Genomic DNA, 141,015 nt, shown 5'->3' with positions numbered 1-141,015 from the left:
CTAGCGGTGCTATGATTGTTATTATGTTGAATCGTGCGCGAGATGAGTCTCATTTGATAATGTCCTCAAGATGAGCTCGAGCAAGGTTTTATTATTCGGAAACTGGCCAGTTGGAATTTAATTATTCCATGAATAATAAATAAGCGTTGCTAAGTCCACTCTTGGAATTAATAAGATGTCAATTAATTAAGTCCATAGCAGACTTTAATTAATTAATGGACATTTATATCTTAAGCACAGGAAATAAAAGTCAAAACGGAAACTCGGATTACTTGAAATTTTGGATTTGGATGGGCAGATCAATATTACTTCTATAGTGGCTGCTCATAATATTCCAATATAAGCTTATATTAAATTGTGAGTTCCATTACTTAGTAAAAAACTAATTGGGGGATGCCATATCCAAAACCTTTCATAGATCCCTGACTGGGCCCAATATGTAACGTAATATAAATAGGAGAATAAATGAGACAGAAAATACACTTAATTATTTTCATTAAAAATTTCCGTCTCCTCTCTAATTAGTAGAGGACGAATTTTTCAGCTATCCTCCATGAGATTTTTCTGTCTTCTTTATTCGTGTCCTATTATTTTGATAAGATCAGCCCACACTGATTTCGGAGTACAGTTCGGAAACCAGTCAGAAGATTCGTGGTCTAGTATTGAAGATCATCGTGGAGAAGGAGCAAGCAATCGACGATTCTTTGGAGAATCAAATCGGTAACTCTAAACCGTAGAAATCATGTTTTAGGATTTATATTCTTTAAGTATGAATTATTTGCGTTCTAACATGCAATTCTGTGTTAACATGTGAATTGTGAATTATTTGCGTTCTAACATGCAATTCTGTGTTAACATGTTAATTGATTGATCTCATAATCTGTCAAATATATCATATGTCTGATTTATTTATTTTGTACTAGTCTTCAGATGTGCAAGGGGATTCAAATCCCATCATTTTTTTCAATCATGCGTTTAGAAATTTTTAGGGTCATTATGTATTACTAGTATTAACTTTCATGCGTTTAGAACATTCAGTAAAAAAAATTAATTTTGATCAGTTTAATGCATTAAATGCACACATGACTAAACGCATGATTGGAAATTTTTTTAGTAATTGAAAAGTTCGTGCCATGCTATTCTTATTCAAATGTTAGGGTGGGATAATATATTATTCTGAAATCATTACGTAAGTATAAGTTATTTTTTATCAGCTATATTTGTATTCTGTTTTTATTTTAATAATGAAAGGCTATCTATGGTTTCTTGATTTGTTCATTTATTTGTATTTGTAAATTGCTATGTTTTCACGCACGTAAATATTAAAGTTAACAAATACGTATGTTGTACTTTTCTTATTAAAATGTGAAAAGTACTAAAAATCAACCTATGTTGAAATCATAATTTACGTTTATAAGTCCCAACTTTTATATAATAAAATTCACTTTTTTTAACAACAAATTTGATTATTTTAAAACTTCTATTATAGTGTGGACCTATTTTATTTATTAAACATTAAAGTTGATAATTATATACGTTTTTATTGTTGATCATTATTTGGTAGAGATCGAAAAGTGTTCTAAATGATGATGTGTGTTTTGTATACAGTTTTTAGTTTTGCAACATATATGATTAAGAAGAAAAAATGAATCCACTTACATCACCTATAACAAAAAATTCCAATTATGATAGTCACTACATATAATAATAATAATAATAATAATAGAGAATTATATTTTAGTCATTTGACATTTACTAATATCCTCAATAACAAAAAATATATTAAATGAATAAGAAGTTGAAAATTGTAGTGTCTTAGTGTCTATAACAACATATGTAACATTTTAAATATTTATTATTTACAACACTATTATATTTAATTAATTATTTTTAAAAATTAATACATTCCAATCTAAAAATTGCGTTATCTAATAATATAATTTAATCATTCTATACAAAAACTCAAAATAAAGTAAGTCAATTATTTATTTTCATGAATTTTTAAGTCATAAGTAGAACTAACAAATAAACAACTAAACGAATACATACCAAAAATATATGAGTACTAAATTTTTAAATATAAATTTAACTTAAAATAATCAAAAGATATACAAAACTCTACAATTTCTTACGAAAGAAGGCACCGCCTTCTTCACCAAATTCACTTTTACAATATAGACTCTTCAATTTCTGTATTTTTCTTCCAAATTTTTCGTCAAAGCTTTTCTCCTCCATCCTTCTCTATCACGCACTAAATTAATTTGCAAATATGATGTGTTTCTTATTTACTAATGAACTAATGTATCTCAAAATAACAATAAATTTTTCCAGGAAATAACATAATGTCATTGTAACTTATGTTAAATGATTTTGTAAAAATGATGCGTTTCTTATATACTGGATCAACATATATGAAAATAATACAAAAAAATTTGTTATATTCAATTCATTTGCTAAGTGTAATTTTAAATGTAATAAGTACTAACTTTATAAAATATTCAAATTTTCTAACTATGGATTTAATAATATCAAAAACATATGCATGAAGCATCACCAATATTCTAAAACTCTGCAAAACAATATACAAAAACTATATTAATACAATTGGAATATGTCCTACGGTATTTTCCATTTGCTCAAGATATAAATCTAAAACACTTTCTCATAGTGGACAACAAACTATATTATGCCCGCAACCAAAGTAACTTTAAAAATATATTAAATAGAAAATAAAAATAAAATAATGATTTAATACTCATTGCGAATCAACAATCTTAATATCAATGAACTGAGAATTAGATTGTGAGATAACCTTGTCGAGGTCGACAACAACGCCAATTATATCTTAAAAAATAGACTACGAGACAATGTTAATAAGCAAATAATATTAATAACAATAGTAATAATAATAATAATAATAATAATAATAATAATATAATAATAATAATAATAATGGTGGTAGTAGTAGTAATAATAATATAAAAAATTTACCAAAAGTGCCTGTCCAGCAACATTTTCAATCTACATTTGATAACATATAATGGTTTTAGACAAACTAACTAAAAAACGTAATAAGATAAGAAACAACACCATACATACGTTTATTGAAAATACATTCCAAGTTAATGACATTTGATTTGTCACCATATTTAGTCATTTAAAAAATACGCACAGCTAGGCATTAGATCACGAAGGAATGTGAATTCCATGGTTTAGAAAATTCTTCTTTCCCCAGAGAATCTATACATATATAAAAGGGGAGTTTTGGGTATAATTTGAAATATTTATAAGTTTTGGGTGCCATTACAATTAATTTAAATTTATATAATCGTTTTAGATATTCTTTATTAGTTATCATATTATGCGTTACTTCATATGTTACTACAGTAATTATTATTGTTTAAGGTAGAAAGAAGGGTTTAGGATTTAGCTATTCAGGTGGCACAACTAATTTAACGTGAAGAATCTTATTTAATAATATAATAATAAGTATCACTAGATGATGATTCTCATTATAATTATTTAAATATTATATTAAAATCATTATAGGAGTAGTTTTGTTATAGTAAACATTCCAATTGTTTAATCTAAATGAGTTCAGTATTGTGTAAAATTAGAAATGAATGGTAAATCGACCAACATTAGCATGTGAGATAAATCCATGAGATAAAAAAAAATATACGAAAATTTTAGTTTTGGATTCTCACCCTTAGTAAAAGAACATTCTTCTCATGACGTTTATTATTGGTTATGAATTAAATTAATAGTAATAAATGCTTTACAGTTTTTGATCCGTTTCCAAGGAAAATATTGATGGAATATGTAGTGCTTAACATTTTTCTTATGACTCTTTGAGTCCAATATTATTAGTAATAAATTAAATAAATACTAGTAAACGCTTTACAGTTTTTTATCCATTAAAATGATGATAAATTGAATGTTCATCTTTGTGGAGGAAGGTTATAAAAGGGGAAGTATACATTCTATATTTCAACACAATTTTTTTTCGGTTTAAATGTAAGAATGTAATGAGCCATGTATGTCGTTTTTATTACTAGAAGAATGCAAAAAGCTACCCATCTTCTATAAATTTAGCTTGTGTTGGTTTGGTTTTGAGTTGGGGGAGATTGGAGAGCCTACAGTTGCGACATGCGATTCAAGTAGGAGCTTGAAGGAGAAAGCTAGCAGGCATGGTGATGAACTGATATGGAGGTGAAAGAAATGAAGATCTGACGTATGGTGATCGGGCAGGGGGATGTCAGGGTAGAAGGCGTAAATTTCCACCATGGATGGAGGATAACGGTGTAGTTGAGAAGGTTAGATCCATCTTTGGATTTCAAAGTGTTGGTGAGCATCTAGAATTTCTAGAGACCGGGTATTTCCAAAGCCGAGATGAAATGGCTGTATGAATCCAAAATTTGTAATCCTTTCCATCTTTACTTTGTAACCACCTTTTCATTATGTATTATGTGGTGCATTATTATAACATGTACAAACTATAAAATCAATGATTTTTTGGGATATCTACAAATATTTGGAGTATTTTTTTGGGGAAGTTTTGTAATTTATAGGAACCATTTGTATCTGCATCTTGATATAAGGTGAAATACCTATTTAATTTTTTTGGATTTGAAAGCAGGATAGATTTTGAATTTTTTTTCTTTATGTTTTTTATAAAATTTTATTATTTTAATATTATCAGAATCGTTAGTTAATTATATTTTAATTGATTGTTTATTACATATCAATTTTATAAATTTGTTATTATTGAGTTATCGAAGATATACTAAAATATAAATAATTTAATTATAGTTGGTCTGATATTAAAATTTTCTTAACTGGGGCAGAGGGATGATTTTAATGATATTTGGCATGACGAGTATATTTTAAAGTTAAGGGTTTATGATTTAGGTTTTAAGGTTTGAGTTTTTAGTGTATAGGGTCACTATATTGCAATGAAATGAAGCTCGACTAGGAAGTGTCTCACCAGTGCAATCTTAAATTATTGCAACGTAAACTTGCTCCTGCAGTTATAACTCAACGGTTAATTCATATTTTCACAGAATTAAAATGCTTTTTAATTTCAAGTCTGATATTTAAATGTCAACACAAAAAGTGTTGAAATTTTAAAATGATCGTATTGACATTTTAAAGAAAAGTTAGCATTTAAGCGCACTCTTGTGGCCATGTGGGGTTATTGTGATTGAAAAAGTATAATCCAAAGTAAGAATATGTCGAATATTCTTTTGTTTATCATTTCACAAATTTTATTTCGCATAATGAAATAAATATGAAGAAATTAAAATGATCCGTGCATCGCACCTGGAAGTGGAATACCAATTTGTCTTGCTATATACTCAATTCCGGCAAGATGAGCTTGATATTGTGGAGGCACCATGCGGGAAGTGTCCGCCATCGTGGCGGTCAAGTACATGGACAATAGGGTGTTCGAGCCCGAGCCCGCCTGGCTTGATTCGCCTCGGCCCCTCCTCCCTCTAGCTGCCTTCGCCGCCTTGGTCCCTTGCGGCCGACGGCGCCCACGGGAGGAGCCCCCTTCATCGGTGGTCGTGCCCTCAACCTCTTGTGAGGCGCTGCCTGACCCGCCCTCACTAGACGAGTATTGGCCACCCGCCGTGTGCTTCGTGCGCTTCGAGCTTGAGCCCTAGCTGGACTGGACACCGCCGACCCACCTTTCAACGTCTTTGACGGCCTCCCAAACATCGACATGTTTGAATTCTTTGCCGTTGTCGTCAAAGAAGACTCGCAAAGCCGCTCTCATAATGTCGGCTCCACTGACTCCGCTTTGGTATTGAGCTGCTTCATTCTTGTAGATGCCGCAAAATTTTTTGACATATCTGTCGACGCAGTCAAAATGACTGCGGAGCATCTTCAGGGTGCGCCGGCGGGACCGAGCCGGCTTGTTCTCGTTGTAGGCGGCGGTGACCTTTTCCCAAAAACACTTGCGGGTTTGTTGATTCCCGACGATGGGATCGTACGAAACGCTGACCCAAGCGTTGAACAGAGTCATCGTGTCCGCTCGAGTGTATGGATGACGGCCTATATCCTCCTCCTCCTCTTCCTCCACGGCGTCGAATGCACGACCCCTGGAGCTTCCACTGCCGCGTCCTCCTTCTGGATTGGGTTCATCCGGAAAATCCTCCCTAATTTGGGATAATCCCTGCGATTGCCCATACCTTGGGGCGGAGGGACGAGAGTATGCATCCACATCAAAATAGGGTGGTTGGTACGCCGCTGGCGTCGACGAGCCTTGGGTGCCCGGCGTCGATGAACCGGAACCGGCAGCACCCAAGACATTGTACATGCCCCCGAGTCGCCAAACGTGTTCAAGTCATATCCGCCGGAGCCGCCCTCGTTTCCGTCGCCGGACATTTTGAGATGAAAATTGGAGAGGTGAGATGAAAATTAGAGAGGAAAGAGAGATGATTTGAGAAGAATAGATGTGTGTTTGTGTGTATAATGAAGATGAAATAGGATTATTTATAGAGTAAAAAAAAATACCGTTGAACGGTAAAAAACGGTAACATTACCGTTATAAAATTTTTTTTATTAAAATCAAAATTTTTAAAAAAATATTTTATTGCGTCAGCGTGACGACGCCCACTCGCGGGCCGTCGAGTGGGCGTCACGCCTAGCGCCAGTGCGCGCCACGTGGCGAGCTGTCGCACCAGCTGTCCCTCCGGGACGAGACGCTCGGCGAGACGGGACCGGGACGGAAGGCTGCAACGCTGTCTCGCGGTCGTCTCGTCTCTCCGAGACGCCCGCGAGATGCGTTGCGGATTCTCTAATCCTATTCTATTACAGACAGAGAGAGTCCACAGTCGACAGCTTAGAGATAGTGAGAGGGATTGAGACAAATATTTATAACCTATGATATAAAATCATAATATTTAGAACATGTGATATCAAGATCATAGCATAAAATCCCAGTTTTATTAGAGAGCGAGATATAGATAGCGAGAGATTAGAGATACTGATAGATTCAGTTTTTAAAATGGATAGAGATACATATTCCCTGCAATTTCCAATGCAAATAATATCAGAACAAACATAAAAAATATATTAGTTTTCACATATTTAGAACATGAAAAATAGGATAGAATGATATAACATTTTTAGCACATGAAAAATAAGAAATGTATGCAAGTTAGAATCTTGGAAGTGATGAAGAGAATTAGCAAAGAAAGAATGAGTAGAATATGAATAAGGAACAGAAAGGAATAACAAAATTAATGGATACATTGGAAGTGATGAAGAGAATTAGGAAAGAAATAATGAGTATAATATGCTCTTGTATTCATAAATTATAATGGAAGTATTTTTACAATGTGTAGCAGACAAATGATTTATACTTTTGTATTACTTAGATGATAGAATGTGTACCAGTTATAGGATTAATGTGCAACTATTATTATAGAAAAGAATTGCATACCTTCTTTTAATCTAATTTTAGAATGCAGTAAAGCACTGTTTGTAGCCACAGGATTAGTTCATCTTTCCAAAGTTGCATAGTTTTTTGTTAAGATATCCTACAAATCAAATCATGACTGGATTAGTATGTTAATGTTATAATAATATTTTTAATAAAGCTTTTCAAATTAATTCTGTTACCTATTTTTTGTTCTTCCTTCTTGCTCTTCTCTTTTCCACATTGTAGAGTGCAAAATATTAAAGGTTTATGGCGTGTATCATAATTTTTGTCTTCTTTTTGTAATGATTGCTTCTATTTTTCTCTCTCCTCCTTCAATGTGAGAGGTTGTTGGTCTCTGTTTATGCTTTTTTTTTCTTTGTATTCGTGCAGGATATGTTATGCAAAATTTATAATCCTTGATTTGTGAGACTTTATACCCATGTTTGCCAGTGGATCTGTTATTAAATATGTGTTAATAAAATATGAAATAGTTAATTTAGACTGTATGTACTAATGTACAAGACTAATGTGTTACATTTTGTTTGTTCTTCTTCCTTTTATTTTTTTTCCAGATTATGGATTTAGGTTGCAGGTTTGAAGAAGTTTATAGGCATGCATCATTTCACTGTCTCATTTTATATTGATTCCAGCTATTTTTCTCTCTCATGCCCCTTGAAAATGAGAGGTGGCGGATCTCTCCTTAGGTTTTCTTCTTTTTCTTCTTGGTATTCCTATAAAATAGGTTGATATTAATAGGGGAACACTTTCATAAAGTCATTTATTAGGGATATCAGGAGGCCCAGTTAATGGTCGTATATTTAATACAGAATATATTAAAATTCACTCTTTATGTATATTTATTTTACTGTCCTATTAACTACCTTATTTCCGATTTATAGTAGGGTTTGATTGTTCGCTATTGTATTTTTTTATCTGACTATGTTTTATTATCTTTTATTTGGTATTTGAAAGGTCTCCCTCGTGATTATGTCTGTTTTCCAAAGTTTATTTGTTTTTTATTCTGCAGTGTTTGCAAATAGACATCTATAAATACCCCCTTCTACTTTTTATTTACTCACCCTGCAACATCCTTCACGCCATCATAAAATACCATTATTCTTTTGGTATCAGTCTCCATCTAATTCCATATGTCTTATTCTCTTAATAATCATCTTTACACCCTATTCTTATTATGAAAGTTTCTTTAGTTATTTAGGGTGCTCTGTGACTGCAACTTTACTTTACTACTTCCATGTTGATATTCTCTGGAAGTTTCTGCAGTTGTGTTTAGTATAACTAACCTCTGATAATTATTTGGAGGTATTTTTTTTTTATCATTATTTGAATTGAATTCTATTAATTTTTGTATTTATGTAAGGTTTAATGCCTATAGGTATACTACTTTAATAACTATTTTTATTGTTAAACTTTGTTAATATTATTATGATAATTAAAAATTAAAATTATTTTATTGATCTATTGCATTATTCATAACATTTGGTAGTGTATGTTTTCTGTTTTCTTTTATAAATATGTTAATACAAGTAGAGTTTTTATGGGCATTCATTTAATAGTAGAAGTGATTGTACTCTTAATGTTATTTAAAAAGAAGTATTTCAAAATGTATGAATTACTGGTTTGAGAGAGATGTTTCTAACGATTTTGTTTTTTTATGTTTGAATACCTATGTTTTGTTGATCGATTGTAAAATGAACTATTTATTTATTTTCAAATAATTTTCTTTATTTGCTTTGGTATTTAGTAATTCTCAATCCTTTGTTTGTATATCCTATTCTATTTGTTTCCCTCATGCCCTTTGTTTCTACCCTTATAACTAATATTTTATATGTATAATTCAATAGTATTATTATTATGAAATGTTTTCGCTACAGTGGATTGAGAGATGTAAAAGTAGAAGTATTTTTTGGTGTTGTTTATAATCTTATGAATACGATATTTAAATAGTTTCTATTCTTAATTTGCAATAATGTTTTACATTTTTTCTATATATTCTTTATTTTGATTTAATTAGTTGTAAATATATCTTCTTTCTTTGAAAATTATTTGGCCCGTGCATAGCATGAGTGGTAACACTAGTTTAGTATAATACCAAATATAATGGTCTTAAGAATTTGGTAAATGCTCATTACTTCATTAAAATAATTGTAACAACACGGTTACTCATTATAATGGTCTTAAAAATTAGTCAAAGTGCTTATTAAAATATCTAAATAAATATTTATAGCAACTACTTATAAATATTCGAATTTAAGCCTAAAACTTGTATGTATTTAAATTTAAACACAAAACTTATAAATATTAAAAAATAAGGCCAAAACTCGCCTTCTATATATGTATAAATAGATTGTGTCTCTCTTAGTACCGACTGTGTATATATTCACGCACTAATATTAGTATTTTGCATGGTGGAATGTTGGGCTGGTGGATTATTAGGGGAAACATATTGCTTCTAATGTTTCACTTGGATTAGCATAAACAAATCGAATATGTTGTACTATGTGTTTATAAGTATATTCTTAGTTCTTATTTTTTGTTTGAAGTTCTTATCTACAAGTGGAGGTAAACTGCTAATATAATAGATGGCACATCGCAAGATGATGAAGTGCTGGAGACAATAACCGGAGAAGATGACTATTAGAAATAGATGACGACAGACAGAAAAGGTAAGAGAGAAAATAAGATGAAGGTGTGCTTGAACAAAAGGGAGGCAAATTATTTCTTAATTAGTAATGACATTTTTAATTAATTATAACCAATCAGTTCAATTATATTATTGAAATATATTTTGCTAAATTCACTAATCAATATATTTGTGTAAATATATTTATTTTGAAAATTATTTGATTTTATATTTTTTTAATAAAATTTTCTTATATATATGTTTATGATTTAAGTTTCATGTGATGATATAGAGATGAAAAGGTGGTGGAGAAGGTAAGATGGAGGCCTACTAGAGCATAAGAGAAGACGGAGACGGATTACTTCTTAATTAGTAATGGCCCTTTTTATTACCTTTCAATTAGTTGGCTCAATTATTTTATTGGTAATTTTTGCTAACTTCACTAATCTAATCTATATATGTGTATTTTTTTTTTCTCAAAAGTTATTTGATTTTGTATTTTATATTTTATTCGCCCCATCAATATATCATTACAAAACCTAAAATCATAAATATATATAATAATATGTGTAACTTTTTTTTTAATCTCAAAAGTTATTTGATTTTGTATTTTACAATTAACTTTTATTATATATATTTATGATTTTAGGTTTTGTATGATGATATGTTGATGGGGGAAGAAAAAGATTGGAGGAAAAGATAAAGATGGAGGCGTACTAGAGCACAAGAGAAGATTGGGGCGGATTAATTCTTAATTAGTCTACTCAATTATTTTATTTAGTATTTTTTAGCTAATTCACTAATCAATATATTTATGTAAAAGGTTTGGTTTAAAAAATTATTTGATTTGATATTTTTAGAATAAATTTTTGTTGCATATATTTATGATTTTAGATTTGGTATGATATTATTGTTTATTATTTAATAAAATTATTTAATAATGTAAAATAAATGTTATAAAAATAAAATGGATCGTATCGCACACCCTAGTTATTATAAAAATGAAACTAACTTTCTATTTCGATCATTTTAATTCACTATTTCATCTTCTACATTGGAACCTTTAATTCTTTTTTAGGCGCTGTTTTCTTTGTTGTCAATATTCAATTTTTTTATTTTTTCTTTTCTATTCAGTTTTAATTAAATTATGCAAAAATTAACATTCGTGGATAAGAAAGAGAATGCGTAAATATGAATTGTTTCATTCTTTTGATTAGGTATTTGATAATTAGTTTCTTGAAAAAAAATACTCCCTCCATCCCTTAAAATTTGGCATCATTTAACCTGACACGGTTTTTAAGAAATGTAATAGAAAGTGGGTTGAAAAAGTTAGTGACATGCGAGTCCTACTTTTATATATTAATTTAAAAATAAATGTGAGTGAGAATGAGTTAGTAGAATGTGGGGTCTACTACCAAAAATGGTAAAAGTGAAAGGTGACAACTTTTTAGGGACGAACGGAAAAAGAAATAAGTGACAAATTTTCAAGGACGAAAGGAGTATTTATGAATTTTCATAGATTTTATAATTGTGATTTTTTATAATATGCTATTACTTCACATATTCTTTATTATATGCTTTCTTTTATAACTCTGGAATTTTTTGGAACCAGTCTATTTTTAAAGAATGCATGGTCTATTTACTCCCATTATGTGTACCCGTTTTTCATTTTGGTCCGGCCCTTATTAATTGTTTCACTTCATTTTTATTACTTTTGGTAATAGACCCCTAATTCTACTATATGCAAAAAATAACATTCGTGGATAAGAAAGAGAATGCGTAAATATGAATTGTTTCATTCTTTTGATTAGGTATTTGATAATTAGTTTCTTGAAAAAAAAATACTCCCTCCATCCCTTAAAAGTTGGCACCATTTAACCCGACACGGTTTTTAAGAAATGTAATAGAAAGTGAGTTGAAAAAGTTAGTGACATGCGGGTCCTACTTTTATATATTAACTTTAAGGCCATCCACAATATGAATAGCCCAGCAATAGCCCAGCCATAGCCTAGCCACTGCCACATCATCGGCACTAAAAATCCTCCTGCCACATCATCAAAACAAGCAAATAGCCCAGCAATAGCCCGGCAATAGCTCAGCCACATACTATCCACATCACTATTAACAAATATATACAAAATGAAATAATTAACAATCACACAATATACGGAATTAAATTTACGACACAAAAACAAGAAAATTCACTAATATTAATAAAATTTAAAAAGTACATTAATTAAAAAAAATTACATAATTAAAAAAACTAACGGCGGGCAATCCTACGCGCCCATAACTCTTAAATTAAATCCTTTTGGAGTCGAATATGAGTCGTCGTTTGGCGCATGTCGGCATGTGCTTGTAGGAGGCCGGCTTCATCGTGAGGTACCCCACTCCGTACGTTGGGGGCGGCCACGCCATGGCTTGGACCGGCTTCATTATCGTCGTTGACCCAATTGGTCAGTTCGCCACCTTCATCTTCGACAATCATGTTGTGCATGATAATACAGGCGTACATTATATCAGCAATGCATTGGACATTCCACAAACGCGTTGGACCCTTAATTGCCGCCCATCGAGACTGGAGCACACCAAATGCGCGCTCCACGTCCTTGCGCGCCGACTCCTGCCGTGCCGCAAAGTAGGCCTTCTTCTCATCTCCTGGGCATCGGATCGTCTTCACAAAGACAGGCCACCTAGGGTATATCCCATCCGCCAAGTAGTAGCCCATATCATGTTGGTTGTCGTTGGCGACAAAACTGATGGCCGGACCGACGCCCTGGCACTGCTCGTTGAAAAGTGGCGACGAGTTGAGGACGTTGAGGTCGTTGTTCGAACTGGCTATTCCAAAATACGCGTGCCAAATCCAAAGCCGATAATCAGTTACGGCCTCCAGGATCATCGTGGGATTCTTTCCCTTGTAGTCGGACGTGTAGAACCCCTTCCAGGCTGTGGGACAGTTCTTCCACTCCCAATGCATACAATCTATGCTGCCTAACATACCCGGGAACCCATGCTGACTCCCGTGCATCCGCAACAGATCTTGGCAGTCTTCGGGGGTAGGCGTTCGGAGATACTGATCACCGAATACTTCTATCACTCCCAGACAGAAATTCTTCAGACATTGCAGGGCAGTCGTCTCACCGATGTGGAGATACTCGTCCCACATGTCTGCCGCGCCTCCGTAGGCCCACTGCCGGATTGCCGCAGTGCACTTTTGAATAGGTGTGTGGTCGGGTCTGCCAGCTGCATCGTGCCTGAAGCGGAAATACAAATATCGAGACTCCAATGCGTTGACAATACGTATAAACAGGTCCCTGCTCATCCTAAAACGACGCCTGAAAAGGTTGGCGTTGAACCGAGGCTCCTGTGAGAAGTAGTCTTCGTATAGGCGCTGATGTGCAGCTACGTGATCCCGATCAATCACACTGCGGCGGTGGACCACTGGGGGAGGTCGAGGTATCGCCGGCTGCAAGGCCCTTTCCATCCATTGGTTTATCGCGTTGGTCGTAGAGGCGTCCAACGCTTCGGCCATTCGACGTTCGTACTCCTCAGCATCCCCTCCGCTACCACCACTACCACCACCAGAGTTACTCATTTCGCGTTGTTGCTCTTGTACAGAAATTAAGATAGAGAGAGCACTCGTTAAAACAAGTGGTGCGAATGAAAATGACGAGCAAAGCGCGTATATATAGTGTTTCGGAAAGAAAAAAAATTTAAATTTCGCGCTAGGCGGTGCGCTGGGCGATCCGGGCGCTGCAATAGCGCCGAGCGGATCGCCCAGCGCCACGCGACCGCCCAGCGCTGCGCGGTTTCTCTCTCCATTCGCCGGCTGGGCGACTGCAATAGACCGCCCAGCGAACCGCCCAGCGCCGGCGCTCGGCTGGGCGGCATTGTGGATGGTCTAAAATAAAATGTGAGTGAGAATGAGTTAGTGGAATGTGGGTCTACTACCAAAAATGGTAAAAGTAAAATGTGACAAATTTTTAGGGACGAACGGAAAATGAAATAAGTGACAAATTTTCAAGGACGAAAGGAGTATTTATGAATTTTCATAGATTTTATCATTGTGATTTTTTATAATATGCTATTACTTCACATATTCTTTATTATATGCTTTCTTTTAACTGTGGAATTTTTTGGAACCAGTCTATTTTTTTTGAATGCATGGTCTATTTACTCCCATTATGTGTACCCGTTTTTCATTTTGGTCCGGCCCTTATTAATTGTTCCACTTCACTTTTATTACTTTTGGTAATAGACCCCTAATTCTAGTATATGCAAAAAATAACATTCGTGGATAAGAAAGAGAATGCGTAAATATGAATTGTTTCATTCTTTTGATTAGGTATTTGATAATTAGTTTCTTGAAAAAAAAATACTCCCTCCATCCCTTAAAAGTTGGCACTATTTAACCCGACACGGTTTTTAAGAAATGTAATAGAAAGTGAGTTGAAAAAGTTAGTGACATGCGTGTCCTACTTTTATATATTAACTTTAAAATAAAATGTGAGTGATAATGAGTTAGTGGAATGTGGGGTCTACTACCAAAAATGGTAAAAGTAAAATGTGACAAATTTTTAGGGACGAACGGAAAAGGAAATAAGTGACAATTTTCAAGGACGAAAGGAGTATTTATGAATTTTCATAGATTTTATAATTGTGATTTTTTATAATATGCTATTACTTCACATATTCTTTATTATATGCTTTCTTTTAACTCTGGAATTTTTTGGAACCAGTCTATTTTTTTTAGAATGCATGGTCTATTTACTCCCATTATGTGTACCCGTTTTTCATTTTGGTCCGACCCTTATTAATTGGTCCACTTCACTTTTATTACTTTTGGTAATAGACCCCTAATTCTACTAACTAATTTCTCTCACATACAATTAATATTTTTAATTCCCTTTACTTTACATTTGTTAAAACCTGCCCCAAATCAAAGTGGGACATATATTATGGAACAATGGGAGTATATATAATGCAGCCCCTACAGGAAATAATTCCTGCGTCCGCCACTAGTTGTGTCACGACCCAATTCTCGTTAAGGATAACAAGATTGAGTAATTCGCGACTAAAGAAGCGGGGATAGAAATGGGGTAGAATCTGAAGGACTTGCCGAAGGCCAAATGTGATATTACAAAATAACAGTCAAGTATTTGATACAATCTCAGAATAAAATAATTTGACATGTCAACTGAATCAGAGTTCAATGATGAGACATTACTATTCTCATTTAACAAAACACAGCGGAATAGGTCCCTACTGAACGACTTCGTGTATGAAGACACAAATCGTCGAGAAATCCACACGATTATTTAATAGCATCGACTCCGATCAATTCTTCTCCAGCTTGACGTTCAACCTGCACATTTATAAATATATGCAGGGCTGAGTACAAGAGTACTCAGTGGACACGTGCCGAAAACAAAACATACAAATATAGTTGTCATCCATCAACAGTATCACACGGGGATTTTTCTTAAAAGGCCGAGCATACTAAATTCTTTTGTAATCTTAAAAGTCCGACTGATAAGTCTAAGTTCTTGATATACCCACCATGTCTGAGAATCCAGTGTGCCGTGAAGGTGGCCACCTTCAACGAACACCCTCGCCGGCCAACCTCTCTCTAGGATGGCTCACAGCGCTCGTGCACGAAATTCCGAATAGGATTTGCGGTCCTATTGGGAACCGAATTCTTTATCAAATTTTTGGCATCGCCAAACTTTCGGCATATAGCCCTCACAGACATGTCTCGAAAACAAACATTTTATGGCATGACAACAACTTTGAAAGAAATGATCACATATCCATTTTTGAGAAAAAGGTATTTCATAACTTCAAAACATTTGCTTTATATCCACACTATAGTGCTGGATATTAAAAGAAAGCACACCTGTTATGCTTATCTCCAATTAACAATTCCTCGTTCGGCCTCTCTTGCCTCTTGAACAAATTCATTTACAAATAAATAGCGTAAAAAGCTAATTAATACTCTAACTAATTTTTTTTTTCTCTGAGAAAAGAATGCATGCATCCTATCTCTTAGTCTCGGCTTATAGGATTTTTTTCTTAAATCCTAACTCGGCTTTGTTGTACAACCACACTTAAATTATCCCGCTCACTACATTGGAGAAATTCTATTTTCTCTTAATTAAATATGGATTCTTAAAATCCGTCTTAAATCCTTTCTGTCGGATTTTCTTAAGATTTCTTAAGGCCTCTTAGGCCGCCCATGGCGTCGCGGGGCGACGCCGGTCGGCCCTTCGCTTCTCCATTGCAATATTTTCCCACTGAAGAACTCGACATGCTATTCGAGAAAAATTAATTAGTCGGGCTCCAACTCAATATTTTCCATCTTCGGAAACATAAAAAAATTCGGAAATTAATTTGATTAAGCTTCAAGCTTAATTAATTCCTTTCCAACAATATTTATCTTCCAAGTCCACTAATTTCTTGCATTTAAATTCCAGGCCAAAGTCCTCTTAATTAATTTAAAGTGGCCCAGCTACCAATTAAATCTAGTGGCCCAAATTCCTTTTTCCACATAACCCCATTCTTTAATTGGTCCAAAAAGAAAAAGGGCCCAATACTCAATTTAGGGATCCTCCACCAATTTGAGTAGCAACGTCTCCCTCTCCTCCGTCACGCGTCGCCGTTTTCGGCCGGCTCTGCCGCGGTTCCTCCGGCGAGTGCGCTCCCTCTCGACGAGTCAGCAGTGGAGAGGAGGCGTCGCCTCCCTCCCTCTTCCTCAGCCGCTGCCTGAAATTTCTCTGCGGGAGTTTTCGGAGCTTCGCCGTCGCCGGCAGCCTTCCTCTTAAGCTAAGTCACATCCCCCTTTCCCTTTAATCGCTCTATTATGAGCTAAAGCAGCAGCTTGCTATTGTCTTGTTATATCAAATCCTTGCCCATGTGATTTTTGTGCTTTGATGAAAAGTTGGGCAGTAGCTTTGTTGTCTATCTCAAGTTGTGATCTTGGGGAGAGCTTGCTCTAAATTGATTACCAATGGGTGTTTATTGCTACCGGACTGCTTGGTGGTGCTAATTTATTCCACTGATTTGTGAGGCTAGTCTAAGTCCTCTTGAGTCCTTGTTTAAAGGTTGCCTACTGTTTTATCTCCATACTTGTGTGATGATCCTATGGAAAAGTTCTAAGTTCTTGGCTACTACTTGTTCTATATGATGCAAGAGTGGTGATGGGGTTGAGGGAATTACCTTGCTCGGTGCACCCTCTCGGTCTGCCCTCCTCACTGCCGCTGCTCCGCACCACCGCTCCTTACTCCGCTGTACTCAATTGTCTTGCGAGAATTTTGCAGAAAAAGTGTGTGGAGTGGGGAGGGGAGGGCGGTATTTATAAGCCATTCCTTTGGCTTCTTGTGGCAGAGATTTGGGGCATTGTGATCCCAATTTTGGTTACAACCTCAGCCTCCTTTTGAGTTTAATGTTTAAGGGAATCCTACCTATTCGATGAAAACCTTGGGGCTGCCCTTTTGACTATTTTCTTGGGAGATGGAATGGCGGGCTGATTGCCTAAATGGAGCTGCCTAGTGAGCTCGTCCCACAGTGTCCATTTGTTCACTTTCTCCCTTTGATGAAACGTGTGGAGGTGGTAAAAGGAGCTGATCTTGATTCTAGTTTGCAGCCTAATGGCTGACCTATGTAGCTCTATTGTTCCTCATCTTCTAATTGTGCATGTGCTTCCTTTCCCTTTACTTGTGAGTTCCAAAATGACCCCTTTTTGGGTGTATTCTTTGCATGTAAGTAGGCTGCCTTCTTGGGGCTTGGTGGAGGGGATTTTCGAGAGATGGAGGGGAAGATTTGCTTACACTCATTTTGACCTACTCTCCTACTCATCCTATAGTTTTGAGTAGAGATAAATTGTATATCCATTATTGTAAAATTCTTGGATTTGGAGCTCAAGAAGTGGTGTAGTATTTTCTTCATTAAATTTTCGGATGTAAAGTAAATTGTATGCACCCACTTTTCCTTAATAAAAGTATCCAAATTACTTTTATTCTTGCAACTTTTCTTTTGTACTCAAATTCTCCCAATAGGCTTAATTTGATTCAACGTCGGAGGTTACAATAGAATCACATGTCTGCACGTTTTCTAATTGCAATTAATCGAGCTAATAAATCTGACTTAATCGAAAAAAAAAATTAAAAAAAACGGGGCGTCACAAGTTGTGTGTGAGCCAATGTGTGTATGTATGTGTTGTATGTGTGTATTTTTTAGGTTGTGTGTGAGTACTTGAATTATTCAAATAAATTTAAATTAAAATAACAAATTGATTCCAGTTCAAGGATCCATAAAAATTAAATCTGGGTACCCGATCAACCGGATCAAATAGAACTGAAACCGGCCAAATAAGCATGTCTAATCTTATTGGTGATATTGTGGCTGAAATAAAAAATGTTAAGTTGAAAAGAAAAATGAATTGCAGCAGATCCCTTATCGTTGATGCCCTAAGAGTGTCCACAATGGTGGCCCTCTGGGGCCACCAAAGTTGGCCCAGCCACCAAATGTGGCTCTCCATGGCCCTCCACAATGGTAATCACCATCTCCACCTTGCATTTTTGATAGGATTAAAATTAGGGTTTTGAAGTGTAAAAATGGAGTGAGAAGAAATGGAAATGGAAGTGTAATATTTATAAAAGAATTTTCGAAAATAAAAAAATATCAAATTTCGCCGGCCGGGCCGCAAATCTCGGCTATCTGCAGTGGTGGGCTGCGGCTCTCTCTCGGCCCTCGGCTCCCAGCCGCACTTCGTGGCTCTCTGCAGTGGGGGCCGCGCACCCGAGCCACCATCCGCGGCTCCCCCACTCTGGACACTCTAAGAAACATTTCATGGCTTCATTGATATGGTACCTCTTAAAATCAAAATAAAACTAACCCATAATCTAATTTTTTTATAAGTAAGAAAATACTACTCCTAGGGACTAAAAATTTGCAAGTTTCAAAATTAAAAGAATGGCACCAGAGAGAAACAAACAGTAATCACAAACATTTCTTGATTGCGAATGTTAGTCAATCAACAGGAGAAGGTAGGAGCAAGCAAACACTGGCAAATTCTTCTGCCGATTTGACGGTTAGAAGCCGCTGCAAACCAGTTGAACAATTCTCTCTCCATGTCCCGTCGCGTCCGCCAATTTGAATCCATTTTTGACTAACAGACTTTGTCTGCATTTAATTTGCTTTACAAGTCTTTTGTTTGCAAATGGGGCCATCCTCAAGCGAAAAAAAAACTAAAAAAATAAGGAATAAAGCTACGCATTATGGCCAGTCATAAATTAATTATATAACAAAAAAAAATTAATTTTTTTTTTGAATTTTTGGTTTAATACTACTTGATTTTACTTTTATATCATCTTCATTATATGTTGTTCAATGTGTTAGTGTTGCTCTTTCGTAGTTTTTGCTCAACTTATTACTACTATCATTTCTTGATTGTTGCTCAACGTATACAGTAATTCGTGATATTAATGTGTTTTACGTAATGGAATTCAAAGATAAGTATCAACTCACAAGTCCATTCACACACATATAAGTTTATATTGGTAATTCTAATTTTTTTTATACATGTAAATGGACTAAATTAACTCTTTATGGCCGGCCACATTATGATCATTTAGCATCACTCCAAAATAAGTAGCCATTAAATCAATCAGAAAAATCCTCTTAAAATTTCACAAAGTAGCACTCTTTTTCAACAAACAGCAATCACAACTGCACCTATATATAGCCTGACATGACTACGTGTTGGAAAATGCTGATTCGGCCTTGTGTTCTTCGTCACACAATTCTCTCCACCAAACGGGGTATCTCCACTTCACACCCAATTATCATCAGTAAAGGTCCGATTTTTTTCCCGTTGAATTGCTTTTTTATCGAGAAAGTGACGAGGGAATCCAAGATTGATTCTTATTTACAAAAGGGATTCTGTTTCTTGATCGACTGCTTCAGGTAGATTGAGCAGAAGTAGAGTTGCGAAATTCTTGACACTGCGATCTTCAATGAGTTCATCATCTACGCAAGACAAGTTGAGCAAGTTGATAGATTATTGAGTGGCCGAAACGATGACCACGGTGGAGTGATAGTTGAAATGACGAATGAGCCCTTGGATCCTACTGTTTTTGCTTCCTTGCTCAGAGCCTCCCTTTCCCAATGGCGCCAGAAGGTATCCTTTCATATAGGCTTAGCCAATGCTTTTGTTAGATTAGTATTGAGCCCCTAATCAATTTCTTATTTTTGGGTCTTTTTCAGTGATTCATGTGTTTAATGTGAGGTTTTTTCTATTGTTCTAAACCACAACTATCATTCCTCGTTTGTACTGGACTTTTTTTTGTTCCGGATTTGGGAGAGACGCATGACCCTCATGCGTCTCCTTTTAATTAGACGCATGACGATTATGCGTCTTTCATAAAGACGCATGAGGGTCATGCGTCTCTCTTTTTTTCCGTTATTTTTTAACGACGCATGAGGGTCATGCGTCTTAGGGAAAGACGCATCTCCCTCATGCGTCTTCTTTTTTTTAAAAATTTCACCAACGACGCATGAGCGTCATGCGTCTTAGGGAGAGACGCATGAGCGTCATGCGTCTCTAACTTGCTTAAATCAGTGCCCAAGGCAGAATAGGCAGAATACGCGAGAGAAAGAGAGAAAGACAAAACTTGCGATTTCCTTGGCGATTCCCTTCATATTTCGGTAAGTTTCCTTCAATCAATCTTTCAACATTGCTCCCGTATTTGTTGTTTATTTGCATATTATTAGGGTTTTTGATAAATTTATTGTATACTTACTATATTAGGGTTTATTGAAAAAAATTGTCTTTAATTGTTGTTGGTTTGTATATATATTTTTGCAGAAATCATGCAAGTATTCGTGAGTTTATATTGGGGTGGTAGAATATATCAACTTCCTCAAGTGAGTATTTGTTATGATCCTCCTCGTGCGAGAGCTTCCATCGTATTGGATTCATGTGTTTCATTATCTGAATTAGTTGCAATGATATGTGCTAAGATAAGAATAGATTCAAACCAACACTTCATCGAAATATCTTGGAGGCATTGTTTCTTGGGTACCGGTACGAGTTATGTATGTACTGCGGTTGACAGTGATCAAAGTGTGTTTTTTATGTTCAATGCGGCTCTAAATTCTATTCGGCATATTGAATTATTTGTTGAGTATTCGTCTGTTAGAAATGTCTTCATCCCACCAATTGTTGATCATGGTGTTGGATCATCTACGAGGTTTGAACCTTTGAGCATGGATTGCGGTATGAATGAGCAAACAGATGTTGCAGATGCTGCTGATATTGGATTGAATACTCAAGAGACTGTAGAAGAGCATGCTGATGTTCATGTTGTACGAGGAGACCTTGATGATCCAGAATTGTCGTCATCATCGTCTGATGATATTTTAAGTGATGATTCTGGTGCTGACTCTAGTGATGAGGAGGTAGTGTATAAACCCGTCGTGCAAGGTGAACAACCACTTCCAGAATACGTGCACACTGGGTTGAACTATTTTCGCAAACTGCCGAGTGGTCCTTCTGAGGCACCTGAAGTTGGTAATGAACGCAGTACCATGTACTGGGGGAACAAAATTTGATAGCAAGCTGCATGTGAAGACTGCTATTACTATGTGGAGTCTGAGGCAATACCGGCAATTTAGGGTGGTTGAGAGCAAATTAAGAAGGTGGCATGCCGTGTGCAAATATCCAGCAGGGAGGACAGAAGATGGGACAGCTATTATCAGCGAGACCGAGGCTGAAAAAGCGAATGAATGTCAATGGGAAGTTTCTGTTACACACATGGCCCATGATGATATGTGGGAGATTAGGAAGTGGCAGGGACGCCATAGTTGTGAAGGCCATCGTAATGATAGAGGACATGCTAACTTTTCATCACCAATGATTGCTTTGTGTATTCGCCATCAGTTGCTAAAAAATGCCGAGTTCAGTGCCGCAGCCGTAAGAAATTTTGTTCATGACAAATTTCATGTGGTAATCAGTTATAAGAAGGCATGGTATGCACGAAGAATGACTTTAGAGATTGTATTTAGATATATACCTGGCGCCACATGGTGTATATGGCTCGTGCACAACTGGTCCTATGAATGCAGGCCTCAATGTGGGCATTCTTTCCCACGCCCATAGCTGCAGAAGGATCATAGGCCCGCCCAACTCTTTTCTCTTATCCATGGAAGCCTCGCACAGATAATGATAAAGGTAGGCCAATGTCGCACTTCCCCAACTAATAGTCTTCACCTCTTCCAGATCCCCAAGCCCATTCAACCACATAAATGGCACCTTACACCCCGTGGTGTCCGGTAGAATGAGACCTCCTAATAAAATTAGGGCATGGATACGTGCCCTTTGGATGTATACGTACGTAGGTAGGTCATCACCCAGAGGCATCCTTGTCTGGTTGTTCAGCGCGGTCATTAGCAAACCGCCTTGCTTTGTCTCTGTGGAAGTATCTGGTATCCATCCCAACAGATCGCGGCACTTGTTGGTCCAATCAGGAAAGTTGTCATGATAGTCACGCCCTGTGAAGACGCGACCCTCCGCCCTCAAGCCCCAAATGGCTTGCACATCTTCCAAGGTGATCGTCGCCTCACCGATTGGTAGATAGAAAGTGTGCATCTCCGGCCTCCAACGCTCAATCAACGACGTGATCAGCTCATTGTCCACCTTCATGGGCTTCCCACAATCGATCACGCCTTTGAAACCAAAGACGTCAAGCCAATATCTAACATTCTCGTGAATTTCGACGTCCCAAGTCTTGCTTTCTGTCCTTCGGACCTTAAATACTTGGGTTGTGCCCTCTTTCATGAGTTTATGTGAAATGTGATGTTTCTGCATATTTAGCAAGGACGGGTCTTCGGGTCCATATAATAATTGCCCGCTAGAACTTGAAGTCTCCATCTAATCTAAGTACATATTCACAAAACAAATAACATATACATTCAAATTCATCGTCAAAATAACAACACATCATAAACCAAATGATTGATTCACTCCAATTCAATACAATTCATGATTTATAAGGCCTAATTTACATATAACTACTAAATTAGAAGGTTAAATTAAAAGATGCATTTCAACCTATACTCTATTCCCCAATAACAACCAAAATCACAACACCAAGCATCTCAAACATATCAATAACTATACAATAGAATGAATTTACCCACTAAAATCCATTACAATTAACTACACAACAAAAAAAGCGGCCAAAATTTAGCAATTTGTTATAAACCCTAATTTACAAACATTAGGGGAAATCTAAATAAACTATGCAAATTAACAACAAATAAGGAAGGAATGTTGAAGGATTGAACGAAACTTACCGGAATACGAGGGGAAATGGTTGGATTCGCCGGAATTTCCAATCAAAAATCGCCTAAACGTCTTTCTGTCGCGCCTGAATGAGGCTACTGCCTCGCCTCGTCTGATTTAATTCGAATTAGAGATGCATAAGCCTCATGCGTCTCTTTCTAAGACGCATGACGCTTATGCGTCGTCTATTAAAATTTTAAAAAAAAGAGACGCATGAGGGAGATGCGTCTCTCCCTAAGACGCATGACCCTCATGCGTCGTTAAAAAAACGAAAAAAAAAGAGAGACGCATGACCCTCATGCGTCTCTATGAAAGACGCATAATTGTCATGCGTCTCATTAAAAGGAGACGCATGAGGGTCATGCGTCTCTCCCAAACCAGGAAAAAAAAAACTCTAGAACAAACGAGGAATCCTATCTCTCTTCTAGCACAAAAATAGAAAAAACCCGTTTAATGTGCTTATATATTCAATATTGTATAAGGTATGTGTCCAACAAATTTGGGACTAGGAAGAATGGTTTGTGAGCTATGGAGCCTGAAAGTACTAAAACACACGGTTTGGCCCTTTTTGGGGAGCAGAGAGTGTTTTGGTCAGTTTGGGCAAATTCCTAATTAGAGTAGGATTAGGGTTGAATTTCTGTTATATATAGCCACTTGATCTCCTGTAAGTATATCTGAATAAATTCTAGTGAAAAATCCCTGGCCAGGTATACAATTTCATATGTTTTCCTTGCTTTCGTGATTTATTTTGTGCTTAAAGTCACAACATTCATAACTCGAGAAGAAAGCAAGGGCCATAAGACTTCTTAGCCCTACTTTTATGGGATTGATTGGAGTTTGTGATTGAGTCCGGATCACGTAACATCTACGTGTTAAGACAATCTATACTAACGCATTTATAAGTAACAGTTGTGCGTAGTTCTCTAAAAAAAAGGCGGTGAAGTAGTATGTGGCAAGGGACATGCGTCACAACTAGTATGTGATTCATGTTGTGCTTAAACTCACAACATTCACAACTTCATACTAATAGGGCATACCAATTTCCTTTTTGAGGGTGTAAAAGTTGAAACTGACATGGAGAAATATGTCATGATTTTGTGCAGGGAAAGAGGGGTGTGTGGATTAAAATGCCTATCGAGCTTGTGAGTCTTGTTGAACCTGCTGTTAAGGTCAGTCATGTCCCATTGTTTTTTGTCTGAGAAGTTGTCATTTTGTTGCCAACTCTGATGTTGTGCCAACTCATGCTTCAGGAAGGATTCTATTTTCACCACGCAGAACCTAAGTATTTGATGCCTCTACCAGAAAATGCCTCACATCGAGTGGGAATTGGTGCTTTCGTCTTGAATGAGAAGAATGAAGTATGGTCCTTTTCTCTGAGTTGGTTCTTTAGTTGAACTCTATATATGGTTGGTAACTTGGTAGAATTTCTGCCTCTGCATAGTCGTTATATGCCGCTGGAGAGATCTCTTTTGCAGAATATTCCTATCACAAATGTGATTGTTTTGATGTATCTTTCTTGATTATGATACAACAGGATTTTTCATTAATACACATAATTGGTTTGATGTATCTTTTGCAGAATAGTCGTTATCTCAGTGCCATTTTCATTTTCTCACATTTTTTAGTTACTTCTGGATATCTAATCTGAAACAACAGGATTTTTCATTAATACATGCTTGCGTTATTGTTTGATGTATCTTTCTTGATTATGATAAGTCACATGTCATACAAGAATCGGTAGTTTCCATCAAGTGTCAGCTATAAAAATTGAATGTTGTGGCGAGCGTGGCTCAGCAGATAACAGCACTCAAAGTCGAGTCTTTCTGAATTGTTGAATATTTGGTGGACTCTCATTTGGGTTGGTTTTAGTCTCTGGCCCATGCATTGCTGATTTGGGCCTGGCCCAAGACTCATGACTTCCACTCCAGATACAGCCACGTGTTCTCCCACTCGGATCATGGCTCTCAGCCGTCGGATTGTAGGGTGTGCTTGTTATGTGTGTGAGTCTTCTGATTCTCTATCTCATTCAATACTCTACACTCTCTCTCTTCGGATATCTCTCTCTCTCTCTCTCAGAGTTCTTCGACTCTTCTTCTTCTTCCCTTCTTCTCCGACGATTCTCTGGTGATTCCGTGTGATCTTGCACGGTTGAAAGTGCTTCAGATCTTGCTACAGTAATAAAGGAAGCAACTTTTTCGGTTGCTGGAGTTGGGTGGGAACTAGGGTTTCTGTTTGGAGTGTTTATGTGCGAGGTTGTTCTCGAACGGTGTAGATCTGAGGTGTAGGAGTCTGTTAGGCTTAGAATCTGGAGTGTGAGGTCAATCACCGGCAGATTCAGCTGTGCTCCTTTGGATCTGTGTTCTGGAGAATAGGCTTGTATCATCGGCGGGTGGCTGAGCCGTTGATTGTTGTTTTCTTTGTGATTTCGTTCGGTATTCTGCCTTTATTGTACCAAATCCGTTTGGATCTATTACCTTGTGATACTAACAAGGTTTTGTTGAGTGTGCATGGTTATTGATGCTTGTCTTGAATTGATTAAGCACAAGGACTTAGTCTGTAATAGCTATTGTGTATCTTGACTGTAATAGCTAGATCTTTTGTACATATCAGTCGCTTGGTTGATGGTTTGACTGAGCCATCTTGTAACAAGACCAAAGAGGTCTCGGTAAATAGTGAATTCGGAATTCGTCTGATCCCTACAGTGGTATCAGAGCCACAGGGGGACGATTCCGGCACGCCGAGTCGCATTAAGGAGGTGGGCAAGTGGAACCCTCCCTCGAGTAGGGGGTTTGCTCTGGTAAATTGGCTGTGACTCTCTCTGTTTTCTTGTTTTTCCTGTTTAAAGCCACCCTAGGTTTGGGCTTTTGCTGCTGGTAGTAAACCTTGGCAAGGTTTTAGGCTTATCTGTGTTGTTTTCTCTGTGTTTACCTGCTTCCGTGTTTGATTGTTGTTTTTTCTGTCTCTCTGACCCCTTATTACCTGGCCACTAAGCACATATACTGCCTAAGTGACCCCCTGCGCCCTCCAAGAGTGAGTGCTTGCGATCTGGGATAGCCTTAGCCAGTGCTGCTCGTGACAGTCAGGGATTTAGGCTTGACCTGTGTGTATGGTGTGTTTCTTTTTGTTCTTGAGAAAATTTTCTGTTCAGATAGCTGTTACTGCCCTCTGGGTACTTGACTTCGTGTTCTTTTGTGCTCCTTCTGTGAAAATCTGTGTTAGGCCCTAGCCTGCATGTCTCTTTTCCCTATTGTGTGCAGAGTTGTGTGTTCTTACCTTGCTCACTGTGTTTTGGCTGAATTGGTGTCCAAAATGTCTCAGCCCATTGGTTTGGTTCCATTTAATGGAAAAAATGACTTTATGATTTGGAAACAAAAATTGAAGTGTATTTTGATTCAGCAAAAGGTTTTCAAGTCTGTTGATGGTACTTTGTCTGATGATGTTTCTCCTGAAAAGCAAGATGAAATGAATGAGTTGGCTAGAGCCACTATTATTCTCAATTTATCTGACTCTGTGATTAGGAAAGTTGATCATGTTGAATCTGCCTCTGAAATGTGGAAACTCCTTGATACTCTGTTTACAAAAACTTCTATGTCCTCAAGAATGTATTTGCTTGAAAAGCTGTTTAAATTCAAACTTGATTTGTCTAAGGATATAGATGATAATGTGGATAGATTTCAGAAACTTGTGCAAGATATTAAGAGATCAGGTGATAAAACAATTTATGAATATACAAGTATTGCCCTAATGAATGCCATACCTGATTCCTATAGTGATGTAAAGGCTGCCATTAAATATGGCAGAGACTCTGCTCCTCTTGATTTAATAATTAGCTCCCTTAAATCTAAGGAACTTGATCTGAGGGAAAGGGGTTCTGACAAATCTACTGCCAATAAAGTGTTTAATGTTAGGGGTAGGTCTAATTCAAGAGGGGGATATGAATCAAATGGTGGTTCTAATAACATATCCAACTCAAGGAAGAAATTTAGGTCCAGATCCAGTAGTAGGGACCCTAAATCCTTCAGAAAATGTTACAATTGTGGAGAAACTGGATATTATAAAAAGGAATATACCAAGCCTAAGAAGAATAAGCCTCCTCACCATAATAATAACAGCTCTCAGATTGAAAACATTGCCAGTATGGTTAAGTATGAAACAACTGACAATGAATCTGTGTTTATGGTGCATGATTTGTTGAATATCAATGCTTCCCCTATGTGTCCTTATACTTCAAATGACTGGTTATGTGATTCTGGTTGTACTTTCCATGTAAGTCCCTTCAAGGAGGTGTTTTCTGACATGAAGCATGTTTCTAGCACTTATGTGTCAATGGCTGATGACAAGAACTGTGAAATTCTTGGTATTGGCACAGTGTGTTTAAAATTTAGTAATGGCTATGTGCTTAATTTGAAGGGTGTTAGATATGTTCCAGATCTGTGTTATAACTTGATGTCATGTAATGCTCTTGAAGGTTCTGGTCTGAGTGGGAAGTGGGGGGATGGCTGTATGAAAATCTGTAAAGGTTCTATGTGCTTATTTAAAGCTCAAAAAAGGTGTGGTTTGTATGTCTGCAATGTTGTGCCTCTTACTTGTGAAAAAGCATCTGCTAATGTTGTAAAGTCTGACAAAATTTTGCTTTGGCATAATAGGCTAGGCCACATGAGTGAGAAGGGTATGAATATTCTGAAAAAACATGACATTCTATCTGATTCTGATGTCTGTGGTGAATTACCTTTCTGTGATACTTGTGTGCTTGGTAAACAACATAAAGTGACCTTTCCTACACCTGTTCCTACTAATGTGAGTAAGAATGTGCTTGAATATCTGCATATGGATGTTTGGGGACCTGCTCCTGTGTCATCTCACTCTGGTTCTGTCTATTTTCTCTCTGTTATTGATGATTTCTCAAGAAAAGTGTGGTGTTTTCTGATGAAACATAAATCTGATGTGTTTGGAAAATTTACTACTTGGAAAACATTGATTGAAAACCAAACTGGAAAGAAAATTAAAGGAATCAGAACTGACAATGGTCTTGAATTTTGTAATCAACAAATGGATGACTTATGTGCTGGGCATGGTATTAAAAGGCATAAAACTGTCCCATATTCTCCTCAACAAAATGGAGTTGCTGAGAGAATGAATAGGACTTTACTTGAAAAAGTTAGATGCATGCTTTCAAAATCTGGTTTATCAAAGAAGTTTTGGGGTGAAGCTTTATTGACTGCTACTTATCTGATAAATAGATCTCCATCTGTTCCTTTATTGGGGCAGTGCCCTGAATGTGTTTTTACTGGAAAATCCTTGAATCTTTCTCACCTAAGGGTGTTTGGCTGCTCTGCTTTTGAACATACTAAAACTGACAAGCTTGAACCTAGGTCTAGGAAGGGTGTTTTCTTGGGTTATCCTGAGGGTGTTAAAGGATATAGGATCTGGCTTAGAGATGAGCCTGGTTTTAAAGTCATAATCAGCAGGGATGTAATCTTTAATGAAAATGAATTCCCATGTCTGAGAATGACTGATAGCTCAGCTCTAGAGAAAGTGGACAGTGACCCTCCTAGTGAGGTGGAGTCCACAGATATACCCACTGTTGTGGAGCATCCAGTGGATGCTTTAAGTGAGGTGGAGCCACCATTTTGGAACTCTATACCAGTTTCTACTCCTAGTGAAACACCCCTTGAGGGAAATTTACCTGATAATGATGTTAATAATGTGGCTTTACCTCATGATGATATGCATGCTAGTCCTAATAGGGGGAATGCTGCTGTGCCTGCTCAGAACTTGTTGAACAGTCCTTCTGGAATCCAAAATGCTATTGATGCCTCTACTTTGAACAATTATGTGCTAGCTAGGGATAGATCCAGAAGGGTGAATGTGAATAAACCTGTTAGGTATGTAGGATTGATTGCTCTAATAAACTTGGCTTTCAATGTACATGAATCTGATGGGGATGAGCCTCAAACCTATAAGCAGGCTACGAAGTCTAAGTTTTGGGATAAGTGGCATCATGCAATGATTGAGGAAATGAATTCTTTGAAAGTAAATCTGACCTGGATCCTTGTACCTCTGCCTCTTGGTGCCTCTGTTGTTGACTGAAGATGGTTGTATAAGCTAAAGAATGAGGTGGAGGGGCTGAGGTATAAGGCCAGATTGGTGGCTAAAGGATTTACTCAACAAGAGGGGGTAGATTATACTGAAATATTTGCTCCTGTTGTTAAGTTTACTACTGTGAGGTTAATGCTTTCATTGTGTGCTCATTTTGATTGTGAATTAAAGCAAATGGATGTTAAAACTGCCTTCTTGCATGGTGATCTTGATAAACCCATATACATGAGACAACCTGAAGGTTTTGTAGATCCAAAGTTTCCTAATCATGTGTGTTTGCTGAAAAAGGCTCTATATGGTCTAAAACAGTCTCCTAGGCAGTGGAACATTAAGTTTAATACTTGTATGCACAATTTGGACTTTGTGAGAAGTACTTTTGATGCTTGCTTGTATGTGAAGAACCTTGGTACTGTTCCTGTGTTTCTATTGTTGTATGTTGATGACATGCTGATCATGGGTCCTTGTTTGAAAACCATAAGTGCTGTGCAAGCTGCTTTGAGCAAGAATTTTGACATGAAAGACTTAGGGGATGCTCAGAAAATTCTGGGAATTAATATTTTCAGGGATAGAAAGAATTATACTCTTGTTTTGCATCAAGAACCCTATGTGTACAAAATTCTGAAAAAATTTAACATGTATGATGCTAAGCCTGCTTCAGTGCCCTTAGCTGCTCATTTTGTGTTGAGTAAAGACCTTTGCCCTCAAACTGATCTTGAAATCAATTCCATGAAGAAAGTTCCCTATGCTAATGCTATTGGATCTGTTATGTACTTAATGGTCAGTACTAGACCTGATATTGCTTATGCTGTTTCATGCTTGAGTAGATATATGTCTAATCCTGGTCCTGTGCATTGGGAAGCTTTGAAATGGTTGTTGAGATACTTGAAGCATACTGCAAAGTATGGTCTGTGCTATTCTAAGTGTGAAGAAGGTGTTAAACTTGCTGGATATGTTGATTCTATTTATGCTAATGACAGGGATAAGAGGAAGTCCACCACTTCCTATGTTTTTACTGTGTGTAGGTCTTGTATTAGCTGGAAATCACAACTGCAGCATATAGTGGCTCTGTCTACTACTGAGTCTGAATACATAGCTATCACTGAAGCCATGAAAGAAGCTGTGTGGCTAAAGGGAGTACTTTCTGAACTGAATTTTGTGAAAACTCCTCCTGTTGTGTTTTCTGATTCTCAATCTGCTATACAACTGTGTAAAAATCCTGTTTTCCATGATAGAACTAAGCACATTGATGTAAGATTTCATTACATTAGGGATATTGTAGAAAAAGGTGAAGTTTTTCTTTCTAAAGTGCACACAGATAAGAACCCAGCTGACATGGGTACTAAAGGCTTACCTCTTGAAAAGTTAATTTTCTGTATTAAGTATTTGCATTTTGATTTTGGTTAAATTGCATGTCCCAGGGGAAAAAAGACCTCAGTTACCTAATCCACTGTGGTAAGGGTGATGGGTGACTTGAGGCAACAAGTCCTCTTAGACTAATGGGTCTTCAACCCTCTGGTGTCTAGAGGCAACTTGGTGGTTCCCAAAAATGCCAGTGAACTTTGTTCTTTGGGGCTGAGGGGGCTACCATGTAGGCTGTGATGAATTTACACCTTAGCCGTGTGGTGCAAGCTGGTTTCCCATAATGAAGTCCAAGGTGGAGCATGTTGAATATTTGGTGGACTCTCATTTGGGCTGGTTTTAGTCTCTGGCCCATGCATTGCTGATTTGGGTCTGGCCCAAGACTCATGACTTCCACTCCAGATACAGCCACGTGTTCTCTCACTCGGATCATGGCTCTCAGCCGTCGGATTGTAGGGTGTGCTTGTTATGTGTGTGAGTCTCCTGATTCTCTATCTCATTCAATACTCTACACTCTCTCTCTTCGGATATCTCTCTCTCTCTCTCTCTCTCTCTCTCAGAGTTCTTCGACTCTTCTTCTTCTTCCCTTCTTCTCCGACGATTCTCTGGTGATTCTGTGTGATCTTGCACGGTTGAAAGTGCTTCAGATCTTGCTACAGTAATAGAGGAAGCAACTTTTTCGGTTGTTGGAGTTGGGTGGGAACTAGGGTTTCTGTTTGGAGTGTTTCTGTGCGAGGTTGTTCTCGAACGGTGTAGATCTGAGGTGTAGGAGTCTGTTAGGCTTAGAATCTGGAGTGTGAGGTCAATCACCGGCAGATTCAGCTGTGCTCCTTTGGATCTGTGTTCTGGAGAATAGGCTTGTATCATCGGCGGGTGGCTGAGCCGTTGATTGTTGTTTTCTTTGTGATTTCGTTCGGTATTCTGCCTTTATTGTACCAGATCCGTTTGGATCTATTACCTTGTGATACTAACAAGGTTTTGTTGAGTGTGCAGGGTTATTGATGCTTGTCTTGAATTGATTAAGCACAAGGACTTAGTCTGTAATAGCTATTGTGTATCTTGACTGTAATAGCTAGATCTTTTGTACATATCAGTCGCTTGGTTGATGGTTTGACTGAGCCATCTTGTAACAAGACCAAAGAGGTCTCGGTAAATAGTGAATCCGGAATTCGTCTGATCCCTACATGAATGATGCAGGACAGCAGGAGTAGAGTGTAGCTGATTTATTATGCATCGTCTTGTCCCCAAATAGCCTCATTTTCTATGATCGAGCCAAAACAGACTGTTCCTCTTGAAAGTCGGTTTGGGCTTCAATATTTGCTTAGACATAAACTTCACAGTTTCAACTTGAACTGAAAACTAACACATCTTTGTCAAATAAAGATCTCTTGTTTTTGCACCTATTCATGTTTCTTCATGCAAAAAAAACTTTTTAGGACTTATTTCATTACAGGTGTTAGTAGTTCAGGAGAAGAGTGGGGGGTTCCGCGGAACAGGTGTGTGGAAGTTCCCGACAGGAGTTGTTGATGAGGTAGGTCGAGCTTGTAGTCGGAAATCCATTTCGATTACCTCACACAAATCATTAAATAGGAACAGCGGTTTGGCCTATGCAGTAACTCCATGTGATTGCAGGGTGAAGATATATGCGATGCTGCAGTTCGAGAAGTGAAAGAAGAAACTGGAGTAAGACATTTTTCCTCATATTTTCTTCAAATTAGATAAAAGTGAATCTTTTTGATGATGAATTCTGATTAGTTATGCTGTTTTACGTTGGTGGATGTTCAGATCGAGTAATGGAAATTCTAGCCTTCAGGTATTTCCCTCAATTTCCGTTCACTTTCTGATGTCGCTTCAATTTCAGTTTTCATGTTTTTGTTTCTAAAATTGAAGCAATATTCTGTGTGAGTTGCAGACAAAGTCACAAATCTTATTTCGATAAATCGGACTTGTTCTTCGTATGCATGCTTCAACCGCTCTCTAAAGAGATCCAGCCACAAGAAGTAGAAATTGAGGCAGCCCAGGTTTGCTTTCACTCTCGTATTATTCCATATATACTTGAAAGATCACATGAATCAACATCATTCAGTTCATCCGAGTATGTGGCGGAATTAACCTTTATCGTCTTCCATGCCAACACAACACCGTATTATTCATTTTTTAACCTGAAGTTTGCTGCTGCAGTGGATGCCATTTGAAGAATATGCGGCCCAACCGTTCATCCAGAAGCACGATCTTCTTAAGAAAATATCTGAGATATGCGCGGCAAAGAAGGAGAAGAGAGAGTATGCTGGATTTTCACCGGTGGCGACAACGACAGGATTCTCTCAGAAGAAGAGCTATTTGTACATCAACAGCCAATGCCTCAACTTAGAGGACTAATTAAGAGGTTTTTAGCTCTGTAACAACATTCAAGTTTTCTTCATATTGATACTTTATTCAATTGCTTTATTTTGAAAATAAGTTTGTATTCTTATTCAATGTAACATCGTATACATCTTATTCAAATTTGAAACTGTAATATTACTAATCCACGAAACCTTGATGATGTTGTTTCAAAATAAAATGAGATTACGCAAACAAACAAACCATAGCCATCTAAGTATATCTTTATTTTCAATATTTAAACTTTTATTATTCTAAGTAATATTGTGTCATTTTCTAATGTCTTTGTTTAAAGATATGTTTGAACTTGCATATAATTATTCGATTACACTTTAATAATTGTGTCCATTTTCTTTATCAATATTCGTTACTTTTCATAAAAAAATGGCATTATGTATGTCTAGAAAGTAATGTAATTAAATACAAACTCTATATATTGTCTAAATTTCAAACTATGAACTGGGCTGTTAGATTTCAAAATTTGTTTTCAACATATGGCAAATAACGTCAACCTAATGTCAACGTTGTCAGTGGCGAAGCCACGTTGGGGCCAGGGGAGCCCTGGTCCCCCATCAATTTTTGTTTAACCAATATATTGTATATGTTGATAAATTGTTATATGTGAACTTGTTAACCTAGTTGGTCAGGAATTGCGTCTTACGTCTAAGTGGCCCGAGTTCGTTTCCCTTTGGTGACGATTTTCCTCTTTTATTTTCTCTACTTTGTATTTATACAATTTTCCCCCTCTTCTTTCTATTTATGCAACTTTTTTTTTCTAATTTTGTTTATGCAGTATAATGTAGGGGTGGGTCGATACGATATATCGTATCGAAAACGTTGTATCTTGTATCGTATCGAAAATATCAGTATGAAAGAATTGCATACCGTTATCGTATCGAAAGTTTCGATATATTAAAACTTTCGATATGGATAATATCAATATCATTACCGTATCGATATTTCGATATGTCGTACCGAAATTCGATATATCGTTCAGAACGATATATCAAATATCAATACTGCAATATCGTATCGAAATTTCAATATATTTCAATATATACGGTATATATCAATAATTCAATATGTATTGATTTTCAATATAATTCGGTATACCGAAAATATCGATATATATCGTATATTCGATATAAAATGATATATCGCGGTATAAGGAAATTCATATCGTTATCATATCGAAAACTTACAATACGGTATTGTATCGTATCGAAAATTACGATATACCAAAAATTTGATAATTTTGTTGATATTTTTCAATACGACGAGCTATATATCATTTTTTCGATATTTTTCCCCAGCCCTAGTATAATGTGTATATTTTATTTTTTTCGCTTTCAATTTTTTGGAACATAATTTATACTTGTTCTCCTTTGTACCACTAATTATGCTAATTTTAATTCTTTGTCATTTTGTAATTATTTTCTTACATTATTATAATCATAATAAAAAAGATTAAAAAATAATTATTGTATTCTATTTGTTATAAATTATATTTTCATTGATATTTTCTATGGTGGCATTTAAACATCATAAAAAATTTATTTCCATCCATTATATTTACGTAAAAACTAAAAATATCAAATAATCGAGCTTCCGGTGTCATGAACATCGAAAAAAATTCTATAACTATTAATAGTAATTTGGGCTCCCCATCGTAAAACTTCTGGCTTCGCCACTGAACATTGTCAACCGATTGACGTTGTGTTGACAATTTCTGTTAATATTATTTGGCATTTGTTGATATTAAATCTTGAAATCTAATAGTACATATCATAGTTTGAAGTTTGTAAGAAAGATACAGTTCGCAGATTATTACCCTGTCTACAAAAATCATAAAAAAATATGGAAGCGATGAAATGGTTAAGACTTGTGACGTCTACTAATTTAATAGGTGTAGTCTAAAAATGACTTTATATACAATTAAACTAAAATTTTGGGGACGTAGAAATAGTTGAGGCAGGCTTGACTAATATTAAACTCAACTTGTTGGATACCAAAAAAGGAGTATATCCTTGCCACAAGTATGGATTTTACGATTTAGGTTTCTTAAACTTCAACTTAAAATATATATTTATTACGTAAGGGATAAGATTAGGCAACCAACTCAAATGCAATTCGCCCCTTCAATCGTCTCCCACGAAACTGGAATTAATAAGAGGAAAAACAATTCAAAATACAAAATAATATTCAAAATCAAGTGGCATCTTCGTGTTGGTGAAGGGCATGATCGTAATTTCAGGCCCCATGCAAAAGCAAAACCTTGTATAAAAGGTGTTGGGGTGGTAGCCTAAACCTCATCGCTCCTTCATTCTCATCTTACGTTTCTACAAATTTTGAAGATTTAATTATACTACTATGATTAGCCCTTTTGTTGGACGCATGGATTTAGTGAAGATTATTTTCTTGGTGTTTTCGGTTGTCGTTTTTGTGAGGGGGGAGGACGAGTTGATAGAGGAAATATCGAGCACGGATGAGGTGGTGCAATGGGCTGGTTACGGTGAAGATAAGCTATCGACGGTTGTGATTGATGGCAAGCTTCTTTGCCATGCTTCCTTCGATCATCGAACTCCGCCACGACCATTTCCAGTTTCAGGTTCTCTCTCTTCAAATATAAACTTCTTGTTTTGAGAGTTGCGAGAACTCTTGCACTGGACTATAAACTTATCGCATTGAGCTCCACACTTTGCAATGATTGCGAAATAATGGTTCAGTGCAAGAGTTCATACAATTCTCTTAATAAAGAATTTTTACTAGAATAACATCTTCTATATACACATAGTTTTGAGGGTTTTTTTACTAAGTGTATTTGGATGCTAATAAATCGATGCCTAGGGAATTTGATGTCATGTGATATTTGAACTCGTTAGCTTTCAATGTAATTAATCAACCTTTCACACAATTAGATTAAAGAATCAATAATTTGATAAATTTTAATCCATGTCAGTTATTTTATGATTTGATGCAAAAGGTTAAGATTTAGAGTTTTAATAAATGTTTTCTTTTGTAATATAAAGTCTATAAATTGTGATCAAAACCAGTATTTATTGGAGTAGAAGGCAAGGTGTGATTAAATTGAAATTGATCTATAATCCAAAGTGTGCAAGCAATCACGAAGCGATAACATTTCCTTAATTTGTATGGATTTAATATGGCTTGGTTGAAGATTGTTTTAAAAGATTCAATTCATTTCTGGCCATTATATCACCACGATGGGTTTGATCCCAAATGTCGAACTTTCAAATTTTCGAGTGGAAATTAAAAGACAAAAAAAAATCCAAAAAATGGAATTGATTAAACTTGTGATTTCAATTAATTGGAAGACAATATTGTGTTAACATCAACAAGTCCAAGGGGTCAAGTTATCAGTTGGTCTGTTAATTGATAGATGCCTATCTACCAACCTCAGGTGCAACGGTGGCTGTTTTCTGCGGAAGAAGTGGGAAGACGAAGAGATCGTGGGTGAGAGGTAGCAGCAATGGCCATGGCCAGTTCATAATCGACCTCCCCTCTCATCTCCACGCAATCCCCAATCTGGAGAAGACATGCCAGGTTAAAGTTCTTCACCTCCCGAAGAGCTCTCCCTGCAGACATGCTTTCACCGGGAAACACAAAGCAATAGAGCTGACATCAATAGGCGAAGGCATCCGTACCTACACCACTCATAACGTACACCTGATGCCAAAACCATCACCAAAGCAACACACACGACACGGACCTAAGAGAGCACACAAAGCATCCGCCCTGTGATAATATAGTGTGTTTGAGTGCATGAGTTGCAGCTTGAGGTGGATGGCGCTTTTAGTCACGCACTGTTGCAGACTTCGTCAAGCTGCTTTTGTTTTCGTAAAAATCTGTCTGGAATTTCTCGTAGAGAGGAAAAGCTGAACTTGACCATGCTATATATTGTAACATGAATAAATTTATGGAAATTCTTGCTCTGACATAAATCCAAATACATAATCTATGAAATTCAGTTCAAGTCATCATTCCAAAGGTGCAAAGGAATAAAAAAAACACCATGTATCAATCAGGAAAGACATGAGTAAGAAAATGATTGTTCCAGTAACTGTGTCAAATAGTTAAGAAGTTTCAGAGACTTTCGATTTAACATACTTAGCAACATCCGTGCAAGATTTGAGCTTATCCGCCTCCACATCAGGTATCTCGATAGAGAACTCTTCCTCAAAAGCCATGACGAGTTCCACTCTGTCCAGGCTATCGAGGCTCAAGTCCTTTTGGAAATCAGCATCTTCTGTAACCTACGACGTCACAAGAAACCAAGAGCTGAAGTTGGTGGTTCAAGGGCTTATAAACTAGTAAAAGAATCATTCAAGAACAAGACGTATCATCAGACTAGTACATGTATTTACCTTAGCAGAATCAATTTTGTCAAATTTCTTCACCAGCCCAATAACTCGATCCATTATCTGATCCTGGTTTATATTTGCAGCCGTGCTGCATGCTCGCAGCAACTCACAACGTCCATTCAGCCCTTTTTGAACATAGCGCCCTTTCACAGGGATCCCGACTCTCATGTAGCTCAAAATAGCATTCCTCAATTTTTGCATTTTCTCACTTCCTAAGAAAATTGAGACTTGTCTTAAAAAGTCCGGCCCTAAGCAGCAGCGTATCATAGTTTAACATGCACATGTACACACACATGAAACAGAATGAAATCAAAAGCAAAGAGAAGCTTAACTGCCAAAAACAGGACTAGAAACATATATGCATTTCTTTTGCAAAAAACATTGAAGTTCAAAACATAAGAAACCTTAATTCATATACATTTTTCAACAAGAAAGATCAACATGGACACAAGAAAGCACTTGTTTCAGTTTCGATTGGACTATATACCTATGGTACATTTGAGTAGTCTCCTTTTGCTTAATGTTCTCATGTTTGCAGTTTGTTCAAATATGCATTCCCGACTCCCGACTCTTGCTGCCGGTAAATAACAGATTACTCTATACTACTTTTATCTATCTACACTAATTATCGATAAAACGCCCCCCAAATGTTGTAAAACGTTAAGCAAAAGATGGGAAAATATAATGCACCAAGGTTTCATTCCAATTCATTAAGTTATTTAAGTAAACATCCAACCATTATCTACACAAGCAAAAACTCAAACATGTCTTAATCACACTAAATATCGATAGCAAACGTTGAGCAAAAGATGGCAAATTTAATGCACCAAGGTATGATTTCAATTCATTCAGTAAACATCCCACCATTATCTACACAAGCAAAAACTCAAACATGTGGTCATCACACTTCCAAATATAGACTCCACTTATTCATTGAACACAAGGATTAAAGCGGGATTTTCGATTAAGAATTTAACAAACTGAATTAAAGCTTTCTAAGCCATAGATTATTCATGTACAAAGATTACCACATAGAATTTCTCTGATAATTAAATCTATGCACACGAATTGATTAAAATTAAAAAGAGCTAGCGATGAAGAGCTCACATTTACCTGCTATCTGTTCGCTAAAATGACACTGCGTCGGCGATGAACTCTCCCCAGACCCCAAACACAAAAATAAAAAATGAATTCAAATTTAAATCAATCTTACTTGCAGATCCAAAGGAAAAGATAAACGGATATATAAAAAGAAATAACTACCATATTTACCTATTCTTCATAAATTTTCATATTCCATTGAAAAGGGTATTTGATGAGATATTATACCTTCTTTCATTTTGAAAATGTTAGTTATTTTTGTTTATTTTTTTAATTTACCTCTTTCCTTGAAGTTCTTCACTTTTTAAGAAGGTATAATAACCTTTTTAAAAAGGTAAATGAGAAATATAACTTCTCAGTATACATTTTCCCTAGATGCTCTTAGTTGACTTTATCTCTTGTAGCACAAATGGAGAGAGATAATTATAAATACAGTAAATATATTCTCTTTTATTTCATGGGAAAACTTTATCCTCTGATCATTACTTTCCAATTTACGAAAAATAGTTTTCACTAAAAATATTTCGATGACTCTTTTGCTTTGTGACTCTCTTTCACTTCTAATTTTATATTAAAACTCATAACAATCTATTTTCCAATGATTATTTATGTTAAGGAAAATATATGTAATCACATTGGAGATTATTTTGCATATGTTTTCATTTTCACCGTTTTCAAATATTTGCTTTTAGAGCATTTTTGTCAATTGAACTTATCTACTAATATGTAGTACTATTTATAAATATATTTAATAATAGTAGCAGTAATAAATTATTCATTGAAGATTTTTTTGTGATTTTATTTTCCATCAATTTTCTACCCTTTTTTCTTTAAGTTTTCTTCTTTAATTTTTCTTATTTTTATTTACAATTAAATAAGAAAGAGAAAGAAAATAGGAAATAATTAAAACTAAAATCACAAAAAGATACCAATAAAAGATTATCATATTAGTTATCCTCTAAAAGTTCATGTTAGTTGATTACATTCAATGGACAAAAATGCTCTTAAACAAATATTTGAAAATGGTAAAAATGTCATAAAAATATGCAAAAGGACTTCAAATGAGATTACCCATATGTTCATATTTATGCATATAAAATTTCACTAAAGTCTGAGAATGTGCAAATCTAATTGTCCTATAATAATTTTTTGGCTATAAGATAAGTCAAGTTAAACTATGACCAAGATAATTTAAATAAAATGTTTGGTGGATGATAATAAAATAATATTAATATTAATATTAATTTAATCTTAGTCTCACCATTTAATTTTTAAATTAATTATTGATCATATCATCCATATTTTTATCTTGTTTTTCATATTTTTTTAGACTATAAATATGGAGTATGACATTTGGTAGCTTATGATCACACATTCGTACATTTTTTTCACTACATTCTTTATTGAGCTTTATGACGGGGTTAGCAGCGGGAGCACAAATAAATAATCGAATTAGATCTATTTAGCAGATTATTTAGATAAAATCTATTCGCGTAATTATCAAGCAGGGGGAGCACAAATAAATAAGCGAATTAGATCTATTTAGCAGATTATTTAGACAAAATCTATTCGCGTAATTATCACATGTATCATGCTCAAAACTTGAATTAAAACATGTTTTTGATTAATTGAAACCTAAAACATACTTTTCTATGGAAAGGATATAATACCTTATTAATTCTCCAAAGAATCGACGATAGCTCACTACTTCTCCATGTGATGATCTTTAATACTAGACCACGAATCTTCTAACTTGTTCCCGAACCATATTTCAATATAATGGTGGGCTGATCTTATCAAAATATATAGGTTTGAATAAAGAAGACAGAACTTCCATACAAAGTAGGAGAAGAAATCGCGCCTCACTAAGAGAGAGAGGAGGACGAATTTTTTGATGAAAATTAAAGTGTCGACGTCTCTCTTTTATTCTCCTATTTATATTAAGTTACATATTGAGCCCAGTCATGGAACTATGGAGGTTTGGATAAGGCCACACCCAATTGCCTCTCTTCTAAATAAATTTAACCCCCAATTTGATTCAAGCTCAAATTGGAATATTATTATCAGCAACTACAGTAATAATATTGAATTACCCATCCAAATATGAAATTACAAGTAATCCGGATTTCCACTTTTAGAAGGTTGTTTCCCGCTATAAAAGATACAAATGTTTATTAATTAATTAATGTCTGCTATAGACTTAATTAATTAATATCTTTTAATTCAAAGAATGGACTCAACAAGAAAAACTTATTTATTATTCATGGAATAATTAAATTCCAACTAGATTAGTTTCGAATAATAAAACTTTGTTTCGAGCTCTTCTTGAGAACATTATCAAACCAGACTCACCAGGTGCGCGTTCCAATATAACATCAATCCTAGTACCGCTAGATATTAATCACCACTACTCAAGATATCAGGATTATTGAGTTGCGAAAAACCCGCACCATTTAATAAATCAAAGTAATGCATAATCAATAACGTATGCTCAATGCTAACATTGTGTTTGCTTGTGCATTTATAAGATGTTTTTCCAACATTTAAATGTATAAGAAACGTGACAAGTCTAAGTCTTTGTTTTTGTAGGCCAATTTAATAATAGTAGTAGTAATAAATTATTCATTGAAGATTTTTTTGTGATTTTATTTTCCATCAATTTTCTACCCTTTTTTCTTTAAGTTTTCTTCTTTAATTTTTCTTATTTTTATTTACAATTAAATAAGAAAGAGAAAGAAAATAGGAAATAATTAAAACTAAAATCACAAAAAGATAACAATAAAAGATTATCATATTAGTTATCCTCTAAAAGTTCATGTTAGTTGATTACATTCAATGGACAAAAATGCTCTTATAACAAATATTTGAAAATGGTAAAAATGTCATAAAAATATGCAAAAGGACTTCAAATGAGATTACCCATATGTTCATATTTATGCATATAAAATTTCACTAAAGTCTGAGAATGTGCAAATCTAATTGTCCTATAATAAATTTTTGGCTATAAGATAAGTCGAGTTAAACTATGACCAAGATAATTTAAATAAAATGTTTGGTGGATGATAATAAAATAATATTAATATTAATATTAATTTAATCTTAGTCTCACCATTTAATTTTTAAATTAATTATTGATCATATCATCCATATTTTTATCTTGTTTTTCATATTTTTTAGACTATAAATATGGAGTATGACATTTGGTAGCTTATGATCACACATTCGTACATTTTTTTCACTACATTCTTTATTGAGCTTATGATCACACATTGGTACATTTTTTTCACTACATTCTTTATTGAGCTTTATGACGGGGTTAGCAGCGGGAGCACAAATAAATAAGCGAATTAGATCTATTTAGCAGATTATTTAGACAAAATCTATTCGCGTAATTATCAAGCAGGGGGAGCACAAATAAATAAGCGAATTAGATCTATTTAGCTGATTATTTAGACAAAATCTATTCGCGTAATTATCACATGTATCATGCTCAAAACTTGAATAAAAACATGTTTTTGATTAATTGAAACCTAAAACATACTTTTCTATGGAAAGGATATAATACCTTCTTAATTCTCCAAAGAATCGACGATAGCTCACTACTTCTCCATGTGATGATCTTCAATACTAGACCACGAATCTTCTAACTGGTTCACGAACCATATTTCAATATAATGGTGGGCAGATCTTATCAAAATATATAGGTTTGAATAAAGAAGACAGAACTTCCATACAAAGTAGGAGAAGAAATCGCGCCTCACTAAGAGAGAGAGAAGGACGAATTTTTTGATGAAAATTAAAGTGTCGATGTCTCTCTTTTATTCTCCTATTTATATTAAGTTACATATTGAGCCCAGTCATAGAACTATGGAGGTTTGGACGAGGCCACACCCAATTGCCTCTTTTCAAAATAAATTTAACTCCAATTTGATTCAAGCTCATATTGGAATATTATTATCAGCAACTACAGTAATAATATTGAATTACCAATCCAAATATGAAATTACAAGTAATCCGGGTTTCCACTTTTAGAAGGTTGTTTCCCGCTATAAAGATATAAATATTTATTAATTAATTAATGCCTGCTTTAGACTTAATTAATTAATATCTTTTAATTCAAAGAATGGACTCAACAAGAAAAGTTTATTTATTATTCATGGAATAATTAAATTCCAACTAGATAAGTTTCGAATAATAAAACCTTGTTTCGAGCTCTTCTTGAGGACATTATCAAACTAGACTCACCAGGTGCGCGTTCCAATATAACATCAATCCTAGTACAGCTAGATATTAATCACCACTACTCAAGATATCAGGATTATTGAGTTGCGAAAAACCCGCACCATTTAATAAATCAAAGTAATGCATAATCAATAACGTATGCTCAATGCTAACATTGTGTTTGCTTGTGCATTTATAAGATGTTTTTCCAACATTTAAATGTATAAGAAACGTGACAAGTCTAAGTCTTTGTTTTAGTAGGCCAGTTGTGAGCGTTATCCACTTTAAGGTAACACGGTCAGTTCTGAACAAAGGAAAAACAGAATTTCACAACCCAAATAAGCTTTGACTACCTATTGCGAAAGGTTACAATGTCAGTCCGTATATTTCTAAGCCTTACTAAAATAAGATGACATTGGTGTGGTATAACACTGAATGGATCTAACAGCAAGACACGTAGGATACGCGAATCACCTGCGGATCCCTCACACCCAGCCAAAACGTATACAAACTGCATACTTCGATCACAAACTGCAAGAGTATTACTAGAAATTTCATCCTTCCGTGAACGATACCTAGGTTTGTCTGTGGTGCTCACCAATACGTTGGTAAGTGTTCCATCCAATGCCCCAAGACACCCCTTTGTGAGCAAAAAACACATTAAGAACAAGCCTGGTAATTCATGCATATAAACATCACTCGAGATTAGCATCAAAATTATAATTACAATGCTCACCTTAAATCATTTCCACCTTGAGTCCGTACAGTCATCTAAAACTGGAACATGCTTAGCTAACAGTGTGGAATGCAGCTGCAGGATATCGCATAATACCGTGTGGACGTAGGTAGAAATGGTTTCTCCGGACCTCCTAAAATGAAACCCAACCATCCTATTTTTTGTATGATGGGCAAGCACACCTAAAAAAATGGCCACCTGTTCTTCAATGCCTACGCATTTTCCAGGTTTTAGCCCTCTCTTAACAGTCAACACACGACATAGTCGACCAAACGTATTACCATCCATCCGAAGATTTGCAATGCAATCAGTGTCACTCAATGCAACCAGAGTCACTCATATGTATTAGGCGACCCAAATGTTCTAATTGACAGGTACACTACTAATAAAACTATATTTCCTTGCCCAGTCTAGCAGACGCATCCTTGTTCGACGATTGTGCGTGTAAATGTATATGTTCACAAGGATTGTCGACTTGATACGATAAACATTCATTATATCCTCTATCAACAGATAGAGGCGAGCATAATTAAATTGTGTATGCATCATCCTTAGTCAACCCTCAGAAAGCTAAACAACTCTTTGCATTGGAAAAAAGTAGTTCATATTATCATTAATAAGAAATATACAAGCTCACAACGGACTGCACAGACGAAGGGATACAGTTAATATTTCAAAAACAATCTTCCAGGGGAAAAATCAAACGCATAGACCAAATCTATAATCATAGCATGCCAAATCGTTTAATTCCAGACAATTCAAGACATAACCCGAAGAACAAATACAAAATAAATACAAAATTCGTGAACTCATTTTGTAAAAAATAGAGTTGTTGTGTGTATCAAAATGTAAGATAAATCCATAGTCAAACTTTCCCTTTCCCAAATAGATCAAAGTAACACAGTCGGAAAAGTGGAATTTGACGAATACAAGTAAAAACAGTAGCTAGAGGGAGCTTCCTTCACGCTCTTCTTTCTAAAAGGGTTATCTTCGACTGCTACCGTGTTGATGGGTACTTGGATGCACGCATTGTTGGGGAAGCTTGTTCACAGATCTGAGTGAGTGAAGAGGAATTTGTGAATGGTGAAATGAGCAATTTTGATGGGTGGAAGAGAATACCCCTTGTTTACTGAAAAGTGAAGGTTAGGAACGTGAAATCAAGTTTATTTCTCGGTCCATTCTCCTAGACAGAATTCAAAACCGACAAAGTTTGAAGATTGCAAATCTAACCATTTCTTCATGTAGAGGGTGGGCCCAACCACATTTCTAGGGCCACCAAGAATTTATAAATGATATACCAAACACTATGAAATACAAAGAATTGCTTCCAAATCATGTCATATCTAATAAAGCAAACATGCCCTAAGAGTATAATCTTCTTTTTATGTAAATCGGTTTGCCAAAGATTTACCTAGATACAACTCATCCAACTTCTTGAGGATCCCATCTGCAGTGGTATCTTCTTGCACCTCCCGCAACGCCTTATCACCTAGGCAGAGATCACCACACTATGCACCTTCAACGGCATCTCTTCCTGTCGTAATTGCGCCTTCTTATCGAGCAGTTCTTTCACCTTTGGATCTTTTGGGTGCAACCCACTCGCCAATCCTTGTTGAATTAGAAGAGCTAGCATCTTCATCTTCTAGAGCCCATAGCCATTCTTTCTGTTGAACTTCTCGGCTTCAAAATGCGATGCCATTCTTGATCGATTCTGAACTCCTCCCTACGAATCGTGGCTTTCCACAGACGGCGCCACTTGTTGGCAAGGACGTTTGAATCAATCGAGTAACAAGATGAAAATCAAGAAATGTAATCGAGTAGATGATTAGGAAATTGTATTGTCTATTGAATCATCCAACTACAACAATGTGGGGCTAATAAGAGAAAATCGGATCCGTGGGGGAGTCTACAACTATAATAACGAAAATATACCCACTTTGTTATGTTTTCCATCTATGGGAAAAACGCCACCTTCGTTGGCGTTTTATTAAGTAAAAACGCTAGCACGGTCGGCGTTTTACAATTTCAACTAATTTTTATATAAATACAGTTTAAGTGTAACACGCCAACTAAGTGGGCGTGTTTAAATAAAATGCCGTGTTGGCGTGTTTAGCAAATTAGAAACAAGAAGAAACGCGGATGACGGTGGCGTGTTTCAACGTGGTGTCAGATTCGGATTCAAACATTTTCCCCGGAGTGTGTATAATCAAATACGACATCGATTATTACAACACAACAACGAGGATTCAGATTTTCTCTCTCTACATGTAGATATAATGATTTGTACTTATAGAGAGCCTGTGACATAGGATGTAATTTCCACCGACTCACCGTTATCTTTTGGTAGGATAATCTGATAAAATTTGACAATCTCTTCCAACTGACATATGCATATAATTTAAGTTAGACTAAAGTCCCAAAATGGTCTTTAATATATTGCGTTTTTTTATTTTGATCCAAAATATTATCTTTTGAATTATTCGGTCCCTCACATTTGAAATCGGATCACATTTGGTCCATTTTGGACGGTTCCGTCAAATTTTTGACGATTTTAATTACTGGGTCAGAAATCCGTCACTAACTGGGAGAAACTAATCTGTCACTAATTCTACCTACATTTTACCTAATTCGTCGATTTAATGGCTAGAAACTAACGAAGTTCAAAATCAAGCATAAACCAAAATACCTCAACATCTAATTCTACTAAGAGCCCCGTTCGTCATCTTCTTCATCTTCACCTTCGCCATGCACGTTGGGAAGGCCCCGCCGGCGCTCCGCCCTCTCCTTCACCGCCACCCCTCCCAAGCCCGACGGCTGGGTCTCCTGGGCTGATACGAGTATATCTACAAGATATTCTCATATCTCTATTATTTTATATATTATTGATTTAGCATATCTTTCCTATTTCTTGATAACTAAGTTAGGTTATTAGGGAGTATTATAAATAGGAGTCTTTGTTATCTTTTGAATCATTCATTCGAGAAATATCATATCAATTTATCTTTTATCGTTCTTTTATCTTTTCGTACTTTATTTTTCCGCAAGTTCATCTCGTCAAACCCTAATTGACCGAGAACCCTAGGCTGCTCGACGGGAGGATCCCGCGAACGAACCTAACCCTTCTCCAGCGACCTCGCGCTGCCGGGACCGATACGAGTATCCTCGTATCATCTGGTGCTTTCATCTGATCTCTTCCTCCGAATTACCTCCATCATGTCATCATCTACCTATGCTGCCTATTACCATCACCAATTCGACTACCGTCAGCCCCAATTCAGCCAACCTCATCCGCGTCCCGAAACAGAACCATATCAGTGGCCATCGCTGTACGCCGCCCCAACTACTGAATATGGACAGCCAGAACCACCGCCCTTCTCCGACAGACCAGACCCATCCTATGGGCTGCCATGGTTTGGCTCTCGAGACGAACAGCCACCATACACAGCGAAGACCACCGCACCGCCGCGATCCACGTTCGCTGGTCAGGATCTGTACCGCCATGTACAGTGGCAGCCGCCCGACCATGTACAGTGGCCGCCGCCATGCCAGACTCACCCACAACAAATCCACTACTACCAGCCGTCGTTGTTATATCCGCAACCTCCTGATCAACCGGATTGGCAATGTCTCCCAACGACCAATGATGTCGGCCATATGGAGCCTCTCAACATGCCACGTGATCCAGTGACGCCGGAGTCTGAACCGAACCTAACGGTGGCTGCCTTGGCTTCACAGCTCGAGCGTTTGACTGCTACTGTCAAGCAATTGACGTCTCTGATGGATGCAAACAAACGCTGCCTGAGCGATCCACACGCCGCGACACGACCTCCACCAGACCCTACAGTCAGTGTCATGTACACGGAGCCGGTATCGTGTCCCCTACCACAGATGACCGCCGCCGCCCCAACTGATCTCCATCACGATCCATCTAGAAGCTCGCTGCCTGTTGTAGTTGCTATCCCGCCTCCACCAGCCATAATATCTCTGTCGTGCGACTCCAATTTCGGGTATGACTCGATGGAATTAATTGTCGTTGATAATGATGAAGAGGAAAAAAATGTTATTCATTCTAGTGTTGATGTTAGTAGACCAATTTATGGTAGTAAAGATGGCATAGATGATCCATGTAATGTTGTTTTTACTTGCCGAGAACCTATACATGTGGTGGAGCATAACAGGTTGGATATTACAATGTTGAGCAACAAGATTGATTCTTTTTTGTTGAAAGAGGACGAAGATGGTTCCATTGAGGATATGAAGAAGGTAATTGCTTGTGTATATGCTGTTTGGCATGTTGGTAATGTTACAAGTATTAATCATCGATCAACTTTCCTCGACGCTGATGCACGGTTGATTCCTCCGTGCAATGACGTGCAATGTTTGGGCATGCATGGATGCGTTGACAAGCTCCCTAGTCACACGCACTATCTTCGTGCGAGGCATAAATCCAGTCAGCTAATGGATGACTTCTCAAATCTCGGCGGTACAAGAAGCATGAGAATAATATTGAAGTTGGCAAGAGTACATGTATCCCTTCTTACAAATGTTGCTCACCAACGAATTCATGGAGGATGTTCTCATGAGGGGAAGGAAGGAGAGAAGTATTTTGTTAATGTTTTGCTTGATGTGCCGGGAAATGAGAGAGTTCGTGGGCGTATGTATACATTTGATCCAGGTGGAGATAGCTCGCCAAAGCTTTTGTTCGCCACACTCTTCGTTTTGTCGTGGTTTCCACCTTGAGGGCAAGGTGAATTTTAACCGTGGGGGAGTTGATACGAGTATATCTACAAGATATTCTCATATCTCTATTATTTTATATATTATTGATTTAGCATATCTTTCCTATTTCTTGATCACTAAGTTAGGTTATTAGGGAGTATTATAAATAGAAGTCTTTGTTATCTTTTGAATCATTCATTCGAGAAATATCATATCAATTTATCTTTTATCGTTCTTTTATCTTTTCGTACTTTATTTTTCCGCAAGTTCATCTCGTCAAACCCTAATTGACCGAGAACCCTAGGCTGCTCGACGGGAGGATCCCGCGAACGAACCTAACCCTTCTCCAGCGACCTCGCGCTGTCGGGACCGATACGAGTATCCTCGTATCATGGGCCCTCAACCCCACCGCCACCGGCATGGCCGGCTCCCAGGCGCTCATCGCCTTCAAGTAGCCCGACGGCGCGATGGCCGTCAAGACCTACAACATCACCTCCTACGCGCCACTCAAGGAGTCGAAGGTGTGGTTCGACGTTAAGGACTCCTCCGCGGAGGCCTCCTCGGGAGGCGCGATCATGCTCTTCGCCACCGTGGTGCTGCCGGAGAAGGGGATGACGGTGCTCAACCACGTCTGGCAGGTTGAGGGATCCGTCTCCGGCGGCGTTCCGGCGAAGCACGAGTTTCAGCCCGCGAATTTGAACGTGGAGGGAAGCCTTGATTTGCTGAAAGGGCACAACAACGCTTCCACTGACGGCGATTCCAAATTGAAGAAGAGGAATGTGAGTTCTTTTTCTGGTAATTTCGTTTCTGAATTGTGCGGATCATGAGAAATTGCATTGTGTTTCTCCCAGTTATTTTGGTTTATGTTTGATTTTGAACTTCGTTAGTTTCTGGCCATTAAATCGACGAAAGGTAAAATGTAGGTAGAATTAGTTACGGATTAGTTTCTCCCAGTTAGTGACGGATTTGTGACCCGGTAATTAAAACCGTCAAAAATTTGACGGAACCGTCCAAAATGGACCAAATGTGATCCGATTTCAAATGTGAGGGACCGAATAATTCAAAAGATAATGTTTTGGACCAAAATAAAAAAAACGCAATATGTTAAGGACCATTTTGGGACTTTAGTCTTTAAGTTAATCAACTATTTCATATATTACGAGTGATAAATCACTATACAATTTTGTTAAATGGCACGCATTATCAACCAAGAACTAGTACAAATTACATAATATTTTAATCTCAATTTTAGATCAGTTTTATAAATTCAACCTTTTACTTTAGCTAAAACAAAATCGGAAAAGTTATAAATATGATAGGGTAATTTCTTACTCCTAATTAATGCAAGATCACACACATAATTAAAAGATTACAATATTTCTTTATTTTAATAGAGAATTAGTGTATTTTTGCAACCCATTAACCATGGAAAATATGGAGTGTAAAAAAGAAGAGAGAAACATATGAATTTGATAAATAATTTTAGACAGAGAAAAGGGAGGATGGCGCATTTCCCCACTCTCTATAAGTACAAATCATTATATCTACACGTAGAGAGAGAAAATCTATTTCCTCGTTGCTGTGTTGTACTAATCGATGTCGTATTTGATTATACATACTCCGGCGGAAAATGTTCGAACCTGAATCTGACACCACGTTGAAACACGCCACCGTCATCGGCGTTTCTTCTTTAAACAGGCCAATCTTGTCGGCGTTTCTAATTTGCTAAAAACGCCAACTCGGATGGCGCATTGGCGCATTTTATTTAAACACGCCCACTTAGTTGGCGTGTTACACTTTAAGCTGTATTTGTATAAAAATCAGTCGAAATTGTAAAACGCCGACCGTGCTGGCGTTTTTACTTAATAAAACGCCGACGAGGGTGGCGTTTTTTCCATAGATGGAAAACATAACAAAGTTGGTACATTTTCGTTATTCTAGTTGTAGACTCCCCCAGGGATCCGATTTTCTCGGCTAATAAACCCTTGAGCTGAGACAGAGGAGATGAACAACCCAAAAACAAAATTTAAGCTAGTTCACAAGAATGGACGGCTAAGATCTAATCTATCTAACTTGAATTGATCCTATGGCTCACAAACGAACTCTTCACTTGAGATGAAAACGCTTTTCAGCTCACACGACTCATCCGCATTTTATCTCCAAATTTCTCAACAAAAGGCTCGTGTTTGAATCTGGTAGCCGCCATATTCACAAGGGAGAATCCACAATATCTAAGGGAACTGACAAAAGTTTGATCTAAGGAGAATTCAAAAGGAACACTAACCTAAATCGCACAACCCTCTCTCCCAAATCTGCTCTTGACGTTATATAGGAGATGTTGGAGATTTTGGCAAACTAAACACCTTAATTTTTAACTACTCAACTTATATAAAATGATACAAGTACAACTCATCCATATTATCCATATTTATAGGTATTCTTTAAAATACATTACTCCTTTCTTTTATGTTATATAAAAATCTAAATACTTTTTATTAGATAATATCTATATATAGATAATTATATTAAAAGTATTTAGATAGTTATACTAAAAGTACGTAAGATATTCCAATACCTAATTCTAGAGAATTCTATTATGCAGTAGTATCAAAATTTAGATGATATTTAGGCAGTGTAGGGATAAAATGAATCTTAATTTTATATCAAAACTAAAGCCAATCCTTATGCTCCATCCGTCCTTGAAAATTTGTAATTTATTTCCATTTTTGTACGTCCTTAAAAATTTGTCACATTTCACTTTTACCATTTGTGATAGTGGACCCCACATTCCACTAACTCATTATCTCTCACATTTTATTATAAAACTAATATATAAAAGTAGGACTCACGTGCCACTAACTTTTTCAACCTACTTTCTATTAAATTTCTTAAAACCCGTTCCGGATAAATAGTAACAAATTATTAAGAGCACCCACAATTGTGCTCTTGCCAACGAGTACGGTTGTGGGTCCGGTCCCACTTTTTCTGCATGCTCTTAGGCAAGAACACAACACTCATAGATGTGCTCTTCCGCAAGGACGAGCACAAGGGTCCCACCATTCTATTATTCAATTTAAATAAAAATATTTCCATAATATTAAAATTCATTAAAAAAACTGAAATAATATTACAAATTACAAATAAAATAAAAAAGACATAATTAAAATCCTAAAAAATAAAAATTACATAATTAAAATCCTAAAAATTAAAAATTACATAATTAAAATACTAAAAATTAAAAATTACATAATTAAAGCTAAAAATATCCCCGTGGAAAACTATTCATCAGGCGGCACTACCCCCAATTATTTTGGAGGCCCAATATCATGGCCCCGTGCGATCGAAGTTGCACGGGGGTCATAGTTGACCTATCGGCCATATTGAGTTGGGCCAAAATGAAGGGGTTGGCTGCGGAAGCGTGCAGTAAATATCCGATCACATGAATTTGATCTATTTAGCAGATTATTCAGACAAATTCTATTCGCGCAATTATCACATGTATCATGCTCATAACTTGAATTAAAACATGCTTTAGCATATAAAATCCCTAAAACATGCTTACTACGGAATTAGCCAATTTACCTCGTTGATTCAATCAAGAATCGATGATGGCTTGCTCCGTCTCCACGTGAAGATCTTCAATACAAGACCTCGGATCTTCTGACTGGTGTCCCGGGCTATACGCTGATATTTGTGTGGGCAAATCTCACCAACGTACTAGGACTCGAATAATGGAAGACAGAAACTGCTCACGGAGGAGGCACAAATTTCAAACTCTCTCTCTCTCTAGAGGGGGACGAAATTTTTATGTCGAAAAAGTGTTTTCTGTCTCCTTTATTCTCCTATTTATATTAAGTCACAAATTGGGCCCAGTCAGGGATCTAAAGAAGAATTGGATCAAGCCTCACCTAATTAGCTTTTTACTAATTAAATTGAACCCACAATTTAATATAAGCTTATATTGGAATATTACAAGCAGCCACTACAGAAGTAATATTGCACTGCCTTTCCAAATCCGAAATTACAAGTATTCCGGGTTTCCTTTATTTGCGTTCAATTCATTTCCCGCGCTTAAGATAGAAACATCCATTAATTAATTAATGTAAGCTATGGACTTAATTAATCAACAAATTTAATCTCCAAGAGTGGACTTAGCAAGAAACTCTTATTTATTATTCATAGAGTAATCAAACTCCAACTAGCTAGGTTTCGAATAATGAAACATTGTTTCGAGTTCCTCTTGTGGATGTTATCAAACAAGACTCTCCTCGCGCACGATTCAACGTGATAGCAATCCTAGCACCCCTAGATAATGATCACCACTACCCAATATACCTGGATCGTTGGGTTACGAAAACCCGCACCTTTGGTAAGTCAAAGTAGTAGATACTCAATATCGTATGCTCAATGCTAACGTACATTGATTAAGAAATTATTATCAAGACCTCGTCTTTCAGTAGATAGCATAAAGACTCGTTTTGCTGTTAGATCCATTCAGTGCTATACCACACCAACGTCATCTTATTTCAATAAGGCTTAGAAATAATCGGACTGACATTGCAACCTTTCACGATAGGTAGTCTAGGCCTATCTGGGTTGTGAAATTCTTCTTTTTCTTTGTTCAGAACTGACCGTGTTACCTTAAAGTGGACGACGCCCACAACCGGTCTACTAGAACAAAGACTTAGACTTTGTTACGTTCTTATACATTTAAATATGCAATAAACAACCATTAAATGTAAAACATAACAACATTATGACAAAAATAATCTGTTTTATTCATTGAAAAATAACAAGTAGAGTTTTACAGTATCCAATCACTCGAAAGGTGATTTCTAGTATACAAAACCCTAACACAAAATCCCCCACAACGAGTTGGTGGGGGTGGAGGTGGCGCATAGGGCACGGGAACGGGAGCAGGTTTGGGAGCATCGCCGGATGGAGTCGCGGCGCGACGTTGGCCGCCGCCTTCTTCCTTCCTTGCGGTCGGCGTTGGGAACCACTCGGGCCGGCGTCGGGGCTACCCAAGATAGCTCCGGCGAGTTGGCTAACCACGTCTTCGGAGACGGCAACGGATAGGGATACCAACCTTGACCGTTTGGAGGAGCCGCTATAGGAGGATGTTACGCCTCCCCTATACTTCGGATGCGACTGTGTCTCCTGCCAAATGTTGAGGTACTTGAACGACTTGTAGTTCATGGATTGGTAGGTGTTCATCGCGGTAGTGATGACGTCGACCTCTCTCCTGCCGCTCCCCGCCGACCGGTCTTCCTGGAGGTAATACCCTGGAACTTTTTGATTTCTTCGTTGGCTCTGTAGATGGCGTTGCGCACCATACTCTCGTTGCGCTCGATTGTTCCTACCGTCCGATTTTCATTGTACCGGCGACAGATGCGCCACCAATAGTGATCGCCGGATTGGTTCGTGCCAACCTCCGGATCTTCAGAGATTGACAAGAATGCCTTGAACAATTGCTCCATCTCCGCCGGAGTGTACGGTGTGCGGACACCGCGAGTAGGAGGAGTAGGAGTTTGGGAGGGGCCGGTCGACCTCGCTCTAGGCTCGGGTGTCCACCGGTATTGCCCTTCGGGGGCATCTTGGTCGTCGATCGGGTAAGGCCGGTAGCCACCCGGAACGCCCAAACTTTGGGTTTGAGGAGGGGCTGAATATTCCGTTTCCGGACTAGGAAACGGTTGTGAACCGAACCAATCAGGGTTCCAACCGTGGGAGCCCGGGGGGTGATCGCCGTGGCCGGACATTGTTATGTTGTAGGAGTGGAAGAAAGATTGAGAATGAAGATGAGAGAATGTAGATGAGAATGAAAATGAGAGAATGTAGATGAGAATTGTGTAGTGTAGTGTGAATTTTTAGGTGTGAAAGTGGGGGTATGTATAGATGAAAATGTTTATTTTTGGGGGAAAAAATGAAAAAAAAATTGAAAGTGGGTAGAAAACGGATATAATTTTTTTGGGAAGTGGGAAATATTTTTTTATTTTTAATTGTTTTTTAATTAAAAACTGATTTTTAAAAAAAAATAAAAAAAATTCAAATGCTACGGCTATGTCGTTTCCCAATCAGCGCCTGCCACGTCACCTGCTCGCTGGCACGAACGTGCTTGATGCATCGAGCAGCGCCGTGCCAGCATCTCCGTGCCGTTGGGACGGACGGACATCGTCTCCTACTCACCGTTGTGCATGCTCTAAGGATGAAATGAGTATTACTTTTGGCAAGTAGGTCACCTGATTAGACAACTAAGAGCATCCACAATGGCGTCCATCCCGGCGGACGTCCGCGCGGGACGTCCGCCATTAGGCGAGAGAGGCACAGATACGGACGTCCGTTGCGGACACCGGAGTTCCGCGGCGTTCCCGAAACGTCCGCGCAGACGTCCGTGCGGATGTCCGCCATTGCGTTGACACGACGGACGTCCGCACGGACGTCCCAATTTTTTATTTTATTTTATTTTTTTTAAAAAAAACTCTATATATATTAGGGAGATTTTTAAGGAGTTTCGAACATTGTAAATCAGTCCTTCGACTATTAGAAATTATATTTCCAGATGAATTTTCTACACAACAACTTTAATGGAAATAAAAAATTTCCAAGGGGGTGTGACCCTTGGACCCCGCTACTCGGGGGCGCTGCCCCCGAACCCTCGTCTAATCATAATGAATTCAAACAAGCGTGCACTCCGCACTTCCAAACTTATATGATGTCTCATTATGACAATATTGATCAATCAAGTTAATCCAATTACACTAAAATAACCAACAATATATACGGCTCGTTGAACTATGTATTTTTGTTTTAACTATATATTTTTAGAAATTATGTATGTGTTTTTAATAATTATGTAACCTTTTTTTAAAAATAATTTAGTTGCATTTTCTCCGTATTCGTGTCAAAATTTTAATTCCGTAAATAGTTTAATTTCGTAAATTGTTTAATTTGGTGTATTTGTGAATTTTTATTATTGTGTGAAGTCCGTTGGGATGTCCTTGGGGATGTCCGCCACTGTGCAGTGGGAAGTCCTTATGACGTGGCAGTGCAGTGAGAAGTCCTTATGACGTGGCAGGAGGTGTTTTTGGGATGTTCGCGGGGATGTCCGCCGGGACATCCGCACCACTGCGGATGCCCTAAGGCACAACAAGCTTTACATGTGATATTTTTGAAGTTACACATTTATATCATCAAATTTAATTAGAATATATTAATCTTAACTAATCTTAACAAAAGATGTATATAGTTGTATAGTTTAAAAAAAGCATAACAGATTGTGTGATGAGTTCTATTTTAAAATTAATTGGTGATAGGAGAAAGATTTATAAACTTGGACTCAGAGTAGGTTCAAATCTCTCTTTACCAATGTATCTCCTAAGTCTAATTGGTGATGGGAAGAGAGGCTCATTATAATTGATGCTTCTTTTATCACATAGCCATGAAACAATTACATTGGTAAGTTGCAATATACTGACCCCTTTAAATATTTAATTAATTAAGTATTAATTTTGTGAATTCAACTTTTGTTGGTTTTTTTATGTAACTAGTTGTGGGGTATAATCGTACAAATATATAGTTCAATATGGACTAATAGAACTGTGACATCTTTCTTGATCAATAAGTTTAATTGTCATTTCTACTTTAGTAGTTGTAATGTATATGTGTACAACTCAACACGAGCCAATAGAATTGTGACACCTTTCTCTTTTTAGATGTAAAAAGAATCACATAAGAAAGGAAAAAATAAAGTACAAGCATTACTTGGGTATACCGAGGGATACAACAACTAGCCTAAGCTAGACCCAACGTAACTTGGCATACCCAAGGGCTTGTATGAAGCCAACATACAACATCTTACCTAAGCGGCTGGGTGCAGACCTTATATCAAACCTAACGGTCGAGACAAACATCTTTGCCAAGGAAAACAATATAGATGAACACATAGGCATACCTGTGTAGGATAGTCCGTGTCTATCCCTAAACCACAAATATAAAACCCTCCAATGGTAGAGTGTGAGCCTTGTTAAAGTGTGGGTATAGTGATATAGTATTGTTAAAGTCCAAGTATCGGGTTTGAATCCACGGTACAATAGTGATGGGACAACATCTAGTCATCAGATATTACCCTACATACAACATTATATACTTCTCCATCACATAACATTGATACAATTACATTGTATTGGAGTAGGAAAAAATGTATGATTGATATTAATTTTGTGATTTCAATAAGTTTTAGTATTTAACTTTTTTTATCTGACTAATTGTGATTTGCTAGTATATAGCTCAAACATATTATATTTTCCTATTGATTTAGTGATATGGAGTACTAGTAAATAATCATTTTAGATTTGTAGTAGTAATAAAAATAATGGAGAGGCCCGGCCCAGTGACATTCTGTGTTCTAAAACATGGCCATAAAACCCTAATAACTAAATCACAGTCATAAAACAAAACCTCTTCTTCTCCGCCATCCCTCACATTTCCCACCGTTTTCTCTCTGCGATGACTCTCTACTTGCTATACGAGTCTGCGTCGGGATACGGCCTCTTCTCAGCTGATGGAATCGATGAAATTGGCCAGAACACGGAGGCCGTCAGGACCTCCGTCGTCGACCTCAACCGCTTCGGTAAAGTGGTAAAGCTCGCCGCCTTTACCCCCTACGACTCCGCCCTTGACGCCCTCAACCAATGCAACGCTATTTCTGAAGGTAAAAACCTTGGAATTTTACTCTTATTATTTGTTTGCTTTCAGCTTCTCAGTATTACTCTACTGAAATAGTTGATTTTTGCACTCATACGAAGATGTATAAGGATTTTTCAAATAATAGTGTTGTATAACCTGATTGTAAGGGATATTGGTGTAGCTGTAGCTGATTTTTCGTCGTGTGCTTTGGAGGAGTTTTATTTTGTCCTTTTGCGCTCGGTTGAGAATGTGGTGTTTGTGCATCTGCGTTATTGGAATGACTGAAAGGGCACTGTAGTGAGGGAGTTTGCTGTGTATGAAGTTGAATTTAGCTTATTCCAAGTGTTGTGAAAAATCTAGTATTGTCTTAGCATTTCTGTGTTATTCAGTCTCAGCTTGTAGAGCTCCAATGTGGTATGTTATGATTTTATTTAGTTTCTCCCTCCCTTGTCTTGGCTAGAGTAATTTAAAACCAATGCTTGCCTATTAGTATCATTTTGTAAGCAATGGAGTATATAACTTAACTATTTTTCTTCTGGAAAATATGCTAACCTTTTTTTTACTTTAAGGTCAAATGACTGATGAGCTGAGGAACTTTTTGGAGCTAACTTTACCCAAGGTCAAAGAGGGTAAGAAGCCAAAGTTTAGTTTGGGAGTGGCAGAGCCAAAACTTGGATCACATATTTCTGAAGTGACCAAAATTCCCTGCCAAAGTAATGAGTTTGTTCTGGAGCTTATTCGCGGCATTCGTTTGCATTTTGACCGGTTCATTGAAAACCTTAAGGTTAGCCATTTTCTGATTTTCTTTCCTTCTATTAGTGTGTTCTATAAAATTCAAAAATGATGTGTGGTGTTCTCATCTTCTTTCATATTTGAACAGCCTGGAGATTTGGAAAAGGCTCAACTTGGTCTTGGCCACAGCTACAGCAGAGCAAAGGTGAAGTTCAATGTGAATCGTGTTGATAATATGGTTATTCAAGCTATATTTCTCCTGGATACCCTTGATAAAGATATTAATTCCTTTTCCATGAGAGTGAGGTAGTACATTCCTTCCATTTAGTCCCTATCTCTACTATTTCTTAAATCACAGAGCTATAAGCAGCTGTTTACTATACCTGTGGTTATGCATTGTCTCTGAATATTTGCTACTGGTATTGGTAGTTAACATATATTTTCTGTAGCCTAAGTTGCATTCCACCTGTAATTATTAATTTCATATTTCAATAATGTTTCATGCAGAGAATGGTACTCTTGGCATTTCCCTGAGTTGGTGAAGATTGTTAATGATAACTATCTGTACGCTAAAGTTGCAAAATATGTGGATGACAAAGCACAGTTGTCTGAAGATAAATTATCTGGTCTGACTGACATAGTAGGAGATGAAGATATAGCAAAGGAGATTATAGAAGCTGCCAAGGCATCCATGGGTAAGTTTTATTTTCTAACATTTGTTTGTGAGGGGGCATGCTTAATCTCATATTAAAATATCACTATTTATTTTTACAGGTCAGGATTTGTCACCTATTGATTTGATTAATGTCAAGCAATTTGCACAAAGAGTGATGGACCTTGCTGAGTATAGAAAGAAGCTTTATGACTATCTTGTTTCCAAAATGAGCGACATTGCTCCTAATCTGGCTGCATTGATTGGTGAGGTTGTTGGTGCTCGTTTGATTTCCCATGCTGGCAGTCTTACGAACTTGGCAAAGTGCCCTTCTTCTACTCTTCAGATCCTTGGTGCGGAGAAGGCTCTGTTCAGGTACTTCTATTTAAGTTATATGCATCTTGTTTGCACACTCTGATTTTGCTTATATTATATCTTCAGGGCATTGAAAACACGTGGGAACACTCCAAAGTATGGTCTTATATTTCATTCTTCATTCATTGGCCGTGCTTCTGCTAAAAATAAAGGCCGTATGGCTCGGTATCTTGCTAACAAGTGTTCAATTGCCTCTCGTCTCGACTGTTTCTTAGGTAACCAGTTGGTCATATGGTATTGTTTCATCTTGCCTTAGTAGATAAAAATTTATGGGTGTATCCTGGTGTCCTTTTGATACAGAGACAAGTACTACTGCTTTTGGAGAGAAGCTTCGAGAACAGGTTGAAGAACGCCTCGACTTTTATGACAAGGGGGTTGCTCCTCGTAAAAACATTGATGTCATGAAGTCTGTCATTGACACAGTTGAAAGCAAAGGTTTGGGCCTTCCTCTCTTGTTTTGTACTGAATACTAAAATTAATGTATAGATGTGTCATGTACCCTACCAAACTGGCCTTAAATGGTGTCTCTATTTAACAGTAGTGTTTATATCTCGATAGTTTATATAAATACATCATTTAGGTACCTGTGAGTTATCTTGTATTGGCTTTCTAGTTCGTATTTTCATTGTCTTACAACTAAATTTACTTCAAAACCTTGCCAGAGGATGAGCCAATGGCTGATGCGAATGGAAATTCACATGAGGAGCCTAAATCAGAAAAGAAGAAGAAAAAGAAAGAGAAGAGGAAACAAGAAGATGACGAAGAGCAGGAAATGGCTGATGTGAATGGAGGTGAAGTAGAAGATGGAACTGCCAAAAAGAAGAAAAAAAAGAAGAGCAAAGACAAGGACTCAGAAGATACCCCAGCGGCGCCCACAGAAGGGAAAAAGAAGTCTAGAACTTAAAAAGTGACAACAATTTTGGAAGAAGATATAAGTTTTTGTTGTCTCTCCTCAAGCAGGAATATGTTGAAAGAACACAATCAAGTGTTCTAGTTTCTGTAATGATGTGTTCTGCTAGTATGCTGTGACATTATTTAGTTTTGATATTATGTTAATTTTAGCTTTAAAATTGCGTGATGTTGTTTATTGCGACTTTATACACTGTCGTGTTCTAATATTACTTCCTAGTGTGTTTATTAGGTAACAATATTTCTTAAGAGCATCTCCAATAGCACTGGACGTCAAATAGCCATCAAATAGCCTTCACACTGCCACATCATCAGCACTACAATACTCCTGCCACATCAGCTTGCTACATCAACTGGACATCAAATAGCCCTCACATAGCCTTCACACTACCTTTCCACATCACTAATAACAATTATATAATTTAATTTACACTTGTATCAACATACGGAATTTAATTTACGAGACAAATACGGAAAATTCGAATAATAATATTAAAATTTAAAAAGTACATTAATTATAAAAAAGTACAATAATATAAAAAAATTACAAAAAGTAAAAAGTACATTAATTTAAAAAAGTAAAACAAAATCACTCATCGCCGCCATCCTCGTCTCCGTCGTCGCCCAGCGCTTCTTCACCGTCGTCGCCGCCGCCACTACCTACGCCGCGGCTATTCCCGCCGGTGTCCCTCCTCATCGCCTCCAATTCTTCACGCTGGCTTTGGAGCAATACACGAAGAAAATCCTTCACCTCGGGGTCCACCGCCGCTTGGAAGTCGGCTAAGGTCTTCACCATTTGAGCGCGCGTTTGTTGGCGCGCGAAGAATTTGAGCTCCTCGGTAGACCCCCCCCTCGCAACCTGCTGCGCCCGCCTTTGCCCAACCGGGCGAGGTCGGCGACCGAACGACCGAGGAGTCGGGACCTCCTGGGCCGTCTCAGGGAGGTTTGACGAACCACCGCTGTTGCCGCTATAATCTCCGGTATAGTTCAGTCTCTGCCTCTTCGGCCAGCCAGCGTCGACGCCTGCCCGGAATTTCTCCGACTCGTTGAGCACAGCGTAGCAGTTCCAGTAGGTGAACTCATAGTACTTCTTATCCGGATCGGGGTAGGCTCTCTCCGCAATCCTCCTGCAGTCTTCCTCTGTTTGGCCACTGGTCTGCATGCGGATGGCGTTGGCGTACAAACCCGAAAATCGAGAGACGCCAGCCCTGATTCGGTCCCAGCACTTCCGGACCTCCTCCCCGGTGCACGGTCGCCCTTCAGGGCAAAATGCCCTGTAGGCTGCGGCTATCTTGGCCCACAAGTTGACGATCCTCTAGTTGTTCGAAACCAGAGGATCGTCGCAGACACTCACCCACGCCTTGGCAACCGCAACGTTCTCCGCGTCTGTCCACTTCCTCCGGCCCCGGATTTTGGCTTGGGGCTGCGACGACTCGCCGACCTTCTTTGCCTTGGCCTTCTTCTTACCCCGCCCTACTCCCCGGCTTTGAATGAGAGTTTCCGAAACCTCGTTAATATCAAAACCCAAGTCCGCTAAGGAGAAGGTCTCCGTATACTGTGCATCCGTTGGGGTCGATGTGTGCGAAGAACCGGTGGAAAAATCAAAAGTCGGCCGATAGGCGTTGTCCCCCCCGTGCGTCCCCTGCTCCGGGGGAATAATCTGTTGCGCCGGTGGCATCATCTGCTGCGCCGGTGGCTGCATGCCGGGTGCCCACCCCGGAATCATATGCTGCCACGGGTACATGTTGTAGTACCCGCTCATCGGAGGCCAACCACCTCCCCCAGGAGCCGGGGAAGTATGGGACCCTGCCCCGGGAGTCGGGGGCGTCTGAGACCCTACACCGGGAGGCGGGGGAGTCTGAGACCATCCCCCGGGATTAACTGGAGTACCTTCGTAGTTGTTCTCCATTGCTCATTATTGATCTTGTACAGAAAGTAAGGTAGAGAGAGAGTACTCGTTAAAACAAGTGGTGCGAATGAAAATGAGGTTCAACGCGCGTATATATAGTGTGTTCGAAAAAAAAAAAAAATTTTAAATCCGACGCCGGTTTGGCTCCGATCCGGGACGCACAATGGCGCCCGTGAGGATCGGCGTCGGAACCGGCGTCAGCGCGGGAATCGGCATGGCGACGCCGATTTTGACGCCGATTTCGCCCACGCCGGTTTCAATGGTTCGGCATCAAACCGGCGTGGGCGAAAAATCGGCGTGGCGGTGGTGACGCCGGTTATTGTGGATGCTCTAATCACTTCCTGCTAAGCTATAATAGACCGTCGTGTTGAACTATTAAGGTTTCGATGATTATTAAGCTAGTGTTTGATAGTATGTTAAAAAAATACTCTTTTCTATTATTTTATTCTCTCATACTTTATTTCCTCTTATAATTATTTTGTTTTCTGATTAACTTATTAAATATTTATTTTTGAATTTCTGTGTCCGAAAAAATGTCTCAATAATGGAGGGAGTACTTTAGCGTATGTCACGAAGTAAGCACATTGTATATTTGTATTGAAATGGTGTCTATAGCTTGAATTGGAACTAGTAATATTTTTTTTTATTAAAGCGAATAAATGCTACCAAATCATTTGGCCTGCAAATAGTTAGAGCGCCGACACCCAAACCTCAGGGATGTGACCATTACTCATACGTATATAGACATAGTATATACTACTTTTTATTTGATCACATGTCTACACCGAATTACCGAAAACAGAATTTTCTTTAATACCCAATTATATTTTTTAAATATCTATTTAAAAATTTAGGATATATTTTATTGAAAAACTTGTGTTGAAATGCCCGATGTTTTTACTTTTTCTTTATGCTCAAATAATTGTTGTAAAAAACATCATCATAATGCTTTGTACCTTGATGTGTTATTATTTTAACATCTCAAATCGTGTACTTTGTATAAAAATTAGTAGTTGCATTAAATATACTTTTTGAAAACGTTGTTCAATCTTTCAACATTTAATATCAAATTCAGGTTAACTTTGCCCATCAAATTCAATGCACATTGAAAAGAGTTTTTTAGCTAGCAGTTACACAAAGTGACAAAACGATAATTGTTCCTTCACCAAGAGCCATAAAATGGATAGAGAGTGATGTAATAATATATAGTCAATTAAAAAATAACAAATAAGTGGATGGATTATGAGTTTTATAATTAGTTGATTGCATCTAGTTTGTTATATTCACCAGGGGTTATGTTTGCTGAAATTCAAAATTGATATGATTATGAATGAGAATCAAAGTCCAATTGTCATTAGGTTGTACGAATACATTTCCTAACTAAAACTTTGTTTGCAGCTAAAATACAGCCAAATGAGGATAAGCCAAATTGTCTAAACAAAATTTGAGCTGCTATAAGTCATCAACAGCTAGCTAGCTGTGTTAGACATATAATGAACGCCCTTACAATCTTTGCATCAAGCTAAAGGAAAAATCAAAGTTGTAAATCCTAATGTTCAAATACTCAATCATATGTTTTAATTAAATTATCATATCACTCAAAGTAAACAACCGTTTGTGTTTTGAAGGCCGCGTTCCGTTTGTCAGACAAGATAATAGTGAGATGTAATATGCGATGAGCCAAAATAGGGTGGTTTCTATAGGATTAAATTAGTCATATGGGTGAAGGTGAGCTGATTAATCATGAGATACAATATAATTTTAACATTGTGAAGGCAGACCAAGATACATTGTACATCACAGACTAAGATACATTGTACATTATGGGACAAACTTTTGAGAAAAAATAACTAAATAAGAGATAAAATTAGACATCACCTTTAATTATAAGTAATCATGACTACTAAAGTGCACGAGAATATTAATTAGTTATTCATTTTGAGGGAAGGATGACAATGTTCAATCCCAAAAGACCTTATGAATACTATTAATGTTATCAAATTATACTTATACTCTAACTAAAAAAATATCTCATCGTTTAGAGGAAATAAAGGTGAAGTAAAATTCTCATGACAAAGCCGTAAAACCAGCCCCAAAAACAAAAGCAATGCAACTAACTAAGAATGATTGCAAAAAGTGATTACATGCTTTCTTGAATACGTTTGAGGAGTAAACTAAGTAAGCATGGTGCATGTGTTCGGAGAAAAAAAGGAAAAAGAAAAGAAAGATGAAAGGCAAGATGTCCAAACTTAAAAAAAAAACAAAATCAAATTGGCCGAATAAAGACAAAAACCTAATTTCAGCAATTTCTCTATAAGTGAAAATTGTTAAATACCAAATCACATGAAATTTCTCAAATTTCTTAAAATCTGAAAATTAAATTATAAAAAATGAAAATTTTACAATTATTCCATCCTTTTCATTTCTATGCAGTAATATGCACACTTCCCATCAAATAAATATGTACTATCATTTTAATTAAAGAAAGTGGATTAATTGTTTGTCACATCATCACATATTTTGCTAGACATATGACAGATAAAATAATTGTACACTTTCATCAATGATAGATTCATAATTTAATTTTCAGATTCTAAAATGTATGGAACAATCTTGATTTATTGCAATTTGGCCTTCACTTAAATAAAACCCGTAATTCCAACTGGCATATTTAGACTGACCCCCTAATTAATTTCCCAAAAAAACATTAAACAAATTCAGACATTAACGTGCTATGTTTCCTTGGACTTTCTTCACTCCTCCAACAAGGAATCAAATCCACCGTCGCAGAGATCTATTTCTCTCTCTCTCTCAATCTCTCACTAATCCACACACCAAAATAATCTCCGGCCACCAAAAATGTCAATGCATGGGAAGACCGATTCGGAGGTGACGAGCCTGGCCCCGTCATCTCCGAACCGGGCCGTGTACTACGTGCAAAGTCCCTCGAGGGACTCTCACGACGGCGAGAAGACGACGAATTCGTTCCACTCGACGCCGATCCTGAGCCCCATGGGCTCCCCGGGGCGCCAGTCGAGGGACTCGTCCTCGACCCGCTACTCGGGCTCCCTGAAGCCTGGGTCGCAGAAGTCGAGCAACGGGTCCCGGCGCCACCACCACCACCGCAAGGCGGACGAGAAGCAGTGGAAGGAGTTCGACGCCATCGAGGAGGAGGGCCTCCTCGACGACGACTCCGGCCGCCGTGGCGTGCCGCGCCGGTGCTATTTTCCGGTGTTCGTGCTCGGATTCTTGGTGTTGTTTTCGTTTTTCGCTTTGATCCTATGGGGCGCCAGCAGGAATCAGAAACCTAGAGTCACCATGAAGGTAACTACTTTACGTTTCTGAATTAGAAAATGTGCAAACAGGCGATAGAAATCTATAATTATAGTACCATTTAAATGTGGAAAACATTTTATAAATGTGTATAGATGTGATCTTTAATTTTGATTAGTGGCATTCATTAATGTGTCTGAATTGGTAAATAGGAGAGCAATTTGTTGGTAAGATGGTGAGATCTGGTGTTGCAATACATCATTGAATTGACCATTTTGCTTAGATTTTTATTTGACCACGTGAAATGAGCAACCAACTACTTCATTCGGTGGAAGATGTTGAATTTTCATCTGGTTATTTTTATTTAGAATTTAAATTTTTTAGAAATACTCAAACTTATATTCCACTTATCTGTATTTTTCAATTACTAGTACAAGTCGAAATATTAGACCATAATTCATTTATAAGTCAATTTGAGAATATATTTAGATACTATAGGAATGAGTACTAGGGATGTAATCAAATGCAAACTATAAATATTGTACAAACTCCATTCAAACTATGATCTGCACCGTTAGAAAATATCAACAGATGACAAAATAATAGCAATAAAAAATCTCAACACAGTGTCAACGGTTGATGCTGCGTTGATATTGGGTTGATATTTTCTGTTGCTACTATTTTGTCATCTGTTGACATTTTCTAACGGTACAAATCATAGTTTGGAGTTTGTATAATATATAGATTTGCATTTTATCACTATCCATGAGTATTATATGTGAATATGTGATATTAAATAGATCACGCCCAGTCCCCTGTGAGCATGTGCTAGGGCCCAAAATATTAGGTAGGCACAAAATACTGCATGCTTCTGCATTTATAGTTATAGTATCTAAATGGGAAATTTTTAATTTAGCCCATATTTAATATACAAAGGAGTGGACCTTAATTTGGTCTAACCTATTAAAAATAGCAACATTTCCCCCTTGATTCACAGAATTCTTTTTATTTTGTGTATTTATCATGACTCACATATTTGGTGTGAAAGTGAAACTAAAATTTCAAATTTATGGAAAATTGAATAATTTTGCAGAGTATATTGTTCGAGGACTTCATGATCAATGCAGGATCCGACGCATCGGGTGTGAGTACTGAAATGGTAACGATGAATTCAACAGTGAAACTCGTGTTTCGTAACGAAGGAACGTTTTTTGGAGTGCACGTCACGTCTTCGCCATTGGACCTTACCTTCTCTCAACTTCCTATTGCCACCGGAGCTGTAATAACTTCTCCTCTTTCCCATTTATAACTCCATAAGGTCAAATTGTCAGAAAAACTATAAAGTTTGAACAAATTCTAGTCTGTCACGCAACCTTAAAAACAAGTCAGAAAAATCACAAATATTCTATTTATTCGCAATTAACTATACTGCTAGGCAAATTTTTTATATCTGACAGCTGAGAAATCATACGTGGACGTCACGGTTCGATTGATTGCAGATAAAAAAGTTCTACCAATCAAGAAGTAGTCAAAGGACAGTGAGTGTGATGGTGAGAGGAAGCAGCATTCCGTTGTACGGAGGTGGCGCGGATTTGGGCAGCAAAGAAGGGAAACCGCTCATGCCAGTTCCACTTGCTATGAATTTCACTGTTCGGGCCCGGGCTTATATTTTGGGCCACTTAGTGAAGCCCAAATTCTACAAACGAGTCCAATGCGCTGTCGTTTTGGACCCAAAGAAAATGAACGTGGCCATCTCTTTGAAGAATTCATGCACTTACAATTGAGAGAAGGGGAAAAATAGAAAATATTTTGTGTGAGAGAGAAAGTCATGCTATTATTCTATGGCTGATACGAGGGCGGTGGAGAATCTTTCCGGCGCCGGCGAAGGGAAGAAGATTACTTTTAATAACTTGCATCTCTTGATTAATTTTGTTTGTGGGAAATTTGTGGTTATTATTATTGGAAATTGGTGGGATGTGTTTTCTTTTTTTATGGGTGTAGTTGAATTTGTTATTAGTATTATGTTATGTTATGATATTATGGACGTAGTAGGGATTTTGCATGTTTAATTCTCATTTTATAAGGAAATCATTTGTGATTTGTTATGTTAATACATAGAATGTAACAATGAAGTATAGATAAAAGACACTACATGAAGAAAAATATGACCCTAGGCCTAGATAATTTATATCAGTTGAAGTAATTTTAGTTGATAATATAAAAATATATATTTAAATTAAGCATCTTAAAAATAATGAAAAAGTTAAGAAGTCACAAATAAGCGCCGACAAAAAAAGAGGGTGGGAATGGGAATGGGAATGCTTAGGCATATCATTATCATATCCAAAGGCCACTCTCGAATCCTTGCCCTTTCTCTCTCGGGCTGCCAAAACCGCAATACCACATTTCTCTCATTAAGTTTCCTTTTATAGCTCATTGTTTTTGTTCCATGCTATTCACTAATATACTTAGTATGTTACGAGGGAACGGAATGGGAGGACGCGCTGTAATTTGACGGGTTGTAATTTTACACGTTCTAGAGATTCGTGTTGTAATCTTATGTTTTCCCGCAACGGATCACTTGTAGCATGTAGGGAGAATGATACACCTAGAATATGCTGATCACGTCTCGTAGGATCTATTCACTAATCTATTACCCTTACATATACATAGAAAACTCCAGATTAATTTTCAAACCGTTCCAACACCAAGATCCACCCTTAGACTATCACTTGTCATGTTACGTTTTTAATCCAGGAGTTTCTTAATTATGTACGCCCTTAAAAGAGACATCAGAATTGAGACCAGACCACTCCAGTATTAATTTGGTGTACGTTCAAATAACACAGATTGAATTGAGCACGACCGATAAGAACTAACTTACACATGAATTCAATTATATAATTAATGAAAAAACATGTTCAAGCAAACGTTATGCAAACTAGGAGCAATCTGTAAATCTAGCGACTCATGGTGGTTACAAAGATGAAATCAATACATGTAAATACCACAGTGAACAAATCTTCCATAGATGAAAGTTTCGACCGACTCACAAAATATGTGCACTTTGGCCCTCTACCTATAAGTTTTGATGCACCTAAAGTGACTACACTCTTTGCTGAGACTGTAGTCAAAGACCATGGGTGTCCCAAAAACACAATTTTTACGAGTTCCTTTTTCGAGGAACTACTCAAGCTCAATGGCACGTAGTTATTATTTACCTTTACTTAACGCCTTCAATTAAGGGTGGCAAATCGTGCGTGTTGTGTCGTTATCGTGTCGGCACGATAACGACACGACACGACACGATAACAGTAAACACGAACACGATTCGTTAAGAAAACTCCAAACACGAACACGACCCGCTACCCTCATACACGAACACGACACGAACCACTTCGGGTCAACACGACACGATAACAACACATATATGACACGACATAATAACGACACTATAATAATAATAATATTATAATATATTAATATTATTTCTAATATTAAATTTTAAATTTAAATTTTAAAATTTTAAAATAAATAAAAAATATATTGATATTATTTCTTAACGTGTAACATGAACAAGACACGAACACGACACGAAGTTTTCACGTCGTTATCGTGTCGACACGAACCCAATAAGCTTTGACACATACCCATTAATTTCGTGCGGGTTCGTGTCGTGCCAAAAATTGTCAGCCCTACCTTCAATCAGACACAATGCAAATAAAATCAAATATTACGATTTAAATGACAGTTATATCTAAATACAATATTTACTTAATTAAGTTTGATTTGTTATAAGAGTATAATGGGGGGTTTCAATCTATTATTTTTGAAAAAAAAATGTTTAATATATATACCTTTAAGTATACTAATTAAAGAATTCATCCCATTAAGTTTGTGAGCTCTTAATTCGGTAAACTTAGTTAAAATCTAGTCTTTAATAATAATTCAAACTTGAATGTAGCAATACTCGATTTCATACATAACACCTACTAAATGTGCAGGCGGAATTTGCGGCAATTTCACGAACTCATATTTTATGATATTCATATAAAATATCGGATTAATTCAAGTATCCAACCCATTGTTTTTTTATTTATCTCTACAGTGATCTAGTATTTCATTTTCTTGGAAGCAGAATCCATTGCTCCTTCCCAGAAAAGCAGTGATGAATCTTAGGCATTCGATTTTAAATGCTGTATCAGATACCCGAAAATGACTCCTGCTTCAATATCATATTAATATGTCTCTCCCATTTATAACAAATATTATTTCTCCATTCTTTATTAATTTAACGAGCTTCGTAGCCACGTTACATGGCAATCCGATAGCCCTTCTAGCAAACTCCATCATCATCTAAAATTTAAATGGCCACAAAAATAATAAAACTAAATATTTATACATTTAAAATAAGGGCTTGTTCTAGGTCTATATAAGGTCGTAGAAAGTAGCTAGTTGAGACAATACCTGCTTCTGTAGTGTGTGTATTTTCTTCGTCTTTATTAAGAAGGATCATGAGCTATCTCGGTGTGGGTGTGAGTCCTGGCAATGTGCCAGTTTACACTAATTTGAGTGTGATTGAGAAGAGAGTGAGGGTTGCTGAATTAGTATTGAGGTTTATGGTCTGTGCTTTCGCAGTTGTTTCGGGTCTTCTTGTTGGAACTGACTCACAAGTTAAGGAGATCTTTGGTATTAGGAAGAAAGCCAAGTTTACAGATGTGAAAGCCCTTGTGTGAGTTCATCAATCTTACTATATTTAATTTTTTTTGTTATGTATAAATTAATTGTTGTTTTATTAATTTTTGTGATTTTGTTTTGCAGTTTCATGGTGATAGTTAGCGGTTTAGCTGCAGCATATTCACTAGCCCAAGTTGTTAGGTGTGTTTTGAGTGTGATGAGAGGGGGTTTGCTTCTCAACAAGCCCTTGGCTTGGGCCATTTTCTCCGGTGATCAAGTATGTGATTTGTAAGGGTTTGTCCATGTATAATCGAACCACACATTCGTATGATATTATCTGCTTTGCGCTAAGTCCTCACAATTTTTTTCTTGATACACTTTCAAAAAGCCTCATATTCCAATAGTACGATGCCTTTTGAAATCCTAAGAACAAAAACCAAAGAGCTTAGCCAAAGCGGAGAATATACTACTATGTGGAGTTCAGGTGTGCATCGACAAATTTAATCCCACTCAAGCATGCAAATGAAAAAAACAAAAATATATAGTAATTGTATAGAGATAATAACATAAATATTGTGTGTGATCATGTGGTCAGGTGATGGCTTATTTGGGCGTGTCTGCGGTGGCAGCAGCTGCGCAATCGGGGGCGCTGGCGAAGTTGGGGCAGCCGGAGCTTCAATGGATGAAAGTATGCAACATGTACGCCAAATTTTGCAACCAAATAGGTGAGGGAATTGGTGCTGCTCTGCTGCTCAGCCTCTCTATGATATTCCTCTCCGCTCTTTCGGCTTTCAGTCTCTTCCGTCTGTATGGCCTCAATAAGCCCAAGAAATAGGCTACGACTAAGGCTAAAGGTCTTGGGTTCGAGCAAACTTTATCGTGGTTTTTAAATTTATGTTAATTTTTCCAATAAAATATTAGGCTACGACTATACTATTTTATTCTGTCTATTATAACAAGTTAATATGTTGTAATGATTTATTTTTCAGTTTGATTTGGTTGTATAATAATATGGGGATTTTGTTTTGTGGCTCCGTGATGTTTGTCTGTTGAATTTTCTTACAAGGACTAGGAGTGGTTAATTGCACTCCCACAATTTATTGTGTCCCCCTATTAATGAACTACAATTAGTAACTATTTATCACTCAAATTTATAAACTAAAAATATTATATACCCTAGCTTTTGAATGAACTTATCATAGTTAATAATCAGTAATTAAACAACTTAGACAATAAAGATTTTAATTCGATTAGTGAACATACTAGTTAATTATCTCAAAATTATACTAACACATGATAAACTAAATGTAAAAATATTAAAAGATTTAAATACAATATAAAATGGGACACAGAGTGAGACATTGAAATTGAGAACTTAATCTTTTGAGGCTTATCCCACTCACAATTAATTATTTTCAGAACATTTTATTATTAAATAATTTTTTATTACATAATATATCATGATTAACATTTATAATAAAAAATTGGATTGAAAAAAAAAACACACCACATTTTAAAAATTTAAATAATCAAAATCATAGTATGATATCTTAAAATTCTAAATTAAATGTTAATCACAATACATAATATAATGGTTAAATTTTATTTTGTAACAGGATATTATTAAAATGATAAAGTTTTAAGTTTGAACACTGTGGAATGCTGAAGATTGTAAGATAGACGATCTCATCCAACGAAAAAAAGTAATAGGAAAACCTACAAAGAAATTTAAAAAACAAGAATTATTTAGAGCATCCACAACCGTGCTCTTGCCAGCGGCACGGTTGTGGGCCCGGGCGGTACTATTCATGCCTGCTCTCTGGCAAGAGCACAACACCCACAACTGTGCTCTTCCGCAAGGACGAGCACAATTAATATAAAATTCAATTACACAAAAACATTTCCATAATATTAAAATTCATTTAAAACCCACAATAAATATTACAAATGACAAATAAAATTAAACATTGCATAATTAAAATCCTAAAAATTAAAAATTACATAATTAAAATCCTAAAAATTAAAAATTACATAATTAAAATCCTAAAAATTAAAAATGACACTACTCGTTGCCGAATTTCGCCCACATGTGGTTGATTAGGTCTTCTTGTAGTTGATTGTGGATTCGAGTATCGCGCATTGTGTGTCTTGTCTCGATCCTCTGGCCAACCGTCGTATGCTCGCCTCGGCGTAGGGGAGACCTCGCTGTTGAGCTTCCGGCTTCGTCCTCGTCGTAGAAGCTAGCCGCCCTCGGCCCTTCGTCGGCTATAATCATGTTGTGTAATATAATACACGTGAACATGATGTCGGCGATATTATTCACGTACCACAGCCGAGCTGGGGCCTTCACAATGTTGAATCGAGCTTGAAGGACCCCGAAGGCTCCTGAAGTAATCTGCCGGAAACCGCGGCTGGTCGGCAAAGTAGTCGGCAACGAGCCTTTCGTGGGCTCCCTCCCGGTCACGATGGATGTACCGTCGATTTGATCTGGTTCGTTGAGGAGGAGGAGCAGGGGTATTCGCCGCGATATATGCTTCGTAAGCGGCACGATGTTGTTCGTAGTATTCTTGTTCTTCGCGTTCCGCTTCCGCCATAATATGGGTGAAATCCATTTGAGATTTTGAGTGGGTGATGAATGTGTTGATAGTTTGTATGAGAATTATGAATGAGAGATGAATGAGAGATGATTTGATGTGATAAATGGATGATGAATGTGTGTATTTATAGATGATTTTGGGGAAAAAAAAAATAAAAAAAAATCAAAAAAATTCAGAAAAAACGGGAAAAAAACGGCCATATTTTTGGGATTTGGAAAATATTTTTTTTTTATTTTTTAGCATTATTTATAATTAAATACCGATTTTTAAAAAAAAAAAATAAAAAAAAGTTTAAACACAACGGCTATGCCGTTGACGAATGGGAGCGCGCCACGTGTGCGTCCGCTGGCACGGACGTGCTCGATACATCGAGCAGCGCCGTGCCAGCGGCGCGGCTGCAGCGGCGGCGGTCCTGCGCCTTGCCAACGGCGCGGACGGCGGTGGCGTCTTTCGCCACCGCTGCGGATGCTCTTATACCTATATAAAAACATCTTGGTTAAAGAATTTGACTTTCTCTAATATATGTGTCACTTTGACTTTTCTACACTCATTTTATAAAAATAATAATAAATAGTTAAAATGGAGAAACGGTAAGTATTAGAGAATAATGTAGAGAAAAGACACGGAGGAAGTATATTCAAATATAAATTTATCGTTTTAAATAAGAGGCCACAAGTACAATACAATGACAAATGAACAAAAAAAATTGAAAGTAAAAAATCAATACAATAATAAAAAAAACAGACATTTTTGGTGGAAAATTATGTACTCGAAGGAACGATGATAATTAAATGCGAAAACACATGTGGTCATCCTCAACAATTATAGAATCGATTATAGGTGTTGGCAATTGAAACTAAAAATATAACACATAACTGTCCAACATCGGTATCAAGAGAAAACTGAAACTAGTATATAAGTCTCATGGGCCCCTCCTCCTATCACCAATTGGTTTTAGGATGGAACCCATGGATTTCTATCATGGTATCAAAGCGGGTCGCCGACTGTGGGTCAAATTTAACTGACCCAGCAGTATATCTGGGCCGAAACCGAAAAATGACTGACCCAGCAGTATATCTGGACTTAAAAATTTGGGCCTAAGTGATTCAACCGATCGAAAAAAAAATGGGCCGATTGTCCAATCAACTAGAAAAAGTCCAACCCCTCCAAGCTTCACCTTGAAGGGTTTGAGGGAGAGTGTTGGCAATTGAAACTAAAAATATAACACATAACTGTCCCACATCGGTGTCAAGAGAAAACTGAAACTAGTATATAAGTCTCATGGGCCCCTCCTCCTATCACCAATTGGTTTTCGGATGGAACCCATGGATTTCTATCAATAGGAGCATTAATTTGTGAAAAAATAAAACAAAATAAAACACAAAAAAATGAAGTCGAAGCAATCTAGAAAAGCAAGTAGGCGTAACACGTGTGCAACTAGCTATTTAAGTGCATGCATGCAGAGAGAGTTTAATTAGAATCCAGATTCCAGAACACCAAAATGTAACCACAAATTAAAATGTGGGGTGTCTCATCTCGGAAATGAACAATATTTCCAACTATAAATAGCCCAGTCATGACTTTTGGTTGACCACGAAAACTCATTTAATTCCCAATATTTGAGTTGTTATAAAAATTAAGGCTAACACATAGTTTATTTTTTATTAATAATTTGATGAAAGACAAAGTTAAGAGCAAATATTTATACTCCATCCGGCCGATAAAAATAAAAACATTTCTAATGGTACGAGCTTTAATACATAGTCATTGATAAAGTAAGAGAAAGAGAAATAAAAATTAATTAAAGTATTGTTAATGGAAATACGATCCACTTATAGAAAAAAAGAAGTTACCAAAATTAGAATGCAGCTAGGACGAATCAAAATAACAGAAAGGCTCTATTTTTAAGGATTGAAGGATATCACAAATTTCCTAAACTATAAATTGCAGTGACAATGGGCTACTTGAATTTTTTCTATGCTGCTTGAGGAAAATTATTCGTCCACTAAAATATGGAGTGTCAAAACTTGAGTGGAAAATCGGTGAATGTGTATTTGACATCACTTTCCCATTAAAAAAAAGAGTGAACTACTTGCCCGCAGGGGCGTAGCACAGTTGACAACGGAGGGGCAGATCTTGCTGCAATGAGTATAGGTTCAAATCTCACTGATGTCATGTAGTTGCTTCTATCTCGCACAAGTGTGAGGCCTCCCCCCTTAACAGGCTATTGCGTACCCTGATTTAACACCCTCACATTATGTCGAGCCGGAGTGTGGGGGCAGCCAAGGCGACGGAATCGCCTTTTTGCTGCCTTTATAACACTCCCTTTATAAAGTATAGAGTGCAATAAAACTGTTTTATCCATAGAGTGAACTTCATAAATGGTACCTGATCTTTCACTTTCGCACATAAATGGTATCTGATCTTTATTTTATATCGTTTTTGGTACCTATAAATCACATTTTTGGTACATAATGCAATTTTCACCTCAAAATACCCTCTAAGGCCATCCGCAATGGGGCGGACGATGGCACGCCCGATGGCGCGCATCGTCCGCGCCCGCCATCGTCCGCCCCATTGCGGGTGCGTGACATAGGCCGCGGACGATCGTCGCGCACTATACTAAGGGCGCGGAGTATAGCGCGGACGATGTCCATCGTCCGCCCCATTGCGGCCTACGAGGACGATAGGCCATCGTCCGCCCCACTGTGGGCTACGCGGACGATGGTCGCGGACGATGGCACGCGTTTTCGATTTTCTATTTAAATCTCGTTTCTCATTCATTTGTACATACGAACATATCGACTATCTCTTTACATATTCTCTCTCAACATCCAACCAAAATGAATCTCGGCGACGACACCAATAGTTCTAGTTCGTCTGAGTCCGGTAGTTCAACGTCAGAAGCATTAGATGCAGCCGTTGAAGAGGCCATGGCGGCATGCTATGCGGCAATGCAGCGCGAGGAGGAGGCGGCGGCAGCGGCGGCTGAGCAAGTCCATAGGCCTATTCGACATAGGACGTATGTCCGACGCGACCACCCGGAAGCTCACAGACGTCTGGTTGAAGACTATTTTGCCGATCAACCACGATGGGGCCCGACTGTTTTCCGCCTCCGGTTTAGAATGTCGCTGTACCTTTTTCTCAACATTGTTCGGACATTGTCTTCACGTGATGAATACTTCACATTTCGGGAGGACGGCATCGGCAAACCCGGCCTTACACCATTGCAAAAGTGCACGACTGCTATTCGTCAGATGGCATACGGCACCACGGCGGACCTTTTTGACGAGTACCTCCACTGCGGGGATTCTACCGGCCGCGAGTGTCTGAAGCGCTTTTGTCGGGGGATAGTAGAGGCCTATGGCGACACATATTTGCGCAAGCTGACTGCCACTGATTGCCAGGGTCTGATGCAGATGCACGAGACAGCGCACGGGTTTCCTGGGATGCTCGGGAGCATCGACTGTATGCACTGTCAGTGGAAGAATTGTCCGACGGCGTGGAGAGGCCAATTCACAAGTGGATACAAGGGCAGCCACCCGACGATGATCCTCGAAGCCGTCGCTGACCATCGACTCTGGATCTGGCATGCTTACTTCGGCGTAGCCGGGTCGAACAACGACATTAACATCCTCAACTCGTCCACCCTCTTCACCGAGCAATGTAACGGCAACGGTCCGACCATCGAGTTCACTGCCAACAGATCAGCTGCCCAATTGGTGAGAAGAGGGTTTTATTTGCGCAAAAGCAGGAGTCGGCGCGGAAGGATGTCGAGCGGGCATTTGGTGTGCTCCAATCACGGTGGGCAATTGTGAAAGGGCCGGCTCGTTCCTGGTACAAGGAAGTCATCGCCTATGTCATATATGCGTGCATAATCATGCACAACATGATAGTCGAGAATGAAGGTGGAAGCATCTCCGATTGGAATGAAGACGACCGTGCATCTAGCTCGTCCGGTACGTCGACCGAGACACCCGATAGAGGGTTACCGTTAGGCTTCAATGAGGTTCTATCTGGACAGGCCTCAATGCGCAACCAACAGGATCATGCGCAGCTCATGAGCGACATGATTGAAGAAGTGTGGGCTCGTAACCGCCGTCGCTGAGTTTGCGTTTTTTTAATTCGCATTGTAATGTATTAATTTTTATTAAATGAAATGAAGTTTTTGAAACTCGTATTTTAATTTATTAAGTTTTTTTAAATTCGTATGGATTTTGTAAATATTAAAAAAATGATGATGTGGCGCACCATAGGGCGCGCCTTAGGGCGCCCCACTGCAGGTGGGGAGGTAGGAGGATAAAACTGATGACGTGGGGCGCCATAGGGCGCGCCTTAGGGCGCCCCACTGCTGATGCCCTAAACAAATTTATTTTTCCATTTATGTCATAAAGGATATTTTGGGCATTGACAAAACAAGTACCAAAAGTGATATTATAATATCTTCTCTCATTCTCCTCACTCTTTATACTATTATTATTAACCAATATTAATATTATTATTTTGATGTTATAAATTAATAATTAATTTATTTTTTAATATCATTTAAATATACTTAATCATAATTATGGTTATAATTATATTAACTATTAAAATAATAATATTATTATAATAGTAAAAACTAGTAGTAATTAATAACTAATTGTAGTCTTAATCAAAATTTAAAACTGTTAATGATGAAGAGTTGAATATTTTTAGTTAGGTGTTTCAACCCTAAACTGAGTATAAATAATTAAATTAAAAATATTTAATTCATTTAATTACTTTAAATAGTTAATTTAATTAGGTGTTTTCTTATTGATTTATATTATGAATGCAATTAGATGTATGTATAAAAACACTAAAAAGAAAGAAGAAAAAGAAAAGAAAGGAAAAAAGAGGAAACATAAACTAAGGAGAAAAAAAGAAAGAAGAAAGGAAGATAAAATACTAAAAAGAAAGAAGAAAAAAGAAAGAAGAATAAACTAAAGAAGAAAAAAAGAAAGAAGAATAAACTAAAGAAGAAAAAAAGAAATAAGAAAGGAAGAAAACAAAAATCACATATTTGGTTCTATTTAATTGAAATTTTCAAAAATATCCTCCATAATAAAAAAAAAATCATATGTTTGGTACCTAGGGTTATTTTTGTCATGGAGTACCAAAAACGATATAAAATAAAGATCATGTACCATTTATGTGCGAAATTGAAAGATCAGGTATCATTTATGTAGTTCACTCTTATCCATATGGTAGATATGCACAAGATTCAAAAGGCAATTACTATAATACTTCCTCCGTCCATGAAAAATAGAATACATATGTGAATGACAAGGGTTTTAATATGGAATTGGTAAAATAAGAGAGAAGGGAAAAAAGTAAGAGATAAATAGTGTTAGTGAATGTGGGGTCCACATTATTAGTAAGGGAGAAGGGAAAAAAGTAAGAGAGAAGTTGTTGAAAACTTTCATTTTTTAAATATGCTATATTTTTCGTGGACAACCAAAAATGACAAATGTGCTCTCTTTTTTTATGGACGGAGTGAGTATTAGATTTTTGTGCTAAGGATATTTTCGAAGATCCGCATTTTCAATAGTTTAATAGGATGATTTCAAAGTTCATGAGTAATTTACGGTTGTTAAAATAAATAGGATATAGAGATAAAGAAAAAGTATTGAGTGTAACACAACCAAAAAAACAAAAACAAAAACAAAAGTAGAATTACATTGTAAATAATTGAAATACATTAATTAAAATTTAAAACTATAATATACTATTAAAGCTGACTAGAGGAACTCTCTTTCCTCAAGATTGTGATACACCTCAATAGTTGTAACGCTCCACTTTTTAACCCTAAATTTTTTGCATTTAACACTTTTAATATTGTGAAGTCCGTGAATTAAATATCGAGTGGAATTGTTATTTGATATTTTTATGACATAATTTGATTTGGAATTTTTGACTGTGCATTGACTGAGTTAATTCTGTTTACTAAGTGGCGTGGCATGTTGGAAAATTGATACTTGGGGAATTAAATTATTATTCATATGAGTGGTATCATTGCCGAGGAGAAATAACTTTTTACGAAATTGAATTTGCAATGGCGATCTTGCAATGTGAATTTAATATTTCCTTCCGTAAGAAATATTTATTGGACTCAATTCCGTGTTGGGTACAATAAATAAAATAATTAAACCAAGACCAATCCTATAAAAAATAAATTGTTGGCTACACAATTTAAATAAAATACAAACGATCATCAACCAGATTAATCTAATTAATTCTTGATCCCTTTTCATGAGCCCAAAGTCTTCTCTTAAAAAATCCCTTACACTCAATTGAGTGAGAGTTGATAAAAGAAGATTGGCCTTGTTTTTGTAAATTCTTGCAGGTTTCAGTGAAGTAACTTGTGAGGTGGAAATTGATTATGAAGATTGGACTGGTCCCATATTTATTAATTTTTTACTTCATGCTCTTTCCAAGAGCACAATACCCCCATCCATGCTCTTTCGCAAGGACATGCTCAAGGGTTCCACCATTCTATTATTCAATTTAAATCAAAACATTTCCACAATATTAAAATGCATTAAAAATATCCAAAATACTATTACTAATTACTAAAAAAAATTAAAAATTACATAATTAAAAGCTTAAAAATTAAAAATTTCATAATAAAGTCTAAAAGTAAAAATTACATAATTTAAATCCTAAAAATTAAAAATTACATAATTAAATTCATAAAAATTAAAAAGACCCACTACTCGTTGCCAAATTTCACCCTAATGTGTTTGATTAAGTTATCTTGTAGCTCAGTGTGGGTTTTGGTATCGCGTATTGTGTGTCTTGTTTAGATCCTCTTGCGCACCGTCGTATGCATACCTCGGCGTGGGGAAGACCTTGCGGTTGAGTTTCCGGCTTCATCCTCGTCGTTAAAGTTAGCCGTCATCGGTCCTTCGTCAACTATAATCATGTTGTAGAAGATAATACACGTGTACATGATCTCGGCAATATTCTTAACGTACCACAGCCGAGACGGGGCCCTCACAATGTTGAATTGGCCTTGAAGGGTTTAGGGTTGAATCGACGTCTTTCCGAGCAGCCTCTTGACGCTGCGCATAAAGAACCCATCTCGGGTCTTGCTGATTGTTGAGCGTCTTCATGAAAGTCGACCATCTTGGGTAGATACCATCGGCGAGATAGTAACCCATGTGGTATGGATTTCCGTTGACGGTGAAGTCGATCACCGGTGCTACACCATTCAAAACATTATTGAAGAGTGGTGAAGAATAGAGCACGTTCAAGTCGTTGGATCCGACAACACCAAAATATGCATGTCAAATCCATAGGCGGTAGTCGGCGACCGCTTCAAGGATAAGCGTTGGGTCGCCGCCTTTGTGGCCGATTAAGTGTTGCCCCCTCCAAGCATTCAGGCAATTCTTCCACTTCCAATGCATGCAGTCAATGCTGCAAAGCATCCCGGGAAATCCGTGGACTGTTTCGTGAAGATGAAGCAACCGTTGACAATATTCGGTGATAGGTGCCCGAAGGAATTCCTCGCCGAAAGAAGAACGAACGTTGTCGCAAAATTTTTTGAGGCATTCGATTCTAGTTGACTCACCCACATGCAAATACTCATCGAAGAGGTCAGCCGTTTGCCCAGTAGCAAGTCGTCGGATGGCATAAGTACACTTCTGCAATGCCGAGAGGCTTTGCCGACCGGTTGCGTCTCTACGTGATTGAAAGTATTCAACACGGACGGAAAATGTGTTGACAATACGCATAAACAACCATTTTACCATAAGTAATCTTCCGGAAACCGTGGCTCGTTGGAAAAATAGTCGGCAACGAGCCTTTCGTGGGCTCTCTCCCGGTCATGAGGGATGTAGCGGCGATTTGATCTAGTTGGTCGAGGAGGAGGGGCGGGGGTAGCAGCGGCGACATAGGCTTCATAGGCAGCACGATATTGTTCATAGTATTCTTGTTTTTCGCGCTCCGCTTCCGCAATGATATCGCTGAAATCCATTTTTGAAATTAGAGAGGGTATGAGTGAGAGGAAGATGTAGATGAGTTGTATGAAAAAATATGAATGAGAGATAATTTGATGTGAAAAATGGATGATGAATGTGTGTATATATAGATGATTTTGGAATTAAAAAAATTTAAAAAAAATCTAAAAAAGGTAATAAAACAGGTATATTTTTGGGAATCCGAAAATATATTTTTTAAAATTTTTAATATTATTTTTTATTTTTTTAAAAAAATAGAAATTACAACGGCTAAGCCGTTGGCCAATTGTGTGTTGTCACATCGCCCTGCTCAACGGCATGGACGTGCTCGATGTATCGAGCACATTCGTGCCGTCGGCAAGAGTGCAGCGGCGGACAGCAGGGTGCCGCGCTGTTGGCACGGACGCGATCCTTCAGCAAGAGCACCGTTGGGGATGCTCTTAGGGTGAGGGAGCGTGAGATCATGGGAGGGGAGTTATTTTGCTAATTGATTTTTCCCAATTAAATTGAGAATAAAAGTTGCCTTGACTAAATTATGAATTGGAAAAATAATTTGCAGATTTGGGAGAAGACTAAATTGGAACTGCCGAGCCGACGAACGGCTCTGACAACGACTGCTCGACTTCGACCAAGGCTGACCGGCAAAGCACGACAGCAACGGCGTCGACCTTGGTGCAGGGCGACGGAGCTCTAATTTGTTGTTCAATTGGTGTGGTGATTTTGAGAGAGAGCTGACGGGATTTTTGGAGGTGTATGCTGAGTTTCAAATTGGAGTGTTAATTTCTGTTCAATGTTTGGGGAAGAAAGTCGAGGAGTGAGAGAGAGAAGTGAAGTTAGAATTTTGTTTTGTCCCGTAACTGCAATTTGGGGAAGAACACAATATTAGGATTGGTATACAGAAAAACATATTTCAAGCATGTTGTACGAATAGAATTGTTTGTGTACAATAAACTTTACAATCCAGTTTTAACCCAAGGCGAGAAAAAGTAATTTTATCGCATTGGTGTTTGCTTATGCATTTATAAGATGTTTCGTAAACATTTAAATGTATAACAAGTCTAATTCTTCTACATAGTAGACTGGTCTTGAACAACGTTAACAAAAGGTGACGCAGTCGGTTCTTTGTAGAAGAGAAATAGAATTTCACAACCTAGATAGGCTTTGACTACCTATCGTGAAAGGTTGCAGTGTCAGTCCGCATGTTTCCTTACCTTAGGAAATAAACGACACTGATGTGGTATAGCACTGAAGGATCTAACAGTTGCGATAAGTCTTTCTTGTTATTTAATGAAAGACGAAGTCTCGGTGATTGTTATTTCTTAATCATTGTTGACATAACAATGAGCATACGATTGATTATGCACCACTTTGATTTATCAAATGGTGCAGATTTTTCGTAATCTAAGAATCCTGATATCTTGGGTAGTGGTGATCAATGTCTAGAGGTGCTAGTATTGTTATTGCAATGAATCGTGTGCTGGGTGAGTTCAGTTTGATAATGTTCTCAAAAGATGTTCGAAAAAGGTTTTATTATTCAGAAACCCGACCGGTTGGAATTTATTCCAGAATAATAAATAAAGATTTTGAACTAGACAACTCTTGGAAAAAGATATTAATTAATTAAAGTCAAATGACAGATATTAATGGATATTTATATCTTAAACACGAGAAATAATAAATAAAGATGTAAAGCCCGGATTGCTCGTAATTTGGTATAGGAAGGGCGGTCATTATTATTTTACTGTAGTGGCTGATAATAATATTCTGTTGGACTTGTATTAAATTGGAGCTCAATTTAATTAGTAAAAGTCCAACAGGTTTGGCTCAAGTCCAACCTCCATGGATCCCTAATCTGGTCCATCATAACTTTATATAAAAGTAGATTAGAAAGAAGATTGAATAATATTTTTTGTTAAAAATTCGTTCCTCTCTCTTTGAGATTGGGCGATTTTTCTCAGTTCTTACGAAACTGAATATTCAGTCTTCTTCTCTAATTATCTGAGTTCGGGATACAAATTAGAGAGTTCGTGGTTGAGTATGAAGAACATCACGTGGAGAAGGTGCAAGCAATCAATGATTCTTTGGAGAATCAGATCAGTAATTCTAAATCGTAGGAATTCATAAATTAGGGTTTTGATTCCTTATTTGTGAATTATGTGTGTTCTAGCATGCAATTGATTATTTAACATGTGAATAATTGATCCCGTAATCAATTAAATAGATCTGTATGCCTGATTTATTTATTTATGCATGACTTCTGTTGTGTAAGGGGTACCAAATCCTAGCACACAGTAGAGAGAAAGAATGAGTAGCCGATGGTTTTTAAGAAGGAGAGTATTTTGTTTTGTTTACTTTTCAGCTGTGCAAGTGATACGAGCATATTCTTAAATTATCTCCATATCTTATTATTTATTTAGCATTGATTTATATTATCTTTTCCATAGTTAGTTATTGATTCTCCATATCTTTTGCTTAAGATATTATTATATTTGATTTACTAGATTTTGGTAGGATATTATTGTATCCCCACATATTATAAATATGTGTAGGAGACCTTCATATTATTCATACAAGAAATAAAATACTTTTTACGCCATTTATCGTTTTCCTCTCGTGCACAAAGCACGAACCCTAAATTTCGATGCCGGATTGATGAAGAGGAAAAAGATGTTATTCATTCTAGTGTTAATGTTAGTGGACCAATTTATGGTAGTAAAGATGGCATAGATGATCCATGTAATGTTGTTTTTACTTGCCGAGAACCTATACATGTGGTGGAGCATATCATGTTGGATATTACAATGTTGAGCAACAAGATTGATTCTTTTTTGTTGAAAGAGGACGAAGATGGTTCCATTGAGGATATGAAGAAGGTAATTGCCTGTGTATATGTGGTTTGGCATGTTGGTGATGTTACAAGTATTAATCATCGATCAACTTTCCTCGACGCTGATGCACGGTTGATTCCTATGTGCAATGACATGCAATGTTTGGGCATGCATGGATGCATTGACAAGCTCCCTATGTTACGGTAAATAGTCACACGCACTATCTTCGGGCGAGACATAAATCTAGTCAACTAATGGATGACTTCTCATATCTCGGCGAAGCATGAGAATAATATTAAAGATGGCAAGAGCACTTGTATCCCTTCTTACAAATGTTGCTCACCAACGAATTCATGGAGTATGTTCTCATGAGGAGAAGGAATGGGAGAATGATACTTTGCTCAAGGTCTGGAAGGAGTTTTCTGGAGTGACCATCATAGGTGCTGCCAATGCAAAATCTTGCATTCTAGAGGAAATGGCTAAGCAATTAGCTGCCAAATCAGTCACTCTAAAGCTGATTGGAATTATCGAGCTTAGGATGAGTGGGAGAGTTAGGGAAGTTACTAGATATATTGATGAGTTTTTGGAGTTTTTTGTTGATGCTTTTCTTGATGTGCCGAGGAATGAGAGAGTTCGTGGGCGTATGTATACATTTGATCCAAGTGGTGATACCTCGCCAAAGCTTCTGGTCGCGACACTCTTCGTTTTGTCGTGGTTTCCACCTTGAGGACAAGGTGAATTTTAACCGTGGGGGAGTTGATACGAGCATATTCTTAAATTATCTCCATATCTTATTATTCATTTAGCATTGATTTATCTTATCTTTTCCATAGTTAGTTATTGATTCTCCATATCTTTTGATTAGGATATTATTATATTTGATTTACTAGATTTTGGTAGAATATTATTGTATCCCCACATATTATAAATATGTGTAGGAGACCTTCATATTATTCATTCAAGAAATAAAATACTTTTTACGCCATTTATCGTTTTCCTCTCGTGCACAAAGCACGAACCCTAAATTTCGACGCCGGATTGATCGACGGGCAAAGTTCCCGTGACGTTCGACGCGATTTTATATTGTTAAGGAACTTCATCCTTAACGGCAAGGAACACCAAATCCTAGCACACGTTAGAGAGAAAGAGTGAGTAGCCGATGGTTTTTAGGAAGGAGAGTATTTTGTTTTGTTTACTTTTCAATAAGGTTTATAAATTTTGTTTGTGTATGTTAGAAAGGGAGTACACGTGTGGTTTGAATGGGAGTATATATTTTATGATTAAAATCCTTTTCTTTCTTTTGTTTGTAAAGGAATGGGAATTGGTTAATTAATTTTTAGGCCAGTTGTTTTAAATCTCTAGCAGTGGACCGACTTATTTAATTCCTAGGGCAGGGAGTGTTGATTTTTTTATTATACTAGTTAGAGTGGTTAATCTTTGGGCTGTATTAATTGAGTGGGCTGTTTTTAATATAATTTGTTGGGGTAGGAACGGCCAGAATTAATCGAAATACCTAAGTTTCTAATTGGGAAAAATTCGTAATCTTGATCGAGAAAATAATTAGAGACATAGGATGCATCTTATTTATTTAGAAAGTTGTGTTGATTTATGTGTTATTTAAATGTTAAAGATTATTCCTTGCAAACAAGACGTGATATTAAGGGAAATGAAATAATTAGGGATTAACCACTCACGGTGGGCTTTCTTTTAAATAAGGACATTGTCATAACTATTTTATTGATGAGAATGAAACTATGTTTATTACGCCATGTTTTAATTTTAACGTGCCTATCTGATGTGGCTTTTGCCATCTATGGTTAAATCGAATTCAGATCCATGTAGGACTACAAACCTTACTTGGATTAGTGTACACCTATGGTAGACAGTGTGTCATCTTATGGGTTTGCCGGTCTAGTGACTTGGATTGTTGCCACTGTCCATGTCATGTATGTACCGATATGGTTGACGTCTATGAGAAAATGACTGATTACTCAGCCCTCGGACGACTTTCTAAAGCTAAAACCTCGATGGTTACTCGTTGATAGCATGATAAATGTTCGTTTGATAACTATTTTTTGGCAAAAGTCCACTGAGTATTTTTATACTACTCAGCCATGCATGTGTTTTCCTTATGTGCAAGCTGAGCGGCGACGGGCATTGGGTGGTGTTGAGCAAATAAAATTGAAGTCTTGTTTGGTCGTCTTTGAATTTTGAGTGTCGTTGTGTCTTCATACATGACGTCACTCTCTTTAGTCAATTAATACAAGAAAGAGAGTGATGTCATGTATGAAGACACAACGAAACTCAAAATTCAAAGACCACCAACCAAGACTTCAATTTTATTTTCTCAACACCACCCAATGCTCGTCGCCGCTGAACCTGCACATAAGGAAAACACATGCAGGGCTGAGTACTTTAAAAATACTCAGTGAACTTTTGCCGAAAACAAGTTATCTAAAGAACATTTATCATGCCATCTACGAGTAACCATCGAGGTTTTAGCTTCAGAAAGGCCCGAGGCACTAAAATCATGCCCATTGTAAAAGTCGACTGATCAGTCATTTTCCCATAGACGTCAACCATATCAGCACATACATGACACACGGTCTACCATAGGTGTACACTAATCCAAGTAAGGTTTGCAGCCCTACATGGATCTGAATTCGATTTAACCATAGATGGAAAAAGCCACATCAGATAGCCACGTTAAAATCAAAACATGGCATGATAAACATAGTTTCATTCTCATCAATAAAATAGTTAGGACAATGTCGTTATTTAAAAGAAAGCTCACCTCAAGTGCTTAATCCTTAATTATTCCTTTCCCTTGATATCACGTCTTGCTTGCAAGGAATCACCTTTAGCATTTAAATAACACATAAATCAACCCAACTTTCCAAATAAATAAATAAATAAGATGCATGCATCCTATGTCTCCAATTATTTTCTCGATCAAAATTATAAATTTTTCCCAATTAGAAACTTAGGTATTTCGATTAATTTCGACCGCTCATACCTCAACAAATTATATAAAAACGGGCTCAAACCAATTAAATTAAGTAGCCAAAGAAGAAGGAAGAAAGCAATTAAAAATGCTTCATCCATACATGTACACCCTCACTTCAACTTTTAATCAACACTAGAATAGATGGAGAGTTAAAACAAGTGAAACGAATTACCCTCACTCCCTACAACACGTGTACACTCCTTTAAAAAAAACACAAACACCTCACCTTTCACCTCACAAATAACAATTAAAATACTCCATCCATCCTACCGAAAATGACTCACTTTTCTTTTCATTCGTCCCAATCAAGATGACCTACTTTTAAACACCCAACAACTTTTTCTTTCTCTTACTTTTTTGCATCCCTCCTACTTTTAACCTCAACAACCTTTTATTTCTCTTACTTTCTTTACTCATCTCTCTACTTTTAAACATTCAACAACTTTTTCTTTCCCTTCTTAAACATTTTATAAGTCCAGAGCCTTTGTCCTAGCGGCAAGGAGCTTAGACATTATTGCATGAGGTGCCGAGTTCGAGCCCTCTTGACATCAGTTGTAATATCCTCATATCTACAGTATAAGAGTTTATTTGTAATTTCCCCCCTTCTTAAACATTTTATAATTGGCATGCATAAAATCCCATGTCTTCCCAAGAAGGGGTCATCTTCCTCGACTTATAGTTAGTACGGTTATTTTCTATTTTTGTTGTAATTTCCATTTCACTTGTATTCGTATTGCTCTTCGGTTGTAATAGTTAGAGTACTGCCTGTAAACGGCTCGGGAATTTTTCCAATTTTATCCAACAGTCTCAAGACAAATTAGTCGTACTCTAGGTGATGTCGACCAAAGTTACGATGAACGGAAACCATGGAGCTGGAGGAAACGAACACCAACAAAATGGATCTACTTTTTCTACTGCCAAAACGTCGGTGTTGACACCTGTTTCGACCTCGAGGGTGATGCCTCAGGCCGATAAGCCAGAGAAATTTAAGGGCTCTGAATTTAAACGTTGGCAACAAAAGATGTTCTACCTAACTACGTTAGGTGTTGCCAACTTCCTCACAGAAGATGCGCCAGTCGTATCTGAGGAAGAGACGGACTTCCATGTCCGGAATGCCTATGATGTTTGGCATCAAGGCGATTTCTTGTGCAAGAATTACGCCCTGAACTGCTTAGAGGATAGTCTTTATTCTATCTTCGCAGGGACTAAGACCTCTTGACAAGAAGTACCGCGTCGAGGACGCCGGTACAAAAAAGTATGTAGTTGCAAAAAATTTGGACTACAAGATGGTGGACTCTCTTCCAGTGGTGGCGCAAGACGAAGAGCTGCAAATCATAATCCATGATGTCCACGCTGAAGGAATGGTCTTACCAGATCAGTTCATTGTTGCGGCAATGATTGAGAAACTTCCTCCGTGCTGGACAGATTTTAAAAATTATCTGAATCACAAACAAAAGGAGATGAAGCCTGAAGACCTGATTGTTCGTCTTCATGTCGAAGAGGACAACATGCGTTATCATCAGAAGCCTGAAGGCTAGGAAGACTCCAAGGCAAATCTGATAGAGCGAAGAAGATCCTCAAAACATCCCCGCCCGAATGAGAAAGATAAAGGGAAAGAGAAGGCAGTTGCCAGAAAATTTGAAGGCAACTGCTATAACTGTGACAAATCGGTCATATGACGAAGGACTACCGAAAACCCAAGAAAAGGAAAGTCAAGAAAGACTTGAACCTGGTCGAGTAGAACTTCGATAAGGATGACTTGGCCGCCGTGGTCTCTCAAGTGAACCATGTAGATAACCCAAAGTCTTGGTTTATCGACACTGGAGCGACTGTACATGTCTGCTCAGATCGAAATCAGTTTTCAACATACAAACAAATCGAAGGGAAAAGACTTCACATGGGCAACCAAAACTCATCTGAAGCTATCGGCTTGGGAGAAGTGAAGCTCAAGATGACGTCAGGTCATGAGCTGAAACTGAAGGATGTGCTGCATTTCCCAGACATCCGGAAGAACCTAGTTTCGGGTAGCCTACTTGTTAGTCATGGTTTCAAGTTAGTTTTTATGTCTGACAAGTTTGTATTGACTAAGTTTGGTACTTTCCTTGGAAAATGTTATCTTTCCAATGGTCTGTTCAAACTAACTGTAACGGTTGTGCGCCGCACTCCGAAATTATCAAGTAATGAAAATGATGCATCTTCTTCTTACTTGCTTGAGTGCTCCGATTTGTGGCATTGTAGATTGGGACATGTAAATTTAAATGCTATAAAAAGATTAGTGAATCTCGATTTACTAAAAGTCAACAAATTCAACTTACCTGAAAGATGTGAGGTATGTGTTGAAGCTAAAATGACTAAGCTACCGTTTCACTCTGTACAACGGAGCACGAAACCTTTAGAGTTGATCCATACTGATGTGTGCGATTTGAAAGTTGTGCAAACTAGAGGTGGTAAAAAATATGTTATCACATTTATTGATGATTGCACAAGGTATTGTTACCTTTATCTGTTAAGCGGTAAAGATGAGGCAATTGAAGCGTTTAAAGACTTCAAAAATGAAGCCGAAAATCAACTTAGTTGTCAAATTAAGTGTGTTCGAAGTGATAGAGATGGCGAATATGTAGCCATGTTTGCAGAATTATGTCATGCGAGTGGTATAATTCACCAAACTACGGCTCCTTATTCTCCCCAGTCAAATGGCATTGCTGAACGCAAAAATCGAACATTGAAAGAGATGATGAATGCTCTTTTGATTAATTAAGGGTTACCCCAGAACGTGTGGGGGGGATGATGTGTTAACAGCAAATTATATCTTGAATAAAATTCTACTTACAGGTAGGGATATGACTCCTTACGAGTTGTGGAAAGGAAAGAACCCATCGTATTCATACCTCAAAGTCTGGGGATGTTTAGCGAAGGTGGAAGTGCCTCTTCCAAAACAAGTTGCAATTGGTCCCAAAACTGTCGATTGTATCTTTATTGGTTATGCACTCAATAGTTACGCCTATCGTTTCTTGGTCCATAAGTCAGCTGTGCCTGACATAGCTTAAGGAACGACCATGGAATCAAGGAATGCTATATTCTTTGAGAATGTTTATCCTTGCAAGAAGCAAGAGGAACGTTATAGTGAAAGAATGGTAGATGAAGCTACTAGTTCTCATTTTCTAGAGAGGACGAAGCCAAGTCCTGAGAATGAAGAATCAAGACGTAGCAAAAGAGCTAGAGTTGCAAAGACCTTTGGTCCCGACTTTATTACTTTTATGTTGTATGATGAGCCAAAGTCACTAGCAGAAGCTCTGTCTGGCCAAGATGCACCATTCTGGCTAGAAGCGATCAATAGTGAAATTGAATCGATCATGAGAAATAACACATGGGTGTTAGTGGACTTGCCAGAAGGATGTAAGCCTTTAGAGTTCAAGTGGATCATGAGAAGGAAATATAAAGCTGATGGTACCATTGATAAGTACAAAGCTCGCTTAGTCGTAAAAGGCTTTAAGCAGAAAGAAGGATATGACTTCTTTGATACCTATTCACCGGTTACGAGAATCACTTATATTCGGATGCTTCTTGCGATTGCTTCATTGCACAATCTTGAGATTCATCAAATGGATGTGAAAACTGCATTTCTGAACGGTGAATTGGAAGAAGAGATATATATGGAGCAACCTGAAGGGTTTGTTGTACCTGGCCAAGAAAGGAAGGTATGCAAACTAGTGAGGTCTCTATATGGATTAAAGCAAGCGCCATTGCAATGGCACTTGAAGTTTGACAAAGTGATGTTGTCAAATGGATTTACTATCAACGAATGTGATGAGTGTGTTTACATTAAAAACACAGATAATGAGTTTGTTATTGTATGTCTTTATGTAGATGATATGTTGATTATGGGCAGTAATAATCGCATTATCAACGAGATGAAAAATCTGTTGAAAAGAAATTTTGACATGAAAGATATGAGTCTAGCTAATGTGATTCTTGGAATCAAGATTGTAAGGGATCACGAGGCAATTACTTTGACACAATCTCACTACGCTGAGAAACTGCTCAAGAAGTTCCGCTCATTTGATTGTGAGCCAGCTAAGACTCCATTGGACCCTAATGTGCATTTGAGCGTGCACACGGGTGAGCCTATTGCTCAAGAAGAATATGCAAGGATCATATGGAGTATGATGTTTATCACAAACTGCACCCGACCTGATCTTGCATGTCCAGTGAACAAGTTGAGCTGATTTACGAGCAATCCAAGAAGAATTACGAACATTGGAAAGCTCTTCGTAGAGTTTTGAGATACTTAAAGTATACTCTCAACTTGGGGCTACATTACACCAGATATCCCCAAGTACTTGAAGGGTACTGTGACGAAAAATTGGATTTCTGATTCAAAAGACTCATTTTCAACAAGTGGGTATGTGTTCACTGTGGGGGGTGGTGCTGTTTCGTGGAAGTCAACGAAACAAACCTGTATAGCTCGATCCACCATGGAATCTGAATTTATCGCTCTAGATAAAGCAGGGGAAGAAGCTGAGTGGTTTAGAAACTTCCTAGAAGACATCCCATGTTGGAAGAAGCCAGTGCCCACAGTAGTGATACACTGTGATAGCCAAGTGGCTATAGGGAGAGCACATAATAGTATGTATAACGGAAAGTCTCGACATATACGTCGAAGGCACAATACCGTGAGGCAATTGATCACGAGTGGTGTTATCTCAGTTGATTATGTAAAGTCGAAAGATAACTTAGCGGATCCATTAACCAAAGGGTTATGTCGTGATCAAATACATAACCTGCTAGAAGGAATGGGGTTGAAAACCACATCTAAAAGATGATTATAGTGGTAACCCAACCATACAATTGGAGATCCCATGGGCTTGGTTCAATGGGAAAACGAAGCTATATGAATCTAGTCGTAACACTCAGAAGATCTTAGTCTTCGCCCATTCCTTAGAAAGCATTGAGTGTTGTAACCTGCACGTGGTAAGAGGTTAAGTCTTTGACTTTTAATGATTCTTGGAAACCTCTAGGAGGTAGAGTATAGCAGGATACTCGAGAAAGAATCACCTATGTAAGTGAAAAGTGAGGGCCGTTTCAGAATGAGTAAATCACTTATGAATGCAAAGTGGTGTTCCATGGCCAGAAAAGGACACAAACGTGAGAACTGACGAGTTTGTAAATAATATTGTGTCAATATTATTGTCTTGGTATACACTAAGGAAGAATGGTTCAAGGCATCAAGTCCACCAGGCTGCCGGTATGCCCGATCGTATTGACTGTGGAAGGTTCAAAGCCCCAAGCTACCATTTCAAATGCAATATTATTTCTTGAGAATTGAGGCTAGTGTCTGCATACATGCATATGCATTCCTCCGATGGAGGTATGACTTAGATATTGGTTTGAGCTTGTGAAGCTCTAACCAATGTGGGGGATTGTTGGAGTTATCAATTTGATAACCACTTAGTTATCAAATTTGATAACTACCTCTTAAGTAGTAAAATAAAAAATGATCTCTTAAAGATTAAGTTAGAAGCTTCTTATGAATCAAGTTGGAACAACTTACTAAGAAGCCAAAATCAAGATGATCATCTTTTGTGGAAGCAAAGTTCAAGATGATTACTACTTCATCTTCCCTAAAGTCTATAAATATGTGAGGAGGTTGAAAGGAGAATTCATTCACAAACACATCAACATCACAAGCTCTCCTTTCACTCCCTAAACTAATTCTCTCATTCACATATAGCCACTTTAGGAGCATCGTCTCTGACACACTTAGATTTTACATGGTTTTAGAGGGTGGTTTGGTATGAATTTGATCATATTTCGTCTATTATTAGGCGTGTTTATATCTACTTCTCTATTATGTTGGTATGTTGACCATTTTGTTAAGAATGTGTAGAAAAAAGGTGTAAAATAGGTGGATGTGCAGTAGTCTTGGTTTGAGACAATTTTACTGGAGATTTTGAAGTCCAATCAACCCTCAATGCACATCATTCTCTTCGTCTTCGAAAGAGCTTCGCGTGGGTATCTTAAACGCCTCAATCGGAGCCCCGTAGAAGAAGTTATGGCCGTTTTACGAACACTGCGCTGTCCAGAAAATCACCCAGCCGGGTGGAATTATTACCCTGTAAATTCACCCGGCCGGGTGTCGCAAATTGAGCAGAAACTGGTCGAAAATCATCACCCGGCCGGGTGAATTTTACCCTTTATAATTCCACCCGGCCGGGTACGTTATTTTGGCGTAATTTTATGCCAAAAACGCGATTTTTGATGGGGATCAAGAGGAGAAGAAGCCTAGGATTCATTCTATTCCACACCTACCGCCTACCACACGCACTCACACCCTCAAGAACACCTTTGAGAGAAAGATTTGAAGTTTGGAGACTCTATATCGGAAGATTGAAGCTTCATTCCATAGATTGATCTCACAGGAGTACTTAGTATCTATATTTCATGTATTTGTTGAATTTCTTTGTGTTGAATATGATTTTCTTCATAAACATGAGTAGCTAAACATCTCTTGTAGAATTCTTGGTGATGATGCACTAATTTCATAGTTTTTATCCGATTGATTTTGTTCTTGCCTTGCTCTTGTAGTTATTTGATTATTCTTGGGTTTATTCCTTTCAATTGCTTGATCACCACTTGATTGTGTAGGATTAATTAGATTAATCGGGAGATGAAATAGTTAATCCGGAAAGAAGAATAATTCACACCTTAATACAATAGAACTCGGGAGAGTTGAGGTTTTGAGTGAGGTCATTAACCTAATCAAACTTTTGGGAGTTAGAGGTTTTAGGATTAGAAGGGGACTTCAATTCTAGCATCTAATCTACAGGTTTCTCACCTCGGGAGGGGGTTTAATCTATAATCGTGGTTGACTTAGTAACTCTAGAGACACCAAAAGGTAGGGCGAGTCAATTGGATAAGAGCTTGGAATTGTGCATCGGATCCTTGAGTTCTACAATTTCTCCATATTATCTTTCATTATCACACCGTGTTTTCTTGTTCTTGTTTGTTACTTGCTTATTATATGTTTTTATTAGTTGTTAGAACAAACCAAACTGCACTTGATTGTCTAGATAGTAGTTGATCTTTGTTCGTGGTAGTTAAGTTGATACAAAATTGTCTCTGTGGGATACGATACTCTTGCTTACTGATTGCTACACTAGCCCCGTACACTTGCGGGTATTACTTGTGTTAAAATAAGTCGAGTCAAGTTTTTGGCGCCGTTGCCGGGGACAATTGTGTGTCATTATAGCTTAATATCGTGATAATAATTGAGATTACTAGTCTAGATTTTACTTGCTTTATTTTTACTTTTTATTTTGAGTGCTCTAATAGATGTGTTTCCTTGTTCAGGTTGTATGCACACGCGTTCTAAAGGTCCACCTTTAGAGCCTATCGATCCCGAGATCGAAGCAACCAACAGAAGGAGGAACGCACAGAGAAGGTTAAACCAAAGGAATCGGGTTTCTTCACCCGCTCATAGGCGACTACCTTCTCCTATTCAGAGAACTCCATCACCCACTCCATCTCCACCTCCATCACCTATCCAGTACGAGCCTCATTCCCCAATTCTAATGGATAACGGGGAGGAGAACAACAATGAGGATCCTGTCATTCGTGCACTCCGTCTGCAGTTGGCTGATATGCAGAGGCAATTGGATGAGCAGAACGTGAGGCCAGTGCCCGTACAGAATCAGTTTGCCTACAGACATGTCACTAATCCCCCTGTCAACAATGCGGGGATAGCGGCCAACAGTTTCGAATTGAGGCCGGGGTTGATAGACAGGGCAGAAGCAAATGCATTTGGTGGGACAGGCTCAGAAGATGCCAACAAGCACCTCACCAAGTTTATACAGATCAGCAATACAGTGAAGGCGAACGGGGTCACAGATGAGCAAGTTCGCCTCAGATTATTCCCATTCTCTTTGAAGGATGATGCAAAGGACTGGTATGACAACATGGGTCCTAACTCTGTGCCCACATGGGATGCAATGGTGGAGCTGTTCTTGGAGAAATACTATCCACCTAGCGAGGCACTCAAACGCCAAGCTGAGGTCATTCAATACAAGATGCACCCTCAGGAGAATATCATGGAGGCGTGGAAAAGGTTCAAGCAGCTGATGAGAAGATGCCCCAATCACGGGCTAACTCCGGGACAACAGATCTTAACCTTCTACAGGGGAGGCACGCTGGAAGCAATGCGTGAGCTAAGCATGAGCGCCGGAGGATCTCTCTTGAAATTGGGGGAAGCAGAAGCACTTGAAGTGATTGAGAGGGTGGCTTCAAATGATGATGGATGGAGAAACGACAGAGGCAGATCTTATAGGGTGGCATCCACCTCCGATAATGATAGGATGGATGCAATATCCAAGCAGCTAGAATTCATAACTGACAAGCTTGGGTATATGGGAACGAGTCAGGTTGGGACTGAGATGAAACAAGGAGTCGAAGATGTGAACTACGTTCATCAAGGTGGCAACAACAGAAATTTCAACAATTACCGCCCCAACCAAGGAGGAGGCAATTACAACCACTATGGGAACAAGGTGCATCCCAACTTGTCCTACGGGAACCCGAATAATGCCCTGCAACCACCACCCGGATTCCAGGTATCAGATGGCCAAATCAAAGAACCGAAGAATGATGAGTTAAAAGATGTGTTAATGGCTTTTATGAAACAAACGGGAGAGTGCATGAAAGACTCCAACAAAAGGCTAGTGCAGGTTGAAGCTAATGTGAATGACTTGAATATTCACATGAAGAGCATCGATAACCAGATAAGCCAGATTTCACAGGCTGTGGGTATTCAGCATCAACCAGGCCAATTTCCTTCACAAACGGTTGTAAATCCTAAAGACTGTAAGGATTGCAAGGCCATTAATCTGAGAAGTGGAAAGAGTTATGAAGGCCCAACCATGCCTGCAGAGAAGGAGAAAATCTCTCAAGATGAGACAGTGGAAGAAGAAGAACCAGTGGAAGAGGTGTCACCTCCCAAGGCAAGCACCGTGATACCTGCACCCCCTGCTGAGGTTAAGATTCCATTTCCACAGCGCGTGCAGAAGAAGAAACTAGATGATGACTTCTCTCGGTTTCTTGACATATTTAGAAAAGTGAACATCAACATCTCATTGGTAGAGGCGTTACAGCAAATGCCTACATATGCAAAGTTTCTAAAAGATGTGCTATCCAAGAAAAAGAAGTGGACTGACTATGAGACGGTGAACATATCTGAAAACTGTAGTGCCATAATTCAGAAAAAGCTACCTGCCAAGCTTAAAGATCCTGGGAGTTTCAACATCACATGCGTCATTGGAAATGACAGACAGACAAAGGCACTTTGTGATCTGGGGGCGAGCATAAATTTGATGCCATTATCGTTTTTCAGAAAGATGAAGATCGGCACTCTCAAGCCGACAACAATCACGCTACAAATGGCAGATAGAACCATCACCTATCCTAAAGGAATTGTTGAGGACGTTCTTGTGATGGTACACGACTTCATATTTCCCGTCGATTTTATAGTGTTGGATATGGAAGAAGACGTGAATGTACCGCTTATCCTTGGGCGCCCATTCCTTGCAACGGGAAAAACATTGATAGATGTAGCAAAGGGAGAGGTCACTCTTCATATGGGCAACAAACGTCACATCATATCTATCTACAATGCTATGAAGAGTCGTGAGGAAGAAAAACTTGTTATGAAGAAGGAGTGCAAAGCTGTGCACGTTTTAGAGGTCCAAAAGGCACAAGAAATTGAGTCCACCTATGAGGATTTTTCTTTACCGCAATGGATGTTTGGTTCATGTGGTGGATCAATTTTTAAAGAAGAGACTACATCAAATCCTAAAGTGAAGGTGAAGAAAACAAAAGCTGAAAATTCACCCAAAGTGGAAGCCAAAATTTCTGATGGAGCTCTGAAAAATACTTGGTGGAAGAAGAGATTGGCTAGATCATATGCTTCCAATATTGACAGAAAGTCTAACACCACCAGTTATGGCGTGACATGATGCAGCTCATGGAGGACGTCGAGCCGACGACGATAACCAAAGGCACTATAGGGGAGGTAACCCCTAGTAGGTAACTTTTAATTTTATCATTTCAGTTTGTTTTTGGTGTGTTTTGTGTTGCTTGCAGATCGTGTAAGTCTCCCTTCTCCACCAACTTTTCAAACTTATTCTTTGCATAGCTTTGAATAAGTTTGGGGGGATGATATGGTGGATAGGGACACTAATGAGGTACTTATTTTATTGTTTTATAGATTGATTAGTTGTGATTGATTGAAAATTTTGGGCTTGAATTAAAAAAAAATTTGGTAGTAATTGGGGTGAAGACTAGTCGTCTATGATAAAAGAACCATCCATTTTGAGCTATCACTTGACCATTGACTTGAGAGTTTGAGTAATTGGGTGCATAAGTAACGAATTGCTTGTTTGCCTTGATTCATGCTATTTACCCAAGTGAGATTTTTGAGCCTTCAATTCTTTCATGTGTGTTTTATCATCAATTGTGCATGTGTTTCTAGAACTTACTTCTGGTCTTCTTGAGTCTACATAGTGACCTTAAATATAGGGGAAGATGTTAGGCCATCGTTGTTAGCCTCATTTTTACCTAAACACTAACCTTAGTATATAACACCCTTGTTAGCCAAGTTTGAGCCTTAAGCCTTTTCTTTTGTCAAGCTAATCAAGTGGATTGAGAATCCTAGACTCTAAATTTGTTGAGATTTGAAAAGAAGAGTTGAGAAAGTATAATTGAAAAAGGTTGGTGGAGTTTGTACTTAGAAAAAAAAACATGAACGAAAAAGAAAAAAAAAGAAAAAAAAAAGAAAAAAAAAGGAAAAAGAAGAAAGAAAAAAAAAGGAAAAAGAAGAAAGGAAAAAAAATTGTATATAGAGAATAATTTGAGGTCTTTCGAAGTTGGGAAGAAATTAGACAAAGTCTAGTTATTATCGAGAAGTGTTTTGAGAATGACTGAAGATAAAAGTTGATTGTTGCAATTTCTCGGGATTTTACGTTTTGGGAATTTCAGTCACTTTAGCCAAATATTTCCTCACCTTACCAAAGAGCCTACATTATAACCTAAATAAAAGACCTTTCGGACTCTTGATTTATTGTCACACGAGGTAGAGGAGAGGTCAGACATTGAGCAAGCTTATGGTAAACCATGCATTTTTGCTTGATTTGAGTGACTACTTGATATCTTATACACTTTTTAGTGAGGTGAATATACACACATATATATACATCCCGAGTGAAGCATGAATCCAAGGTGATATACGAGTTAGTAGTAAAAGTGCATTCGACAGCTTAACATGATGGGATTTGTATTGTGATATGCTCATTTATTCCATATTCTTTGAGATGATGATGATGTCTAAAACCCTTTTAAATCCAAGTCTTCTTTTAGTTCTTTTTCTTCATTGCTCGAGGACTAGCAATTTTGTAAGTTTGGGGGAGTTGACACACTTAGATTTTACATGGTTTTAGAGGGTGGTTTGGTATGAATTTGATCATATTTCGTCTATTATTAGGCGTGTTTATATCTACTTCTCTATTATGTTGGTATGTTGACCATTTTGTTAAGAATGTGAAGAAAAAAGGTGCAAAATAGGTGGATGTGCAGTAGTCTTGGTTTGAGACAATTTTACTGGAGATTTTGAAGTCCAATCAACCCTCAATGCACATCATTCTCTTTGTCTTCGAAAGAGCTTCGCGTGGGTATCTTAAACGCCTCAATCGGAGCCCCGTAGAAGAAGTTATGGCCGTTTTACGAACACTGCGCTGTCCAGAAAATCACCCGGCCGGGTGGAATTATTACCCTGTAAATTCACCCGGCCGGGTGTCGCAAATTGAGCAGAAACTGGTCGAAAATCATCACCCGGCCGGGTGAATTTTACCCTTTATAATTCCACCCGGCCGGGTACGTTATTTTGGCGTATTTTTATGCCAAAAACGCGATTTTTGATGGGGATCAAGAGGAGAAGAAGCCTAGGGTTCATTCTATTCCACACCTACCGCCTACCACACGCACTCACACCCTCAAGAACACCTTTGAGAGAAAGATTTGAAGTTTGGAGACTCTATATCGGAAGATTGAAGCTTCATTCCATAGATTGATCTCACAGGAGTACTTAGTATCTATATTTCATGTATTTGTTGAATTTCATTGTGTTGAATATGATTTTCTTCATAAACATGAGTAGCAAAACATCTCTTGTAGAATTCTTGGTGATGATGCACTAATTTCATAGTTTTTATCCGATTGATTTTGTTCTTGCCTTGCTCTTGTAGTTATTTGATTATTCTTGGGTTTATTCCTTTCAATTGCTTGATCACCACTTGATTGTGTAGGATTAATTAGATTAATCGGGAGATGAAATAGTTAATCCGGAAAGAAGAATAATTCACACCTTAATACAATAGAACTCGGGAGAGTTGAGGTTTTGAGTGAGGTCATTAACCTAATCAAACTTTTGGGAGTTAGAGGTTTTAGGATTAGAAGGGGACTTCAATTCTAGCATCTAATCTACAGGTTTCTCACCTCGGGAGGGGGTTTAATCTATAATCGTGGTTGACTTAGTAACTCTAGAGACACCAAAAGGTAGGGCGAGTCAATTAGATAAGAGCTTGGAATTGTGCATCGGATCCTTGAGTTCTACAATTTCTCCATATTATCTTTCATTATCACACAGTGTTTTCTTGTTCTTGTTTGTTACTTGCTTATTATATGTTTTTATTAGTTGTTAGAACAAACCAAACTGCACTTGATTGTCTAGATAGTAGTTGATCTTTGTTCGTGGTAGTTAAGTTGATACAAAATTGTCTCTGTGGGATACGATACTCTTGCTTACTGATTGCTACACTAGCCCCGTACACTTGCGGGTATTACTTGTGTTAAAATAAGTCGAGTCAAGTTTTTGGCGCCGTTGCCGGGGACAATTGTGTGTCATTATAGCTTAATATCGTGATAATAATTGAGATTACTAGTCTAGATTTTACTTGCTTTATTTTTACTTTTTATTTTGAGTGCTCTAATAGATGTGTTTCCTTGTTCAGGTTGTATGCACACGCGTTCTAAAGGTCCACCTTTAGAGCCTATCGATCCCGAGATCGAAGCAACCAACAGAAGGAGGAACGCACAGAGAAGGTTAAACCAAAGGAATCGGGTTTCTTCACCCGCTCATAGGCGACTACCTTCTCCTATTCAGAGAACTCCATCACCCACTCCATCTCCACCTCCATCACCTATCCAGTACGAGCCTCATTCCCCAATTCTAATGGATAACGGGGAGGAGAACAACAATGAGGATCCTGTCATTCGTGCACTCCGTCTGCAGTTGGCTGATATGCAGAGGCAATTGGATGAGCAGAACGTGAGGCCAGTGCCCGTACAGAATCAGTTTGCCTACAGACATGTCACTAATCCCCCTGTCAACAATGCGGGGATAGCGGCCAACAGTTTCGAATTGAGGCCGGGGTTGATAGACATGGCAGAAGCAAATGGATTTGGTGGGACAGGCTCAGAAGATGCCAACAAGCACCTCACCAAGTTTATACAGATCAGCAATACAGTGAAGGCGAACGGGGTCACAGATGAGCAAGTTCGCCTCAGATTATTCCCATTCTCTTTGAAGGATGATGCAAAGGACTGGTATGACAACATGGGTCCTAACTCTGTGCCCACATGGGATGCAATGGTGGAGCTGTTCTTGGAGAAATACTATAAATACCCAAAAATACACATTTTCATCTATAAATACCCCCACTTCCACACAAAAATTCACACCACACTACACAATTCTCATCTAAATTCTCTAATTTCCATTTTCAATCTTTCTTTCACTCTTACTCTTACAACAAAACAATGTCCGGCTACGGCGATCACCTCCCGGCTCTCACGGTTGGAACCACGATTGGTTCGGTTCACAACCGTTTCCTAGTCCGAAAACGGAAGATTCGGCCCCTCCTCAAACCCAAGGTTCAGAAGTTCCGGGTGGCTACCGGCCTTACCCGATCGACGACCAAGATGCCCCCGAAGGGCAATACGGGTGGACACCCGAGCCTAGAGCGAGGTCGAGCGGCCCCTCCCAAACTCCGACTTCTCCTACTCACGGTGTCCGCACACCGTACACTTCGGCGAAGATGGAGCAATTGTTCAAAGCGTTCTTGTCAATCTCCGAAGATCCGGAGGTTGGCACGAACCAATCCAGCGATCATTATTGGTGGCGCATCTGTCGCCGGTACAATGAAAACCGGCCGGCTGGAACAATCGAGCGCAAGGAGAGTATGGTGCGCAACGCCATATACAGAGCCAACAAAGAAATCCAAAAGTTCCAGGGGTATTACCTCCAGGAAGAGCGGTCGGCGGGGAGCGGCCGGAGCGAGGTCGACATCATCAGTTTCGCCTTGTCGACCTACCAATCCATGAACTACAAGCCATTCAAGTACCTCAACATTTGACAGGAGACGCGGTCGCATCCGAAGTATAGGGGATGCGTAACATCCTTCTCTAGCGGCTCCTCCAAACGGTCAAGGTCGGTATCTCTATCCGACGCCAGCTCCAAAGACGTGGCTAGCCAACTTGCCGGAGCTAACTTGGGTAGCCCCGACGCCGTGCAATCGGTTCCTAACGCCGACCGCAAGGAAAGAAGAAGGCGGCGGCCAACCGCCGTCGCGCCGCGACTCCATCCGCCCCCACTCCCGAACCGACTCCCGCTCCCTATGTGCCACCTCAACCCCCCACCAATTTGTTATGGGGGGTTATGGCCCAACTCAATTTGGCCGATAGGTCAAATATGATCCCCGAGCAACTTCGATCGCATGTGGCGATGATACGGGGTCTCGAAAGAAAGTCGGGGGCATTTTTACGCTTAAATTACGTAATTTTTATTTTTCAGGAGTTTAATTATGTAATTTTTATTTTTTAGGATTTTAAGTATGTAATTTTTATTTTTTAGTATTTTAATTATGCAAATTTTATTTTTTAGGAATTTAATTATGTAATTTTTTATTTTTTTGTAATTTGTAATATTATTCTGGGTATTTTTAATGTATTTTAATTTTATGGAAATGTTTTTATTTAAATTGAATAATGGAACGGTGGGACCTTTGTGCTCGTCCTTGCGGAAGAACACGGGTGTAAGTGTTGTGCTCTTGCCTAAGAGCAGGCAGAAAAAGTGGGGTCGAGCCCACATCCGTGCTCGTTGGAAAGAGCACGGATGTGGATGCTCTAAGGAGTATACAACAGAAGAATGAATCAAAACAATTTAATATTTGAGGAAAACAATTTAATAAGAGAACAAAATATACTACACGTTAAGTTACACATCAACTATTAAAATAGGGATTTAAAGGAGTATACAACAGAAGAATGAATCAAAACCTCCATCCAAAACCATCGGTTACTCTTTTACTCTCTCTCTCTCTAAAAAATCATCTCCCTCCCTAGTCCCTACCGATTTCTCTCACAAAAAGGCAAGAACACGGTTCAACAACAGAACCCAGAGGTCACGAAAAGTTGAGGCCCGTTTTCTCTGATTCGCCGTGAGACAAGGATCGATGCTGCCATCGACATTTCTCCACAGTCCCACCGCTGCCGGCTCCGATTCGTCGCCCCGAACTACCCCGCAAGATAAGTTCTTAATTTGATTTCGTGAAATAAAGTTCGATTCTTTAGTTTAGCATCCTTCGGTTTAATCGATGAAGAGATTTAGAAAACGATAGTGCAGGAAGTAGTAGTATGGCATTAGAATTTGTTGGGAGAGTTGTATACCTTCACTGAACAAATCGGCTTAGGCAAAAAGATCTAAGCTTTTGGTTCCCCCCCCCCTTCCGAATTTGGATCCCAATTTTTGTCAGAGAAGGGTTTCGGGGTAAACGTGAATTCACCTTATGAGAAAGAACATGGAAGGATGATTACCGTAGTGAAATTAGGATTCGGTGGGAAGAATGATGAATTCCTTTCTACTGCTCCATCCGTCGCTTTAGGAGAAAATTTTGTGAATCAAAAGTGTGAATCAACTTCAATACATATAAGATCCGAAGATAACAGAAATGGAATGCACAATACGCATATATTTACGTGGTTCAGTCGAATGACCTACATCCACGGAGAAGATGATCCCAGAATTTTATTCAAACACTCAGAAAGTGATTACAAGAGTCAACACTTGATCGACACGATCAAGAACACTCAAACTCACATACAAATTTTTTTCCCTCAACAATCACAGCCGATAACGATGTGAATCTTACAAAGATAGTGTATCTCTTGTAATAATGAACAGTCTCAATCTCGCTATTCAGATCTCAATGTATTTGTTGTTACTCGGTCATTCCCTTATATAGAGTGTCGCGCATAACTGCTGCGCGTCTTGCGACCTTTCCGAACTGATGCAACACTTGGTCAATCGTTACCTTCAACCGCTAGGTCAGTTGTCGTTGCTTGATCAAGCCATGCTGTTGCTTGATCAAGCCATTGTTACTTCAACCGTTGCAATGGTTAGTTCCAAACAACACCATTCTTCCATTCATTTAGCTTCACCTTCCAACAAATCTCCACCTTGAAGCTATATGAATAATCCCGAATCATCTTCTCGGTCCACTCTTTATTTCCCCTGGACCAGACTGATCAACTCCATACATTTTCTAAGTTTGGAGTTGGGCAGCATCTTCGTCAACATGTCTGCGGCGTTATCCTCAGTCGAAACCTTGGCCACTCTCACTGTTCCCTTGTTGACCTCATCCCTTATGAAATGGAGTTTGACATCAACATGTTTACTCCTCTGATGAAATGTCTAATGTTTGGTCAAGCATATGGCACTTGAGCTATCGCAGTTTACTTCTACGGATTTTTGCTCAATACCAAAATCAGAAAGAATTCCTTTCAGCCAAAAACTCTCTTTCACTGCTTCGGTTAAGGCTATATATTCCGTCTCCGTAGTAGATAAAGCCACTACTGACTGCAGTAAAGATTTCCAACTGACCACGCTTCCGAACAGACAAAACACATATCCAGTTTGTGACTTCCTCGTGTGTATGCTTACTGCATAGTCTGAATCACAAAATCCCTTGAGCGGATACTTCTCTTTTTCTTCATGCTTTACAAACATGATTCCGAGGTTTGTGGTTCCTCTCATATATCTGAGAATCCACTTGAGCGTCTGCCAATGCTCCATTCCTGGATTTGCCATGAATCTACTGGCAACACTTATGGCGTGGCTCAGATCAAGCCTGGTACAAATCATGGTATACATGATGCTTCCCACTATACTTGCGTATGGGATCTTGTCCATATGCCTTCTTGCCTCCTCGGTATCTGAACTTTGGCTTTAACTCAACTTGAACTGCTGAGCCAGAGGAATGGTTACCGGCTTCGATGACTCCATCTAAAACTTCTTGATGGTCTTATTGATGTAGTCCCTCTGAGTGAGCCATAGCCATCCTGCTCCTCTGTTCCGTACTATGTCCATGCCTAATATCCTCCTTGCACACCCCAGATCTTTCATCTCAAACTCTATTTTCAATTGATCCTTGATTTTCTGCACTTCTTTCATAGTAGCTGCAGAAACCAACATGTCATCAACATAAAGGAGTAAGTATGCCACTGCAGCCACATTCTCCTTCTTGATGAATATGCAATTATCGTATTCAGACATCTCAAAACCGATCTTCTGAATATATTTATTGAAAATGAGATACCATTGCCGTGAGCTCTGCTTCAAACCGTAAAGGCTTTTCTTGAGCAGACAGACTTTATCTTGATCTCCCGGCTTGATGAAACCCTCTGGTTGTTCCATGAAGATCTTTTCTTCAAGGTTCCCATGTAGAAAAGCAATCTTCACATCAAGTTGATGAAGCTCCCAATCCTTTTGAACGACAATGGCTAACAGAATCCTGATTGAGTTGTGTTTCACTACTGGACTGAAAACTTCGTTGTAATCAATTCATTCCTTCTAAGTGAAACCCTTAGCCACCAATCTTGCCTTGAACCTGATGTTGTCGTTCTAAAATGCTTCAATCTTCTTCTTGAATATCCACTTGCATCCTACACATTTATGATTCTTTGGCCTCAGAACCAGTATCTAGGTTTTGTTCTTGTACAAGGTGTCTATCTCTTCGTGCATCGCTTTTAGCCATTTGTCCTTCTCATGAGTCCTTACAGCTTCTTTGTAGCTTGTTGGCTCATGATATTCAATTTCTTCTGCCACAACCAGGGCATAGTGTAGCATTTCGTAGTCACTATACTTTGTTGGCAGATTCCGAGTTCTCTTGGATTTTTCTCTGAGTCTTCTTGGCATATCTGGTTCCGTTCTGTGAGCTCCTCCACCTTGAGTGCCCTGTGAACTCCCTACATCTTTAGACGTATTATCCCTAAATTCCTGACTTTCCAATCCCGAGGTCTCCACCTCAACTTGAGCAGTCTGCTCCACCTGAACTTGATCAATTGAATCCACCTCAACTTGATCAGTCTGTGTGTCCTTCAGAAAAGGCATTTTATGCTCCTTGAAGATCATATCTCTACTGATCACCACTTTGTTGTTCCCAGACTCGATACACCAAAGTCTATATCCATTTACTCCCTTTTGATAGCCCAGCATCACACACTTGATGGCCCTTGCCTCCAGCTTTCCTCGCTTGACATGGGCGTATGCTTTACAGCCAAATATTCTCAATTTGTTGTAGTCCCCTTGAGATGCATACCATCTCAAATCTGGAGTATCAAAATTCAGGGCCGATGAGGGGCATTTGTTGATCAACACAGCGGCAGTCGCAACCGCTTCAGCCCAAAAAATCTTAGGCATTCCAGAGGATAACAGCAAACATCTCAGCCTCTCTAAAATGGTCCTGTTGGCTCTCTCAGCCACACCATTCTGTTGTGGGTTGCTTGGTACGATCCTATGCCACTTGATTTCCTTCCTCTTGCAATATTGATCAAACTTAGAAGATAAGAACTTCAATCCATTGTCAGTTCTTAAACACTTCAAATTACAGGACTTCTCCGATTCTACTTCAGCACACCATTCTTGAAATTTTGAAAACACCTCTGACTTTTCTTTCATAACATACAGTCATAGTTTTCTTGAGTAATCATCAATAATGGTGAGAAAGTATCTACCTCCACCTATGCTTTGTGTTTGTGCAGGACCCCAGACATCACTATGCGCATAGTCCAGCGGAGCTTTTGAGCAATGCTTTCCTTCGGGAAAAGTGAGCATCTTGCTCTTGGCCAAGATGCATTCTTCACATCCAGCCACACTATCTCTAGATCCATCTCCAGTGGTTGGAATAGCCTTCCTTTTCTCCAACTCCTTTAAGTCTGCCTCTGCGACATGTCCAAGTCTCATGTGCCATGTCTTCCTACTAATTCTTTCAGTGATATTAACCTGATCACTGATAACCTCTGCATCAAGATAGTTGAGATTATTGATTCTTTCGGCCTTCATGAAAATGGCGTGGTCTTTGAACACCTCTATCTTGCCATCTCCGACTCTGGAATGGAAGCCTTTCTTGTCCATCAATCCTAGCGAGATCAAATTCCTTTTGACCGAGGGGATGTATCTTACCTCAGTTAGAACTTTAACTGACCCATCGAACATCCTCAGCCTGACTGATCCCAATCCATTTACTTCACAAGTATGGTCATTTCCCAGGATTACTGATCCTTCCGCAGCATCAATCTTTGTGAACTAGCTTTTGTTGGATGTCATATGAAAACTACAACCAGAATCCATGATCCAGCAATCTATCACGGATCTTTCTGTTATATTCATAATCTGGCCATTTTCAAAATCCTCAACCACTTCTGCTTGATTAACTGGCTTCTGAGCATCTGCTTACTTTCGCTTCCATGCATAGCAGTCCTTTTTTATGTGTCCTAGTTTCTTGCAGTAGTGACAAGACCTAGTCTCCTTTCCTTCACTCTGCTTGTACTTCCAAGATTGCTGCTTCTTTTTCTTTCCAGCCCTTCTGGAAACAGCTTTTATACCCAGACTTTCAGCAACTTGATCAAGGGGTCTCAGCCCCTGCTTTTGAGCCTCCTTGAGATTCAGAGCTGAGTAGACTCCCTCATATGTGACCTTGGAGTTCCTTCCCAGGAGAATTGCATCTTTGAATTGCTCATAGCATCCGGGCAGAGAATTGAGGAGCATCAAGGCTTTATCCTCATCTTTCAACTCCTCCTCGATCGCCTCCAAGTCGTCAACACATTTGCCGAAATCTTCTAACTGTTCAAGAATGCTTTAGGTTTCCAAAATCTTGAATGTGAATAATTTCTGCTTCAAATGGAGCCTATTTGCCAGTGACTTGGTCATGTAGATTGATTCAAGTTTAGCCCAAACCCCGGCAGCCGTTTCCTCCTTCGACACTTCTCTTAGCACCCGGTCATTCAAACTGAGAATGAGTGTGCTATATGCTTTATCTTGGAGTTCTTGATTCCTTGCCGCAGTCTTTTCATCTCCTTCTTGAGCTACGGGATCATTGTCCCCATTCAAGATTTCCCAAAGCCCATTCTGCATCATCATCCCCTTCATTTTGAGTTTCCACAATCCAAAATCGTTCTTTCCATTGAACTTTTCCATTTCAAATTTTGCTGTCGACATCGCAGTCAGTAGACTTCTTCAGATGCGCTTCCCACAGACGGTGCCAATTTGTGAATCAACTTCAATATATATAAGATCCGAAGATAGCAGAAATGGAATGCACAATACGCAAATATTTACGTTGTTTAGTCGAATGACCTACATTCACTGAGAAGATGATCCCAGAATTTTATTCAAACACTCAGAAAGTGATTACAAGAGTCAACACTTGATCGACACGATCAAGAACACTCAAACTCACATACAAATTTTTTTCCCTCGACAATCACAGCCGATAACGATGTGAATCTCACAAAGATAGTGTATCTCTTGTAATAATGAACAGTCTCAATCTCGCTATTCAGATCTCGATGTATTTGTTGTTACTCGGTCATTCCTTTATATAGAGTGTCACGCATAACTGCTGCGCGTCTTGCGACCGTTCCGAACTGATGCAACGCTTGGTCAATCGTTACCTTCAACCGCTAGGTCAGTTGTCGTTGCTTGATCAAGCCATGCTGTTGCTTGATCAAGCCATTGTTACTTCAACCGTTGCAATGGTTGGTTCCAAACAACACAATTCTTCCATACATTTAGCTTCACCTTCCAACAAAAAGTGAATTAAGAGTTACTGCACAAATTGTGTGAGGCGGAAAGATTAGGATATGGAGGTTAATATACCGTTCAATGTGGGTGTATAATTGAGTGAGTAAATTTTGGAGGTTGATTTTAATTGATTGTGGTCTAAATTTTTTTTGGAAAGATTTCCTTGCAGATTGCAGAGGAGAAGGAGCGTGACGTGGGAGGGAGGAAATTTGGTATTTGATTGCTAAATAAAAAGGAGACTTCATTGGTTTTGGAATGAGATTTTGCAGAATAAGGTGCAGCGCGTGAAATAGAGGAGGAGAAATTGATTTTGGCGTGAAAAAGTTGGGAGGGAGGAATTGGGAGTTGGGCTAGGGATATGATTTAAATAACGTTAGATTGGGCTCAAGCCTTTTTGTAATTTATATAAATTGTGTAGCCCACTATTTACTTTTCACAAGATTGAATTTTTATAGATTATTTAATTCATCGGATCCAACATGAAATTGAGTCTAATAAATATTTCTAATGGGAGGAAATTATGTAAGTTCACATTGTGATTCACCATCGTGATTTTAACCCATAAAACAAGTTCTCGTGTCTTGCCAAGAATTCTAAATATCCGAATAATAATTATCATAAATCATCAATTACTCAAAAAGCCAAGTCACGTGATCAATTCCACTCGATATTTAATTCATGAACTTCACGGCATTAAATGCAAAAAAGAAATAGGGTTCAAAAAGTGGGACGTTACACCAAAAGTGGGACGAAGGGAGTATAACCCAAAAAAGCAACCTCTAATAACCATAACGCACCTTTAGTAAGCTTAGTATATAACAACTTGTCTCTCCATATTTGCAATACCAGCCTGAAATGGTGTTCATGAATCCATGATCATCATCCTAGGATGTCACCTATAAACACTATCACAAGAAGACGTGACCTAGTGGCCACATTATTGTCGACATTGTCTTAAAGGCGAAGGACCTCTTCTACCAGGAGGGGAACATGATTTTCAAAGAGCCCCAAATTCAGCGATGAGGCTGAGGCACTGAAGACAACCAATGTCTCGGTTTTCAGTGGCTATTCCACGAGCGTGGAAGGTGAATCAATTCACCTTCACATGACGGGAAATGAATCTGCCTCATCTCCTAACATTCAAAGCCGTCCAATGGGGACTAGGGCAACGGCGGTGAAAAGATAAGCGAAAGGGAAGGCTCCGGTTGGTCCGAACTCTAAATATTTACCACATACTGTATATATATGTAATGTACTTCCTAAATTTTATTCTTTCTAGTATGCTTTTCTCTAAAAATGTATAGTATATCTTCCATCCCACGTTAATTGAGACATTTTTTTAGGTACGAAATTTAAGAAATTTTTATTTGGTTAATTAGTTAAATACTGATAAAAACAAAATAAGAAATAGAATAAAGTAAGAGATAAGGAGATAGTATATTAAGAGAGACAATAAAGTACTCCACCCGGTCCCCATTTATGTGTCAGTTTTTCATTTTGGTTCGTCTGTTATTAATTGTCCCACTTCATTTAACTATTTTTGGTACTGGACCCCACATTCCACTGATTCATTTTACTCATATTTTATTATGAAATTAATATATAAAAATAAAATTCACATACCATTAACTTTTTCAGCCTACTTTCCTTTCCATTAAAATCCGTGACGGATCAAAGTGGGACACGTAATGAGGGACATGAGAAGTAATTTACTATATATTTTGTTTTTGTCATAAAATGAAATGACTCAACTAATTTGGGACAATTCGAAACCGAATACAACTCAACTAACTTGACACGAACGAAGTATATACTTACTATTATCATGTTCTAATATTAATAGCATATTTATTTTAACCAACCTTATATATTTCTCATAGTGAAACACCAATTTTACTTTAAAGTAACTAAAGTAAATCATCTTTTATTTTAAATTTTCTTCAAGTTTCAATCTTGGCCATTGCCTATCAATCATGGAGGTAAAGCTACTAGAATCATAATATCTAAACTCGCACATGCATGCTACAATCAATCATATTGATCCATGGAAAAATCCAGTCCCCAATAATTATGGCCACTCTTGTGCTATATATACCCCTTTAGCTTTTCTCCCTTGTCTCCACCACCAATTATTCAAACTAACCCCAATTTCTTTCTCCCAACCCTACCACTGAAAAAACAAACTAATTGGGAGAGAGATGGCCCAGAACCACAAGGATGCAAACTACTACTATATCATTGATAAGCCAACCAACCAAACTAACAATTTCTATCTCAAAAAAACACTTCAATTTCTTGTCCCAATTTCCATAATTTCTTTCCTAGTTTCCTATTTCTCACTATTTTCCATAATATTTCAGTTCTACTACTCCTCCATATTTCCATCTCTGAGTGAGAGAAAATGCATGTTTTTACTCTTCAACGGCATCCTCGCATTTTTGGCCAAAAACCTCAACGTCAACCTCAACACCTCAGCCCGAGACAATTTCGACCGCGAAGATTGTTTTTTTAACGTCGAATATGATCACAATTCGTCGAATGCCTCTGTAGTTATAGAGGAGATCGAGGTAAAGGTTCAAGACGACCGCGCCTCTCAGAATGCAGCGGATGAGATCATAGAGACTGAAATGGTGTGTGAAGATCGGAACGAAGATGAAGATGGAGACGAAGACGATGAAGAAAGTGAAGGCGTAGAGGAGTCGGCTTCGGTGGTGAGCGATATGAGAGTTAGCACGGAGGAGTTGAACAAGAAGTTTGATGAGTTTATTAGGAAAATGAAAGAGGAGATTAGGATTGAAGCTCGACAGCAATATTTGATCGTAGTGTAGAAGTAGAAATTAAATGGGACAGCCTATATGTAGATGGAATAAATTAAATAAAATTTTGTACAGCTTCTCCTCATGATAAATAAAATCATTTATTGTGGACTTAGACAAATTAACGTTATTTATGTTCTACCATCATGATTTCGTTGAATAAGTCGATCTCGCATCTGATTTCAAAGCTCCAGATGAATTTCATTTGGAAAAACACTTTCATCAGATATAATCATAAAATAAGACCAATTTAATCAATCAGTACACCAACAAAAAAGAATCATATTATCTTTTATCATTTAAAGTGTATGACTCTAGTTTTCCTAGCCATCGTTGCTAAATCATAAAGAGACCCCACTATTCTATACTTTAAATCTATTTGGTCTTACTACTAAACCCAAACAAAACTATCAACAAAAGCTAACATCAATGCACAAATCACAAGGTCTTTATTATGATTATAATGGCTTTTCGATTAAGGTAAGATTTAATATTTGGATTGTAACTAATTCCACCAAATAAAAAAACTAATACATCCCATAACAACATCTCTTAAAGCTCAAAAATTGCGCACAAAGTTTTCACAGCTTAACATCCCCAAAAATTGCACACATATTCAATTTTGTTTCTTATTGATCTTTCTTCAATTATCTACATTTTTTTCATTTGCTCAAACGTTTTCCATTTATTTAGCCTTACTACGATTAATTCAAACTCGGAAACAATTTTATGAATGGAGAAAATATTAAATACTAATACTAATAAATAGTATAATACTCCCTCCGTCTACAAGGAAGTGTTTGAATGTGTGGTGTAATAAATGAAGTTAGGCAGTGAAATGTGGGACCTCTTTGACTTTTTGTGTAATAAATTTGTTTGAACTATTCAATGTGCAAATAAATTTTGGAGGATTAGATAATGGTTGTAGTGATTAAATAAATTCCATTGATTATACTTGATTAATTAAACTTGGTGTTAGCAAAATTGAATGGAAACACTACCATTGAAATGAAGAGAGAAGATGATTGAAAAAAGGGTTCAAATTCAAACTCCTGCCAAAAAATAAGGAGGGAATGCCAATTTCATTCCATGGAGGGATTTTGTACAACCAAGGAGGGAACATTTACAAGGAATTTCAAAGTCCACCAACTCCTATAAATACATTCATTTCTACTTCATTTACTTCCACCAACCAAAACAAAAAAAGGAAAACCTATTTAAAGTGAACTACCCTCAGAAAATCTTCATCACTGGACAATGGAGCTTGAGGTGGTCCGAGAGTTATACCATGAGCAGGAGCATCAGGAGCAGGGGCAGGGTGGAAGGCAGTGGGTCTCATTAGCATTGAACAGCCAAGAAAAAAACCTCATTGTGTAGTTTCTTCTACAGCAAAGTAAAGCTGGAGTGCTGCCAAGAGGTTCCTTTACAGAGGCAGTCAAAAGATTCAACATCCATAAAAGGACAGCACTGAGAATTTGGAAGATTCAATGGGGGTGGCTTATTTTACATTTCCCTCAGAAAAGCTTCATCACAGGGCATATGGACAACAACACAATGCATAGGGACCTCAGAGGACACTAACACAGCCTCCAAACCATACACATGGGTGGCTGAGCTAAGTACTCAGAAAAGCTTCATCACAGGGCATATGGACAACAACACAATGCATAGGGACCTCAGAGGACTCTAACACAGCCTCCAAACCATACACAGGGGAGACTGAGCTTTCCCTCGGAAAAGCTTCATTACAGGGCATATGGACAACAACACAAGGCATAGGGGCAACACATTACACTTACAACAGCCACAGTAATGCACATAAACATTCATCATCGATTCCCACTGCCTCAGTATCACATAAACATTCATCATCAATTCCCACTGCCTCAATATCACATAAACATGGAGCAATATCACATAAACATAGAGCAATGCACATAAACATGGAGTACATCAGAAATAGGCTGCATTTTCCTTAAATCAGAAGCCTCCAAACACTAAAAAGGGGGTGGCTTTGAATCAGAAAGAAACTCACAAATTAGATGAGGTCCTTGAGGCAAGAAAACATGATGAATAGCATTGCTTTTTCATTGTCGGTGTACTCCCTGTTTGGCTCCACCACCGGCTGCATTGCTGCGGCCATGCCTTCCTCGATGTCATCCAAACCAATGGAAGGTGTTTCACTTTCCCCCCAATTAACAGGACGTGAAGGAGGCTTGGTCTCCGACCAGTCAAACGGCTGCGACGGAGGCTGAGTTTCAGATTCGTCAAACACCACAGTCGGAGGTAAAGTTTCAGATCCGTCGATTAATGGGGACGGAGGTAGAGTTTCAGAACCGTAGAAGCCCTTGGGCGGATCTGCAGTTTCAGATCCGTCGAAACCCTTAGCCGGAGCTTCAGTTTCAGATCCGTCGAGAGCCTTGGACGGATCTTCAGTTTCAGATCCGTTCAAACCCTTGTACGGAGCTTCAGTTTCAGATCCGTAAAAGAACAAATCGGGGGGTATAGGACCTTCAGCCCGTCGTCGCCTATGAACGGTGGAACACCGTGAACCACGGACCGACGACCAATTTCGTCGTCGTCAACCCAGTCGGTCGGTGTTTCAGGGACGATAGTGTCCATCGATTCGGAGGGAGGCGGAGGGGGAGAGTGAGTGAGGCGGAGGAATCGAGAGTGAGAGAATGAATGAGAGAGAATCGAGAGTGCGAGAGAGTGAATGAGAGAGAGAATCGAGAGTGAGGGAGAGTGAATGAGAGAGTTGACTGCAAAAAATAAATTGCATTTCTTTTTTTTTAAATGTAAATAATGGCATTTTGTGTAAATTTTGCCAACAATAAGAGTATTTTTGATGTCCAAATATGGTAAGTAGGAAGAGTGACTCTTAATGGAGGACGGACCGAAATGGAAAATAGTGACTCTTAATCGGGGATGGAGGAAGTAATTTATGTCCCCCTTACAAAAGTTGAACACAATGGCATGTGGAGTATCCAACCTCGTCCGATTATCGAAATATTTAAATATCAAACATCAACCACTTTTTATCCATGAAAGTAAAAACATTAGTACAGTGAATTGACTTAACAAATATATATAGCATGTGACATCTATGTAGCTAACTAGTTAATACTTAATAGCTTGTCACGTTTCACTTTTCTAACATTACTAACGGACCCAAATCAAACAGCAAACTTCATACATATATTTTCGTTTGAATATCCTCATATTCATCGATAGGACTTTTGTGATTGCTCTTTTGTGGAAAGTTTATCACTTATGATACTTGAATTGCATGAGAAAAAAAGTGGATGCGATCTAATTCAGACATATATCGTAACATAATAAAAGAATACAATAAGAAATGTATGAGTCAACAACGGATCCGAACATGCCATTTGTCCCCGCCAGACATCGGAAACATACCAAAATGTAAATCCAACTTTTGAAATAATAATTGTAATTGGTAGGGACAAGTAGGTGTGAATATCATGGACGAGGCCATATCGTGATCGGGTATGGGTCCGCCACCTACCTATTTTATTATTCATACACAAATATTTTTAACCAAGTGAATAGAGAATGCCATTCCATTTGCAATATTTCGTGTAACTATACCATCTTGGATTTACATTTGTTTAGATTGTTTTTGTAGTACATTAAAACACCCTCATTTTTTCTCGATCTCAAAATTTGACGTACTCATTCCGTCCCATGTCACTCGCACTTTTCCTTTTAGGTCGTAAATTTGAGATTGATTTTTTAATGTAATTAAATTAGAATTTTAAGTTTAATGAGACATCACTTAATAAATGAGCTCTTAACTTAATCTAATATATTAATTAAATACATTAATTCTAACTTAGACTATAAAAGCGTAAGTAGTTTGTGACGAGCCGAAATAGAATAATGCAAGTAAAATGGGACGGATGGAGTATTTTTTTTAATAAATAAAAAATGCTCTAGCCTAAAAGGGAGGCAAGCCAAATCTGGTACACAGAACATAGAAAAACAAAAGCTAAGCAGCTAGAGCAAAAACAAACCAACAAAGACAAGGCCACCCACTAATTTCCTAACAACAACCTACAAAAGTGACAAAACAGACCAACACCAGCACAAACCCACTCAAGAATAAAGCTGTCAAACCTGAAGACAATTCCCCAGTTCGTCCGAGATATGAGTCCTATCTTTTATCTGACCATCTCCTCAAATCATTTAACTTTTCAAGAGCTTGTTCTGGAGAGAAGGGTAAATCATGGCACCAACCCCGAGTCCACAAGCCAAGTTGCTAGAAAAAATTCCCCTTTTCAGAATCTCAATTCGGATTCAAGCCTTGAAAGACTACATTATTCCGAATATTCCAAATGGACCATGTAATGACAAAGAACAGTGACATCCAAATCTTCCTATCAAACTTTGCAAAAGGCGCCCCATTTCAAGAGAGAAGACTTGCCTTTGCTTGTTTGGAAGACGAGAAAAGTTCCAATGATGACAACAATAATATAACGAGCTGCTTGAGAATCTGCATTTAAAAAAGAGTGAACTACATAAAATGACCCTGACGTTTCCATTTGTTTCACTCCACACCCCTGACTTTTAAAAATATCGCCACAAGTCTCTGGCCTTTAACATAATCATGTATCAGGTTTTTTCGGACTAAAACACCCTTCAGCCCTAAAAGGGCATTATGGTCATACCACATTGATTCTGCAGTGGCGATTTGACGGCTATGCGTCAGCCGTCAGTCATGATGACTGTGCGTCAGCGGCTGCCACCTATACTAGACTCCATTTGTGATTTAACAAATACATTTCAAAATTTTCACTTTGCAGCCGTGTCCCATATTCTTTTTTATTTATAACATTGTATTTTAATTAATTAAAATAAATATGGTTTATAATTAAAACAACATACTCCTAGAAAATATGGTCAATACATATAAGAATCATCCAATGTAGTTTTTGAAGTATGGGATAGTTTTAATATCACCAATTAATTTGGATATATTCTTCAATATTTAAAAAAGGATATGGGTATGGTATTTATACTAATTAATATGGTATTTATAGTCCAGGTACGTAACAATCCATTTCTAGTGATTTTTAATATCGTTTGCCTTTTTTATTTTCTTTATCCCATTTAATTAATAAAGTGCTTAGTCACCTATAATTAACGAGATAATGTGGGATAAAAACTATTTGAAAATATAAACCGTAAATTTATAATTTTGTAAAATTGAATGATAACAATAATAATAATGAAAAATTAATGGAATTATTTTATATTCAAAGTATTTAGGTGTGGCCGTGTGGATAAATTATCTGAGCATGATTTACTGTTGCCCGCAGCATACCAATTCTCCCTAAAACTATTGGCCACATCACTTCTGAGGCCAAATACTATTTGTTGTTTTCTCCCTAAATTTATTGATTTACTGTTTCCTGTTGAATTATGATACACTTACTGACTCATCACAAATTCTAACGTAAAATTAGTAAAATTGAAAAAAATAAGCAAGTAGTATATTTTAATTAATGAAAAAAAGAGAATTATTCTTTTTAGGTGGAGCTGAAATTAAATTAAGCTTTGCAATTTGAATTATCAATTGATGGATAGGCCGCCTATAGCTCGTGATGAATTAATACATATTTTAATGGTTAAATGTATTTTCTTCACTGTCTAAAAACGGTAGCTGTATAATTATTGGAAAAATAATAAAATGGAAATCGAGCTACTATTAATTTGATAAAATCTAAAATATAACAGAGATCCTGTAGTTTTTATAGCTGTACTAAATTTCCTCATGGCAAACAATAATTTACTTTTGGGATTAAAATATGTGAAATAAGAATTCAAAAGTTTGGTGTTGTTTTTAAAATTCTAATCAAATTGAAGAAATGCCATCGATATTTTCTCATCGGGTCCTTTTCCCATTGGAGTCCCGACATTTACTAAATCCCACCAAACAGCTAGGGTCTCTAATTAGGAGAACAAATTCCAACAATATGTAATAATGAATATCAATTATTAGATAACATACTGCTGATTTGATAAAAGTGCAAAATAGGACCTACTAAATGTCTGCAAAAGTGCAGAATAGGCTGGCAAGGGTTGGTAATTTGTCTAAAATGCCCTGCAAGGCATAAGGGTATTATAGTCCGAAAAATGACTACAAATATACGATACGTGATTATGTTAAAGGCCAGAGACTTGTGGCGATATTTTAAAAAGTTAGTGGTGTGGAGTGAAACAAATGGAAACGTCAGGGACATTTTATGTAGTTCACTCTTTAAAAAAAGATGATAGTAATTTGAATTATGTGGCTATGGCACATGTAAATTTAGGTGTCTAACATATTGCCATCTCATTGAATGGAGTATGTCACGTTAAATATCAATGATTAGAAAAAAATGGAAGTGTTTAATTGTTATAATAGAGGAAAATTTTGAAATGGTTAAAATGGAAGTCACAATTAATAGCCATCTAATTAGTTTTAATACTCCATCATCCATCCTATAAAAATTTTAACATATGATATGAGATGAGAATTAAGATAAAATTGGTAAAGTAAAGAGAAGAAGAGAATGGTATTTAAAGTAGTGTTAGTGGATAGTGGAACCCACATTATTATTAGTATTTATTGATGGTATAAGTGGTAAATAACTTGATGTATAGGGATAATAAATAGTGATGATTTTCCATAAATGAAAATGTTCATATTTTTATTGGACAAATGAAAATTAAAAGTACATATATTTTTGTGAGATAGAAGGAGTAAAATATAATCGATTTTTGCATTTTTTAACAAAAATACCCCTAAAGAATACATGTCGCCACTTTTTTTTTAATATTACAAATAGAAGAGAGACAAACTTTAGTATAGGCATATAGTCTTGGAGTTTTCGAGCTTTTCTAATAGAGAATGTTAAGTAGTCCTCTAGGAAGAGAATAAAGAATGTCCAGCTCAAGTGACATCCTTGTCGACCAATGAGCTAGAAAATCAGCAGCAGCATTAGCTTCCGTGTAAATGTACTTCACATTACTGCTAATAAATCATGCAGGTTAGGTAGTTATCGAGTTAACCTAATACCGATTTAACCCAACAAAATCAAAACCCTAATCCAACCTGAAATCATCGGGTTCTTATTGGGTTCCAAGACATTAACTTCGTACGTGTTCTTGTGTCATGTCAAAAATTATCACCTTACCATTAACATTAGTATGTTACGATACAATTTAGTTTGACATGATACGATATGACAATGACCTGAATATGATATTATCCGATTAAAACCTGATGTTACACAATTAAAATCTGTTATAACAAGATTAATACTTCATCACAATTTAAATTTAAATAATATTAAAGTATAATATTTTTTAAAATAATTAAAATAATAATTTTGTTTCTTTACGGGTAATCCGAACCTAACATCGGATTTTTATTGGGTCGATCTGATAAGAATCCAAACCCAATAAGACTTGGACCAAACTCATTAACTTTGTGTGTGTTCATGTCGTGTCGTTTCATTTATGGTAAGTATCATTTTCCATTAATAATACTTCAATCACATTTTCTCTCAATTTCTCTCTTATTTTATCTATTTTATAGTATTAAAACTTGTGTCGTCCACGTACTAAAACTAATTTTAATGAACGAAAAACTCATGTTGTCCATGGTAAACACTATTATTTGTGGACAAATGAAGTAATTTAGTTTTACTTTATCATTTTGTGTACTTAGCACTTACCACTTGATAATAATCATAATATGCCCGCGAGTGGTGCTCGTGCGTGTTCGTGTGTGCAATGTGCATGCATTTGAGTTATAGACATTTGTTCTGTTTAAACTTCCTCACTATTTGAGAAAATTGACGTTACAAATAATTATTTCGTTGGTCCACAATTGGATTTCCAATTTCTGTTTATGCATTATTACTTTTACATTTAATTTGGGACCAACCTTATCGATGAAGACCAGAATAACAATCATATGCGATGACATTACAACTTCAATAAATTATCACTATGAGATATTTAATTATCAAAGTGCGGCTGTCAACCTCCCCTGCAAATCATATCCAGCAAAGATTAAAATAATTGGGTCAGCTTGCTAAAATATGACTACTGAAAATTTTAAAATTAAATTCTAATTAATAAAAACATAGACAGAATATTATTAATATCTTTTCTAAATATTAAGAAAGATAAACAAGTTGCATAAATTCGTGAGTATACCTTATATAAATTCAAAACTTTAAGCTTAGATGAAGAAGTAAATTTAAACATTATTCTTTTTTACATTATTATCCTTTATAATCATAATATTACACGTACAATGTCTTTTTTCAGTTTTAAGAAACACAAATTAGCTAAACCTCTCTTTAATTTGTAATAATAGTTAGTATTATGTGGTGGGGATAGTTTTTGATAATCACCTAGGTAGCCATAAGTGTCTCTTCACAAATAGAAATGCAGGATGATATATAAAAAGACATATAATAAGATTCGACAAAGTTGAGACAAGTGTTGTGGTGTAAGACCATGAAATTATCCGTACGCAGTTGTAGTCTAACATGAATAGATTGATATTCCCATTATTGCCTCAATCAATTGTGAACCTATCTTCATCACACACAAATTGAACTAATCAATAAACATGATGGGGAAGTACTGGCTTAGGCACAAGCCAAATGTATTCACTCTTATGATCACAAAAAAGTAAATAAATAAATAAATTATGAAAATGGGAACAGTTCCCTCAGGTGTCTCTAGAAATACTGTTTGGATTTGTAAGATTAAATATCAACCTTCGTCTTGCATTTTATTATTGGAGCTCAACAACGTAACAGTAGAGCCAGCTAGATTGAGACTTGGGGTGGTGGGTTTGGACTTTGGAGGGAATAGTATAAGGCAACAATATCTCGCAAACATATTATAGTACTCCCTCCGTCTACCATTAAGAGTCCCACTTTTTGGCGGCACGAGTTTTAAGAAATGTTAAGAAAAATGGGTGGAAAAAAGTTAGTGGAATAGGGGTCTCACTTGTATATATTAGTTTTAAATAAAATGTGAGTGGAATGAGTTAGTGGAAGGTGTTAGGAATTCTTGTATTCATCTAATGAGCGCAGCGGAAATTGCAGACAAGAATAACAGATCTAGATTCATAATCATATTGCAAGTTGAACACGTAATACACAACGGAACTAAATCTTACTTGTTGTTGTGTTTTCTTCTACGATTGTTTCATGCAAGTTGAATCCACTACTATCGAGGTCCACGTGTATTCTGATCCGATGCATGAACAATTCCTCGGTACAATCGCTCTATAGAGAAAGCTAGAAATTCTCTACAAAGCTTTACGTATTTTCTCTCTAATGTTACGATATTTCTCTTCTCCCACAATGGAGAATAAATAACCATTATATAGACAAAGAGTCATTAGGGTTTCATGATTATTGGGCTTATGGACTAATTATAATTGTAGCCCAACTATAATTATTTAATCCATATTAATCTAATCTAGCCCATATCCTTTCAATCTCCCACTTGGACTAGCATTAGATATAATACGCAGTTCCAACTTTGTACCCTTGAGCGGATCAAAATACACTTATAGTGTGACCCTTTAGGCCATCATTATCGACGACGATCTAATCGAAGTCTGCACAAAACTCCTAGACTGCGTTGGCAGCGTAGCTCGATATATGAAGGACGTTTACGTGAATTCGGTAAACAAGCCTTTACACAAAGTTTATAGTAATATCCTTTCATTCACGAACCACCCGATTGAGCCTAAGATTTGTCATATGTCATCCAAATAGCTCAATCACTTTATCTCATCTTTATTAAATGACCCATTCGATCATATTCAATTACTTTAATTGAATATATCTTTGCATTGGCCAATGACTTAATGGTCAAGTAATATAGAGAATTTGAGTGTTCTCTCGAAATTCTAATCGAGGAATGAATCTCATTCTTGGCTCAACTACCATTTGCATTTATCTTATGATGTACCCAACACAAGTCCGTGTCTTAATCCTCCGAGGGGAGGCAAAGCGTTGTACAAGGTCAAAGCACACCACTCAACAAACAAAATGTGTAATGACCTCAGATCCAAGGACTATTACATACTTCATGTACTAATAAACTGTAGACACTCAACAAAACAGTTTAATAGTAGGGTATACCAATACTCTCCAAAGTATACCATGTGTCCATCACGAGTATCTAATATCTCATAGTTGTGAGAACAACTACATTCTCGAAGAATGTGATGCAAACCCTATGCTAACCTATAACATATCATCAATATCCCATTCTTTATGATCATTGGTTAGGGCTATTTTAGAATTATACTATATCATTAATGTCTCACTCCATTAACGACAGTCATAATTCAAGGGAACAAATATTTAGAATAAATGCAAACATTTTAAACAATTATTCGAATAAGTGCACAAAACCCATAGAAAATAAAATTTTCATATAATGTGATCAAGTAATATTGTCTCAACACAAAAAGTTTCTACGACATATAAAACTGTAACTCCCACTGATTCAGAGCCATCCACCAACATGCTTAACACCTAAGCTCTCAAAGTGCTTGTTTTGTTTTGCTATACATAACGGTTTGGTGAAAGGATCAGCCAAGTTATCATCAGTGGGTACTCTTTCTAATTTTATGTCGCCTCTTTCAATTATTTCTCTGATCAGATGATATCTTTTGGGAACATGCTTGTTCCTGTTCGTAGCGCTGGGTTCTTTTGCTTGCGCAACAGCACCAGTGTTGTCACAATACAAAGGTATTGCACTATTAGCACTCGGAATGACACCCAGTTCTTTAACGAACTCTAACAAAGCAACAGCTTCTTTGGCAGCTTCAGATGCAGCAATATACTCGGCTTCGATGGTGGAATCGGCAGTTGTACCTTGTTTGGAACTATTCCAACTCACTGCTCCACCATTGAGGACAAAAACATATCCAGACTGAGACTTATTGTCGTCATGGTCTGTTTGGAAACTAGCATCAGTGTACCCAGTAACTGATAACTCTGGTTGTCCACCATAGACTAAGAAATATTCTTTAGTCCTTCTAAGGTACTTAAGAATAGTCTTAACAGTTTTCCAATGTTCCTCACCGGGATTTTGCTGTAATCTGCCTGTCATGCTAAGCGCACAGGCCACATCTAGCCTAGTAGAGATCATGGCATACATAATAGATCTTATAGCCGAAGCATACATGATCCTTTTCATGTTGTCTCTTTCTTTGTCATTAGAAGGACAATCCTTCTTTGACAATACAATGCCATGTCCCATTAGCAAGAAAACCTTTATTAGAATTCTCCATTGAGAAGCGCCTTAGCAACTTGTCTATGTAAGTGGATTGTGATAATCCTAATATCCTATTTGGTCTATCTCGATAGATCTTAATTCCAAGGATATAGGAAGCATCACCTAGATCCTTCATCATAAAGGAACTAGACAACCACTCTTTCACGGATTGCATCATGGAATGATCGCTGCCCATAATCAAGATGTCATCAACATATATGATAAGGAAGACAACGTTACCATTCTCGCGTTTACTATAAACACATGGATCCTCTTTGCTTCTGACGAAACCAAACGATTTGATTGTTCTGTCAAAACAAATATTCCAACTCCTCGAAGCTTGCTTAAGTCCATAGATGGAATTCTTTAGCTTGCGCACTGCATTCGGCATTTCTTTCGATACAAAACCTTCAGGCTGCGTCATGTAGACATCACCTTCTAATTCTCCATTGAGAAATGCGGTTTTGACATCCATTTGCCAAATGTCAAAATTGTAGTATGCAGCAATTGCAAGTAATATCCTAATGGACTTGATTTTAGCAACTGGCGAAAAGGTTTCATCATAGTCAATGCCTTCGCGTTGACTATAACCATTTGCCACTAACCTAGCCTTGTAGGTTTGTACTTTGTCATCTGCATCTCTCTTCTTTTTGAAGATCTATTTGCAACCTATGGGGTAAACCCCATCTGGCAAGTCAACTAGTTCCCAGACTAAGTTGAAGTACATCGAGTCCATTTCAGATATCAAGGCTTCAAGCCACTTCTCTCGATCGGTGTCCGACACCGCCTCGGTATAGGTCTTAGGCTCATCATCATCTAAATCAACTTCATCATCTTGGTTCTCAACCATTAGATTCAGTCTCTCAGGTGCACGACGAATCCTTCTAGGCCTATTGAGTTGGTTTTCTTCTGGCTTGGGCTGTTCATTCTGATTGTGAGTAGGCCCAGGAATATCACTATGATCTTCTTGAGGTAGAGGTGATGCAACTATTGTATCATCTTGTATTTGATGCATCTCATTGTCTTGAAGAGGTTCTTCGAGAGTCTCTCTAAGGTCTCCTCTAATAGTATTTTCCCCTCCCAATAGATCATCAAAAACTCCCACTGAGTTATTGTTCAAACCATTTGACAATACATCATCCTCATTGTTAACTTGTGGTTCTTGAATTTCTTCAAGATCTACTGTATTTTGACCTTGTTCCTTGCAGACATAACTGTCTTCAAGGAACGTCACATTCCTTGATGTTATCACTTTGTGATTTTCAGGACAGTAGAAATCGTATCCCCTAGTTTGTTTAGGATATCCCACAAAGTAACACTTCTCACTTTTAGATTCCAACTTATCAGTCATTTGTTTCTTAACAAAAGCTGGACAACCCCAGGTCCGCATATAGTTAAGACAAGGCTTTTTGCCATACCATAACTCATATGGTGTTTTCTCAACTGATTTAGATGGAACTCTATTCAGAATGTAAATAGCAGTCAATAAAGTATGACCCCAGAGAAATAAAGGAAGACTAGCTAAACGCATCATGGATCAACCATATCTAATAATGTTCGGTTTCTCCTTTCAGATACTCCATTCATTTGTGGTGTACCAGGAAGTGTCCAGTCCGACTGAATTCCATGCGATTTCAAGTAATCAAGAAATTCTCGGCTCAAGTATTCCCCTCCTCGATCTGATCGAAGAGTTTTTATACTTTTCCCAAGTTGTTTCTCAACTTCACACTTAAACTCTATAAATTTCTCAAAGGCCTCAGATTTGTGTTTCATAAGATACCCATATCCATACCTTGTCAAATCATCAGTGAAAGTAATGAAGTACGAATTACCACCTTTTGCTTGAGTTGGAAACGGTCCGCACACATCTGTGTGGATCAACTCTAGCACATCATTAGCACGCACCCCTTTCCCAGAAAGTGGCTTATTAGTCATCTTTCCTTTGAGACAGAATTCACAAGCACCATATGATTCAAAATCAAATGAATTTAGATAGTCTAACTTTCTCAATCTCGCTATCCTTTTCTCATTGATATGACCAAGTCTACAATGCCAAAGATAAGTAGCATTATCCGTATTACATAGCTTAAGTCTTTTATTTTGCACATTGAGAATATCCCGTTTGCATTCAAGCATATATAATCCATTCTCTAAAGAGGTATTTCCATAAAACAATCCATTATTAGAAAACGAGCACCTGCTGTTTGCAAAATGGAAGGAAAAACCTTCGATGTCCAACATCGGAATGGAAATAATATTCTTTGAAATAACTGGAACGAAATAACAATTATGTAAATCTAGTCTATGTCCTGAGGGAAGATCTAATCTATAAGTTCTCACGCATTCGGCAGCAACTTTTGCTCCATTTCCAACACGTAGGTCTACTTCCCCAGGCCTCACTTTCCTGTTGTCAATTAAACCTTGCACATTATTACAAATGTGTGAACCACAAGCGGTATCCAATACCCAGGATTGTGAGTTATTCATAGACATATTTATCTCAATGACAAACATAGCTGAGCTCCCACTCATTGCACCTTGTGCCTTGAGTTTTGGGCAGTCTCTCTGCCACTCCGTGAAATTTGACCTAGTCAATTTGTTTGTTTCCATCATACACTCATAAGATAAGTTTGACATATTATCTGAACAGAAAATAAAACGAAAAGCAAATTAGAAAAGCATACAAAGATCACAATCGCATCACTAATCAAACAAGGTTTCATTGTATTGATTAGCTCCCACTAATTTTAACATATATTATGTCCCCCAAACATAAAATACGAATTTATATCTAATATAAATTTTAGTGGTCCAAGATCCAAGTCTATATTATTGCAGCCTCTGCGAGGGCTGATGACTACAATAATATCACCACGTAGGCCTCCAAACCAATTGTAACAACAATTTTACAATTCTTGGTTTATTAATCTAATTAATATACGTCCATAAATTATTCTGGTTGCGAGGGCTACTCAAAATAATTTAAGCAAGTCAACCCCATCACACGATGCCAACCATGCATCTATGAATGACCCTAAACCTTGTAGATTTAGAGTAAACGCGAGGGCGTAAAACTCGTGGTCGAAAAGGCTAGGAGCATCAAACAATTGTGATGGACGACGCGTTTGTTTCAAAACAAGACTTATATTTTGTGGGGAATAATTTTGTGATACTAATTTTGTGAATATAATATCCAATATTAAATTTCAAACAATTACTGGGTGCCGCCTACCCAGACATAGTATAACACGGACTACAAATACTGGGCGCCGCCTACCCAGACATAGTATAACACGGACTACACATACTGGGCGCCGCCTACCCAGACAATAAACGGTCTCTAACTACTATAGTTGAAATAAATAAGCATAAAATCAAATAGCATGCTTATCACATAAGATATCAAATAATGCTCAACAAATAAAATCAAATTTTATTCACTAATTAAATGTGGATTTAATTATATTAATTCTAAATTAATATAATTATGCATATTTAATACTAATTCCAAATTAATATTGTGCTGTGGAGTATATATTATCATTTCTAGATGATAATTATGTCCCAATTTGTTAATCTAATTAACGAAATTTATCCAATCTATATTAATTCTAAATTAATAAATTTGTAAATCAAGTAATAACTCCAATCATCATCAAGCACATATATATTATTTATTATTCCAAAATAATAATATTAACAAATTCTTGCTCATTAATCCAATAATCCAATTAATAAATTTATCATCTAATCTATATTAATTCCAAACTAATATAAACAGATATTTAATATTAATTCTAAAACAATATTAAAACACATTTACTACTATTATTCAACATAATGATAGTAAATAATTTATTGGCTTGATTAATATTATTAATTCTAAATTAATAATGTGATTTACAGTGACCAAAACCACGATTCGGATCCGACCCGGATCTTCAAAACCAGCTAGGGTTCTGGGAAAAGAACATTCGCCCCTCCATGGGGCTGCCTTCACGCCATTTTTCGTTGCTTTCGTCGAATGTTTGTTGCCCCAACTTCATTAATCCATGTTTGCCTCGATGGTGTATATACAATTGAAATCAAATTTCAATTCATTGAATTCCAAATCCAAGTTCTAATGTCATGGCTATGGTCAGTTTTGGTTTCCAAAACCACTCATTGTAATTTGACTGAATTGAAATTCAATTTCAATTTTCCCGTCGTTTCGTTAATTTTGGATTCCAAAACCATCTTATTCTCAATTTTAATTTCGACAAATTTGAACAATTTTCAATTCTCAGTTTACTTGGAATCCAATTCAAAACCAATTTAGATTCCAAATTTTGAAAGTTGAATTGTTTTCAGAAATTGATTCGAAATCTAAATTTTCGTTTATTAAGAAACTAAATTCACATTCAAAATCCTCATCAACTAAGAAATCTAATTTCTTAGAAACCAGCGCAGAGTTTTTCGTAAATTTTAATTGAAATCTAATTTCAATTTTCAAACTTGAAATCCAATTTCTCATTACGTAAATTGAAATCCAATTGCATTAAGTAAATTAAAATCCAATTACATTACCACGGTTAATCCACAAATAATTTGCAAACAAAATAATTATGAATCGAGCCTGAGCTCTGATACCACTGTTAGGAATTCTTGTATTCATCTAATGAGCGCAGCGGAAATTGCAGACAAGAATAACAGATCTAGATTCATAATCATATTGCAAGTTGAACACGTAATACACAACGGAACTAAATCTTACTTGTTGTTGTGTTTTCTTCTACGATTGTGTCATGCAAGTTGAATCCACTACTATCGAGGTCCACGTGTATTCTGATCCGATGCAGGAACAATTCCTCGGTACAATCGCTCTATAGAGAAAGCTAGGAATTCTCTACAAAGCTTTACGTATTTTCTCTCTAATGTTACGATATTTCTCTTCTCCCACAATGGAGAATAAATAACCATTATATAGACAAAGAGTCATTAGGGTTTCATGATTATTGGGCTTATGGACTAATTATAATTGTAGCCCAACTATAATTATTTAATCCATATTAATCTAATATAGCCCATATCCTCTCAGAAGGTGGGACCCTATTACCATTTATGGTAAAAGTGAACCGGGACTCCTATTTGCAGACGGAGGGAGTATTATTCATATGTTTTAAAATTTCATTTTTTTTCCCTTTAGTAGATGCTCAATCGATCAAATTGAATCCGGTCAATAGATTGGCTAAGCAATATAGGAGTCCACATTGTGTACTCTAACACGAGTTTTAAGAAATGTAAGGGCAAATGAGTTTGAAAAAGTTAGTGGAATATGAATCTCACTTATATTAGTTTTATAATAAAGGGAGAATAGCCTTAAAAATCATGAACTTTCCCCAAAATTTGGTATATTCCCACGAACTTTAAAAGTTGTGGAAAATACCATGAACTTTGATAGATGATGTGTAGATTTCCCATGAAATTAATTTGTCGGCCAAGTTTAAGTGACGTGGCTCGCCGAATGTCCTACTCATAACCTCTGTAAATAAGACAAAATGCATCGTTTTTAAAATAGCAAAACGCTATCGTTTGAATCCTAACTACAATTATAATCATATTCCCCAAAATCAATGAACTTGCACATTTATCAAAGTTCATGGTATTTCCCACAACTTTTAAAGTTCGTGGGAAATATCAAATTTTGGGAAAAGTTCATGATTTTTAAAGCTATTCTTCCTTTAATAAAATGTGAGTGGAATGAGTTAGTGGAATATGAGTCTACTTACTGTTTATAGTAAAAGTGAAAGTGGACCCCTACTATAGAACATACCAAAATAACATAAATTGACTCTTATTTTGGAACGGTGGAGTAGATTTAAAGTTAGTGTTTGTAATTGGTGTTTTGATTATTATATAGTACCCGTCGTTGTTTGATAGTCTTGATAGTACTCCCTCGGTCCATCAATAAATGTTTCATCTGTTTTTTCACTACTTTTGGTAATGGACCTCACATTCTACTATTTTTATCTCATTCACATTTTATTATAAAACTAATACATAAAAGTATGACTCGTATTTCACTAACATTTTCCACCAACTTTCTAATACATTTCTTAAAACCCGTGCCCGATTAAAATTGGTCTTGTATTGATGAATGGAGGGATTATGTAAGATTCAAATTGCAATAATTAAATTAGAAAATTAGTCTGTAGATAATATTCTTGTCTTGTCATAATTATATTAGTAGTTGCATCGAACATTCACAATAAAATTATAATTTAATTAAAAGTACGTCAATTTACATTAAAAAAACAAATCTGAAAAGTGATTTAATTATAATTAAATTTTAAACTTTGAAATTATGGGAAAAAAAACAAATCTGAAAAGAAGTCTAAAATATGATGGAAATGTTGATGGAGGGATTGCATTTAAAGCCACAAAATTTTTTAAGTTGAGTACTTCAACCACATCACGTGTATATTCCATCGGGCACACTATTGATTCCACCCCATATCCTTATCTTGGAGTAATAAAGAAATTTTAGGATCAAACTCAGTTAAATTAAGTATTGAGTGTATTTTAATTCTCAATTTTAATGCTTTTTAACAAAGTTTTTAAAATAGGAGACATCAAACTTTTCACAAAAACATGATTAAACATAATCCACTTGAAATTGAGACAAACAAACTCGTCTTTCTATCATAAGATTAATATCAAACGGGCACATATATATCAATTCTTACACAATGTTTAAATACATGATTAGCCCTTAAATTAAATAATTGTGGGTAAACCCGATTATTTTTGTAGTATCAAGATCATAATCTTGGGTTTTGTACAAGCTCCAATTCTAGTTACAGTGATGAGAATCAACCTAATAGAAAATAGAATGCAAAAAATGTTGGTTTCTGGGGATTACAAGAGATAACAAAACCGGGCGTAATACAACTCAAAAGAAGAAATACAGAAGATGAAACTGAACTACAAAGAAAATTACAGAATTCGAAACGGTAACCGTGAACTAAGTTTAGCCGAGTCGAGGAGGCCTCTTCCCGCAAGACGAGATACGCCCCGGTAGTGCTCTTCGGTTTGGCGTGTCGTCCCCAAAGGTAAAACGGCTACGTCTCTATTGATGCAGCACCGCAATCAGTAGAGCTCCGGCGAACGGGATGGAGGAGAGAGCAGAGCTTCGACAGAAAGACAATGCAGAGAGATGGAGAGAGCTTATGATGCAGAATGCTTGTATATGTGTCTCCTAATGCAGTGGTATGGCTAGCCTATTTATAGGCCAAGCCACCATGCAGGGTCAACCAGTCATTGAAGGCTCATCATGGCAATTCGTAACCGACGTCGGTTACAGGCGTGTGGCTGGAGTGTGCCACCCGTGTGTGGAGCGTGTGGATTTCTCACGTGGCAGCCGTGACTGTGCCTCGCTTGACGACGTGTCAAGCCACTTGGATTGCTGACTCGGCGGTGGTCTAAAAAGAATAGTTTGGGCCAAGCACCAAGCCCAAAGACCACCCAAAGACCAATTGCCAAGTCCAAGTCCAAGTCCAAGTCTAAGTCCAAGATCAAGATCGGGATCGGGATCGGGCGGGCGGGCAGCGGCGGCGGCGCGCGCGTGTGCGCGCGTGTGGGCTCTTTCACCCATCTTGGTCCACTATAATTATTAAGTAATATAAAGTCACTTAATTTATACACATTAAAAGATGTGTTAATCCTCCAATGTGGGATAATTAACACTAGTTAATTATTCCCTAAGCTCCAACTCCAAGCTTTAATTGAAAGCTAATTATGCCCAACTTTAATCCACTATTTCTCCCTCACCGGAAATCGAATTTGAGAAAGTGAATATACTACATTTATCTACGTAAAATGTAGATCGACGCTATGTCATTTAATTTCACAAAATTAAATGTCTCGTCACATTTATTATGTGGTCAAAATCCATTGACCGGGCATATTTATTACCATGATTTCTACAATCCCCCACATGAGTGGAAATAGCCGAATGCATATGCATGCAGACACAAGCTCAACCCTCGAGAGGTATATAAGCATAAGGATAGGTAGTTGTAGGCCTTGAACCTTCCATAGTCGACACCATCGGATACACAGGCGGCTTAGTAGCGCGATGCTTTGAACTAATCTCCCACGGCGTGCACCGAGACAATGGTGTTAACGCTTAAACACCTCAACCTCATCCGTTCTCACGTTTTGTGTCCATTGCGGTCTTGGACACCACTTTGGATTCATAAGTGTGTTTTATGAAGCGACCGCACTTCACACTTACATAGGTGATTCTTAGTCAAGTACCTTGCCATACTTGGTCTCTTTGAGAACTCCATCTCTTTGAGATTCATAAGAACCATTAGAAGTCATAGACTTGGCCTTTACCACTAGGCAAGTTCTCCAACACTCTATTGCTCTCTAGAGAATAGATATAGTTGAGTGTTTCTCATGAACTCTCATAGCTTAGTTGTCCCTTTGAACCAAGTTCTTGGGATCTCCAGTCATCATGGTTGGGTTACCACTATGATAATTCTTTAGTTTGTGGATTTCAAACCCATTCCCTCTAGCAACTTATTCATTTGATCACGGTTTAACCCTTTAGTTAGCGGATCCGCTAGATTATCTATTGACTTCACATAGTCAATTGTAATCACGCCAGTTGTGATCAAATGTCTCACGGTGTTATGTCGTCGACGTATATGTCGAGACTTACTGTTATAGAAACCATTGTTTGCCCTTCCAATAGCCGCTTGGCTATCGCAGTGGATTAGCACTGGTGGCACTGGCTTAGACCAACATGGAATATCTTCAAGGAAGTTCTTAAGCCACTCGGCTTCCTCACCTGCCTTATCTAAGGCAATGAACTCCGATTCCATTGTTGATCGGGCTATACATGTCTGTTTTGTGGATTTCCACGATACAGCACCACCCCCAATAGTAAAGACTTATCCACTTATTGAAAGTGAGTCTCTATTATCGGATATCCAATTGGCATCACAGTACCCTTCAAGTACCGGGGGGTATCTCGAGAAATGTAGCCCAAGATTTTGAGTATGTTTTAAATATCTCAAAACCCTCACAAGAGCTCTCCAATGCTCTTTGCTTGGATTGCTCGTGTAACGACTCAACTTGTTCACGGCACAAGCAATGTCAGGTCGAGTGCAATTAGTCAACTACATAATGCACCCGATGACCCGTGCATACTCTTCTTGTGCAACGGGCTCGCCTTTGTTCTTGCTCAAGTGAACGTCGAGTTCAATTGGAGTCTTAACCGGCGCGCCATCATAGGCTTTGAATTTATTCAATATTTTCTCAACATAATGTGATTGTGTTAAGATGATTCCATCATTCGTTCTTAGAATCTTCATTCCAAGAATTACATCGGCTAGACCCATGTCTTTTATGTCAAAGTTTCTCTTTAACATGGCCTTTGTATCGTTAATTACTTGAGTGTTGCTACCCAAGATTAACATATCATCAACGTAGAGACACACTATAACATGACCGTTATTAGTGCTCTTGATGTAGACACATTTGTCGCACTCGTTGATTTTAAACCCATTTGATAACATCACATTATCAAACTTCAAGTGCCACTGCAATGGCGCTTGTTTCAATCCATATAGAGATTTTACTAGCTTGCATACCTTTTTCTCTTGTTCAGGTACTACAAACCCTTCGAGTTGTTCCATATAGATTTCATCTTCTAGCGAGAAGCACTCGGATAGATGTAATCCTTGTTACAGGTGAATAGATATCGAAGAAGTCATGTCCTTCCTTTTGTTTAAAACCCTTTACTACTAATCGGGCTTTATACTTATCCACTGTTCCATCGGCCTTAAATTTCCTTTTAAGTACCCATTTGCAACCTAGAGGTTTCGCACCTTCAGGTAGATCTACCAACACCCAAGTGTGGTTTAGCAAAATTGAATCAATTTCGCTTTGAACAGCTTCTCTCCAATGCAGCTCGTCTGGGCCAGCAAAGGCTACTTTTATCGATGTTGGTTCTTCATCCAACATGAAAGCAATGTAGTCAGGACCAAAAGTTTTTGGTGTTCTGACTCTATTACCACGTCTTAGTACTGTATCTTTTGGATCGGGCCTTGCACGCTTGCGCGATTCAGGTTCCGCATCCGCTGATTTAGAACTAGTGGCTTCTTCTTCCACTGGTTTAGAACTAGTGGCTTCTTCAATTCTTGTCTCAGAATTGGTTGAGACTTTTTCCTTGTCTTTGCAAGGAAATGTATTTTCGAGAAATACAGCATTCCTCGACTCAATTGTTGTTCCTACTGTGATAGTCGATATTTCAGACTTATGAACAACAAATCGATATGCACTACTGTTAAGTGCATATCCAATGAAGATGCAATCAACCGTCTTAGGTCCGATTGTAACTTCTTTGGGCGGAGGAACCATCACCTTTGCCAAACACCCCCACACTTTGAGGTATTTGTAGGATGGCTTCCTTCCCTTCCACAACTCATAAGGAGTGACATCTTTTCGTTTGAGAGGGATCTTATTCAAGATATAGTTGGCTGTCAAAACAGCTTCCCCCCACATGTTATGTGGTAATCCTGAAGTTAGAAGCAGTGCATTCATCATCTCTTTTAGAGTTCGATTTTTGCGTTCTGCAACACCATTAGATTGTGGTGAATATGGAGCAGTTGTTTGATGAATTATACCACTTGCGTTGCATAACTCCTCAAACGGGGCTACATATTCTCCTACTCTATCGCTTCGAATCATTTTGATTTTACAACCAAGTTGATTCTCAACTTCGTTCTTATAATTTTTGAACGCCTCTATTGCTTCATCTTTACTTCTTAAAAGATAAATGTAGCAATATCTTGTGCAATCATCTATGAAAGTGATAAAGTACTTTTTACCACCTCTTGTTTGCACCATCTTTAAATCACATACATCCGTGTGAATTAATTCAAGGGGTTTTGTGCTTCGTTCAACCGAATGAAACGGCAACTTAGTCATTTTTGCTTCAAGACAAATTTCACATTTATCTTGATTATCCACTTCATTAGCCTTTAGTAAATCTAAATTTACTAATCTTTTAATGGCTTTTGAATTTACATGTCCCAATCTACAATGCCACAAATTTGAAGACTCGGTCAAATAAGAGGAAGTAGATGTTTTATTCTTATTAGCCAATGGCTTTGGAACACGCAGTGTTGCTACACTAAGCTTGAAAAGTCCGTCGGTTACATAACCTTTTCCGAGGGACTTCCCAAACTTATACAATGCAAACCTATCGGATTCAAATACAAGTTTAAAACCCTTATTCACTAGTATTGATCCTGAAACTAGGTTCTTCCGGATGTCCGGAACGTGCAGCGCATCCTTCAAGGTGATTGAGACGTCAGACGTCATCTTGAGGATTACATCACCAACTCCGAGGATTTCAGACGAGGCCTGATTCCCCATGTTTATCTTTCTCCCTTCAACGTTGTTGTAGGTGGAGAACATACTTCTATCTGCGCAGACGTGTGCAGTAGCGCCGGTATCAATATACCAGCCACCCTTGTTGTTGTTAACAAGGTTGACCTCTTCAGTGACCACAGCAATGAGGTCGTTCTCATCCCAGTCCTTGAACTCCTTCTCAACGACGTGGGCAGCCGGCTTCTTCTTCTTGCTGCGGCAGTCTTTAGCAAAGTGGCCTGGTTTGCCACACTTGTAGCAGTCGCCTTCAAACTTCTTTGAAGGCTGCTTTCCCTTCCCTTTGTCGTTTGGACGGTTTGGGCGAGGGCGTTTGTTGGAGGGACCGCCCCGCTCCAACAGGTTGGCTTTGGCTTCATTTGGGGTGAATCCCTTAGCCTTTTGGTCGCTTTTGCGCACATCTGCCTCAATGCGCAACTTCACGATCAAGTCTTCAAAGGTCATCTGCTTTCGCTTGTGCTTGAGATAACTCTTGAAGTCCTTCCAACTTGGAGGGAGTTTGTCAATGATCGTGCACCTTAGGAACTTATCGGGCAAGGTCATCCCTTCAGCCATTAATGAGTGGATGATCATTTGGAGCTCTTGGACTTGCTCCATGATGGGTCGAGAGTCGACCATTTTGTAGTCCATAAACTTGGACGCTACGACCTGTTCAGTCCCTGCAGCATTATCTATGCTATATTTCTTTTCTAGGCTTTCCCACATTTGTTTAGATGTGGTTACATTGGAGTATACATTGTACAAACTATCATCTAATGCACTTAGAATGAAATTTTTATAAAGATAATCTCCTTTCCTCCAAGCTTCATAGTCTGCCATGACTTCGAGCCTAGTCTCTTGGTCGCTTGGCGCGGGCGGCTCGTTCTCCGTGAGGAAGTTGGCGACGCCCAATGTTGTCAAGTAGAACAACATCTTTTGATACCACCTCATGAAGTCTGATCCTCCAAACTTGGGTGGTTTCTCGGCAGGTGGCATCATTCTTGGTGCCAAAGTTGCCGCAGTTGATCCTTGGAAGGAACCAATTCCGTTGCCCCCGAAGGAGCCAACAACATGGTTGGGCATAGGGCCCCCACCATTCATGTTAGGCATAGAGCCCGCCATGAACGTACTATCCCCGAAGGGACTAGCACTCGCATGAGACCCGAAGGCCCCAGCATTCGTGTGAGGCCCGAAGGCCCCAACACTCGATCCATTAAAGGATCCGAAGGAACCACTAAAAGTGGAACCAACCGATCCACTCGAGGTGGATCCACCAGTGAGCCCAAGGGGGTTAACGAACTCTCAAGGGGTTGTTGATGAAGAGGGATAGCGCCCGGGAGTGAGCATCATCGTTGGAATTGACGACGTATTGACCGGTCCAGTGGTCGCCATGGTGGAAGGAATGGCGGCGGTGGTGGCGGCAGCAGTGGTGTTAGATTCCGTCGACATCTCCAGCAAAGGAGTTTTAAGTTTCTAAATTATTAAGTTCAGTTTAAAAGGTCCAAATCCCTTCAAAGGCAAGTTATCTCGTCTTGCGATTGTTGGTTTCTGGGGATTACAAGAGATAACAAAACCGGGCGTAATACAACCCAAAAGAAGAAATACAGAAGATGAAACTGAACTACAAAGAAAATTACAGAATTCGAAACGGTAACCGTGAACTAAGTTTAGCCGAGTTGAGGAGGCCTCTTCCCGCAATACGAGATACGCCCCGGTAGTGCTCTTCGGTTTGGCGTGTCGTCCCCAAAGGTAAAACGGCTACGTCTCTATTGATGCAGCACCGCAATCAGTAGAGCTCCGGCGAACGGGATGGAGTAGAGAGCAGAGCTTCGACAGAAAGACAATGCAGAGAGAGGGAGAGAGCTTATGATGCAGAATGCTTGTATATGTGTCTTCTAATGCAGTGGTATGGCTAGCCTATTTATAGGCCAAGCCACCATGCAGGGTCAACCAGCCATTGAAGGCTCATCATGGCAATTCGTAACCGACGTCGGTTACAGGCGTGTGGCTGGAGTGTGCCACCCGTTTGTGGAGCGTGTGGATTTCTCACGTGGCAGCTGTGACTGTGCCTCGCTTGACGACGTGTCAAGCCACTTGGATTGCTGACTCGGCGGTGGTTTAAAAAGAATAGTTTGGGACAAGCACCAAGCCCAAAGACCACAGACCAATTGCCAAGATCCAAGATCAAGATCGAGATCGGGCCCGCGAGCACGGGCACGGGCTCGAGCGGGCGGGCGGCGGCGGCACGCGCGTGTGCGCGCGTGTGGGCTCTTTCACCCATCTTGGTCCATTATAATTATTAAGTAACATAAAGTCACTTAATTTATACACATTAAAAGATGTGTTAATCCTCCAATGTGGGATAATTAACACTAGTTAATTATTCCCTAAGCTCCAACTCCAAGCTTTAATTAAAAGCTAATTATGCCCAACTTTAATCCACTATTTCTCACTCACCGGAAATCGGATTTGAGAAAGTGAATATACTACATTTATCTACGTAAAATGTAGATCGACGCTATGTCATTTAATTTCACAAAATTAAATGTCTCGTCACATTTATTATGTGGTCAAAATCCATTGACCGGGCTTATTTATTACCATGATTTCTACAAAAAATATATAAAAGACTAACACACAAGACTGAAAAAAAATGAATAATACTCTATCCTTGATTATTGTCTTCAATGAAATCTTCTTTCCAACACAACCAATTTATGAAGCTTTACATCTGGCTGTTACAATACAATACATGAATCTAAAACACGTAAATATCTTTGAATTAACATTAGCGTTCACATAATCACATTTGGTTACAATTCATGAAATAATGTCTCTGTTAGTAGTTGTCCAGAAATTCAGCATGCTGTCCGGTTACGTAATCTGATAACGCTTCTTCTTCTTTGTCACCGGAGAACTCGGGCGAATGTATTGGCGAAATTCGGCCTATGACGACTATAGCCACCAAAACCATAGCTGTGGAGAGGAGAAGAGGCCAAAAATAAATGAAAATTGTAGAGAGCAAAGGAGTAGAGGTTGATAAAACAACTTCAAGGCTCAAAGCTGCAGGCAGCAATGGATGCAATAAACAAATTTCTGTGATGAATGAGCTTTGCATACGTCTCCATTTCAATCTAGTTTTGTGAAGATTGTTTTGTATTTCAGAAAGTGATACATAGTTATTACAATTATAAGGTAGCATCTGTAATAAATGTTCCATGTCTCAAAAGTTTGGCTATTACTATTCCAACCTTGGTTCATGAAAAGATGCCCTACCATCTTTTTCTAATTGGTTGCTTAATCATTCAGCAACCAATAACTTATAGTGGTAGCAAGTTCTTTTAATTTGTTCTAAATTTTACTTCACTACAACAACAAAAAAATTCGTACTATGAATTTAGCGGCAGATTTTACACCATAAATGATTACCTAGTTTACCAATAAACATTATCAACCATACCAACACTCCACTTTTACTAACATACTGATTTATTATGTTGGTGACATTACGAAAAAAGTAGAGTTTACCAACATACTTTCTACCCGTGAACCCCAAAAATATGTTATTGTTTGTAAAACAATTTACCGTCGAATTATATCATTTAGAATTATCGGTAGTTACGAGTGTCGAATTATGTCATTTAGAATTATGTCATTTAGAATTACCGTTGTAATTCACTACAAAAATAATTTTACCACATATTTATTGACAAATCTGACACATCCGTAGTTACGAGTGTTTATGGATAAATATCTGAATGAAATTGAAAACACTGATGTAAAAGTACAGACTAACGGAGTTTAGCACCAAAAAAAAACGTTGACCATACCAATGGACCATGTTTACCAATGAACTTGTACAGTCAGTAAAAGTATTACTTCATCCATCCGTCTCTTAAATTTTGTCACTTTGATCGGGCACAAATTTTAAGAAATGTAATGAAAATTGAGTTGAAAAAGTTAGTTGAGAGTGAGTCTTATTTTTATATAATAGTTTTATAATAAAATGTGGATTGAAATGAGTTAGTGGAATATATGAGGTCCACTATAAAAAATGATAAAAAGTGGAAGGAGTATTTTAGTTGATACTCCACAAACTAATTTTCTAGCAAAAAGGTGAAACCCCAACCCCAAGGGCCCCCGCATCTCGTCTTGATAATATTGTGAGAAGTGTTCAATCAGGGTATGCAATGACCCACTAAGGGAAAGGGTCATAACCTGCAACTACACAGCAGTAGTGCGAATCGATCCTTGGCTATTCTTGCAAAACTGCCCCTCTGGAGTCAACTCCACTGCCCATGCAGGCAATTAATTTGCAAACGACTTATTGTTGTTGGTTCTATTGCTACTACTGTTGATGTTTATTGCAATGTAATTGTTGTTTTTTTTCAAAAAGATGATCAATAATAAATTTTCCAGTTACAAATGGTGACTCAAATCCCTTACCTATTTGATGGATGAGATTGATGGATGAGAAGCGAACCAACTAAACCAAAAAATTAAAATTAAAATTAAAATTAAAAAAAAAGAAGATGATCCAAAATCTTAAAAATAAACACACCAAATTGTTTTGAAAAAGTTATGAGCATCATCTAATTCAGTGTCACTTACTAAAACGAGTATGAATGCCAAAGAGGGCATTACATTTTATTCATAAATTACCCGCCTATTTTATCATTATTTATTGTAACAGTTCTTCTACCAATATATGTACATTCTCTGCCAAGCGGAGCTCCCCTACAGCTCTGGAATCGCGGCCAACGACGGTGTCCACCTTCTTGATCGTCTGAGCAGCGATTGCAGCATCATTTGTCTCAACTGCACCTCCTCCGCCATTAGCCTCTGCAACTGCTTCTTGCTCACCACTATCTTCACTCTTTCCGGTAATTGGATCATGCTGCTGCTGTGCTTCCGTATCAGAACCTCAACCTCATCTGTCCGAGACGACAACTTTTTCCTCGAAGCTCTAATGCAATTTCCCATTTTTCGAATAACTACCACTTCAAATGACCTCAACTTATATATACTTCTACATATCACAACATCATACGTGCACACCACATTTATTACTATATGTTATCATTTTTCTTCAAACCCAAATGAACTGGACCGACTGCTTATTAAAAAATCATATCTTTAAACCTAAATTATAAATTATACAAAAAGTACTCTTAAACCCCAGTTTATAATCAGTCAAATTCTTGAAGCAACATTCCCTGAACCAAGAATATTTAACTGCAGATGACTTTGAAACTGGAAAGTCAGCTAATTTATTATACATAGTTGACATTCTAATTTCAAACATTGTAAAAATTAGTTCTTTGTAAAAGAAATTGGAATTTAACATCAACTTAACTTCCCCAATAACTTATGGGGACTGTGTAAGCAGATTACCAGCTAATGGAAGTCTAGCAAGCAGCGGATTGCCTCGACTGCAGCCATGATATCGCTGCAGCCTGTGTCGTCAAAAACCAGCCAATCTGGTCCGGCGCCTCATGAAATGGTGCGTCAAGTTCCTTCAGGTGTGCCTCGAACGTCCCTGCCAGGCCTCTCTCAGAAAACTTGTGCTTCCCATGTCCGGTGTTAATCCCGAGCAACTCCGGGAACTCCTCTCCGTTTTCAAGTGCCTTCGATAGATCCTTCACCCAAACATGCAGTGCAGTCAGAGCAGCACCGAGAGAAAGGCTCTTCAAGTGCAATGACCACTGTGTTGGAGTCCTTGACATGATATCAGTGTATATTTCAAGCGTGAGGCCGAGGTCTAACAGCTCACAAGCTCTCTCCAGCTGATTTAAGCTAACACAGAGATCAATCAAGCAATTGCAGTACGCTTTTTTAACATCGGTACCAATAGACTGCAAGAGCTCGCCAACTTCCTTCCTGAAGATTTCCCCATCCGTTTCCTCTTCATCAATAACGAGATTTACTATGTAACCAAGCTTCAGGTGAGCCTTTTCGATGCAAGCTTTCAGCTTCCCAAGTTCTTCCTTTGGTGCTTGAGTCATTACATTGAGTAGACTACCAGAGAATCGCGCATCAGGAACTATACCCGACTCGAACATCTGATCAAAAGTCCTCACAACATCATCAATACGGCCAGCTTTCCCGTAGCACTGGATCATCGAGGTCAAGATGAAGATGTTAGCCTGGAAACCAGCCTCCAACATTTCTTTCAGCGTGGCCTCCGCCTCCTCGACTTTCCCACTGCAAGAATTAATTGTGATCAATGAAGCATACGTCCAGCTATCGGGCTTGCACGTCCCCAAACTCTTCATATCCTCAAAAATCTCAGCAGCCTCATCAGTAAATCCAACATCAGCACAAGCCGACAACAGCGTATTATACAAAAGAACGCTCATCTCCAAGCCCTTCTCTTTCATCTCCTTATAAACAGCAATCGCATCAATTCCATATCGAGCCCTACCATACGCCCTAATCAATGCAGCATAAGTTCCCCAAGTCGGCTCAACTCCATTCTTAACCATCTGCCTATAAATAGTCTTCGCTTGCCACGGCCTCTTCGCTTTCCCCATAGCATCCAACAGCGCGTTATACACAGCGGCATTGGCCTTAACCCCCAACGCCTTCATCTCCTCGTACAAATTCAAACATCCGTCATAATTACCCTCCGACCTATAGATTCTAATCAAGGTGGAGAAGGTAACGGGATCAAGATGCCATTTCTCACTCCTCGCTCGATCATACATGCTCAACGCAACGGCCACATTGCCCACTCTTCCGTACACATCAATCATCACCGAACAAGTGACCTTATCCGGCTCACACCCAAACGAAGACATCTTCTCAAACCACTCGACCGCCTTCTCAGGCAAAGATGACATTCTAGCGCAGCTAATGATAGTCGAGAACGTAACGTTATCGGGCTTAACCCCCCTCTCAAGCATCAAATTGAATAAACCCTCTGCCTTGCCCAAATCCTTACATTTCCTAAACACTTTCAGAGTCACATTATACAAAACTACTTCTCTAATCACCTTCAACCTCTTCAGAAAGTAATCAAGAACTAACGGCGCAGTTTCACTATTTGACATGTTGTTCAAAATGACCACGGCTACCTTCTCTTCTATCTTATCCCCAAGAACACCTAGCACTCCAGAAACAGCATCATCTAATGGAGCGCAGGAATTTAAAGTTTCCGCAAGTTGAGGTAGAGAAGCATACCTAGTTGAATTGTGAGATTTGTGCATCAATTTTGAGGCTTGGGGGTTTCTGGGATTGACCCAAACGAACGGATTGGATGGAGAAACCGCTTTCTGATTGAGGAGTGGCTCTTGCAATGAGAGTTCAGCGGAGATGTGAAAGGAGAGGTTTGGGCGGTGGAGTTTGGGAGGAAAGATGAGATTTTTGGGGGTTCTGAGAAGTGGGAGCTTAGGAGGAGAGAGGGAGGTGAAGAATAGACTTGTTTCGGAGAAGAGGGAAGATGAAGGCGGGGCGCTGAGGTTGTACGCCATAGCTCTCCAGTAGTGTCTGGGTTTTGGGGAAGACGGAAGAGTGGCCTTATCAGTTGAGAAGAAAACGGATCACATAAAAGCTAACTAACTCTTACAAAAAATTTTCATATTGCATCACAGAAAATTCACAATGAATTACTTAAAATCATACAACTATATTATCTAAAAGTTAAAAATCATAAAAATAAAAAACTAATTTAAATGTACAATCTCAAAACATAAGATTAACAAGCTTTAGAAACCAACTGAACACATACTCATATTTAAGATAAATGTATGGAATTTGCTTTATTTAAAATTATTCAAAGTTTCTGATAACCACATTAATATTTCTGCCACAAAACAATAATCATAATTTTATATTGTATCATTCGATACCATTCACATCAACAAAAGCACTTCGATACCATTCACATAAAAAAACTCTTACATAACAATAATCATCAATACTAAAAAGCCATTAAAATATTAAGATAAAGTGGATAAGTATGCAGGACATAAAAAAGTTCATATACGATAACCATATCGTATTAGTTTATAAGTTTTGGAGAACATTTTATAAGAAAATAGTAAACTTTTTGTGATAGATTGTACTAATAATAAACAAAGCAAAACTGTGTTGCAGTTATCGTGTTATTAACCAATCTCTTAGAGAAGTGATGGATTAAATAGTTCTCAGCAACCAAGCTTCCCCACCAAAAAAAATGTTGTCACATATGAGAAAGGGGGAAACAAAAAAGGCATAAATTACATAAAT

General features: G+C 37.8%; 10 protein-coding genes across 13 annotated transcripts; 6 read left to right on the top strand and 4 right to left on the bottom strand.

Moving 5' to 3' along the window:
* Positions 1–22,116: 22,116 nt before the first annotated feature.
* On the bottom strand, positions 22,117–22,998 carry LOC121784347 (serine/threonine-protein phosphatase 7 long form homolog). Its single transcript, XM_042182501.1, has one exon. The coding sequence runs from the start codon at positions 22,996–22,998 to the stop codon at positions 22,117–22,119; it is 882 nt and encodes a 293-aa protein (XP_042038435.1).
* Positions 22,999–23,940: 942 nt separating this feature from the next.
* Positions 23,941–33,298, top strand: LOC121784346 (nudix hydrolase 2-like). The gene is made up of 8 exons (XM_042182500.1): positions 23,941–23,994; positions 24,516–24,581; positions 24,663–24,770; positions 32,324–32,401; positions 32,503–32,555; positions 32,651–32,683; positions 32,783–32,891; positions 33,052–33,298. Exons 1-8 carry the CDS (start codon positions 23,941–23,943, stop codon positions 33,247–33,249), a joined length of 699 nt encoding a protein of 232 aa, XP_042038434.1. The 3' UTR covers positions 33,250–33,298.
* A 2,283-nt stretch (positions 33,299–35,581) lies between these two features.
* Positions 35,582–37,064, top strand: LOC121783523. Its single transcript, XM_042181616.1, has 2 exons — positions 35,582–35,860; positions 36,674–37,064. The coding sequence occupies exons 1-2, from the start codon at positions 35,623–35,625 to the stop codon at positions 37,012–37,014; spliced, it is 579 nt and encodes a 192-aa protein (XP_042037550.1). The 5' UTR covers positions 35,582–35,622; the 3' UTR covers positions 37,015–37,064.
* A 141-nt stretch (positions 37,065–37,205) lies between these two features.
* On the bottom strand, positions 37,206–38,897 carry LOC121783524 (acyl carrier protein-like). 3 transcript variants are annotated; one of them, XM_042181619.1, is made up of 3 exons: positions 38,748–38,897; positions 37,638–37,882; positions 37,206–37,526 (listed from the first exon to the last, which is right to left on the bottom strand). In XM_042181619.1, exons 2-3 carry the CDS (start codon positions 37,833–37,835, stop codon positions 37,347–37,349), a joined length of 378 nt encoding a protein of 125 aa, XP_042037553.1. In that variant the 5' UTR covers positions 37,836–37,882; positions 38,748–38,897; the 3' UTR covers positions 37,206–37,346. The 3 variants fall into 3 exon arrangements, with proteins under 3 accessions (XP_042037553.1, XP_042037551.1, XP_042037552.1); XM_042181617.1 differs by having other exon boundaries at positions 37,638–37,846; positions 38,748–38,886; XM_042181618.1 differs by having other exon boundaries at positions 37,638–37,846; positions 38,742–38,856.
* A 17,949-nt stretch (positions 38,898–56,846) lies between these two features.
* LOC121785091 (nucleolar protein 56-like) lies at positions 56,847–59,925 on the top strand. Its single transcript, XM_042183445.1, has 8 exons — positions 56,847–57,121; positions 57,666–57,880; positions 57,977–58,134; positions 58,336–58,523; positions 58,603–58,855; positions 58,922–59,070; positions 59,156–59,290; positions 59,518–59,925. The coding sequence occupies exons 1-8, from the start codon at positions 56,917–56,919 to the stop codon at positions 59,757–59,759; spliced, it is 1,545 nt and encodes a 514-aa protein (XP_042039379.1). The 5' UTR covers positions 56,847–56,916; the 3' UTR covers positions 59,760–59,925.
* A 4,387-nt stretch (positions 59,926–64,312) lies between these two features.
* LOC121783655 lies at positions 64,313–67,034 on the top strand. 2 transcript variants are annotated; one of them, XM_042181797.1, is made up of 3 exons: positions 64,313–64,997; positions 66,040–66,105; positions 66,446–67,034. In XM_042181797.1, the coding sequence occupies exons 1-3, from the start codon at positions 64,533–64,535 to the stop codon at positions 66,728–66,730; spliced, it is 816 nt and encodes a 271-aa protein (XP_042037731.1). In that variant the 5' UTR covers positions 64,313–64,532; the 3' UTR covers positions 66,731–67,034. The 2 variants fall into 2 exon arrangements, with proteins under 2 accessions (XP_042037731.1, XP_042037730.1); XM_042181796.1 differs by having other exon boundaries at positions 66,040–66,225.
* Positions 67,035–69,460: 2,426 nt separating this feature from the next.
* LOC121784345 (CASP-like protein 2B1) lies at positions 69,461–79,809 on the top strand. Its single transcript, XM_042182499.1, has 5 exons — positions 69,461–69,678; positions 69,768–69,900; positions 70,219–70,445; positions 79,487–79,500; positions 79,655–79,809. Exons 1-5 carry the CDS (start codon positions 69,461–69,463, stop codon positions 79,807–79,809), a joined length of 747 nt encoding a protein of 248 aa, XP_042038433.1.
* A 25,294-nt stretch (positions 79,810–105,103) lies between these two features.
* On the bottom strand, positions 105,104–105,550 carry LOC121784344 (uncharacterized mitochondrial protein AtMg00300-like). The gene has a single exon (XM_042182498.1). The coding sequence runs from the start codon at positions 105,548–105,550 to the stop codon at positions 105,104–105,106; it is 447 nt and encodes a 148-aa protein (XP_042038432.1).
* A 3,806-nt stretch (positions 105,551–109,356) lies between these two features.
* On the top strand, positions 109,357–110,155 carry LOC121783967. The gene has a single exon (XM_042182152.1). It carries the CDS (start codon positions 109,417–109,419, stop codon positions 110,044–110,046), a length of 630 nt encoding a protein of 209 aa, XP_042038086.1. The 5' UTR covers positions 109,357–109,416; the 3' UTR covers positions 110,047–110,155.
* A 27,848-nt stretch (positions 110,156–138,003) lies between these two features.
* LOC121785518 (pentatricopeptide repeat-containing protein At4g16390, chloroplastic-like) lies at positions 138,004–140,415 on the bottom strand. Its single transcript, XM_042183973.1, has one exon. The coding sequence runs from the start codon at positions 140,256–140,258 to the stop codon at positions 138,195–138,197; it is 2,064 nt and encodes a 687-aa protein (XP_042039907.1). The 5' UTR covers positions 140,259–140,415; the 3' UTR covers positions 138,004–138,194.
* Between the last annotated feature and the right edge of the window lie 600 nt (positions 140,416–141,015).

This window comes from Salvia splendens, chromosome 21 (assembly GCF_004379255.2).
Source record: "Salvia splendens isolate huo1 chromosome 21, SspV2, whole genome shotgun sequence".
Classification (NCBI taxonomy): domain Eukaryota; kingdom Viridiplantae; phylum Streptophyta; class Magnoliopsida; order Lamiales; family Lamiaceae; genus Salvia; species Salvia splendens.
This window is presented reverse-complemented; position numbering and strand designations above follow the sequence as displayed.

Coding starts and splice junctions, on each gene's coding strand:
- LOC121784347 (XM_042182501.1), bottom strand. CDS start 22,998: ATGGAGACTTCAAGTTCTAGCGGGCAATTATTATATGGACCCGAAGAC.
- LOC121784346 (XM_042182500.1), top strand. CDS start 23,941: ATGGAGCCTGAAAGTACTAAAACACACGGTTTGGCCCTTTTTGGGGAG. Junction 24,582..24,662: donor TTGTTGAACCTGCTGTTAAG/GTCAGTCATGTC, acceptor CTCATGCTTCAG/GAAGGATTCTATTTTCACCA. Junction 32,684..32,782: donor ATGGAAATTCTAGCCTTCAG/GTATTTCCCTCA, acceptor TGTGAGTTGCAG/ACAAAGTCACAAATCTTATT.
- LOC121783523 (XM_042181616.1), top strand. CDS start 35,623: ATGATTAGCCCTTTTGTTGGACGCATGGATTTAGTGAAGATTATTTTC. Junction 35,861..36,673: donor ACGACCATTTCCAGTTTCAG/GTTCTCTCTCTT, acceptor TACCAACCTCAG/GTGCAACGGTGGCTGTTTTC.
- LOC121783524 (XM_042181619.1), bottom strand. CDS start 37,835: ATGCAAAAATTGAGGAATGCTATTTTGAGCTACATGAGAGTCGGGATC. Junction 37,527..37,637: donor ACAAAATTGATTCTGCTAAG/GTAAATACATGT, acceptor GTGACGTCGTAG/GTTACAGAAGATGCTGATTT.
- LOC121785091 (XM_042183445.1), top strand. CDS start 56,917: ATGACTCTCTACTTGCTATACGAGTCTGCGTCGGGATACGGCCTCTTC. Junction 58,135..58,335: donor TCCTTTTCCATGAGAGTGAG/GTAGTACATTCC, acceptor TGTTTCATGCAG/AGAATGGTACTCTTGGCATT. Junction 58,856..58,921: donor GCGGAGAAGGCTCTGTTCAG/GTACTTCTATTT, acceptor TTATATCTTCAG/GGCATTGAAAACACGTGGGA.
- LOC121783655 (XM_042181796.1), top strand. CDS start 64,533: ATGTCAATGCATGGGAAGACCGATTCGGAGGTGACGAGCCTGGCCCCG. Junction 64,998..66,039: donor AACCTAGAGTCACCATGAAG/GTAACTACTTTA, acceptor ATAATTTTGCAG/AGTATATTGTTCGAGGACTT. Junction 66,226..66,445: donor TTCCTATTGCCACCGGAGCT/GTAATAACTTCT, acceptor GATTGATTGCAG/ATAAAAAAGTTCTACCAATC.
- LOC121784345 (XM_042182499.1), top strand. CDS start 69,461: ATGAGCTATCTCGGTGTGGGTGTGAGTCCTGGCAATGTGCCAGTTTAC. Junction 69,679..69,767: donor ACAGATGTGAAAGCCCTTGT/GTGAGTTCATCA, acceptor TTTGTTTTGCAG/TTTCATGGTGATAGTTAGCG. Junction 69,901..70,218: donor CCATTTTCTCCGGTGATCAA/GTATGTGATTTG, acceptor TCATGTGGTCAG/GTGATGGCTTATTTGGGCGT.
- LOC121784344 (XM_042182498.1), bottom strand. CDS start 105,550: ATGGACAAGAAAGGCTTCCATTCCAGAGTCGGAGATGGCAAGATAGAG.
- LOC121783967 (XM_042182152.1), top strand. CDS start 109,417: ATGGCCCAGAACCACAAGGATGCAAACTACTACTATATCATTGATAAG.
- LOC121785518 (XM_042183973.1), bottom strand. CDS start 140,258: ATGGCGTACAACCTCAGCGCCCCGCCTTCATCTTCCCTCTTCTCCGAA.